The sequence below is a fragment of the Conger conger genome, chromosome 2 (assembly GCF_963514075.1).
Source record: "Conger conger chromosome 2, fConCon1.1, whole genome shotgun sequence".
NCBI classification, from domain to species: domain Eukaryota; kingdom Metazoa; phylum Chordata; class Actinopteri; order Anguilliformes; family Congridae; genus Conger; species Conger conger.
Genome location: NC_083761.1, coordinates 76,948,894 through 77,093,072, shown reverse-complemented (window position 1 = coordinate 77,093,072; position 144,179 = coordinate 76,948,894). Strand labels below are relative to the sequence as shown.

Genomic DNA, 144,179 nt, shown 5'->3' with positions numbered 1-144,179 from the left:
TTATTACACATCTCCCTTTTCATGAAAAAATAATAAAACAATGGAGTTTTGCCAAAGAATCCATTGCTTCAGAAAAATGGGGAACCATTTACTTAATTTCCTAGAGTAATGGAAATTTTTTTGTTGTTTGTTTTTTGTTTCAAACATTTGCTGCCAGTGTTTGCTTTCATATATAATTTTGAAACCCTGTTTTGTAATGTACAATGTACAACCTCAGCCGTATTGATAAGTGAGAGCGCTTCATTTGATTCCAGAGAGTATAGTGAAGCAAGGTTCTCCTCCAACACACTTTACATCGCCAGCTGCTCCTTCTCATACCTAACACTACAGCCAAGCTTACACAGAGCTCCAATGGAGGACCTTTCATCTGCAGTATTTAACAAACTGTCCAAGGGGGGTCAGTCAAACAGTGGGGTTCGCTTGATAACAACGAACATGCACTCCAAACTGACCGAATCCTCCTTTAACCTAGCATATGCAGACAAAAGGTATTGCCCTTTGGAGCTACCAGCCAGTAGACACTGGCACAGTCCAGATGCAACCTGAGGCTTTAAGGCTCATCCATGCAACACAACATTCTGCCTTAAATGAATGTGCCATGTGGAAGACCCCAAAGAAAGTCTTCTTCATAATCACCCAAGAATGTGAATGTTTCTCATGACATTGTTTTCTTGTATTTCATGTAGCCGGTGCCCAGGTCAGACTGGTAGGTGGAGATGATCAGTGCTCTGGCAGGGTGGAGATCTACAATGCTGGCCAGTGGGGAACAGTGTGTGATGACTCCTGGGACCTAAATGACGCTGAGGTGGTGTGTAGACAGGTGGGCTGTGGCAGTGCTCAGGCTGCTCCAGGCAGTGCCCACTCTGGACAGGGCAGCGGGCTCATCTGGTTGGATGATGTGAGCTGTTCTGGAAGTGAATCCTCCCTGTCAGAGTGCCAGCACTCTGGGTTTGGGTCTCACAACTGTGGTCATCATGAAGATGCTGCGGTGGTTTGCTCTGGTAGGAAATATTTTTGTATGTTTTCCTTATTACCTTAAATTGATTGTTATGACTGAAACTGAGCGCATGTCGACCCAAGATTGAAATAAAATTGAGTGAAAAGGAGCCTATATCGGTTTCTATCTAATTCATTAGCCATCAGATCCAGCTTGTTTCATTAAAAAACTACATCTATACCCATTTTGAATAAGATGCAATCGCACCCTCTCAGTGTACAACAATAAAAAAAGTATTATTAAGTATTTTATTACACATCTCCCTTTTCATGAAAAAATAATAAAACAATGGAGTTTTGCCAAAGAATCCATTGCTTCAGAAAAATGGGGAACCATTTACTTAATTTCCTAGAGTAATGGAAATCTTTTTGTTGTTTGTTTTTTGTTTCAAACATTTGCTGCCAGTGTTTGCTTTCATATATAATTTTGAAACCCTGTTTTGTAATGTACAATGTACAACCTCAGCCGTATTGATAAGTGAGAGCGCTTCATTTGATTCCAGAGAGTATAGTGAAGCAAGGTTCTCCTCCAACACACTTTACATCGCCAGCTGCTCCTTCTCATACCTAACACTACAGCCAAGCTTACACAGAGCTCCAATGGAGGACCTTTCATCTGCAGTATTTAACAAACTGTCCAAGGGGGGTCAGTCAAACAGTGGGGTTCGCTTGATAACAACGAACATGCACTCCAAACTGACCGAATCCTCCTTTAACCTAGCATATGCAGACAAAAGGTATTGCCCTTTGGAGCTACGAGCCAGTAGACACTGTCACAATCCAGATTCAACCTGAGGGTTTAAAGCTTATCCATGCAACACAGCATGATGCCTTAAATGAATGTGCCATGTAGAAGACCCCTAGCAAAGTCTTCCTTATAATCACCCAAGAATGTGAATGCTTCTCATGACATTGTTTTCTTGTATTTCATGTAGCCGGTGCCCAGGTCAGACTGGTGGGTGGAGATGATCCGTGCTCTGGCAGAGTGGAGATCTACAATGATGGCCAGTGGGGAACAGTGTGTGATGACTCCTGGGACCTAAACGATGCTGAGGTGGTGTGTAGACAGGTGGGCTGTGGCAGTGCTCAGGCTGCTCCAGGCAGTGCCCACTCTGGACAGGGCAGCGGGCTCATCTGGTTGGATGATGTGAGCTGTTCTGGAAGTGAATCCTCCCTGTCAGAGTGCCAGCACTCTGGGTTTGGGTCTCACAACTGTGGTCATCATGAAGATGCTGCGGTGGTTTGCTCTGGTAGGAAATATTTTTGTATGTTTTCCTTATTACCTTAAATTGATTGTTATGACTGAAACTGAGCGCATGACGACCCAAGATTGAAATAAAATTGAGTGAAAAGGAGCCTATGACTGTTTTTATCTAATTCATTAGTCATCAGATCCAGCTAGTTTCATTAAGAAACTACATCTATACCCATTTTGTATAAGATGCAATCGCACCCTCTCAGTGTCCAATAATAACAAATCAAATTTTTAAGTATTTTATTATACATCTGTACAATGTATGACCACAGCCATGTTCATAGGTGAGAGTGCTTCTGTTGATTCCAGTGATAATAATGAACCAAGGTTCCGCTCCAGCACACTTTACAATGAAAGCTGCTCCTTCTCACACCTAACACTACAGCCAAACCTACACAGAGCTCCAATGGAGGACAACCTTTCATCTGCAGTTTTTGACACATAGACCAATGGTGGTCAATCAAACAGGGGGGTTTGCTTGATAACAACGAACATGCACTACAAACCGACAGAATCCTCCTATAACCTAGCATATGCAAACAAAAGTTATTGCCCTTTGGAGCTACCGGTCAGTAGACACTGGCACAGTCCCGATGCAACCTGAGGCTTTAAGGCTCATCCATGCAACACAGCATGATGCCTTAAATGAATGAGCCATGTAGAAGACACCAAGCAACATCTTCCTTATAATCACCCAAGAATGTGAATGTTTCTCATGACGTTGTTTTCATGTGTTTCATGTAGCCGGTGCCCAGGTCAGACTGGTGGGTGGAGATGATCAGTGCTCTGGCAGAGTAGAGATCTACAATGATGGCCAGTGGGGAACAGTGTGTGATGACTCCTGGGACCTAAACGACGCTGAGGTGGTGTGTAGACAGGTGGGCTGTGGCAGTGCTCAGGCTGCTCCAGGCAGTGCCCACTCTGGACAGGGCAGCGGGCCCATCTGGTTGGATGATGTGAGCTGTTCTGGAAGTGAATCCTCCCTGTCACAGTGCCAGCACTCTGGGTTTGGGTCTCACAACTGTGGTCATCATGAAGATGCTGCGGTGGTTTGCTCTGGTAGGAAATATTTTTGTATGTTTTCCTCATTACCCTAAATTGATTGTTATGACTGACACTGAATGCATGTCTACCAAATATGTAAATAAAATTGAGTGAAAAGGAGCCTATATCGGTTTCTATCTAATTCATTAGCCATCAGATCCAGCTTGTTTAATTAAAAAACTACATCTATACCCATTTTGAATAAGATGCAATCGCACCCTCTCAGTCTACAACAATAAAAAAAAAAGTATTAAGTATTTTATTACACATCTCCCTTTTCATGAAAAAAATATAAAACAATGGAGTTTTGCCAAAGAATCCATTGCTTCAGAAAAATGGGGAACCATTGAATTAATTTTCTACAGTAATGGGAATTTTTTTGTTGTTTGTTTTTTTTTCAAACATTTGCTGCCAGTGTTTGCTTTCATATATAATTTTGAAACCCTGTTTTGTAATGTACAATGTACAACCTCAGCCGAATTGATAAGTGAGAGCGCTTCATTTGATTCCAGAGAGTATAGTGAACCAAGGTTCCCCTCCGACACACTTTACATTGCCAGCTGCTCCTTCTCATACCTAACACTACAGCCAAGCTTACACAGAGCTCCAATGGAGGACAACCTTTCATCTGCAGTTTTTGACATTCTGTCCAAGGGTGGCCAATCAAACAGTGGGGTTTGCTTGATAACAACGAACATGGATTCAAAACTGACAGAATCATCCTATAACCTAGCATATGCAAACAAAAGGTATTGCCCTTTGGAGCTACCAGCCAGTAGACACTGGCACAGTCCAGATTCAACCTGAGGCTTTAAGGCTCATCCATGCAACACAGCATGCTGCCTTAAATGAATGAGCCATGTAGAAGACCCCAAAGAAAGTCTTCTTCATAATCACCCAAGAATGTGAATGTTTCTCATGACATTGTTTTCTTGTATTTCATGGAGCCGGTGGCCAGGTCAGACTGGTGAATGGAGAGGGTCAGTGCTCTGGCAGGGTGGAGATCTACAATGATGGCCAGTGGGGAACAGTGTGTGATGACTCCTGGGACCTAAGAGATGCTGAGGTGGTGTGTAGACAGGTGGGCTGTGGCAGTGCTCAGGCTGCTCCAGGCAGTGCCTACTCTGGACAGGGCAGCGGGCCCATCTGGTTGGATGATGTGAGCTGTTCTGGAAGTGAATCCTCCCTGTCACAGTGCCAGCACCCTGGGTTTGGGTTACATGACTGTGGTCATCATGAAGATGTTGCTGTGATTTGCTCAGGTAGGAAATATTGAAATATGTTTTCTTAATATCCTTAAATTGATTGTTATGACTGACACTGAGTGCATGTCGACCCAAGATTTAAATAAAATTGAGTGAAAAGGAGCCCACAACGTTTCTATCAAATCCATTATCCATCAGATCCAGCTTGTTTTATTACAAAACTGCATCTATTCCCATTTTGAATAAGATGCAATCTCACCCTCTCCATGTCCAATAACAACAAATTGAATTCTTAAGTATTTCATTACACATCTCCCTTTTTCTTAAATAAATATAATAAAACAATGAGTTTTGCCAAAGAATCCCTTGCTTGAGAAAAATGCATGACCATTAAATGAATTTGCTAATGTAAAGAAAAGTCTTGTCTTAAAAAAAAAAACATTTGCCACCAATGTTGGCTTGCATATCTAATTTTGACACCATAATTTGTATTGTACAATGTACGACCACTGCCATGTTGATAAGTGAGAGTGCTTATGTTGATTCCAGAGAGTATAGTGAACCAAGGTTCCCCTCCAACACACTTTACATTGCCAGCTGCTCCTTCTCAAACCTAACGCTACAGCCAAGCAGACACAGAGCTCCAATGGAGGACAACCTTTCATCTGCAGTTTTTGACATTCTGTCCAAGGGTGGCCAATCAAACAGTGGGGTTTGCTTGATAACAACGAACATGGATTCCAAACCGACAGAATCATCCTATAACCTGCAAACAAAAGTTATTGCCCTTTGGAGCTACCAGCCAGTAGACACTGTCACAATCCAGATTCAACCTGAGGGTTTAAAGCTTATCCATGCAACACAGCATGATGCCTTAAATGAATGTGCCATGTAGAAGACCCCTAGCAAAGTCTTCCTTATAATCACCCAAGAATGTGAATGTTTCTCATGACGTTGTTTTCATGTGTTTCATGAAGCCGGTGCCCAGGTCAGACTGGTGAATGGAGAGGGTCAGTGCTCTGGCAGGGTGGAGATCTACAATGATGGCCAGTGGGGAACAGTGTGTGATGACTCCTGGGACCTAAACGATGCTGAGGTGGTGTGTAGACAGGTGGGCTGTGGCAGTGCTCAGGCTGCTCCAGGCAGTGCCCACTCTGGACAGGGCAGCGGGCCCATCTGGTTGGATGATGTGAGCTGTTCTGGAAGTGAATCCTCCCTGTCACAGTGCCAGCACCCTGGGTTTGGGTTACATGACTGTGGGCATCATGAAGATGTTGCTGTGATTTGCTCAGGTAGGAAATCTTCAAATATGTTTTCATAATTGCCTTAAATTGATTTTTATGAAGATTAACAAGGGAACATAACCGTTCATATTTGAAAAAACTAATTTAAGTATAGTGTTCATTTTAAGTCAGTGTAGCATTGCATTTTGCATTTTTAAGCATTTGATTATACCTTTTTCAGAAAAATTGGGTACCATAGAATTAATTTGCTCATGTAAAGGAAATTCTTGTTTAAAAAAAAAAAAAACTACATTTTTAACATTGTTGGCTTGCATATATAATTTTGTCACATCCATTCAGAATGTACATTCTACAACGGCATAAGAGAGAACACAACAGTTTATTCCAGAGAGTATCGTGAAGCAAGGTTCCCCTCCAACACACTTTACATTGCCAGCTGCTCCTTCTCACACCTAACACTACAGCCAAGCTTACACAGAGCACCAATAGAGGACTACCTTTCACATGCAGTTTTTAACATACTGTCCAAAGGGGGCCAATGAAACAGTGGGGTTTGCTATAGGAAAAACCAACATGCAAAGAACTTGCATTTCCTGACGTAAGGATTTGTAATTTTTTATGCCTGACTATAGTATAGAAAATAAATTGTTATTTTGGAAACATGGATTAGATTGGATTTCCATTGAAAAAAGAAAGTAGCATGGGTGTGCCTCCTGTTTGGATATCTGGTTCTTTCACAGTGAAACACACACACAGGTAACGATCAGGTTTTACCTTTCAGGGGACATGGCAGGCTGAGTTAACTTCTAGGCATTCGCAGGTGAGTACAGACACTTTCTCACACACCCATAATGCCATAATGCACAGAACAATGTTACAGTGTACTGATATTAGCCTGTCAGAGTAGTCAATCATCCCTATAACATTAAATGTGGTGCGGCCATGGAACCGTATGTGTATTAGTAACACAGGGAGGCACAGCTCCATGACTGGAAGAATGGACGTAATCCACACTTGTCACTGTGGATAAGCCTAAAATGAAAGATTTTGGCTGTATTCAGCGAGAAGTGGACTGGATTTTGACCTTGCAGAACCAGGCGATGTTCTGTTCTTACAGTGTTTTCCTTGCCTTACTCCTCATAGTGTTCTGTAGTTAAAATGTGCTAAATGTTCTTGGTTCTTGTTACTAAGTAAGTAAGCCAAAATAAGAACAACTATATATGGTAGAAGTGGCTTTACTTAATCATAGGGGCGCAGCCAAGTCTCACAATATTTTCTGCTTTTTCTCTGTCATTTCAGGAGCATCAAAAGTTCCCAGCTATGAATTGGATCTGTTTGTTCCTTCCCATTTACTATCCATTCACATATCTTCCGTGTGTTATTGTAATTGTAGTCAACATCCCCTGTTTAATCACAAGACAAGCATCACTGGGTGATACCATCAAATCATAACAAAATTATAATCCTACTACACCGATTCCCTTGAAAAGCCTCTTATAGATTAGTTTGGACTCTTGTGCTTTGTGATTTATACCTTCTTTTTACCTGTTTGATGAACAAATAAAAAAAATATTCATATTAATGACCTGTCATTGACTGCTTCACATTTAGGGTAATCTATACCAACATGTCTGACAAATTGAGATGGGTGCGTGGGGGGTTTGGACCCAAAATGCACGACTGAGAAACAGTAGTGTAGTAAAGTCCAGTCAGGGCTTTATTTGGGGACTATCCAGAGAGCGTAGTCAAAAACAAGCAATGTTCATACACGTAAATATCCAGCCAGAAAACCAAAGCGCAGTACCGAGGGAGAAGGCAGTCTCGTAGTCGGTACACCATGCGGGAAGTCCGGTAGCCAGGAAAGCGGTCAGCGGGGCAGAAGTACAGGCAGACGGTAGGCAGGCTCAGGGTCAATAACGGTGCAAGAGTCAAGACCGAAGTCTGCTCCGCAGGGCAAAAGCACAAAGACAGCAGGCAAAGTCGTGGTACATACAGGCAGGCGATGGTCAACAAAACAGAAGTCAATAAACAATGGTCAAAAACAGGCTTGGCTCGTAACAGGTAGACAATGGCTTGGTCTAACCACTCAAGGGCCGGGACTGCACTGACAAACAGGAGGCAAACAATTTCGCACAGACATGACATGAAACTGAGCTTATATGCAGGTGTAGACATGTGTAGACAATTAGCTTGAGAGCAGCAAAAGAATGGAAATTAGGTGTGGAGGATTGACAAGTTAACAAGGTAATTAGTAATCGTTCGTAATAAACCTATCCAGCCCTAGCATTAGTAAATTAGTAAATGACATGCACAAGAAACGTAAGGTAACATGAACACATGATTAGTATGTTAGTATTACCCAATCCTGATCTAGCATTAGTAGATTTAGTAAATAGACAAGGGAAATTGAAACAATTAGGGTGTGAGTGACAGAAAGGAAGAGAGAGAAAGCTGGAATGCAAGGTTTGCAGAAAGACACAAAAAAGTGTATGCTAAATCAATGAATAATACAACATAACATAACATAAATTGTGACATAAGTTTGCAAAACAATGACAATAAACTATATAACATGGCAAGACTTACAATTAAATTGTAACAATAACTAAACATGAAACATAACATGACATGAAACCTAAAAACGTGGTGATACTAGACTAACATAATACGAGACATGACAATAACATAACCAAGACAATAACTAAACATAAAACATGACATGACAAACATGGAACGTGACACAAATGTTACAATCTTTTTCTTTGAGGAACTGTAAAAGACAATTATGTTGTCATTGTACAGGTATGTATGCTTTCGTTACAGCAAAGTTACAATCTTTTTCTCTGTGAAATTGTAAAAAAGAATATCATTTTTCAATTTCTTTTTGTGCGTGTTAATGAAACAATTCCATTGCTTGCAGGGCCAACACTTGCATTTTTTTTGTTTTCTGAAAATCAAACCATTTTTTTTTTTTTTACCATACTGGAATCGGAACTGGAAACCATTAAGAATTGGAACCGATTAGCAGAATCGGAACCGGAATTGATAAAATCCAAATATTTACCCAACCCGACGCACATGTGAGAAGTACCTTATTTTATTAGAATAACCACTATGTAGCTGAATGGGGAGAACCAGCAATCTGTAGCATTGGCCATTGACCTTTTGCAAATATACTGGAGTGGATTGCAGGATGTGCAAATGACTGAACCAAGATAGGAGCCGTTGGAGATCCAAATATGGGGATCCAAATTAACAATAAATGTAGGAGGATATTTGAAACGGAAATGACACAATAATTAAAATGTGATCCTCTTTCCACGAAGGACAAAAGCAATTAAAAGCAGCATATCATTGCATTTAGCCTATTCCTATTTTTTAACAGTTTTTTTAAACTTCAGTTCCTGTCACTATGGTTGAGCATGTTATTTCAGTCACTTTCCACTGGTTCGCATAAAATATCGGTTAATTTAATAAATTATTTTGTAAGTATTTTCTGTGACAAACACCCAGCCTTAATAATTGCTTGGATTTCAACGGATGATTATGTATTCAACGGATAATATCTCCACTCTTAATTTACGTGATCCATCCTTAAATGCATATGCATGTTCTAAACATATAGTCGTCATCATCATAAGTGCAAATTTTTTATTTTATTTTATTTTTTTGGGTTAGACAAGGAGGATAGGGGTATCAGAAAGGGGGGTGGGGGAAATCAGGAGAGAGGACTAAGGTAGAGCTTGAAAAGGTGTGTTTTGAGTCTGCGTCGAAATAGGCGGAGGGATTCTGCTGTTCTGACAGTGGTAGGCAAGTCATTCCACCACTGAGGAACCAGAACGGAAAACAGGCGTGAACGTGCAGCTCGACCGCCAGGTGCACGTAGAGAGAGAACCATAAGGCGACCAGAGATGGCAGACAGGAGTGGTCTAGCTGGGGAGTAGGGAGTGATCAAGGATTGTATGCAAGGTGGGGCAGTCCCCTTAGCAGCCTGAAATGCCAACACTAGGGCCTTGAATCGGATGCATGCGGCAATAGGAAGCCAGTGGAGGCCAATGAGAAGCGGGGTGACATGAGCACTTTATCTAAATAGGGTATTCCCTATTTAGTCCCACAGGGTTCGGTGCTGGGTCCTCATTTATATAAATGACCTTGACAAAGACATTGAAAGTAGTTTTGTTAAATTTGCAGATGATGCAAAACTAGGAGGTTTACCTAACAGTTTGGAATCTACTAAAGTAATCCAGGAATATTTATAAAGAAGCCTGAAGTGGGCTAAAATTTTATGAAACCAAATGTAAAGTTCTACGTTTTGGGTGGTACAAAACTGGAAGGTGCTCAAATTGGCCAAAAGGATGCTAGGACATAGCCAAGAGTATTGAGTATCAATCTAAGGAAGTTATACTCACCTTTACAATAAAATACAATACCCTTAGGCCTCTGGGGTCTGAGGGTAAAATAAGGTGAATAGTGCCATGCTCAGACATTTGTGTAATTTAATCAATTTAATATACAGTGATTCCAAAGTGTTTCATATCTTTGTTTTCAGCGCAAGCTCAGCTACAATAATATGGCAACAGTAAAGTAAGTAGGTCAGAATCATATGTTGGTTATTAATTGCTCTGGAATCACACAAATTATAAACAGTAGTTTTAACCACATACAGGAATGTTGTAAATACACGCACTAACCAATTGAAACACAATTTTTGGAACACTGAAATTTGTTCATCTAGGTATTGGGTATCAAAAGATGACAAAATATTCTAGCAAATCCAATTATAAATATAAAATAAATTACAAAAACGTTGTGTTATTAATACTATTTTTCAGCACCGGTTAACAATGGGAGGGCTAATAGCCTTTCTTCAATGAATATTTATGTGGTATGCAGTCCTGCCAGGTATGTAGGCTTTTCACACCTGGCCTACCTCTAAGACAAAGCCTTTCCACAAAGCAATATTCAGTGAGCCATTTAGAAGACAGAAACAAATACATTTTTTGATTCAAGAATTCATTTAAATCACAACACAATGAAGATGCCATTCACAAACAGATTCCTTGGGCACCTTCTGGGAGTTAATTCTCAGCTAGTGGTGTACTTGGTGTTTCTTTTACATCTTTATCTCTGAAAATAAAAAATAAAGAAAATGTTTGGAAACGTGAAATAGTTAAATCATATAGCCTACCAACAAAGTTGCCTCTTTACCAACTAGCCTACGTCTAAGACAAAAACGCAAAGGTATTATTTTGAGATGTAATGGTTATGGGAATTTAGAAACGTGCATATTACTGAAAAAATTCAGATTATCAAATAGGCCCTAGTGCTTATCTTTGTTGTACAGGTAGCAGTTCAAATTGTACTCCTCTCTCAAGTCTTTCAGCGCACTTATCCCCAGTTATGGGTACGCACTTTGCACTTTGTTGCACGTCGCTGTGGATTGTGAAGCTGACACCGCTTAAAAAGGGAGTGAGTAAATACAGTAGCCCATATGATTGATTCCTGCTTTTTGAAAAATATTTTTTTCTTCAGTGACACATGTATCTTCATGTGTCGTAAATTTTTTTCTTGATATATATGGGGTATTGCAGAATCACTGACGTTTCATGGGATAAGTATCGTCATAGTATTGAATCCTGAGTTACTGTACCCCCTTACTGTAAGGAGTACCTAGTCTTGATTCTAGGCTTTTGATTGCCTTTGGAGTCTGTTATTTGTAAAAAAATTAAATAAAAATGAAATAAACAACACTAATCTTAATCTTTAATATTCAAAATGTACTTGGCACAATGGTACAAGTTAATCTGCGCAGGCCTGCTTGTTGAAGTTTTTTCATTTCGTTTCAGTTGTAAAGCCAGTTTCTTTCTCTGCAGGTTTTGAGGATGGAGGCGATTGCAGATTGCGGCTGCAGTAAGTTTCAGCTCAGCCCCGTAACCCCCTCCTGCACCTGAGAGCACCTGTCATTGAGAATGAGCTGTTGAAGCACACGCAGTGCTACGCCCTGGGCTCTGTGGAGCCTCGTCTTCGTCATCCACCCACCAGTGGAGTGACCAATCACACATTATAATTATTATCATTATTATAATACACTGCTCCACAGAGATGTTTGGCTGTTCAATACTGATACAGGTCCCCCTACCTGTTGCAAGCATATACTGACATGCAAAATATATTATAAGTTAAATACAAATACAAACTTTTTGACTGACAAATTTTTTACAAATAAGATGGACACTGATTCACACACTGTGGCCCATATAGAGGGATGTGATCCATGCATGTGAAAGCTTCAAACGGTACCTCACTGCTGTCCCCGGCTGTCAGGAATATGACTCTGGACCCTGCCCTGCCTAGATCGTCTCATTCCCCTGTGCATTTATACCTGTCCTTTTCAGTTGCACGCTGCTAGTTCGTCTTGTCCTGTTTTGTTGTCCTGAGCCCTTTTTTTTTTTTCTAGCCTCCTTGTTCCTGAGTCCTTGCCCTTGCCCTTGTTTCCTTGCCCTTGCCCCTGCCCCTGAGCCTTTGCCCTTGTTTATCTGGATTTCCGGTTTTGACCCCTGCCTGCTTCCCTGGACTCTTCTTTGATTGCTGTGGATATCGGTACCTCTGCCTTGTTGGACTGACCCCCTGGTTTTTGACCTTGGCCTGTTTTTTGACTCCGCTCTGCCTGCCCCTGCATTTGCAATTAAACCTGCCTTTTTTTCTGCACCCCTGTCTGCTTTTGGTTCTTCTGTTCCCCCCGGCATAACAGTAATAGAGAAGGGCCAGACTGGTCTAAGCTGACAGGAAGGTGACAGTAATGCAAATTACCATACATTACATCAGTGAACAGATCTCTGAACACACAATGTGTCAAACCTCTAAGTGGATAGGCTACAGCAGCAGAAGACCTAATATGTTGAATAAATACCTAATAAAGTGCTCACTGAGTGTATATTGTCAAATAGAGCATGCAAAATATGTACCTGCTGAAGGGTATAGCTTATTAAAGTACAGAACTGTATATTTACAACATAAAAGTAGTACAGAAGTATGTATGTGCAAATAGCAGTGTATATCAAGTTCTACAAGTACTGACATCAGATCAATTATTGCATTTTATTACTTGCAATTACAAAATTATATACAGTGCCATCCGTGATGTTTAGGACAAAGATTTGGCTCTGGACTCCAGAATTTTAGATTTTAGATTTGCATGTGGTAAAAATGCATATTCTCAACCAATATTGGTTTCACCATATTGAAATGACAGTGTGTTTTCTAGGCTTTTTCTTGCCTTTGGTTGGTATTATTGTCATTAAACATGAGGGCCAGCGTTGTTCCAATGAATGTCAAGGAAGCCATTATGAGACTGAAAAATGTAAATAAAAAGTCTGAGACATATGCCAAACCTTAGGTATGACAAAATCTGTTTGGAACAGCATTAAAAGAGAACAGTGGTGAGCTCAGTAATGGGGCAAAAGGAATTTCAGGCCAAGTAAGACCTCTACAGCTGATAGCTGAAGAATTCTCATCATAATGAAGAAGAATCCCCAAACACGTGTTCGACCAATTAGAAACACTCTTCAGGAGGCAGGCGTGGATGTGTCAGAGACTACTGTCCACAGAAGACTACAGTAATGTCTCAATGGGTCACAGACTTCAAGCAGTCATGCATAAAAAAAATATACAGTACACATGACTATCATTTACATCACATAAATAAAAATCCCAAACATTATGGTGCCCTGAAATTTGGGATTATGTATAAAAAGTGCTGTCATGTCTACATGGTGAAACCAGAATGTATAAAAATACTCTTTAATAAAAGATGAGAACTTGTACTTTGAATTGTTTGATTATGAATATAAAATTGTGGTGTACTGAGCTACATTAATGTTTTTGTCCAAAGCATTACAGAGGGCATTGCATATTACAATTCTTATGAACATATAAACACAACAGCAACAAAAATATAAATGAATAACTATGTGTAGCGCCACTTTGCTGTCCGGGCAATTAATAGGGGTAGCTAACCTGAGTGTTATCTCTAACAATAACTGTGTATATTTTGTCTTTTCACTGTGTTTTAATTACTGTCTAGCAAGACTGTTATGACTACAAGGTATTTATTCACTTTTAAATTATTAGCTTTCATCTTCATTTGTATTTTAACTTATAGTGTAGGCTACTAAAAGGCTCACTCTAAAGAAACTATAGCTCTATGTTCCCAAGCTTAACTGCAAATAACCATTCACAGGCGCTGACATGTTTGTAAAGCAATTAACTATTTACTTATGTACACAATATAATTCCTTTAGTACAGTATTCACTCAATTCAGTTTTCAATCACGCCTAACAAAATAGTTTGCAAGTGCACATTCAAGTATCAAAAACAAACCGATACCGGGCTCTAAGCCTCAATGAAATGAAATACCTCAATGACATGAAATACCCTATAGCCGGCAGTATAACTAAAATACCCCAATTCAAAGTGGTAGTTGCAGGCCTGGCGCGTAGCTTGTATGCGGTATAGCACACCGAATGGCGGCTCCTTCACTCTAAATGAGCTAGCGGACAACGACAACTCACAGTTCCTGGAACAGGCAGCGTGCGCGAAGCTCCTCTCCGGAAAGTATGTTTATTTGGTTGGAATCACAGAAATCGCTTGTGTTACTATCTCCTCAGGTTTACGCAGACTTGTCGAGCTCTCCGGGTTGGCGAACACACAGTCCGTGAGCAATCCAGAACAGCTAGCTATCTCACCGTAGAGCTAAGCTAGGCAAAATGGCGGACCGCCCGAACGTTGAACTCCTCTTCGGAATAAATTGTTCAAAACAGTTCGTCCGTCGAATAGAACAACTCGTAGAGTTCACGGGTTGTGTACTCACGTTACCACACTCAAACGCTTCGGAAATAGGTGGACTACGTATTTCCACTGTTAACGTTTCAAAACAACAGCTTAGCAAAACATTTCTCGCGATCTTTTTTGATCTTCCCTCCTCTACTCTCCAACGTCTCTCTCCCGTTTTTTCCACTTCCCCCTCACCCCTGACCTTCAACTCACTTTTCATTGGCTAATGACAATGAACAAAAAGCAAAACTTTACAGTTGAATCTTTTCAAAATAAAACATATTTACAATATGTCCAGCATTGTGAACATAGTATTTTGGAAAAGAAAATACATTTGTAATACATCATGTAATTAAGACAATACATGAACTTAACCATGAAATCCTATGACAATTGCACAATATGCAATATTAAACCTCTGCATAGTTTTTAACCTTTTAAATCCTATTTATTCTACTTATTCCATCCATCCATCCATTATCTGAACCCGCTTATCCTGAACAGGGTCACAGGGGGGCTGGAGCCTATCCCAGCATACATTGGGCAAAAGGCAGGAATACACCCTGGACAGGTCGCCAGTCCATCGCAGGGCACACACACCATTCACTCACACACACACTCATACCTACAGGCAATTTAGACTCTCCAATCAGCCTAACCTGCATGTCTTTGGACTGTGGGAGGAAACCGGAGTACCCGGAGGAAACCCACGCAGACACGGGGAGAACATGCAAACTCCGCACAGAGAGGCCCCGGCCGACAGGGATTCGAACCCAGGACCTCCTTGCTGTGAGGCGGCAGTGCTACCCACTGCGCCATCCGTGCCGCCTTATTCTACTTATTCTATTTATTAATTCCTATTTATGAATCAATTAACTTTTAATATCTAGGCCTAATTTTCCATAGGGCTACATATGTATTGTTGGTCATAACAATATTAGCAGGGTTGATATCCACAGATATTAAAGGAGACTGGGCTTGGGACTGGGGCAGGTGCAATAACCAGGGCAGGAGGGAAGGTGACAACTGGCACACACACAGCCTATCTCCCGACAGTCAGATGCTGCCAAAACTGCTGCGTTTCTCCTGAAGCTTCTCGGGACTGGTGTTAAGTACTGGTGTTGTTCTGATTTTGCCAAGGATTTCACAGACCTCTTCGGAAGCACATAGCCAACCTGGTAGAAAATATACACACCTCCAAATGCTGATCACCTGGAGATATCAAAGTAACATTAGTTAGGATGAAAGAGACCTGTACTAATTATACTGTCTGCCCGGTTTTATATGAGCAATAATATAAGGTAAGGCATTACAGTCATTATTGTACTAAACAAAAAACGAACAATGAAACAATAAGTCTGTATTGACTGTACATTCATATAATTTAAGGTAACATGGGTGTAAATATTGTACAATATAATTACTGTGGAAACTGCTCTATTATTTAAGTAATTAGCTGGGCAACTACATAATGTGGGCAAGTTAACAACAACAACAACAACAACAACAACAACAACAATAATATATTAATGGTAAATAAAGGAACATATACCAAAATAAGATGTCTGAATGACAGTAACTTAGGCCTATGACAATAAACAATTGGCATTGGCGCTACTTATTGCTTTTACAATAGCAGCGAAATAAGAGTAACAATAATATATTTTATGTCTAAGCCTTCATGGCACAGTGAATCAAACGGAGATACAAATTGGCAATACTATTAATGATGATGATATTTTAATATATCAACTATATCTATCGATACTATACATATAGAATTACCGTGGAGAACGAACGTTAAGGGAAGTTGAACTTGCCATTCATGTAATGAACTTAACTATCCGCAGATCGGGCGTAGCGAAAGTAAAAACAAGCTTCCTGTATCGGATGATCACGGAAGGAACAGCAGGTATATGACCAATGTTTAAGAAATGGAGAATTCAACTCGTAAGTTAAACACTTGCATTAAGGAAAATTCTACTGTAAATGCTGAAATTCTACTCAGGCCTGGGTTTAATTTGTAAATCAGAAGAAAAAAGTTGCTTTCTCGCTTCTGATTTTTCTCTCAACCACTCGGATCAGGAATGCACGAATGATACACGGACGAGTCTGAACTTGATTCTCTTGATGTTGAGAAACATACAGAATTTCCAAGCAGCTAAAATAAAAATGAACTTGCTGTATCATGGAAGGAACAGCAGGCGCATAACGAACGATTAAGAAATGGAGAATTCCACCTTTGTTAAATGTATGCACACTAAATTTGTGTAAAATATTGTGTTGTGTAAGAGGATAGTTCATTTTCTTTATTTTTTTTCAAAGATTTAGATTTACAAAAGGTGCCGTCGACCTGTCGACTTTACAGCGGCTGTTATAGGGGGAACGGTGTAGTTATGTGGTAGGGTTAGGGTAACTTCCTGTTGTATTTATGCTGAGCTGGGTTGAGTACATGTACGCTTGAAACACTGCTTCGAGTTAGCAACATGTCCAATGCTATGAAAAAATTGTGTTTGGAATATTGCTGAACATTATATTTAGTTTTAAAATGAATCCAATGCGGAAATCATATTGGCATCTTAAGCATTAAAGTACTTAAAATAATTATTTGACTCAGATCTGTTTTCACTTCTAACAGGGGAGGGCCACAGTATGCAGGCTCCTACTGATCTGGGATCAGCCTCTCTCCCTCCCTCCCTCACAGCTCAGACCAAGGGCAGTACTGTGGACCACAGAGAGCAGCAGCATTTTGTCACAGCTCAGTCTGGAGGCAATGCTGTAGCACCAGTGATAACTCAGTCTTCCATTCAGGGAGGCGTTACTTACAATTTTAACAATTCATTTAATAACTTCAACCCTTCTCAGAACACTGGTAAGGAAGGATTTATCATTTTTAATTTGTGATTAAAAAAACACTGATTCTTCCTCTCAACTATTTCATACCAACAGTGGAATTGCTTTTGTAATCTGTATCATTACATGCACAATATACCTGTTACTTCAGGAGCCAAACAGGAGCTGTTGAGGAAATATTTTTGCCGCTTTTCCTCCTCGTCCCTTTTATGTGGGTGAAGTTGTATTTGCAGCAATGATGTTGAAGAAGCACTCAGAATCAATAGTTGTTAATTACAAATCTTTAGTTTAAAATAAAACAGATTCATCTGGGGAATCTGTGTGCTCTGTGCAAGAAGCTTCAAGAGACCAGAGAATTCCAAAGTAACAGTAGGAAATCTCCTAGCCTTTGTACAATATAGCTAACCAGTCCATTGTCATACAAACATCACATTGTCTCTCTTAACCTGCCTTAATATTTTCTGTCACTCAATGAAAGCTGAGCTGTTTTAACCCCTCATCTCTGCAATGAGTTAGGCCGCCTGGCCTGCAATCACCAAATGAAAACATTTTGGAACTAATGTCATGACTTTTAAAACACCTGATTGAGCTCTTATACAGCACAATATGTTTGAACAGACACACAGTTTTAATAAGTTATGCTGACTTATTCATTTTAACATGATTAAAATGATCCTATATATATATATATATATATATATATATATGATAAATATCACTCCACTACTCCTCACACCACTCTGGTGTTGCTGTTCTGGTTTCACTGTGCCTGGTCCCTTTTTTTGCATGTGTAGTTTTAAAAAGCCAAAATAAATAAATATGTTTACATACATCAATAATTGGAAAGATTAGGCAAACTGGTGATTAATGGGATTCTGCATGATATGATTAAGTCCATACCACAATCATGGAAAATGGACTGTTTACATGACGTGAGATGAATATTGCCTGAATTGGGCGATGGTTGGATAGTTCCAGTGTATACACAGTGACTTCAGAAAGTATTCATACTCCTTCACTTTTTGTGCAATTTGTCACTTTACTGTGTTGTAGTTTTTCTTTTAAATGGATTAAATTTATATTTTTGCCCATCAATCTACACTCAATAATCCATAAGGACAAAATGAAAACAAATCAAGAATTGAAATCTCTCATATACATAAGTATTCAGTATTAAGTATTTCTGTGGCACTCAAAATTGTGGTGGCAAATTGGCAAATTTAATTGATTGGACAAAGGCACACACCTGTGTCTATAAGGTCCCACAATTCACACTGTCAGGACAAAAACCAAACCATCAAGTCCAAGGAACTGTCTGTCGAACTCTGCAATGTGTCAAGGCATAGATCACGGCAAGGGCATGAAACCGTTTCTAAAGCTTTGTGTTCCCAGGAGCAGAGTGGCCTCAATAATTATGAAATAGAAGAACTTTGGAACCACCAGGACTCTTCCTCGAGTTCCTCCAGACAAACTGAGTAACCGGAGTGGCAAAACCAGAGGACTGGTGATTGAGGGAGCATATGTTCTGGCTCGTTGGCTCCACCCCCTGGCCGACTGGAGCCACTGCAGGTTCCCAGGCTGGGCCACCGACTCCTGACTTAAATCCGCCAATGAAATCTGGCTATATCAGATGCACCTGTGCAGCCATTCTTGAGTTTAGAGTTTGCCAAACGGCATTTAAAGGAGCATTCAGAAAGATTCTCTGGTCCAATGAGACAAAAATTTTACTCCTTGGGCAGAACAAGCATGTCTGGCGAACACCAGGCATTGCTCATCACCTGACTAATGCCATTCCTATGGTGAAAGATGGTGGTGGCAGCATCATGCTGCAGGGTGCTTCTCAGGGGCAGGGACAGGGTGACCGGACAGAATTGAGGGAAGGTTGAATTCACCCAAAAACAGGGAAGGAAGAATAAAGAGAGGTCCATGAAGAGAACTTGCTCCAGAGTGCACGTGATGTCAGACTGGAGAAACAGTAATTAAGTGCAAAAAGAGAAGGGGTCTGAATACGTTCTGAAGCCACTGTAAAAACAATCTGTGTCACTAGTGAAGGTACACTGTGAAGCAGTAGACCTGGGCACAACGTTGATGCCCCTTAATAATACTTATTTAAAGGTACAATAGGTAAGATTTTTGTGTTAAAACAAACATCAACTCTCACTGACTGGTAGCAAAAGCTTCACTCCGTTGGGGAACTAGGAACTATGTGTGCATGTGTGGAATAGTTTGCCAGTACATGTAGTGGATGCAGAAACACTGGGGGTTTTCAATACCAGGCTTGATACGGTGTTAGATAAAATATAGCTTTTAGGCATTAGGTACTCTTAGGGGTAGGAAAAGGCGAGCATTGTTGGGCTGAATAGCCTGTTCTCGCCATTATCTTATGTTATGTTACCCATTTTTGTACCAAGCTAACATTGAAAGGACAGGTTCTATTAACAGACAGACGTTTTACAAGTTTAACAGGAGGTAGGCTATGCCAAATTAGTTTTACAAGCCATTTGATATGCTCACAGTTCTAAGTCCCATAAACATATCAGGAGGTGTCAGTTGCTGTCAGAATTCTAATCCCAAACACTGCAATAAAAATGTCTTTATTTTAGAAGTAAAACATCGCAAAAAAAGTCAGCCTAAAACTGAAATTGTATTATTGTTGCAGACAACTACAGTTTGTGTGCTTATTTCCACTAAAAAGTGTCGGTATGCAGGTAGTAGGCTAACGTTGACCTACGTAGGTAAAATCAAAAGTAAGTATCGGCTCACTTCAAGCACCGGGAACTTACAGTGGAATGACACGTTACCGTTACACGTTACCCACCCTTACTGTAAGGAGTACCTAGTCTTGATTCTAGGCTTTTGATTGCCTTTGGAGTCGGTTATTTGTAAAATAAAAAATAGAATGAAATAAACAATACGAATCTTCTTCTGTGTTTTAATATTCAAAATGTACTTGGCACAATGGTATAAGTTAATCTGCGCAGGCCTGCTTGTTGAAGTTTTTTCATTTCGTTTCACTTGTAAAGCCAGTTTCTTTCTCTGCAGGTTTTGAGGATGGAGGCGATTGCAGATTGCGGCTGCAGTAAGTTTCAGCTCAGCCCCGTAACCCCCTCCTGCACCTGAGAGCACCTGTCATTGAGAATGAGCTGATGAAGCACACGCAGTGCTACACCCTGGGCTCTGTGGAGCCTCATCTTCTTCATCCACCCACCAGTGGAATGACCAATCACACATCATTATTATTATCATTATTATTATACACTGCTCCACAGAGATGTTTGGCTGTTCAATACTGATACAGGTCCCCCTACCTGCTGCAAGCATATAATGACATGCAACATATATTATATGTTAATTAAATACAAATACAAACTTTATCACTGACAAATTTTTTACAAATAAGATGGACCCTGATTGGGCATTGATTCACACACAGTGGCCCATATAGAGGGATGTGATGAGTGCATGTGAAAGCAGGAGCTTCTGCTGCTTCAAACGGTACCTCACTGCTGCCCCCTGCTGTCAGGAATATGACTCTGGGACCTGGAGCTTCGGGCAGTGATGACTTTCCTGGGAGGAAGAGCGGAGCTGGGTGCTCCAGACCTGATGCCCCCAGAGCTGAGAAGTGTGACAGCCACAGAAGCATAGGTGTGCTACTGAAACAGAAATATAAACATGAAGTGGGCAGACACAGAAACACACACTACCGCTCAAAAATTATTGGGATCTTTTTCTGCTTTTCCTGATTTAATATTTTCTCTTGTTTGTCATCAAAACAATTCATACGTGGTCAAAGCACAGATATTTAGTTTTTTTTATTGATTTCAGTTTCACCATGTAGTAATAGAGCACTATTTATATGTAGTCCCCCATTTTAATGTTTGACACAAATGAACAGACCCAGACTGCGAACGTACTACAGACACAGAACTATAATGACAATGGCTATGCTACAGGGCTTCCATACAGTGGATCTTTCTTGGAAAAAAAAAGAATAACATTGCGCCAGTTTAGTAAATATGAACTGCCACTATACGCTATTTTGAACATGACGATGGCTATGTATTTCACACCCTGTGACTGCTTTGTAAATCAGGCCCATGGTGTCTTGATTAATTTATTGCCTCTGTTTATGTCTTCTGTTAATATATTAAAAGCCAATGTGATTTTATATATTGGCTCTGGTAGCTCCAGAAATCCACAGTTATGCAGTTGTATAAGCAGGTATAGTGTCACATTGAAACATCAGTCAATGTTACTGCACTTGGTATTCGTGAAGTGTGATGAAGGAAGAGGACAACTGAATTTGATTATTTAGCCTTTAGGATATGGTACACTGTTGACTATAGAGGATATGTATTTTTTTAATCTACAATGTACAATGGTTAATATAACCTAAGTAGGTTCTGCTGAAGCAAAATAATACAAAAGGCAACAACATTAAAAGCATTTACAAGACATTAAGTTTAGGTTTGTGCTTCCCTTCCTGTGCAATATTTAAATGACTGCTTTAAACTTCCTGCTTCTTTATGATAATGAAACCATGACAATGCTTAGAGTCTTTTTTTATGGTCATAATTTTGTGTTGTATATTTCTTCTCCACAGGTGAATCCATAATTACAGACTCACAGACACTGAAGTCTGACTTGAAGAAGAAGTTTGCAGTCATATTTGATGAATTACGAAAGGAGAACCATCACATCCCCCTGAATGAGATCTTCACAGAGCTCTACATCACAGAGGGGGGAAGCGGGGCGGTCAATACTGAACACGAGGTGTGGCAGATTGAGACAGCATTCAGAAGACAGGCCTCTCAGGAGACTCCAATTATCTGCAATGACATCTTTAAGCCCACACCTGGTCATGGGCGCACTATCCAAACTGTTCTCACAAAGGGGATCGCTGGCATTGGGAAAACTGTCTCTGTGCAGAAGTTCATTCTGGACTGGGCAGAAGGAAAAGCCAATCAGGAGATTGATTTAATTTTTCCAATTCCTATCCGAGATCTGTATCGGAAGAAACAGGGAAAATTCAGTCTGATTGAACTTCTTAAGCACTATTTTCCAAAACTCACTTTTCTCCCAGATAAGATTCAAAGTCACAATCATGAAGACAAAGTGTTGTTTATCTTTGATGGTCTAGATGAGTGTCGACTTCCACTAGATTTCCAGAATAATGAGATGTGGTGTGATGTAACAACGAGAACCTCAGTGGACACTCTCCTGACAAATCTCATTGCCGGGGATCTTCTGGGCTCTGCTCTCCTCTGGATCACGTCCCGACCAGCAGCAGTCGATCAGATCCCACGCAAATATCTTGATCGAGTGACAGAGGTACGAGGGTTCAATGATGCACATAAGCGGGAGTACTTCAGGAAAAGATTCAGAAATCAGGACCTAGCTGACAGAATTATCACTCACATAAAGTCATCCAAGAGCCTGTATATCATGTGTCATATACCAGTCATCTGTTGGATTTCAGCTGCTGTTCTAGAGACAGTGTTTGGTGGTTCTGGAACTGAAGTAATCCCCAAATCTCTGACGGAAATGTACACACACTTCCTGCTCATTCAAGAAAATATGAACCAAAAAAAGTATTACAACACCAGTAAGACAAACTCAAAGAACATGTCAGCCTCAGATGTAGAAATCATCCTGAAATTGGGGAAGTTGGCTTTTCTACACCTGGAAAGCAGAACTCTCATCTTCGACGAAAAGGACCTGGCTGAGTGTGAATTCACTGAAGCATCATTGCATTCTGGCCTGTGCACACAGATCTTTAAAGAGGATTCTCAGTTGTACCAGGAGAAGGGCTACTGCTTTGTGCATCTGAGCATTCAGGAGTACTTGGCTGCATTATTTGTGTTTTATTCATTTGTAAACAGAAAGATAAATCTACTCAGTCCAGAGGAACAATATGCAGAGAATAAGCAGAAAATCTCATTGTCTGATTTACACAGGACTGCAGTGGATGAGGCCCTTCGGAGTGTGAATGGACATCTGGACCTTTTCCTTCGTTTCCTTCTTGGTCTCTCGCTGGAGTGCACACAGAAACTTCTCCAGGATGTTCTGACACACAAAGGAAGCAGCTTACTTGTAGCAGGCAGAAACGTCCATGTAAGCAGCCAGACACCATCAAGAGAGAAATCACTTATGTCAACGACAAGGACCATGCCACTATGCGGTCTAAGAATCTCTTACCATGTACAGAAATTGCTAAGAAGTTTGAGAAGCACCTCACATGTTCGGGACACAGTGCTCACTGGGACTGAAAGCAGTTCACAGAGTACAGAGAGAGTAAAGAAAACTGTTTTGCAATACATAAAAGAAAAGATCAGAGAGGACAATACAACAGAAAGGATCCTGAATCTGTTCCACTGTCTGAATGAACTGAATGACACCTCTCTAGTGGAGGAAATCAAGACTTCCCTGAGATCAGGAAAACTTTCCAATGTAACACTGGACCCAGGACAATGTTCGGCTGTGGCCTTTGTGCTGCTGATGTCACAGGAGGTCTTGGATGTATTTGAGTTGAAGACGTACAACACCTCGGAGGCAGGTCGGCTGAGGCTGCTAACTATAGTCAGGAACTGCAGGAGGGCCATGTAAGTGTTGCTAAGTTGCTAATTATTGCAATTAAAGTTTTCCAGGGATTGTACAGTGTTGCATAATCTACTGTAGATGCCTACAGTAAAATGGCCTGTCAACCCTCTTTAATTCATGCGCTTAACCCTTTCCACTTTAAGGGCAGTTTCCACCATTATTTTCTGCTAGTCCACAAAAGTGTCAATATCTCAAAAACTATTTGCGACACACATAGTTGAAGGTAATAAACAACATTAGACCATATCACCTTTTGTATCAGACCACCCAAATTTTAGGTGAGCAAAAGTATTGGAACATATGACTGACAGGTGTTTCTTGATGCGCAGATGTGTCATGTTTGCTTGCTTAAGCAATAAATAGTTCTGAATGTTTACTCTTGCTTTTAGCTTTGTGTTAGAAAAGATAAACCAAGATGAAGACCAGAGTGTTTGGGAGAAAAGCAAGCCATTTTGAAGCTTAGAAAAGAAGCTTAGAAATCGACCAGAGCCACTGTCCAAGCATTGGGGATCGCTTGTACCACAACTTGGATTCTCCTGAAAAAGAATGAAACTGCCGCCATACTGAGCAACAGACATCAAACAGTTGAAAACAGCAATCCTAGAAGTGTTCGTTTATATGTGTTTCAAAAGAGAGCTCAGGATCAAAAGTGACACCAAGGTTTTTGATGACTGCACTCGAAACCAGACAGACACCGTCAAGGTGTAATGTAATGCCAGACATTTTGTTTCTGATGGCCAACAGTATTGAAAGTATTGGTGCATCCATCCTTGAGGCTGGTTTCCATGTTTGATAGTTTGAAATTGGTGTCAGGTTTAGCTGATATGTACAGATGGGTACCATCTGCATGACAGTGAAAGTTAATGGAATGGTTACGGATGATGTTGCCAAGAGTCATATCGCTCAGGCTAGCCAAGTTAGGTTCTGTGATATTTGTATGGTAACAGTACCGTATTTTTGTAGAAACGTTGTGTGATCGCCTGGATAGGTGGCTGTCCATAAACCAGTCTCTGTGTTAAAGTGTGGAGTGCCCGTTACCTTCTTGGAAACACAGGCTGGAGATTCAAGCCAAACGCATCCAGTGAAGTTTTGCCCCATATTTAGGAAACGGCTATACTAGATGGTGTCCTACACACATAATTAAAGCATTTCATCCAAATAAGATCAACTTAAAATGGTGTGACAGTGCTCCTTTAATCACTAGGTTATTTTAAAATTTCACTTCCCTGAGCTGACGTTCAGAGGAGAAGCGGTAGAAAGTGTTGGAGGCTGGGGATATTACGGAATTGTAATGTCAGCACACAGATAACAGACAACAGGCACTGCTTAACTGTAAGTTCTGCATTTACATATTTTTTTTCTTTTGTGGGTGTGTTAGCCAGGTATGTCCTGCTACTCTTCAGTAGGGAAAGTCATTCTATGTTAAATCCTAAAGCATTTTCAAGTAACTCTTCTGCCTTACAGGAGGTCCTGGGTTCGAAACCCCGTCGGCCGGGGCCTCTCTGTGCGGAGTTTGCATGTTCTCCCCGTGTTTGCGTGGTAATTCCTCCGGGTACTCCGGTTTCCTCCCACAGTCCAGAGACATGCAGGTTGGGCTGATTAGAGAGTCTAAATTGCCCATGGGTATGAGTGTGTGAGTGAATGGTGTGTGTGCCCTGCTATGGACTGGCGACCTGTCCAGGGTATATTCCTGCCTTTCGCCCAATGTATGCTGGGATAGGCTATAGCCCCCCTGCGACCCTAAGCGGGTTAAGATAATGGATGGATGGAATTCAATGAGAGAGCCTCAGAAGTTCAACCAGGGACATGCCCAATGGACTTGGGTTTGTGATGAAGAAAATGCAGCTGATGTAAAACAATTTAGTTCCTGATATAAAAAACTAAAGGAACCAGACACATGAGCTCAAGGCCAGCTACAGTTAGCGAGACACAAATTGATTGCAGAACCGTTGGTGCATTTAATAAAGAGAATTACTGAGGACAAGCATACAATTAGGCTATGACCTGCGTTTATTCAGCTTTTTTTCTGCAAGGGTGTCAATAATTCTGGAACTGACTATAATTCAGAACTTATCATACAAAGCGTTAAAGGACTGATTAAACAGCTGCCTGACGGCGCCCTCGTCCAATTACGGATACGGATACAGATATAGATAATACAAATGGTTGAACGGATACAAATACAGATAATACCCTCCTTGTTCACCCCTACAATCTACCATGATGGCCTGATTGATGGAGTGCTGCTGGTTATCATTCTGGCAGGTTCTCCCATCTCTTCAGAGTATTTCTGGAGCTCTGTTAGAGAGCCTCGTATTAACATTTGAGAAGGAACATGCCATAGTTACTCTTAAAATTGTAAAAAATGTCATTGTAATTAACATGAAACAGACAAGATTAATTGTGTTTCTGTATGAGTTTATCTTTGCCGCAGAATCTGTGCTGTTTTTATTGTTAAACCAAGAAGAGACAGATGACTACATAATTAATTTGTTATTGCTTTCTCAGTGAAGCCTCTTTGGTTTCTGCAGGCTTTCGAACTGTAATCTCACAGAAGAGTCCTGCAAAATTGTGGCCACAGCTCTCCAATCAGACTCTTTACCCCTGGTAGAGCTGGACCTCAGTAACAATGACCTGGGAGATTCAGTACTGAGGCAGCTCTGTGCTGGATTGAGTCAGAACTGTAAACTACAGATATTGAGGTTAGTACTGATTTAAGGTGATGATTATGATGATTATTATTATTGTTATTATTATTATTGTAATTGTTGTTATTATTATTATTATTATTATTATTATCATTATTTTATTATTATTATGTGTGTTTGTGCATTGAACTATTTCGTTTATGTTGCTATGTTGAGTGTTTTTGCTTGCAAGAAATGTATGAAAAGGTATGGAGCTACGACAAGACAGAAGTTAACTTAAAGGAGTAAAATGGTGGTTGGTTGTGACACTTGCTGGCTGTCTTAATAAATACAAATAAAACTGATTTCCATATATATTTCTTTTATTATTCTGTCATTTGAATGTATTTTAAAACATATTTTAATTCTAAGCCTAAATATCCCACTATATTTATATTACGTGGTAATGAGAACTATTAATTAGCTATGACAAATCATGCCCCGACTTTCCACACATTGTTGTTTGTTACCATAGCTATCTCCGTGATACACACTCATCTGAATCTTCACAAGCTAGCTAACTTAGTATATCAACTATGAGCAATAACTAAAGTAAGGACTTATCCAATAATAGTTTTTGCTGGCTAGCTAGCGAAGGTAAGATAAAAGCACAACTGTAACGTCCTTATGAATGCAAACTAACTTGCTAACATTATCAATAATATCACCTTATTCAATTTTAATATAATAATGACTATAACCAGAAATAGTCTAATAGTCCTTAAGGGTGAACCTAACTGTTCATCAAATATTTGCATTGTCTTGCCTGTAGGTTAGCAGCGCAAACTGCATAGAACGGGGAGTGGTTATCCTCGTGTGAGGCACTAGGAGGAGAACATTCTCAACTGGTTGAAAACAGGACAATCCATTGACATTGCTTAATTCTCCAAAACTAAAGAATGGACATATTTAATGATTCCATTGTGTTTCTTCAATGCCCTCTTGTGCAAATTGCTTATAACAACCAAGAAAGTCCGACCAACTACTATGTTATTTCAGGAAATATAGGTAGTGTTGTGTTTTGTGTATTTCAACGTATACTGAACAACAATGAAAATGCAGAGACCAACTTTAAATGCAGCTTGTTTAATGGACTGGTTTTTCTGACTCAATGGTAAGTGTCTTTTCAACACCACGGGTATCTGTGAGGAACAAACAAAAACATAACATATTCCTCCCCCCTTAAACAAGAAGTCAGGTTATCATTACAAATGAAACAAAATCTTTTAGAAAATAAAATACATTTCCCATGAACTATCCCCCCTTTTTGTTTCTCTGATCATGAACTATAACGAACAGCATCCGTCCACCTTTTTTTTTTTTTTACTGAGGGAGTGGGGTAGACTGCCCAAATCTCTGGCAAATGCCCTGGGGATTATTCTGCCCCATTCTTCTAGGTATTAATCTAGCTACAGATCCAACCATTTGGGAGGCCGCCGTTCTGAGATTGGGTAATGGTGAGCAACACTTTTATGTGCTATAGGACTCCTCACAGCACTAGGGTCTGACACAGAAGTTGGTGTTGGTGACACATCCATAGTCTGTGGCGACAGGGTTGACGACAAGTCCGGTTCCAGTGTTCGCTGGCTTGGGGCCTCCTGGATGGACTCTGATGCAAATCCCTTTAACAGCAGACGTCAACGAACATCCTCAACCGTCTGGATGGTGTATGAAACAGGAGCTGTCTTCAGGATAACAGAATCCATTTTGGCCTGTGGTGGTAATTTGGTGCCAAAACATGTTCTCCAGGGCGGAAGACTTCAGCCACAGGGCTTCATCTGTGGTGGCTTGAGCAAATAAAAGCTCAGCGCAGCTCTCGCCTCAGTAGCAGCAATCCTAGCTTTTGTTGTTGCATGTGGCACCTTTTTGTACGATAGCAGAAAGCTGTTCAGTCGTTGGGAGAGTGAACCTTGTGAAGCACTTTGCTTCATGCCCTGCACAAATCTCTCTGCTAAACCATTTGTGGAAGGGTGGTATGGGGCTGATCGAATATGCTGAATTCCATTAACCTCCAGAAACTTCTCAAATTTGTTAAATACAAATTGAGGACCGTTGTTGCTGACAAGCTGCTCAGGGAATCCAAAGCGACTAAACATCTCGCCAAGCTTCTCAATTATTTTCTTGGGTGTGGTGGATCTCATAACACAACTTCAGGCCATTTGCTGTGCGCATCAACAACAAGAACCGTTTTCTGTTTGATGGGGCTAGCAAAGCCAATATGCAGACATTGCCTTTTCAGGCCATTCCCACGGGTTGAATGGGCCTAGTTGCATCACATTGCAAACTTCCTGGCAAGACAAGCATGATTTTGCCTTTTCCTCAATATGACCATCCAGCCACGGCTACCAGAAGTAACTTCCCGCCAATTCCTTAATGCGGACCATGTCAGCATGTAGCTGTTTCAACACCCCAATGTGGACAGGTGGTGGAACGCCAACTCTCATTTCTTCTCAAGAGGTAAGGCTCGGGTTTAGAAGTATGCCCTGTCCTTCCTCCCATCCTCACAAGCTCCATAACCTGGACAGTACAGGGTAATTTCTTGTGTTCTCACTTCAGAGCAAGTTGGCCAACATTTTGTGGAGCTGGGGCCTCTGTAATGACCTTGACTTTTGACTTTTGCCTTGTATAGACCACTGGCATCCATCACATGCCCCAAATATTCCACTGAATGCTGAAAGAATGCGCAGTTGGATTTACAAACTCTCAGTCCGTACTCTTTCAGTCTCAGAACTGTGGCATCCAGATTGCGCAAATGCTCCTCTTTGGTCTTCCCCGTGACCAAGATATCATCCAAAAAGCTTTGGCCTCCCGCTATTCCACTCAAGATTAGCACGCTGAAAGCGTGAGGTGATGCTGAAGGTCCCTTTAAAGCCCCTTGTGGCTGATGGTCAGTATTTCCTTGGACCTTTCATCCATATTCATTTGCAGATTCAGGTGTTTCTTGCTGAATTTTTGAGCACATGCAAGACCCGCAAACACATCTTGGATGTGGAGAAGGGGGCATTGCTTGACAGTTAGAGGAACCTTAAAATCCTCACAGGTTCAAAGGCAGCCCTCCTTTTTCATGATCGGCACAATCGGCATGGCCCAATCACTCACACTGACCGGCTCCAGCACACCACTCCCGGGCAGGAACATATCCAATGTGGATGTGGATTCCGGTTGTAAATTTGCAGAGAAAAGTTCTTCAATTGGATTCAGAAATGGTGAATATAGTGGGAGACAAATGTTGGAAAATCTGGGGTGGGCAAGGTAACCGTTGTGGACCAGAGCAGCCAGGTGGAAACTACCATTGTCCCAGATGATAACATACATGGGCTGCTCTAGCCCATCCATCTGTGCTGGTGGAATCATGATGCTGTCCAAAAGGTGATTAGATGGGCAGTACTGTTGGGGCCAAGGTTGGCATGGTGTTGGAGAACTCCGACCCCTCCTCCATCTCTTACTCTTACTCTAACTCTCACTGCAGTATTGGCATCCATTGTTCACCAATAGAGGAGAGCAAACTATCTGTAGCCCTTTTATTCATGTTTAAGTCGTGATTGCTAATTGAAGATTTATGCGACTAGTATCTAAACTGGTGACACGATAATGTGGCCAATTGCCAATTTGTGTTTAACATTTTGAACAGTAGTGCTTGCCATGTGAATACAAGAAATTACATTTATGAGGATTGTGCCAAAATTAGAGAATTGTGTGGAAGGTTTTGCAAAAAGTGTCATTTAGAGTTGTGAAAATCGTGAATCAAGAGTGAAAACAGATAATGTGCTTATATTTTAGCAGAAATGGTACATGTAAGGTTTTGGTTATTGTGTTTCAAGTCCTGGTGTTCGTGTGTAAACATTAAAAAAAAACTGCAGTGTTCTTCATTGAGCAAATCAGTGTCCAATTGGTTCTCAATGAGGATTATTCATGATTCATGTGTGTATAATTTTAACACAAAAAGTTTAATTTGAGAAGAAGCAATAATGATTTTGACAATAAGGTTGCATTTAGCCAGAAATTTTTTCCAGCATTGGGAATGGTATTGTGGTTTTGCAGTTTTGACTTGATGGTCAAAGAAAACGTGTGTAAACAATTGAACTGTAATATTGGTAGATGGAGTATAGCATGGGACTGGAAATTTGTGGCCGACATTGGTAGTGAACTCCAGGTTCTGCAGATTATTGTTTCGACCTCCTTGAGATGTAAAATGTAAAATTTGGATTGATAACTGAATAATAAATTGTGTGTTTAAAATTTGATCAGTTCTGTATGATTATTTCTGTTCTTCCTCTAGTGCTTTGTGAGTGAAGAGCTCTTTCCTCCTCTCTGCAGGCTATCAGGCTGTCAGGTGACTGAGAGAGGCTGCGCTTCTCTGGCTTCTGCGCTGCGTTCAAACCTCTCACACCTGAGGGAGCTGGATCTGAGCTACAATCACCCAGGGGAGTCAGGAGTGAGAGCGCTCTCTGCTGCACTGGAGGACCCCAGCTGTAGACTGAAGAAACTGAAGTAGGTACAGAGACTGAAATGGTGCAAGAGAGGTTTCTATAGCGCTCCTCTTTGGTTAAAACCTGTCGTGAGCCACAGACCCCTTGCCGAGCTCAGACCTCACGTTCCCACGAGCAGTACCTCACCAGGAGGTGTCTCGGGGACTAACTCTCTTTTCCTTTAAGTACTCCGAACGTCCTGGAGTCCTGGTAAGTTCTACTGAACTTCCAGCTCAGTCTCGAAGTGAACGGTGTGATGCAAATCTGGTATACAATTTCCTGTATTTACTGTATTCCTCTAAAAGAACATATAAGAACTTTATCACATATGATTATAGTAAGATATACTTTATTATAATCAATCAAAAGAATAGAGTTATACAGCTGACAGGTTAAACATCATCTTACAGTTTGCTAATCACAAACAAGTTCCATATACCCCTTTAGCTCTTTCTAATTTACCTTTCCACCAGATGTTAAATTCAAGGTACACCCCTCAAATACCCATCCTCTTTGGCCTTAGCCTTATCCTATAGCTCCCCCTTTTTTTGATAAGAAATGTCCCCAGTATACCGAGTGGGAAGACATTTATCTCTTGCAACTTTTTTAATGAACATATTCATCACTATTGTTTGTCTCACTGTCATTTTCTCATACCTCAAAGGAAGTTTCCCCAATACTTTATCTCATGTGCCCCTCCGGTTGGGAGTTTCCACCATCTCAGTATACGAGTGGAAAAACACTAGCTCTTATGTCATTTTTTAATGAACCTATTCATCACTGGTATTTGTCTCCCTGTCATAATCTCTCCTTGGACTCTCTCCAAACTTTGACTTCATACAAGCCAGAAGTTAGTGCCCTCCACCATCTCAACACACTCTTCAGGTGCCCCTCTCCGCGGCGCCTTAAGGGATCTACAAAGGACATCCAGCCAATAGCTGAGTGTAAATCATCCCCCAACTCCTCTCCAGTCAGTCCTTTGAATCTATCCACTAAATTATCAGATTATAATCAGGAAGGCCCTTAAAGCCTCTTAATATTCTTTCGGTATTGACATCCCTTCCGTTTTCCTTATCTTCTTGCTTTAGCCAGGCATTGTGCTCCTCCCCTGTAGGGTAGGGTATTCCCCGACTGCTCGCTCAGCATGTTGAATCTCCTCCAAGGTTATGCTGGAACTCATTCTATGCATGGCCTCAGTCAGAACTTTAACCTTGCTCCTTAGTACTCTAAATCTAAGTCCCCCGACTTCAGACTCCTCCGCTGACAAGTAGGGCTGCTCATTATCTCTGAACCGCATATTTTTCCTCTTACGGGCGTTCTTGCTACCACCTCAATGGCATGTGCGAGGGGTTAATAATGCATTCCTTCCTAACCCATCCCCCGTCAATCTCTCATCAGGGGGGCCTAGGGCCGGGTCCTCGACAAACCCCTCCCTCTGCATTCTGGTGCATATCCAGTGTAGTGGAGATGGTAAAACTAGTGAGATGTTTAAGATACTACCACACGCTTTCAGCTGGTCAGAAAAATCCTGATTTTGTGGAGCTCTCCCATTGTCACAGAGCTCAGTTTCTACACAGCCCTACATGCACAGGCAGTCTGTGTGTCTCAGTGTCTGTCTATCCTTCTGTCCCTACAGCATTGACCATGGAGGAGTGAACAGGCTCAAACCAGGCCTGAGGAAATGTAAGTCTGTCTGCAATGAATGCTTTAAATCTGAGAGAGCAGAGGGAAGAATGTTTGTGCTGTTATACTGCCCTCTACTGTACACTTTTGCTCTACCGCCCTTCTCTTTCTCCATCAGTGGAGTTCAGTGATCTCATCTCTATTTTGCTCTTTCTCTTCTCTCCCGCACATGCACACAAACACACACACTCAGAAAAAAGCTACAAATAGAAGTGCCTAAAAAAACACACATGATTGTCCTGGGGAGGAACCCTATGGTTCCATAATTGTAGCCAGCAATACATATAATGAATGTGTACCTTTTTTGCTTGGAAAACTCCAGTTTCTAATCTACTATGTTCTGACAAGAGATGTTGTTTCTCCTGACTTCCTCATCTGCAGACGCCTGCCAGCTCACACTGGACTCCAACACAGCAAACTGGGAGCTCTCTCTCTCTGAGTGGAACAGGAAAGTGACTCGATCGGAGGGGAAAGAGGAACCTTATTCTGATCACCCAGAGAGATTTGACTTCTGTCCCCAAGTGCTGTGCAGAGAAGTTCTTACTGGTCGCTGCTACTGGGAGGTGGAATGGACCGGGGGACCCCATTATGCTGAACGGACTGCAATTGGAGTCACATATCAAGGACTCTGCAGGAAAGGATTCTCTGTGGATTCCCTTGGACGCTGTAACAAGTCCTGGAGTCTGGAATTGGATCCATTCCTCCCTTATTCCTGGCACAATGGGAAGTGTCATCCACTATCTGAGTCCTCCTGGGGGTCCCGCAGAGTTGGGGTGTACCTGGACTGGCCAGCCGGCGTTCTGTCCTTCTACGGGATCTCTGACACACTGACCCACCTGCACACTTTCCATACCACCTTCACTGAACCTGTCTATCCTGCATTTAGAGTTACTCCAGATTCCTCAGTGTCCCTGTGCATGCTGGGATAGCTTCCTGTTTCCTGGAGGAACTGCTGAGTCTGATATTGTTCTGTTTGTTTTATTATTATTATTATTTTTTCTGTGTATCTGATTTTATTTAGTTCAGGCAGGGCTAATGGTTTTAAATGATACATCATACCTGCTTATGAGCTCACATAATTATCCATAAGGTTCCTGCACTTGTTCCTGTTCTGGCACTGTAGGCTCTCAAATTTCTGCAGGGAACTAGCACCCTCTTAATTCCACCAGACCAGTTTTGCCTGGTCCTGCCCTAGGGTCCCATTCATTATGCATGGGACAGGAAAAGGGGTCTGTCCCCCTCTTTCCAACATATAGAAGTGAGGCCTATTGAGAATTATGGGTCCTTTCTGTTCTTGGTGTTATGGGTTCTGCTGGTTTTTGTTCTTTAGTCTTCGTCACATTTTTGTAATAACCGTGGGAGAAAAAAGAAAATTTGTCTCCTTTCATTCAATTCTTAATGTCCATGTCTGTACTCTGTAGCATTCAACATTAGTTAAAGTAGTTGAACCTCCATCTTTAGCATTAACTTTTTATTGAGCCTTACAATTAATTAGCAAATTAAATTACTTACAATATATTCTGCACTTTGGATAAGTGAGGAGTTTTCAGGAGTTCCGCTTGTGTTTGGTATTCAATGTGCCAAATATTGAATGAGGGTGTTAACTGCTAAGACCACTAGATTCAGGGAAGTAAAGAAGTTCACACAGCATTGATGACAAATAACCGGTTGTAATAGTGTATAGTATTCCATTCTGTTCATCTAAAGTCACAAAAGAAAGCAGCATACTGGACCATTTTTACAACTAAACCAAAATATGGCAGATATTAATTAGTGCTCAGATTGTTTACTACTGAAACTAAAAGTGCTTATTTGTACCTCAGAACAAAAATATGGCAGGTACCAGAACATTCTCAGATTGTAGGTGAATGAACAGATACAGATATGTGATATTTGTACATAATGATTTAAGGACATTCCAACCTGTTGTGTGATTATGGGAGGAGCTGGGAGGCTCACAAAGGATTTTTCAGCAGGAAACGGGAGCGTGTCATTTGCGGAAGTATTTTTTTCCAGAATGAGTGACGTATAAATGATCAACCTGTGGTTTTGTACAAAATATTAAAATGCAGTTTCCTTTTTGTTGCCGTTAGAAATTGCTCATTATAATGAGTGTGTAGGTGTTTTCCATGGTTTGCTGTTGGAGTACAGTACAGAAATAGAATATTTATATTGAAAGCTTGAATTGCCACGAATTATAATGATAGTCGTATTTGTATTTGATTGTGACCTAATGTAAACTGTTACTGTAACAAATAAATATCCATCCATCCATTATCTGAACCCGCTTATCCTGAACAGGGTCGCAGGGGGGCTGGAGCCTATCCCAGCATACATTGGGCGAAAGGCAGGAATACACCCTGGACGGGTCGCCAGTCCATCGCAGGGCACACACACCATTTACTCACACACTCATACCTACGGACAATTTAGACTCTCCAATCAGCCTGACATGCATGTCTTTGGACTGTGGGAGGAAACCCACACAGACACAGGGAGAACATGCAAACTCTGCACAGAGAGGCCCTGGCCAACGGGGATTCGAATCCAGGACCTCCTTGCTGTGAGGCGGCAGTGCTACCCACTGCACCATCCGTGCCGCCATGAGACATTGATGTTAAAGTTAAATGACATTGTACATAATGTAACATTAGTTCAAATTAAACTTTAATGCAATTAAGACAACACCTGAAATATATTATTGCAGTCACATTTCAGTATACTACAATGATAATAATAATAATGACATGATGTACGTTGTGGTCTTTGCAAAATCATTAATCACTTTTATTGCATAGCCTAGCTGACTATATGACAGAAAATTAAAAGACGAAATGATTAGTTAAATATTATCTGTGATATCCTAACTATTCAGCTGGTCCACACCTGCTGACGGCATTAACTTTTTGGCTTGTTCGTTCATTGGTTCAATGGCTTTTTTGGCTCACTCGTTCAATGGCTGATTTGGCTATTCGTTCACAAACTAGTTCACTGGCTCAGTGGCTCTTTCGTTCATTCACTCCTTTCGGTCATTCATTCACCCGCTCAGTATGGCTCCACGGCTCGCTGATGTAGGTATGTTCGGTTGTTCATTTGTGGTTGTTTGATAGGCTTACCGAAATGCCAATTAGCTTAATCACACAATGCTGTCCTGATACGTAGCCATTGGACACTGTGCAAGTCACTAAAATAAGAGCCAAACGAAGGAATATGTTTGTTCATTTGAAAGATTTGTTCGAAAAGATTTGTTCGCTCGCGAACTTCGCATCACTACCAGACGCGCGATGGAGATTGCAATAAACAGTGGCCTCCACTGGCTTCCTATTGCCGCACGCATCCGATTCAAGGCCCTAGTGTTGGAATTTCGACTATGCACTTGCAAGCGTCTGCCAAATGACTAAAATATTAAATGTAAATGTAAACAAGCCCTGATTAAAAGAGAAACAGGGCTTAAATAGCCAGGCACGTAGACCTTGATGAGTAATCAAACCCCGCGCGGCAGACAATTAGAATCAGTTGTCAGCATGAAAGGCATTGATTACATAATCTCCACTCATTACCAAACTGAAATTAATGACCGAAATAGGCAGGAATATGACTAGCGCTAGTGCAAAAAGGTAGTGCCTGGAAAACCTCCGAGAGTCAACCCCAGAACCACGACACTGCAGGTAAAAGCGTGATCTACTTTTAACCTCGTCGTGATACAGTGTATATGTGAAGGAAGTTGGATATTTTAGGTTCTGTGACCAGACACAGTAGATAGCCTGCATGGGCATTTGGTTGCAGTCGAAATAAAAAAAAGCACACTCAAGTAACTCAAGTTCCTTTTTCTGAGAGTGCAGTACTCTCGTAGATATCAGCCTCTATTAAATGCACTTGCCATTCTAAGTGTGGCTTGTCATTAGAATTTTTAAGTGTGTAAAATATCCTTCAAAAATACTCCTGGGGCCAGTCGAAAACGTACACTAAAACTGAGAATAATATATATATATATTTTAAACCCCATAAATAGAATTTATATCTTGAAAGACTTTATGCATAATTGAAGAATTTAGCTAACGGGAATGGTTCCGCTGACGGGTAGCATGTTATTACTCAGTGTGTTAACGCAGTATATTTTTTTGCAGGACCAAAAATAAGCGGACCGGCAACTCCACAAAATTCAGGTAAAATTTTAATCTTCTCTGAATCTGGTCATGATAGATTGTATGTGTGAAGGAAGAAGGATATTTTGTGACACAAGAGCCCTTCCTCATGGAGGATCTGAAGGCACGCATGGTGTGAAGACCCTCTGGATCAGAAGAAGATGGGGGAAGGCAGAATTCACAGGACAATTGTGTTGTGCGTTTTAAAGAAGAAATCAAGCAAAGCAATTCCTGTTTACTAAATTTACATTTATTTCAATAGATTTTTAGATGCGCATGATTTTGAGAGCCAAAACAATGATTTTGTTTTGGCTACTTATGTTAGCTTACACAATCTAAAATAAAAAAATCCATAATACATGCAGATATTGTGTTCTGTTGCCTTTAGATTTGTTTACAACTATATTTAAAAAACAGCCATGTGTTTTATTCTGTGTTATATTTTAAATATGTCCTTTATTAAAACCATGGCTTGTATTATTATTGTTAACAGCCTAACAAAAATGTTATTAAGCTTTATCTGATAATTATGGATTCAAATATGAATTAGACTGAAGCAAAACATCAGGTGGGCATGCATGTACATATAATTGAATATGCTTAAATGAACTTAAATGCATATCATTAAATAATGATTTGACTGGGCCATCATAAGATGCAATGTAAAACATTTCAGCACTACAGACTACCTTCAGACCTACTTACAGATGTGTTAAAAAAAGCAGTACAACATCAGTAACCTGATGAATCACTGTTATTAGTAATTGTGATATTTCTGCATGAGAAACAATTTGCTTGTAGATGTAGTAGTGGTGACACGGCTCAGGCAGTAAGAGCAGTCGTCTGGCAGTCGGAGGGTTGCCGGTTCGATCCCCTGCTCGGGCTGTGTCGAAGTGTCCCTGAGCAAGACACCTAACCCCTAAATGCTCCTGATGAGCTGGTCAGCGCCTTGCATGGCAGCCAATCGCCGTTGGTGTGTCAGTCAGTGAGTGTGTGTATGAATGAAAGAATGAATGGGTGAATGAGAAGCATTAATTGTACAGCGCTTTGGATAAAGGCGCTATATAAATGCCAACCATTTAGTAGTCTAACAAAAAAACAACAGACCCAACATGACATGCACACTGCTTCTTCTGAGAGGACTCATTCATTGAAAGGGGAGTGTTCAAAATAATAACAGTGTGGAGTTTAATTGGATAATTCATTCATTCTGTGAAAAAAAGGCATCCTTAGTTGTCCTTTATTAAGGGAAGTAAATGTTTCCCACATTGTTATAAAATATATTTCCTTCTGAATTGCTAATTAAAATGGGACATTCCAAACGTTGTTTGGAGGATCAACACCTTTTGATGAAAAAGTTGATTGGAGGGTGGAAAACATAAAGAAGTGCAGCAAATTATAGGATCCTCAGCTAAAATGATCTCAAATGCTTTAAAATGGCAACAAGAACCTGAAACACACGGAAGACAATTAGCAACTACTGTTAAAACGGATCAAAGAATTGTCAGAAAGGCAAAGATTCAGCCATTCATGAGCGCCAGAAAGATCAAAGATCATCTACAATTACCTGTAAGTGCTGTTACAGTCAGAAGATGTGTGATCGAAGCTAAGCCATCAGCAAGAAGCCCCGTAAAGCACCATTGTTGAAAAAAACGGAATGTGCAGAATCCGTTCAAATTTGCCAAGGAACAAATCGATGGGCCCAATGAGAAATGGCGTAACATTCAGTGGACTGGTGAGAGAACAATTGTTATTTTCCGGTCCAGTGGTCGTCGACAGTATGTCAGACAACCCCCGGGTACTGAATTCAAGCCACAGTATACTGTGTAGACAGTAAAGTATGGTGGCACAGAAATCATGGTATGGGGATGGTTTTCGAGTGTTGCATACATTAGTGTTGCTTATTGAAATGTAGACAGCACAGTGTTCGTTCCTAAATGTAATGTAACAAATGGTGCAGAGACTTTATTAACCTTCACGAATTACACACAATTTAATTCAGCTTCCATAAATTATTTTCAAATTGCAACATTGACTTCACATGTTTGTACCTTGGTTAAACACTGCCTGCTTTTCACATTCCTCAACCTTATCCACCGGGAATGAAGTTACATTACATTACATTATTGGCATTTGGCAGACGCTCTTATCCAGAGCGACGTACAACAAAGTGCTTACCCATAACCAGGGATAAGTTCGCTGAAAGACCCTAGAGGGAAGTACAATTTCAACTGCTACCTGTACAACAAAGATAAGGACGAGGGCCAATTATTATTTTTTTTTGAACAAAGTAACAAACAACAGAGCAAAAGTGACCAAAGTTCACGATCCAAACACTGCTTACCTAGCTAACTAAAAATACCGATACACAAAGCAAGTCACGGAGACAACAATTAAGGTTCACAGGGAGGTAGGGAGGGATGGGGAGAGAAGAAATCAAGCAAAGCAATTCCTGGTATTAATGTTTACTAACCCAGTCACTCGCCTGTCTGCGTGCCCCACTATTCGGGTGTTTACGGTAGTTCCGGGGTTCAACCTTCTTTCCAATCTTGCATTCCTTACTTCCTGCTTTCTCTCCATTTCATGTTTGTACATAGCACTAATATACTAATCCCAACTAACATAGAAGTTGTACAGTACTAATTATACTAACACACTAATATGTTTGTCAAACTAACAAACTAACATTCACTAGTTTTGGGTATTTGTAATTTAAATCACTTAACTAACTTACTAACGCATCTCCAGTTTCAATTCTGTTCTGTAACTCCGCCTCCCTATTCTATCACTGATTACTTGCTTAATTTCAGCGAAGTATTCGCACCTGTCTCTCCGTATCTCTGCATCTCCTGATTCTCTGCAAATTGTCTACTCTCTAGTCCGCAGCTGTTTGTATTACATGTGTGTCTTTGTGAATCCAGTCCACGTTTTCGTTTCACCCTCGTTATTGTCCTATTACCCTTTCATGTGTCTCACCTGATGTTTATTTGTAGACTGCCCTCACTCCCATGCCCTGCCTAGTTTGTCTCATTCCCCTGTGCATTTATACCTGTCCTTTTCAGTTGCACGCTGCTAGTTCGTCTTGTCCTGTTTTGTTGTCCTGATTTGGCTCTGTACTCCACAATTTTAGATTTTAGATTTGCAATAAAACAATTGACATGTGGTAAAAATGCATATTCTCAGCCAATATTCAAGGGCATTTTTACAGACTTTGGTTTCACCATATTGAAATGACAGTGTGTTTTATACATAGTAACCATAAACACCATATCATATTTTTCTAGGCTTTTTCTTGCCTTTGGTTGGTATTATTGTCATTAAATATGAGGGCCAGAATTGAATGTCAAGGAAGCCATTATGACTGAAAAATGTAAATAAAAAGTCTGAGACATATGCTAAACCTTAGCTACAACAAAATCAACTGTTTGGAACAGCGTTAAGAAGAGAAAACCGATGAGCTGAGTAATGGGGCAAAAGGAATTGCAGGCCAAGTAAGACCTCTACAGCTGCTAGCTGAAGAATTCTCATCATAATGAAGAAAAATCCCCAAACACGTGTCCGACCGATTGGAAACACTCTTCAGGAGGCAGGCGTGGATGTGTCAGAGACTACTGTCCACAGGAGTCCTACTGTCGACAGTAATGTCTCAGTGGGTCACAGACTTCAAGCAGTCATGCATACAAAAAATATACAGTACACATGACTATCATTTACATCACATAAATACATCCCAAACATTATGGTGCCCTGAAATTGGGGATTATGTATAAAAAGTGCTGTCATGTCTACATGGTGAAACCAGAATGTATAAAAATACTATTTAATAAAAGATGAGAACTTGTACTTTGAATTGTTTGATTATGAATATAAAATTGTGGTGTACTGAGCTAAATTAATGTTTTTGTCCCAAGCATTACAGAGGGCATTGCATATTATAATTCTTATGAACATATAAACACAACAGCAACAAAAATATAAATGAATAACTATGTATTGTTGTTCATAACAATATTAGCAGGGTTGATATCCACAGGTATTAAAGGAGACTGGGCTTGGGACTGGGGCAGGTGCAATAACCAGGGCAGGAGGGAAGGTGACAACTGGCACACACACAGCCTATCTCCCGACAGTCAGATGCTGCCAAAACTGCTGCGCTTCTCCTGAAGCTTCTCGGGACTGGTGTTAAGTACTGTTCTGATTCTGCCAAGGATTCCACAGACCTCTTCGGAAGCACATAGCCAACCTGGTAGAAAATATACACACCTCCACATGCTGATCACCTGGAGATATCAAATAACATTAGTTAGGATGAAAGAGACCTGTACTAATTATACTGTGTGCCTGGTTCTATATGAGCAATAATATAAGGTACGGCATTACAGTCATTATTGTACTAAACAAAAAACAAACAATAAAACAATAAGTCTGTTTTGACTGTACATATAATTTAAGGTAACATGGGTGTAAATATTGTACAATATAATTTCTGTGGAAACTGCTCTATTATTTAAGTAATTAGCAGGGCAACTACATAATATGGGCAAGTTAACAACAACAACAACAACAACAACAACAATAATAATAATAATATATTAATGGTAAATAAAGGAACATATACCAAAATAAGATGTCTGAATGACAGTAACTTAGGCCTATGACAATAAACAATTGGCATTGGCGCTACTTATTGCTTTTACAATAGCAGCGAAATAAGAGTAACAATAATACATTTTATGTCTAAGCCTGGCGGCACGGATGGTGCAGTGGGTAGCACTGCCGCCTCACAGCAAGGAGGTCCTGGGTTTGAATTCCCGTCGGCTGGGGCCTCTCTGTGTGGAGTTTGCATATTCTCCCCGTGTCTGTGTGGGTTTCCTCCCACACAGTCCAAAGACATGCACTTTAGGCTGATTGGAGAGTCTAAATTGCCCATAGGTATGAGTGTGTGAGTGAATGGTGTGTGTGCCCTGCGATAGACTGGCGACCTGTCCAGGGTGTATTCCTGCCTTTTGCCCAATGTATGCTGGGATAGGCTCCAGCCCCCTGCGACCCTGATCAGGATAAGCGGGTTCAGATAATGGATGGATGGATGGATGTCTAAGCCTTCATGGCACAGTGAATCAAACGGAGATACAAATTGGCAATACTATTAATGATGATGATATTTTAAACCCTAATGTGATAGCATGTTAATACAGGTGGCTACGACGTTGAGAAACAGACTTGCAGACACATTATCCAGTTTACCTGTCATTTTCCCACATAAAAAAAACGAACAACAAAATATGGGACATTCAAAATAATAATACATTACAGTAACTGATTGAACTACAGGCAATTTTATTTAAAATATTGTGGGAATACCTCAACAACATCCATATCATATAAAATACGTTATTCATTTAGCTCGGAACAGCGCCACGATTTCAACTATATCTATCGATACTATAGATATAGAACTATCGTTGAGAACGAACGTTAAGGGAAGTTGAACTTGCCATTAATGTAATGAACTTAATTATCCGCGGATCGGGCGTAGCGAAAGCAAAAACAATGTTCCTGTATCGGATGATCGCGGAAGGAACAGCAGGTGTATGACGAATGTTTAAGAAATGGCGAATTCAACTGGTAAGTTAAACACTTATATTAAGGAAAATTCTACTGGAAGTGCTGAAATTCTACTGTGAGTGAGCATAGCCTAGTTTAGATACAAAAGGTTATGACGACATGTCGACTACAGTGGCTGGTGTTGAGGCAATTGTAGGTTTAATGTTTTAACAACGCCACCACCTATATGGTTCAAATACATGTACTCTTGAAATACTCCTTTAAGACAAAACCTGAAATATATTATTGCAGTCACGTTTCAATATACTACATACAAAATAAAATGACACGATGTACGTTGTGGTCTTTGCAAAACCATTAATCACTTTTATTGCATAGCCTAGCTGACTATATTACAGAAAATTATAAGACGAAATGATTAGTTAAATATTATCTGTGATATCCTAACTATTCAGCTGGTCCACACCTGCTGACGGCATTAACTTTTTGGCTCGTTCGTTCATTGGTTCAATGTCTCTTTTGGCTCACTTCGTTCGTTCAGTCATTCAATGGCTTTTTTGGCTCACTCGTTCAATGGCTGATTTGGCTATTCGTTCACAAACTAGTTCACCGGCTCAGTGGCTCTTTCGTTCGTTCACTCCTTTCGGTCATTCATTCACCCGCTCAGTATGGCTCCACGGCTGACGTAGGTATGTTCGGTTGTTCATTTGTGGTTGTTTGATAGGCTTACCGAAATGCCAATTAGCTTAATCACACAATGCTGTCCTGATACGTAGCCATTGGACACTGTGCAAGTCACTAAAATAAGAGCCAAAACGAAGGAATATGTTTGTTCATTTGAAAGATTTGTTCGAAAAGATTTGTTCGCTCGCGAACTTCGCATCACTACCAGACGCTCACCTAGGCTCATTTGACTATGCAGGAGACTAACAAATGCGCCTAAATGCACATACGACTCCAAGGGTTAACACTCAGCACCCTGGGTGGTCTCACACGACCATGCATTTCTTCTCGGTGAATTCAACGCAATTATTTATCCCGTCTTATGGGCAGGAACGGTAACTCCACCAGTCTGAATTACCAGAGGGTCCCAGTACTCCTGGGTCCATGTTAACTCAGCCTAAAGTACCTTTCTTCCTAAAGGTAGCTTTTACACTAGGCGGAAATAAACTAGGTTGATGAACAGACAATTAGAGCAGGCGTGCAGAAAAGGGCTGCAATAAGCTCAAAACTCTAACCCTTGGCCTAGATAGTAGGCAGCTGCAAACGGGGTCTCAGACTCCCAGAGGAATCCCCTCATCCCACGGTCCTGTGTCTAACATTTGTACACCAAAATAAAACATGAAAGTGAAGATGTGATAGACTTTCCTCACTACCCTAAGTTGATGGAGAATTGCTATTACATTACATTACGTGGCATTTAGCAGACGCTCTTATCCAGAGCGACGTACAACAAAGTGCAAATCAAACACAAGAACAAGTGCAAAAGTGCTATATGTTTAGATCCCATAGACTCTGTCATAACAAGCCATTAAGAATGGTCAGTCACACTTCACATGATGCACAAATGGAAAATATAATAACGTGCTATGGGGATTGCAATAAACAAGCCCTGATTAAAAGAGAAACAGGGCTTAAATAGCCAGGCACGTAGACCTTGATGAGTAATCAAACCCCCGCGGCAGACAATTCGAATCAGTTGTCAGCATGAGGGAATTGATTACATAATCTCCACTCATTGCCAAACTGAAATTAATGACCGAAATAGGCAGGAATACGACTAGCGGTAGTGCAAAAAGGTAGTGCCTGGAAAACCTCCCAGAGTCAACCCCAGAACCACGACACTGCAGGTAAAAGTGTTATCTACTATTAACCTCGTCGTGATACAGTGTATATGTGAAGGAAGTTGGATATTTTAGGTTCTGTGACCAGCCATGGTAGATAGCCTGCATGGGCATTTGGTTGCGGTCGAAAGCAAAAAAAGCACACTCAAGTAACTGAAGTTCCTTTTTCTGAGAGTGCAGTACTCTCGTAGATATCAGCCTCTATTAAATGCACTTGCCATATTAAGTGTGGCTTGTCATTAGAATTTTTAAGTGCGTAAAATATCCTTCAAATATACTCCTGGGGCCAGTCGAAAACGTACACTAAAACTGAGAATAATATAAATATATTTCTTAAACCCCAGAAATAGAATGTATATCTTGAAAGACTTTAGGCATAATTGAAGAATTTAGCTAACGGGAATGTTTCCGCTGACGGGTAGCATGTTATTACTCAGTGTGTTAATGCAGTACATTGTTTCACAGGACTGCAAGGAAGCAGCGGATCGGCAACTCCGGAAAATTCAGGTAAAATTTTATCTGGTCGTGATAGATTGTATGTGTGAAGGAAAAAGGATATTTTAAGTTATCTGACCAGCCAGTTAACAATGCTAGGTAGCCTGTATTCAGGGTGTTTTAATATAAAAATAAATAAAAAAGCATATAAATAGAAATATATCTTGAAAGACGGAAATTGTTAGCCACATTGTGCACTCACAGTGTAACTTAAATACATGGTGAAGACCAATGAACTACTCCAGAAAGAAAATCTGAATGTTTTGGTGCACAGTCAGTCACTGTGAAAAAATGGTGACATGTTTTCAATGTCATACACCGTGCCTGTGTGCTGCCTCCTCCATTCTTGCTTACGACTCCTTCCAAATCCCACCTCCTCCCCACATCTCTCCCATGTCTCTCCGTCTCCTTCTGCCCCTGTCCCTCCGTACAGAAAAGCACTTCATTGACCTCCACCACACAGCCCTGATCGAGAGAGTCTGCAACGTGACCGCCATCCTTGACCGACTCCTGGACCGCAGGGTCGTCACCCAAAGGGGGTATAACGAGATTCAGTCAGAAAGCACCAGTCAGAATAAGATGGGAAAACTCCTGAGCGGTCCCATTCATTCCCGTGGTAGAAGAGCTAAAGATGTGCTATTTGAGATCCTGGAGACACAAGAGCCCTTCCTCATGGAGGAACTGAAGGCACTCGGGAAGTGAAGAGCCTCTGGATCAGGAGAAGATGGGGGAAGGCAGAATTCACAGGACAATTGTGTTGTGCGTTTTAAGGAAGAAATCAAGCAAAGCAATTCCTGTTTACTAAATTTACATTTATTTCAATAGATTATTAGATGCGCATGATTTTGAGAGCAAAAACAATGATTTTGTTTTGGCTACTTATGTTAGCTTACACAATCTGAAATCAAAAAATACATAATGCATGCAGATATTTTGTTCTGTTGCCTTTAGATTTCTTTACAACTATATTTAAAAAAACAGCCATGTGTTTTATTCTGTGTTATATTTTAAATATGTCCTTTATTAAAACCATGGCTCGTATTATTCTTGTTAACAGCCCAACAAAAACATTATTAAGCTTTATCTGATAATTATGGATTCAAATATGAATTAGACTGAAGCAAAACATCAGGTGGGCATGCATGTACATATAATTGAATATGATTAAATTAACTTGAATGCATATCATTAAATAATGATATGACTCGGCCGTCATAAGATGTAAAACCTTTCAGCGCTACAGACTACCTTCAGACCTACTTATAGATGTGTTAAAAAAGGCAGTACAACATCAGTAACCTGATGAATCACTGTTATTAGTAATAGTGATATTTCTGCATGAGAAACAATTTGCTTGTAGATGTAGTAGTGGTGACACAGCTCAGGCAGTAAGAGCAGTCGTCTGGCAGTCGGAGGGTTGCCGGTTCGATCCCCCGCCCGGGCTGTGTCGAACTGTCCCTGAGCAAGACACCTAACCCCTAAATGCTCCTGACGAGCTGGTCGGCGCCTTGCATGGCAGCCAATCGCTGATGGTGTGTGTGTGAGTGTGTGTATGAATGGGTGAATGAGAAGCATTACTTGTATAAAGGCGCTATATAAATGCCAACCATTTAGTAGTGTAACAAAAAAACAACAGACCCAACATGACATGCACACTGCTTCTTCTGAGAGGACTCATTCATTGAAAGGGGAGTGTTCAAAATAATAACAGTGTGGAGTTTAATTGGATAATTCATTCATTCTGTGAAAAAAAGGCATCCTTAGTTGTCCTTTATTTAGGAAGAAGGGAAGCAAATGTTTCACACATTGTTATAAAATATATTTCCTTCTGAATTGCTAATTAAAATGGGACATTCCAAACGTTGTTCGGAGGATCAACGCCATTTGATTAAAAAGTTGATTGGAGGGTGGAAAACATAAAGAAGCTAAAATGATCTCAAATGCTTTAAAATGGCAACAAAAACCTGAAACACACGGAAGACAATTAGCAACTACGGATCAAAGAATTGTCAGAATGGCAAAGATTCAGCCATTCATGAGCTCCAGAAAGATCAAAGATCATCTACAATTACCTGTAAGTGCTGTTACAGTCAGAAGATGTGTGATCGAAGCTAAGCCATCAGCAAGAAGCCCCGTAAAGCACCATTGTTGAAAAAAACGGAATGTGCAGAATCCGTTCAAATTTGCCAAGGAACAAATCGATTGGCCCAATAAGAAATGGTGTAACATTCAGTGGACTGGTGAGAGAACAATTGTTATTTTCCGGTCCAGTGGTCATCGACAGTATGTCAGACAACCCCCGGGTACTGAATTCAAGCCACAGTATACTGTGTAGACAGTAAAGTATGGTGGCACAAAAATCATGGTATGGGGATGGTTGTCATACTACGGTGTTGGGCCTATTTATCGAATACCAGGGATCATGGATCAGTTTGAATTCATCAAAATACTTGAAGAGATTATGTTGCCATCATGCACCAAGACAATTATCCAAAACACACTCCTCACACAACATAGGACTTAATTAAGTATTGGAACAGCAAGGCCAATGAAATAATGAGAATTCAGGCTGAATTCTTTCATTTCTTTTTTTGGTTTCTCGCTTCTGATTTTTTCTCAACCACTCGGATCAGGAATGCACGAATGAGACACAGACCAGTCTGAACTTGATTCTCTTTACAAATGGCTCTGTCGACCTGTCGACTTTACAGTGGCTGGTATAGGGGGAACGGTGTAGTTATGTGATAGGGTTAGGGTAACTTCCTGTTACTGATCTGGGAACAGTCTCTCTCCCTCCCTCCCTCACAGCTCAGACCAGGGGCAGTACTGTGGACCACAGAGAGCAGCAGCCTGCTGATCTGAGATCAGCGACTTGCCGTTCTGTGACAGCTCGGTCTGGAGACAATGCTGTAGCACCACAGTTGATTGGGTGTTCTGGAAACATTAATTTCAATGTTATTGAAGGGCATTTTTACAGACTTTGGTTTCACCATATTGAAATGACAGTGTGTTTTATACATAGTAACCATAAACACCATATTTTTCTAGGCTTTTTCTTGCCTTTGATTGGTATTATTGTCATTAAACATGAGGGCTAGAGTTGTTCCAATGAATGTCAAGGAAGCCATTATGAGACTGAAAAATTTTAATAAAACGTCTGAGATATATGCCAAACCTTAGGTATAACAAAATCAACTGTTTGGAACAGCATTAAGAAGAGAACACCAATGAGCTCAGTAATGGGGCAAAAGGAATTGCAGGCCAAGTGAGACCTCTACAGCTGATAGCAGAAGAATTCTCATCATAATGAAGAAAAATCCCCAAACACGTGTCCGACCGATTAGAAACACTCTTAAGGAGGCAGGCGTGGATGTGTCAGAGACTACTGTCCACAGGAGTCCTACTGTCTACAGTAATGTCTCAGTGGGTCACAGACTTCAAGCAGTCATGCATACAAAAAATATGCAGTAAACATGACTATCATTTACATCACATAAATACATCCCAAACATCCATCCATCCATCCATCCATTATCTAAACCCGCTTATCCTGATCAGGGTCGCAGGGGGGCTGGAGCCTATCCCAGCATACATTGGGCGAAAGGCAGGAATACACCCTGGACAGGTCGCCAGTCCATCGCAGGGCACACACACCATTCACTCACACACTCATACACTCATACCTACGGGCAATTTAGACTCTCCAATCAGCCTAACGTGCATGTCTTTGGACTGTGGGAGGAAACCGGAGTACCCGGAGGAAACCCACGCAGACACGGGGAGAACATGCAAACTCCGCACAGAGAGGCCCCGGCCGACGGGGATTCGAACCCAGGACCTCCTTGCTGTGAGGCGGCAGTGCTACCCACTGCACCATCCGTGCCGCCCATCCCAAACATGGTGCCCTGAAATTGGGGATTATGTATAAAAAGTCCTGTCATGTCTACATGGTGAAACCAGAATGTATAAAAATACTCTTTAATAAAAGATGAGAACTTGTACTTTGAATTGTTTGTTTATGAATATAAAATTGTGGTGTACTGAGCTAAATGAATGTTTTTGTCCCAAGCATTATGGAGGGCATTGCATATTACAATTCTTTTGAACATATAAACACAACAGCAACAAAAATATAAATGAATAATTATGTGTAATGTTTCTGTATTTGTATTTATGTTTATTCTTGTTATTTATTCATTTTTCATACATCCTTGGTTATTGTTTTCCATTATAGTTCTCATTTGTCATCCCCTGTTATGTCTGCGTCTGAATGTTTACCAGCCTGTCTCCGTGTCCCACTATTCGGGTGATTACGGTAGTTTCGGGTTTTCAAACATTCCTTCTAAACTCGCGATTCTTACTTCCGGCTAGTTCCGGCTTCTTGGTAGTTAAATGTTGTAAAGCACTATTCTTACTAACTACTACTAATCTAGGTATTGTACAGTACTAATCCGATTAATATACTTACTGTCTGTCTAACTAACTAACAATCACTTTTATTGGGTCGTTTAGAAATATTAACGTAACTAATTCACTAACGCAATCTCTTAGTGTTTCTGCACTGTTCTATAACTCCGCCTCCCTATGCTATCCCTAATTAGTTCCTGAGTTCCAGCGAAGTGTTCGCACCTGTCTCTGACTATCACTACGTCTTCAATCTATGCGAATATCTACTCCCTAATCTGGAGCCGTATGTTTTACATGTTTTGTTACATGCATCCAGTCCGCGTTTTCGTCTCCCTCCCGTTATTATGTTATTACTCTATTATGTTTCCCCACCTGTTGTCTATTTGTTTAGCCCACCTTCTTCCCAGCCCCGCCTAGATTGTCACCTTCCCTCATGTATTTAAACCTCAGTCTCTGTTTGAACCAGTGTCAGAACGTTGATCAGTCATAGTGCCGAATTACCCGTAAGCCTATTTCTTGAGATTCCAAAAGACACCCCTTCCAAAAGCCTTTGATTTCGGAGCTTGCCTTACCCTCTTGTTTTGTTTGCCCTTCTGATTTTCTGGTTTTTGATACTCTGCTTCGTTTTTGTGACTTTGGTTTTTGCCCTCTTGTACTTTCGCCTATTGATTTTCTGGATTTTTTTTCCTTTTTTGCCTGTTTTATCGACCATTCTTTTGCCTTCTGTCTTTGTCTTTGTATTGGATCTCCTGGCTACAAAATCGGACTAATAAACTACGTTTTTGGATTATCCGCTGGTCTGCGTCTGGGTCCTCAGTGCAGTACATAACACTATGTATTGTTGTTCATAACAATATTAGCAGGGTTGATATCCACAGGTATTAATGGAGACTGGGCTTGGGACTGGGGCAGGTGCAATAACCAGGGCAGGAGGGAAGGTGACAACTGGCACACACACAGCCTATCTCCCGACAGTCAGATGCTGCCAAAACTGCTGTGTCCCTCCTGAAGCTTCTCGGGACTGGTGATAAGTACTGGTATTGTTCTGATTTTGCCAAGGATTTCACAGATCTCTTTGGAAGCACATAGCCAACCTGGGAGAAAATATACACACCTCCACATGCTGATCACCTGGAGATATCAAAGTAACATTAGTTAGGATGAAAGTAACCAAGAGACCTGTACTAATTATACTGTCTGCCTGGTTTTATATGAGCAATAATATAAGGTACAGCATTACAGTCATTATTGTAATAAACAAAAAACAAGTCGGTATTTACTGTACATTCATATAATTTAAGGTAACATGGGTGTAAATATTGTATAATATAATTACTGTGGAAACTGCTCTATTATTTAAATAATTAGCTGGGCAACTACATAATATAGGCAAGTTAACAACAACAACAACAACAACAATAACAATATATTAATGGTAAATAAAGGAACATATATCAAAATAAGATGTCTGAATGACAGTAACTTAGGCCTATGACAATAAACAATTGGCATTGGCGCTACTTATTGCTTTTACAATAGCAGCGAAATAAGAGTAACAATAATACATTTTATGTCTAAGCCTTCATGGTACAGTGAATCAAACGGAGATACAAATTTGCAATACTATTAATGATGATGATATTTTAAACCCTAATGTGATAGCATGTTAATACAGCTGGCTACGACGTTGAGAAACAGACTTGCAGACACATTATCCCGTGTACCTGTCATTTTCCCACATAAAAAAACGAACAATTGGGACATTCAAAATAATAATACTGTGGCGAGCGCTGGATCCAAAGACCAAGGCAGAGACATAATGGCGTTTTCGAATCGCTTGGCAGCTTCGATTTATTAAAACAGACTTCACAGCAAACATTCGCAGACTGCCCAAACTGGTCGGGCGACAATTTTTTTAAATAGCAGATCTGACGACCTGTTTGAATACCACATTATGACACACGGCGGGAAGATAACTCCACCCAATCTACCCCTGCTGTCACAATACATTACAGGAACTGATTAAACTACAGGCATATCGGATGATCACGGAAGGAACAGCAGGTGTATGACGAATGTTTAAGAAGTTGAGAATTCAACTGGTAAGTTAAACACTTGCATTAAGGAAAATTGTACTGTAAATGCTGAAATTCTACTGTGAGTGAGCATAGTTTAGATACAAAAGGTTATGACGACATGTCGACTACAGTGGCTGGTGTTGAGGCAATTGTAGGTGTAATATGTTGGACAACGCCACCACCTATATGGTTCAAATACATGTACTCTTGAAATACTCCTTTAAGTTTTCTAACCAAGATGTACAAATACGAAATAATTTTGTTCTGAATATTGGTGATGAATGATCAATATGGAAATTTTTACTGAGATCTAAAGAGTTAAAGTATTTTTTTAAAGATTATTTCAGCTTTCGTGAATGTTTGATTGGCAAAGGATATTTTCTTTTTTTCACAAAAGGTTCCGTCGAACTGTCGACTTTACAGTGGCTGGTATAGGGGGAAGGGTGTACTTATGTGGTAGGGTTAGGGTAACTTCCTGTTGTATTTTTGCTGATATGGGTTGTATACATGTATGCTTGAAACACTGCTTCGAGTTACCAACATGTACAATGTTATGAAAAAATTGTGTTTGGAATATTTCTGAACATTATATTTAGTTTTACAATGAATCCAATGCGGAAATCATATTGGCATCTTAAGCATTTCAAGTATTTAAACTAATTATATGACTCAGATCTGTTTTCACTTCTAACAGGGGAGGGCCACAGTATGCAGGCTCCTACTGATCTGGGATCAGCCTCTCTCCCTCCCTCCCTCACAGCTCAGACCAAGGGCAGTACTGTGGACCACAGAAAGCAGCAGCATTTTGTCACAGCTCAGTCTGGAAGCAATGCTGTAGCACCAGTAATAACTGAGTCTTCCATTCAGGGAGGCGTTACTTACAATTTTAACAATTCATTTAATAACTTCAACCCATCTCAGAACACTGGTAAGGAAGGATTTATCATTTTTAATTTGTGATTAAAAAAACACTGATTCTTCCCCTCAACTATTTCATACCAACAGTGGAATTGTTTTTGTAATCTGCATCATAACATGCACAATATACCTGTTACTTCAGGAGCCAAACAGCAGCTGTTGAGGAAATATTTTTGCCGCTTTTCCTCCTCGTACGTGGGTGAAGTTGTATTTGCAGCAATGATGTTGAAGAAGCACTCAGAGTCAATAGTTGTTCATTACAAATCTTTAGTTTAAAATAAAACAGATTCATCTGGGGAATATGTGTGCTCTGTGCAAGAAGCTTCAAGAGACCAGAGAATTCCAAAGTAACAGTAGGAAATCTCCTAGCCTTTATACAATATAGCTAACCAATCATTTGTCATACAAACATCACATTGTCTCTCTTAACCTGCCTTAATATTTTCTGTCACTCTATAAAAGCTGAGCTGTCTTAACCCCTCATCTCTGCAATGAGTTAGGCTGCCTGGCCTGCAAACCAAATGAAAACATTTTGGAACTAATGTTATGACTTTTAAAACACTTGATTGAGCTCTTGTACCGCTCAATATGTTTGAACAGACACACAGTATTATTCTAAAATAAAAGCATTTTGATCAAACTTCAACAGAGCCCACAAACCCTGAGATGGAGCTGGGAGGCACGCAGGTGTCAAATAATATTAAAATTCTGGGTTTTAAGTCATTCATTGAAATTCGAAGTATTTATTACAATTGGGAGTCAAGCATTTAATGATGCAAACAGGGCAGGGTTTGATTATAAATGGTGAGTACATCAGGTTCCTGCCACGTTTTCCTGTTTTGGTTTAAGATTCTCACTCAGCGAGCTAAATTCTGAATAACCACTCTTGCAACCTGACTAAGCAGGAGAAGAGTTTCTTCATCTGTCAAAATTATATCTATTATATGTATATATATATATATATATATATATATATATATATATATATATATGATAAATATCACTCTACTACTCCTCACACCACTCTGGTGTTGCTGTTCTGGTTTCACTGTGCCTGGTCCCTTTTTTTGTATGTGTAGTTTTAAAATGCCAAAATAAATCCAACTTTACACACATCAATAATTGGAAAGATTGGGCAAAATGGTGATTAATGGGATTCTGCATGATATGATTAAGTCCATACCACAATCATGAAAAATGGACTGTTTACATGACGTGAGATGAATATTGCCTGAATTGGGCTATGGTTGGATAGTTCCTGTGCATATACAGTGACTTCAGAAAGTATTCAGACTCCTTCACTTTTTGCGCAATTCGTCACTTTACTGTGTTGTAGATTTTATTTTAAATGGATTAAATTGATATTTTTGCCCATCAGTCTACACTCAATAACCCATAATGATGAAGTGAAAACAAATCAAGAATTGAAATCTCTCATATACATATGTATTCAGTATTAAGTATTTTGGTGGCACTCAAAATTGTGGTGGCAAATTGGCAAATTTAATTGATTGGACAGAGTTTAGAAAGGCACACACCTGTGTCTATAAGGTCCCACAATTCACACTTTCAGGACAAAAACCAAACCATCAAGTCCAAGGAACTGTCGAACTGTTGAACTCTGCAGTGTGTCAAGGCATAGATCAGGGCAAGGGTATGAAACCATTTCTAAAGCTTAGTGTTCCCAGGAGCAGAGTGGCCTCAATAATTGTGAAATAGAAGAACTTTGGAACCACCAGGACACTTCCTCGAGTTCCTCCAGACAAACTGAGTAACCGGAGTGGCAAAACCAGAGGACTGGTGATTGAGGGAGCGTATGTTCTGGCTCGTTGGCTCCACCCCCTGGCCGACTGGAGCCACTGCAGGTTCCCAGGCTGGGCCACCACTCCTGACCTAAATCAGCCAATGAAATCTGGCTATATCAGATCCACCTGTGCAGCCATTCTTGAGTTTAGAGTTTGCCAAATGGCATTTAAAGGAGCATTCAGAAAGATTCTCTGGTCCAGTGAGATACAAATTTTACTCCTTGGGCAGAACAAGCACGTCTGGCGAACACCAGGTATTGCTCATCACCTGACTAATACCATTCCTATGGTGAAAGATTGTGGTGGCAGCATCATGCTGCAGGGTGCTTCTCAGGGGCAGGGACAAGGTGACCAGTCAGAATTGAGGGAAGGTTGAATTCAGCCAAATACAGGGAAGGAAGAATAAAGAGAGGTCCATGAAGAGAACCTGCTCCAGAGTGCATGTGTCAGACTGGAGAAACGGTAATTAAGTGCAAAAAGAGAAGGGGTCTGAATACGTTCTGAAGCCACTGTAAAAACAATCTGTGTCACTAGTGAAGGTACACTGTGAAGCTGTAGACCTGGGCACAACGTTGATGCCCCTTAATAATACTTATTTAAAGGTATAATAGGTAAGTTTTTTTGTGTTAAAACAAACATCAACTCTCACTGACAGGTAGCAAAAGCTTCACTCCGTAGAGGGAACTAGGAACTATGTGTGCATGTGTGGAATAGTTTGCCAGTACATGTAGTGTGGTTTTATTGGTTATTTAAATTCCTTTACATTTTAAAATCTTTTTCTTTTTTTTAAAACACACTGAATGACACAAAATAATAATTTAGACAAAGACTGAGACAAAGACATCAAAAGAATGAAAACAAACTTTAAGAAAGAGTGATTACAAAATATTCCAAAATAAGAATAACCTTACAAAACTTAACAAAATCTATTTCTACGACAAATAAACTAAGGTGGATTAAAAGACAAAGAAATAGTAAACAAAAAAGTCAATTTTGCTCAGGTTTATACTGTCCCAAGAGGCTTCTGTGTCCCGTCTGTGTCCCTTGCGGGGGGTGGGGGGGGTGGGGGTGGACTATATGATGAGTTCTTTCCAATGGTCCACCCACCACTTCTCTCTAGCCAGGTTTTTTTTCTAGCCACAAGAATGCCGTCTAGTACATGCAGTGGATGCAGAAACACTGGGGGTTTTCAATACCAGGCTGGATACGGTGTTAGATAAAATATAGCTTTTAGGCAAACTAAGCATTAGGTACGCTTAGGGGTAGGAAAAGGCGAGCATTGTTGACAAGCTCACAATTCTAAGTCCCTTAAACGTATCAGGAGGTGTCAGTTGTTGTCAGAATTCTAATCCCAAACACTGCAATAAAAATGTATATTTATTTTAGTAGTAAAACTTCGCAAATCCATAAAGTCAGCCTAAAACTGAGATTGTATTATTGTTGCAGACAAGTACAGTTTGTGTGCTTGTTTCCACTAACGAGTGTCGGTGTGCAGGTAGTAGGCTAACGTTGACCTACGTGGGTAAAATCTAAAGTAAGTATCGGCTCACTTCAAGCACCGGGAACTTACAGTGGAATGACATGTTAGAGAGAGAATTAGTTGTTTTATTATATTTATATTTTGCCTGTGAATGTTTTATTTTATAGACATTTAGCAATGTGCCTAGTTGTCTAAAATAATGTGAAGCTGACACCGCTTAAAAAGGCAGTGAGTAAATACAGTATGGTTGATTCCTGCTTTTTAAAAAATATTTTTTTCTTCAGTGACACATATATCTTGATGTGTCGTAAATTCTTTTCTTGATATATATGGGGTATTGCAGAATCACTGACGTTTCATGGGCAAAGTATTGTCATAGTATTGTATCCTGAGTTATTCTGTGATTCCCACCCTTACTGTAAGGAGTACCTCGTCTTGATTCCAGGCTTTTGATTGCCTTTGGAGTCTGTTATTTGTTAAATAAAAAATAAAATGAAATAAACAATACTAATCTTCTTTCTGTGTTTTAATATTCAAAATATACTTGGCACAATGGTATAAGTTAATCTGCGCAGGCCTGCTTGTTTAAGTTTTTCATTTTGTTTCACTTGTAAAGCCAGTTCCTTTCTCTGCAGGTGTTGAGGATGGAGCTTCGGGCAGTGATGACAGCCACAGAAGCAAAGGTGTGCTACTGAAACAGAGATATAAACATGAAGTGGGCAGACACAGAAACATGCACTACCGCTCAAAAATTATCAGGATCTTTTTCTGCTTTTCCTGATTAATGTTTTTTTTTTCTCATGTTTGTAATCAAACAATTCATACATGGTCAAAGCGCAGATATTTTTTTATTGATTTTTTTTTGGTTTCACCATGTCATTGCAGCAATTTTTCTATGTACTATATGTTTGAGACAAATGAACAGACACAGACGGCAAACGTGCTACAGACACAGAACTATTATGACAGTGGATATGCTGCCTCACAGGGCTTCCATATGGTGGATTTTTCTTGAACAAAAAAAAAGAACATGGTGCCAGTTTAGTAAATATGAACTGCCACTATACACTATTTTGAACATGACGATGGCTATGTATTTCACACCCTGTGACTGCTTTGTAAATCAGGCCCATGGTGTCTTGATTAATGTATTGCCTCTGTTTATGTCTTCTGTTATTATATCAAAGGTTATGTGATTTTGTATATTTGCTCAGGTAGCTTGAGGAATCCACAGCTATGCAGTTGTATAAGCAGTTATAGTGTCACATTGAAACATCAGTCAATGTTACTGCACTTGGTATTAATGAAGTGTGATGAAGGTAGAGGACTACTGAATTTGATTATTTAGCCTTCATGGATATGGTACACTGTTGACTATAGAGGATATATATTTTTTCAATCTACAATGTACAATGGTTAATATAACCCAAGTAGGTTCTGCTGAAGCAAAATAATACAAAAGGCAACAACATTAAAAGCATTTGCAAGACATTAAGTTTAGATTTGTGCTTCCCTTCATGTTCAATGTTTAAATGACTTGTTTTGCACTGCTTTAAACTTCCTGCTTCTGATAATGAAACCATGACAATGCTTAGAGTCTTTTTTATCATAATAATTTTGCATTCTATATTTCTTCTCCACAGATGAATCCATAATTACAGACACACAGACACTAAAATCTGACTTGAAGAAGAAGTTTGCAGACATATTTGAGAACCATCACATCCCCCTGAATGAGATCTTCACAGAGCTCTACATCACAGAGGGGGGAAGCTGGGGGGTCAATACTGAACACGAGGTGCGGCAGATTAAGAGAACATTCACAAGACAGGCGTCTCAGGAGACTCTAATTATCTCCAATGACATCTTTAAACCCACACCTGGTCATGCGTGCATCAGAACTGTTCTCACAAAGGGGATCGCTGGCATTGGGAAAACTGTCTCTGTGCAGAAGTTCATTCTAGACTGGGCAGAAGGAAAAGCCAATCAGGACATTGATTTCATTTTTCCAATTCCTATCCAAGATCTGAATTTGAGAAAAGCGAAAGAATTCAGTCTGATAGAACTTCTTCAGCACTATTTTCCAAAACTCACTTTCCTAAATCATATTTCCCTGGATGAGATTAAAAGCCTCGATTGTAAAGTCAAAGTGTTGTTTATCTTTGATGGTCTAGATGAGTGTCAACCTCCTTTAGATTTTTCGAAAAAAGAGATGTGGTGTGATGCAACAACGAGAACTTCAGTGGACACTCTCCTGAAAAATCTCATTGCCGGGGATCTTCTGCGCTCTGCTCTCCTCTGGATCACCTCCCGACCAGCAGCAGCCAATCAGATCCCTCCTGAGTGCATCCGCCGAGTGACGGAGGTACGAGGGTTCAATGACGCACAGAAGGAGGAGTACTTTAAGAAAAGAATCAGAGATCAGAGCCTGGCTGGCCGAGTTATCTCACACATGAAGACATCCAGGACTCTGCACATCATGTGTCATATTCCAGTCCTCTGTCGGATTTCAGCTGCTGTCCTAGAGACAGTGTTTGGTGGTTATGGAACTGAAGTAATCCCCAAATCTCTTACGGAAATGTACACACACTTCCTGCTTACTCAAATGAATATGAACAAAAAAAAGTATCACAGCACGAATGAGACAAACTCAAAGAAAATGTCAGCATCAGATGTAGAAATCATCCTGAAATTGGGGACGTTGGCTTTTCAACACCTGAAAAAGGGAACCCTGATCTTCTCTGAAAAGGACCTGAGTGAATGTGACATCGATTTCACTGAAGCATCAATGCACTCTGGTCTGTGCACGCAGATCTTTAGAGAGGATTCTGGGTTGTACCGGGAGAAGGTCTACTGCTTTGTGCATCTGAGCATCCAGGAGTACTTGGCCGCTTTATTTGCGTTTTATTCATTTGTAAACGAAAAAATAAATCTGCTCAGTCCAGAGGAACAATTTGCAGAGAATAGGCACGAAATCTCACTGTCTGATTTACACAGGACTGCAGTGGACGAGGCCCTTCGGAGTGTGAATGGACATCTGGACCTTTTCCTTCGATTCCTTCTTGGCCTCTCGCTGGAGTGCACACAGGAACTTCTCCAGGACCTTCTGACCCACAAAGGAAGCAGCTCACTTGTAGCAGACAGAAACATAACAAAAAGAAAGAGCCATGGCAGCGGCCATTCACTTATAAATTCAAGGCCCTCACTTGTTTGGGACACAGTGCTCACTGGGACAGAAAGCAGTTCACAAAGTACAGAGGAAACTGTTCAATACATTAAAGAAAAGATCAGAGCGGACAATTCAACAGAAAGGATCCTGAATCTGTTCCACTGTCTGAATGAACTGAATGACAACTCTCTAGTGGAGGAAATCGAGACTTCCCTGCGATCAGGAAAACTTTCCACTGTCACACTGGACCCAGGACAATGTTCGGCTGTGGCCTTTGTGCTGCTGATGTCACAGGAGGTCGTGGATGTATTTGAGTTGAAGACGTACAACACATCAGAGGCAGGTTGGCTGAGGCTGCTAACTGTAGTCAGAAACTGCAGGAGGGCCATGTAAGTGTTGCTAAGTTACTAAAAATGACTAGATCACTGTTCCAATGATCTTTCATTGCATTTATTGAAATTAAAGTTCTCTGGGGGATTATAAAATGCTGTAAACTAAAACTATATATCAACAGTAGAAGGTATCAGATGTAAATAACTATGTTAAAGAGCTGCTTACATACTATTAGTAGTAGTAGTCGTAGTATGTTGTTGCTGGTGTTTTTGTATGGGCTGTTAGTTACATCAGTCTTAAAAAAAGAAATTGAAACCTCAAAATATTATTTCAGACATTATACATTGTGATCAAATGGGTTTCATTCAAGGTTGCATTGGAGATAACATAAGACAGATAATTGAGACAATATAGTATTACACTAATTCAAAGAAACCAGGCCCAATATTTATAACTGACTTTAAAAAGCAGTTTGATAGGGTAAGATTTGGATTATTTTGGACCATGCTTACTAAAATGGGTTAGTTATGTACAGGAATACCAAATGCAGAATTATGAATAACGGCCATCTAAGTAGGGTTTTTGAACTAGCTAGGGGTGTAAAACAAGGGTGTCCCCTCTCACCATATCTATTCATAATTTCCATCGAAATGTTAGCACCTAAGATCAGAGACAGTACTGAAATTAATGGTCAAGATATCCATGAATTCAGATAACATAAGCTTCCTTCTGTCTCCATGTTCAAACTCACTAAACATATATGTAGAAGATTTAGTTGCCATCTTATCAGGTTTCAAACCAAATTCTGATAAATGTACCATATTATGAATTGGCTCTTAAAAAAATATGACCTTTACATTACCATGCCAATTAGATGGACAGATGGTGCTATAGATCTGTTAGGAATTAACATTCAAGAGAACTTGAGTGAGCAATCAATAATAAACATATCATAATAATAATAAACGGCAATTTTTTTTTTGGGCCATTCCCTACAGCCAAGTGGGTGCTATGTTAATATGCATTCAATTTTTTTTATCATGTAAGAAGAGCAATATTTCTGCAGGATTTTGTTTTATATCCAATTGTCACATCCATAACCCTGGAATTGCCCATATGGCAAAAACGGCACTAATGAACTCTCTAGTAAGCTCACAGTTTATATACCTATTTATGTCTGTACCTAGTCCCAGTGATTCCTTTTTTAAACTCTGTGAACAAATATTTCAGTTTATCTGGAATGGGAAAGCAGCTAACATCAAGCAAACATACCTGTATAATAATATACAATTATTGAATATTAAAGTATTCAATAATTCTATGAAATCATCACTATTGGGAAACTTTGCTGAAATCCTGACTGGTTCAGTAGTAGGTTACTTGAACAGGCCCATCCCTTTTGGCCTGTTGGCTCAATTCTGCCCATTTCAAATGGTTTAAAAAACAAATGCATTTCGATTTCTCTAAATTTCTCACTGAATCCATACAAAGCTGGTTACAATTCTAATATCATCTTCCAGAAAAAGTTCAAAAGGTCAATACAAGTATAATAATAGGTAATAAACCTATATTGACAAAACAATGGTTTGATCATAGAATTGTCTTTTGTAAATTATATTTTAAATGAAGAAGGTGAAATTAAGTCATATGAACTTCTAAAGTGTATGGACAGTTTGGTTCACTGAAAAGTTAGAATCAATACTTTCATCCCTACCACAGAATTGGAAAAAGGAACTGGATAAGGCATATGGAAAATTAATGATCTGCAGATCCTCTATAAAAAATAATGAATAGACAAAAACTAGTAATATTAATAAAGAAATTTTTATGTTTTTGGATGATTCCATCAAATAACTAGAATACCGCTCATGCTACAATGTGGATTATATCTATTTAATATAAAAATATTTGGTAAAATTCTGGTTTCTAAATGAAGCCTCTGGTTTCTGCAGGCTTTCTGACTGTAATCTCACAGAGGAGTCCTGCAAAATTGTGGCATCAGCCGTTCAGTTAGATTCTTCACCCCTGGTAGAGCTGGACCTCAGCCACAATGGCCTGGGAGATTCAGGAGTGGAGCTGCTCTGTGCTGGACTGAGGAATCCAAACTGTAAATTACAGATTATAAGGTGAGTGTTGCATTTAATGGTGATTCTTCTTTCTTCGACCTCCTTCTTTTATCCTTGGTTTCCCATATAAACGAAAACAAAGAGCAAAGCTCATTAATTTAATTCTTGGACAAGCAAAAATGAGAGTTTATATGAGTTGAAAAATGATGATTGGTGAAGGGTTGTGTTCAGGGGTATGATCAGTGGCAGAATAATGGTTTTCCATTTTTTTTCTTATATGTGTGTGTATGTGTGTATGTATATATATATATATATATATACATACACACATACACACACACACACAGAGTGCTGTGCAGAAGTTTTAGGCACCCTAGACTTTTGTAAAACCCCACGCTAACCCAACGACGGAATTTAGCGAGGGCTGAAGGTATCAGCGTGCTCGTCCTTCTGGTGTTGCTGAAAGAATACTAATAGGGTTAAAAATTAGTGGCCCCTATGCAGACAGTCTAGATCAGCCAATAAATAAACTACGATACAAAGGCAGTAGTACCACTCTGCCTTCCGCTCTTTACTGGTCCGGGCTGACCAATAATCTCCACAATAGGGCCAATACATTCACCTTCGTTTATCTGACTCCATTTTAGAATAATAATTTAGATTAGTTATCCACATTAGGTAGATTTCTTATTGATAATTTTGACTTGATCGCTATAGGAATCCTGTACTGAGATTTACTCATCTGAAAAATCCTCTGCTGGTACCGCCGCATGTCACATTGCGCGTTATGTGCACGTCTCACGAACTGACTAGATATCTATAGTCATTACAGAGGTCGCAGGAATAGCTACTCTTGGGTATATCTGTTTACAGCCTAGGGACCCAAGCAGACCAACCTAGCTACGGCTGTGCTTGACATGAATGAACTACCACGCGGAGGCGAGGGATTTACCATCATAGGTCTACGGGTGCTATACGGGGGCGGCCTGTAGTGTAGTGGTTAAGGTAAATGACTGGGACACGCAAGGTTGGTGGTTCTAATCCCGGTGTAGCCACAATAAGATCCGCACAGCCGTTGGGCCCTTGAGCAAGGCCCTTAACCCTGCATTGCTCCAGGGGAGGATTGTCTCCTGCTTAGACTAATCAACTGTACGTCGCTCTGGATAAGAGCGTCTGCCAAATGCCAATAATGTAATGTAAAAAAAATGTACGCCGTGATACATTAAGCGTAAATATTCATCCTCCCTAGACCAGTTCTATTTAATATAAAAATATTAGGTAAAATTCTGGTTTCTAAATGAAGCCTCTGGTTTCTGCAGGCTTTCTGACTGCAATCTCACAGAGGAGTCCTGCAAAATTGTGGCATCAGCCGTTCAGTTAGATTCTTCAACCCTGGTAGAGCTGGACCTCAGCCACAATGGCCTGGGAGATTCAGGAGTGGAGCTGCTCTGTGCTGGACTGAGGAATCCAAACTGTAAATTACAGATTATAAGGTGAGTGTTGCATGTAATGGTGATTCTTCTTTCTTCGACCTCCTTCTTTTATCCTTGGTTTCCCATATAAACGAAAACAAAGAGCAAAGCTCATTAATTTAATTCTTGGACAAGCAAAAATGAGAGTTTATATGAGTTGAAAAATGATGATTGGTGAAGGGTTGTGTTCAGGGGTATGATCAGTGGCAGAATAATGGTTTTCCATATTTTTTCATATATGTGTGTGTATGTGTGTATGTATATATATATATATATATTAAATATATATATATATATATACATACACACATACACACACACACAGAGTGCTGTGCAGAAGTTTTAGGCACCCTAGACTTTTGTAAAACCCCACGCTAACCCAACGACGGAATTTAGCGAGGGCTGAAGGTATCAGCGTGCTCGTCCTTCTGGTGTTGCTGAAAGAATACTAATAGGGTTAAAAATTAGTGGCCCCTATGCAGACAGTCTAGATCAGCCAATAAATAAACTACGATACAAAGGCAGTAGTACCACTCTGACCAATAATCTCCACAATAGGGCCAATACATTCACCTTCGTTTATCTGACTCCATTTTAGAATAATAATTTAGATTAGTTATCCACATTAGGTAGATTTCTTATTGATAATTTTGACTTGATCGCTATAGGAATCCTGTACTGAGATTTACTCATCTGAAAAATCCTCTGCTGGTACCGCCGCATGTCACATTGCGCGTTATGTGCAGGCAGGTTACATACGTAATTACACACTAGTCCCAAATCAAAAAAGCATTACAATGGAAACCAAATTACGTAGTCTTAAAAGTCATACCTGGTAATAAAAGCTACATACAGGAGTCTGGCTACAGACACCCTGTACATAGAAATTACGTGCACTGTGTGCACGGGAGGCTGATTGCATTCTCCCAGATTGCTTAGTTTACTGTCCTTAAATCCAAAATCTGGCCTTTGATGTTAGCCCTAAAAATGGGTCACCCATTTGGAATTTGGAGCCACACCTCCCCAGGAAACGCAGGGGGGTTGAGGCACATGGCTTTCACTGGGGCAGAGCTCCACACAGTGTCTCCCTGGTTCCTGGTTGGTTATCATGTCTAGGGTTTGCTGTTGCAGAAATAAAACCATTGCACCAGTCGCACTGAAACAATCAGAATAATACCAAACATGAATATTATCTAAACTGACTTTGTCATGAAACATCCGATGCTTTATGCATACTTCCAGAGAAACTGAGGAATGAGGGAGATGTGAGAGGGAGGGAGTAAGGAAGGGGGTCGAAGGGAATAATGGGCCAAACAGGCCGTGACCTCTGAAACCTTCCTGTGCCGTAAAGGATGTTTCCCCTGTCGTAACAAGTTTTACGGCTGGAGGCCTGAGTGAACCCTGGGACCAGAGAGCTTCTCAAGAAAACAGATGCCTGAGTCTTCCCCCACAGGCTCCTGCCCGTATGGGTGCGGAGATGGTGGGGATTAATGGTGCATGCTCCTGGGGTTAAATTACTTTACAGCCACATATTGCCACAATACCAGAGGAAGCCAGCAAGCTGACCAGCGCCCTGAGTGACAATGTCGTGTCTAGGAAACGACAGAGTCCAAATCTTCAATTTGTCGAAAAACATCTTCGCGAGGGAAAAGACGACACCAGGCAGCAAGATCTTCAGGAAAATCAGACTTTATTAGCACACGTGCATAAAGCCGGATCAGCTCTCCAGAACTGAACCCCGACTGGCATTTGTACACCCATTTTATACACAGTTACTCCTACAACTCCTCCTCAAACCTCATTCTGGCAAATCACCCACACTTTTCTTATCGTAACTCCTCCCAACGCTCCTCCCACAACGTCATTGTGGCAAATTGCCAATGGTCCTTATGCTCTGCCAACTCTGTACATAGTTCAGGGCATTCTGCCAACTACGTGTCCTCACTTCACCCCGCACCTGCTCTTGGCAAACTACCAGACCTCATAAAGTTCTGGATGCCCTCCCTCTAACACGTCATCCATACACGTCACTCTGCATCTTTCGCTTTTATAAAACAAACTAAGCAGCAGTAATCATTGAAAATATACAGACAAACTAAACATTTGATTAATTATTCTTTGCTCTCATTTCAACAGTTTTCACTGTGGTTTCTTGCGTTTTCATAAGCTCAGCTATAATTAATGTTCTAGGTCAAATAGATACACTCCTGGCATAAAACATTGAGAGTCCCGGAGAAATCAGCTGTACAGTCATATCTTGCTCTGCCCGTGTCCTTGACAGTTTGGTCTACACAGTTCAAGATGGCCCCCTCCTGTCAGCTGGCTGGGCTCACTGTGTAATCCTAGCACAATTTAGCAGTTAATCAGTTTGAAACTATACAGGGTACATATCATACTTTAATACAGATATATTGATAAACTTTTAGCACACATTGTCGAGAGTTTTGGAGGAACCAGCCTGCTCACTAAGGTGGAGTCTGATTTTGACTTGTGATTGGTTATCATGCTTTTAGGAGGGAGATCTTTCGTTCTGTGAATTTTCCCCTACAACAATGCCAGATGTTAATAATTTCCGCCTTACACTTTATTCTATATATATGTTTATTTTTATTTTTATTTTTGTGTGTGTTAGTACAAAATAACACTTCTCTCTACAGGCTGTCAGGCTGTCAGGTGACTGAGAGAGGCTGTGCTTCTCTGGCTTCTGCTCTGTCTTCAAACCCCTCACACCAGAGGGAGCTGGATCTGAGCTACAATCACCCAGGGGAGTCAGGAGTGAGAGCGCTCTCTGCTGCACTGGAGGACCCCAGCTGTAGACTGGAGAAACTGAAGTAGGTACAGAGACAGAAATGGTGCAAGAGAGGCTTCCACAGAGCTCCTCTCTTGTTAACCCATAAAGTAGCACCCCTTTTCTAAATGCAAGTTTGAAGATTACATACCCAAAATTAAAGGCCTACTATTCTTGAACCCTTTTGACAACAGGCATAATTCAGATAAGTCAAGAAAAATAAGTACAATAATCATAATAATATCTTGTATACTAATACATTCCACAATTTCACATGCTATCTATTATTCAAAAGCAGGCGTGCTCCTTATTTATAAGCATATTGAATAATAATACAATATTTTGAGAATGTATTTAGATTCTGATCACTGATATACAACTGGGTCTCGACAATGAAAATACCCTCCTTTGTGGATCAAAGGTGTTTTCACTGTCTTCCTCAGAAATATTCAGCCTAGAGAGACAAGATATTCCTTGAAAATGCTACTGTTTCGTAAAGCAGGAAAGCATTGTTTAATTAAAACCTTACAAACTATACACCGTTGCAAATGTAATCTCATTAGCTAAAATACTTCTCATTTCCTAGTGGTGATGCTATGGAGCTCATTTGAAAATATCAGTTTGAAAAGCCATGACTTCTTAACCGTTTGTCCGAGAGACATGAGACTAAGGCTGTTTGTTTCCCCTGCTCACTCCAAGAAAATAATATTATTGGGCCAATAAATTGCATCCGGTTAGATTTCGCGCTATTTAGAATTTTCTGAAAAACACTGAAAAATCTTCTCAGGAACTGTATATCCAATTGGTGGCTATCATCTATAATTAAGCAATAGTTGATGCATCAAAAAATGGCTGAATGGCGAGGCAATAAAATTGACCCATCTGGGCGTCTCCATTCAAAAAACTGATGTAAATAATTGCAGACATTGCATTTGGCCTTAAATCATGTCATTGAAGGCCATGACTTTCTGAACTAGACAAAACTTGAATGGAGTGAATAGCTTGAAAATCATGGCCACTATAAAACAATTGGTCATTTAGCATCGTTAGCCTAGAAAAACAATTATACTAAGAAATCTATTTAAAGTATCTTTAAAAGTCTGATCGGGATGCCATTTGGTAAAAGAACACTTGGAGCCTGTTGGCGAATGCAAATTGCGATGGAAAGATGAAAGATGGAGAAATGATAGGCAATCATATTTTCGTATAACAAGGGAACACTTGGGGGGGGCTTGGTTTAGCCTTCATTGCCCTTCTCCAGCATTCCACAGTGTGCCTGGACCCTGTGTATTTATTATTATTATGTTTATTATTATTATTATTATTATTATTATGTTTATTATTATTATAATTATGTTTATTATTATTATTATTATTATTATTATTATGTTGCTTGCATGGGCTAAATTAATTACATCAGTTTTTAACTTAACACACACACATGCAATATTATTTTTCTCTGTTGATGATCAATTGTGTTTTTAGATGAGTTTATTGAACAGCTACAGTACAATATAAAAAAAGTGCTGGTTACCTTTTCATTGCCTAAATAATTTGAATAGAATGTGTCAGAGATGAGTGGAGAATAATATTTTGGGAAAATGCTGTTTTCTAAATGAAGCCTCTGGTTTCTGCAGGCTTTCTGACTGTAATCTCACAGAGGAGTCCTGCAAAATTGTGGCATCAGCCGTTCAGTTAGATTCTTCACCCCTGGTAGAGCTGGACCTCAGCCACAATGGCCTGGGAGATTCAGGAGTGGAGCTGCTCTGTGCTGGACTGAGGAATCCAAACTGTAAACTACAGATTATAAGGTGAGTGGTACATTTAATGGTGATTCTTCTTTCTTTGACCTTCTTCTTTTATCCTTGGTTTCCCATATAAACGAAAACAAAGAGCAAAATGCCAGCTCGTTAAATTCTTGGACAAGCAAAAAAGGGAGTTTATATGAGTTGAATGAGTTGAAAAATGATGATTGGTGTAGGGGTGTATTCAGGGGTATGATCAGGGGCAGAATAATTATGGTTTTCCATATTTTTTCATATATATGTGTGTGTATATATATATATATATATATATATATATATATATATATATATTAGGTGGTGCCTCAGGGTAGATCCTGAGGCCGTGGGTGGGCCCAGCTGAAAACCAAGACACAGGATTCAGTAATATCCAGAAAAAATTAATCTTTTTATTTTTCTGTTTTCTTTTTTTTCGTCGGGGTATTGCTGATAGCGCCCCCCCTCAGGGCAAGGGTAGGAAGAAAAATAAAAGGGAAAATAAAAGAAAATAAAAGGGCCGTTGAGGCAAAAATAAATTAGGTTCTTCCCAGACCGGGGTATTCTTCAGGGCCTCCTTCCTTCTTCCTTCCTGGGCCGCGTCAGGGCTGGGGGAAGCACACAGAGATAGGGTAAGGTAAGGGTGCTCGATTATCCTCACATGTCTGTTGGTAAAGGTGGGGCCTCCTTTTAGGTTCAGGTCAGTACGGCAGAGGATCTTTCCTCTCAATGCTCTTTCTTCCTCAGAATAGGCGCCGACTGACTCCGTTTGCAGCCTCGACCGCGCCTTAAATATCTTCCCCTGCTCATTAGGGAAAAGGGCTGCAGCTGAGTCAGTAGTTTTCCACAGTGTTCACTTACGTGCGCTGTCCGAGGTCCTGGACTGCAGGTAGAGGGTTCTCTCTCCATGGTGCTGATCTCCCCATCACTTCCCGAGGAAAATAGACCCCTTCGCATACCTCTCCCAATGCATAACGGTGGCGGGGTTGCGTTGTGCGGGTCCTTCTGGGGTTCTCTCCCCACGTGGCGCAACATGCAGGAGCAGGGGCGCCACAATATATATATACATACACATATACACACACATTACTGTGCAGAAGTCTTAGGCACCCTAGACTTTATTATATAAATGGGTTTTTTTTGGGTGTGTTAGTACAAAAGAGCACATTTGAGATTTCCGAATATTCATTTTCCAAAAGATTTAATTTTATAGAGACATTTTTGTATTTCATGAAAAACAGTAATATATTACTGTAAGCAATTGACTACTTTTTACATACAAACTTGATCAAGGCTGTCTGAGATCAGAATCAAGGAGCCAACCAAAGTCTGCAGAAGAACTGTGGCAAGTTCTCCAATATGCTTGGAACAACCTCCCTGCTGATTGCCTTATAGAACTGCAGGACAGCGTTGGTGGTGCAGTTTTAACGCCGAAGGGTGGTCACAAAAAATATTGATTTGATTCAGTTTTAACTGTTCTGCCTAATTACTCAAATGTAATGTAAAATGCATGGTAAGTTTATTTACCTTTAATTGAATTATTTTTGATAGAATCCTATCTGTACAGAATGTTATACAGGTGCCTAAGACTTTTCCATCCATCCATTATCTTAACCCGCTTATCCTGAATAGGGTCGCAGGGGGGCTGGAGCCTATCCCAGCATACATTGGGCGAAAGGCAGGAATATACCCTGGATAGGTCGCCAGTCCATCGCAGGGCACACACACCATTCACTCACACACTCATACCTATGGGCAATTTAGACTCTCCAATCAGCCTAACGTGCATGTCTTTGGACTGTGGGAGGAAACCGGAGTACCCGGAGGAAACCCACGCAGACACGGGGAGAACATGCAAACTCCGCACAGAGAGGCCCCGGCCGACGGGGATTCGAACCCAGGACCTCCTTGCTGTGAGGCGGCAGTGCTTGAATGTTTACTGAATAATACATTGTTTGATCATGTTGATATAATTATTTGTGTTTCCTCTTTTCTCCTCTCTACAGGCTGTCAGGCTGTCAGGTGACTGAGAGAGGCTGTGCTTCTCTGGCTTCTGCTCTGTCTTCAAACCCCTCACACCTGAGGGACCTGGATCTGAGCTACAATCACCCAGGGGAGTCAGGAGTGAGAGCGCTCTCTGCTGCACTGGAGGACCCCAGCTGTAGACTGGAGAAACTGAAGTAGGTACAGAGACGGAAATGGTGCAAGAGAGGCTTCTGTAGCGCTCCTCTTTGGAGCGCTTTAAAACCCCTCCCTCTGCATTCTGGTGCATATCCAGTGTAGTGGAGATAGTAAAACTACTGAGATGTTTAAGATACTACCACATGCTTTCAGCTGATCAGTAAAGAGCTGATTTTGTGGAGCTCTCCCATTGTCACAGAGCTCAGTTTCTACACAGCCCTACATGCACAGGCAGTCTGTGTGTCTCAGAGTCTGTCTGTCCTTCTGTCCCTACAGCGTTGACCATGGAGGAGAGAACAGGCTCAAACCAGGCCTGAGGAAATGTAAGTCTGTCTGCACTGAATGCTTTAAATCTGAGAGAGCAGAGGGAAGAGTGTTTGTGCTGTTATACTGCCCTCTACTGTACACTTTTGCTCTCCTGCCCTTCTCTTTCTCCATCAGTGGAGTTCAGTGACATCATCTCTATTTTGCTCTTTCTCTTTCTCTTCCTCACATGCACACAAACACACACACTCAGAAAAAAAGCTACAAATAGAAGTGCCTAAAAAACACACATGATTGTCCTGGGGAGGAACCCTATGGTTCCATAATTGTAGCCAGCAATACATGTATATAATTAATCTGCTTGGAAAACTCCCAGTTCAGATCCACTATGTTGTCACAGAGATGTTTCTCCTGACCTCCTCATCTGCAGATGCCTGTCAGCTCACACTGGACCCCAACACGGCGCATAAGGAGCTCATTCTCTCTGAGGGGAACAGGAAAGTGACTCGATCAGAGGGGAAAGAGGAACCTTATCCTGATCACCCAGAGCGATTTGACTTCTGTCCCCAAGTGCTGTGCAGAGAAGGTCTTACTGGGCGCTGCTACTGGGAGGTGGAATGGACCAGGGGAGACCATTACTTTGAACGGACTGCAATTGGAGTCGCATATCAAGGAATCTGCAGGAAAGGTTCAGTGTTCAGTGTGGATTCCCTTGGACGCAGTAACAAGTCCTGGATTCTGGAATTGGATACAATCGTTTGTTACCCCTGGCACAATGGGAAGGGGTGTCCCGTATGCGTGCCCTCCAGTAGGTCCTGCAGAGTTGGGGTGTACCTGGACTGGCCAGCCGGCATTCTGTCCTTCTATGGGATCTCTGACACACTGACCCACCTGCACACTTTCCACACCACCTTCACTGAACCTGTCTATCCTGCATTTAGAGTTACTCCAGATTCCTCAGTGTCCCTGTGCATGCTGGGATAGCCAGTCTGATATTATTCTGCTTGGTTGATTGTTGTTCATTATTTTCATATTTTCTGTGTATCTGATTTTCTTTATTTCAGGAGGTCCAAATGGTTTTAAGTGATACATCATGCCTGCTTACAAGCTCACATTATTATCAATAAGGCTCTTGCACTTGCTCCTGTTCTGGCATTGTAGGCTCTCAAATTTCATAACTTGACCGGTTCTGGGCTGTAGGGAACTAGCACCCTCTTGATTCCACCAGACCAGTTTTGCCTGGTCCTGCCCTAGGGTCCCATTAATTATGCATGGGACAGGAAAAGGGGTCTGTCCCCCTCTTTCCAACATATAGAAGTGAGGCCTATTGAGAATTATGGGTCCTTTCTGTTCTTGGTGTTATGGGTTCTGCTGGTTTTTGTTCTTTAGTCTTTGTCACATTTTTGTAATAACCGTGGGAGAAAAAAGAAGATTTGTCTCCTTTCATTCAATTCTTAATGTCCATGTCTGTACTCTGTAGCATTCAACATTAGTTAAAGTAACGCATTAACTTTTTATTGAGCCTTACAATTAATTTGCAAATGAAATTACTTACAATATATTATTCTGCACTTTGGATAAGTGAGGAGTTTTCGGGAGTTCCACTTGTGTTTGGTATTCAATGTGCCAAATATTGAATGAGGGTGTTAACTGCTAAGACCACTAGATTCAGGGACCAGTTTAAAAGAAGTTCACACAGCATCGAGGACAAATAACCGGTTGTAATAGTGTATAGTATTCCATTCTGTTCATGTAAAGTCACAAAAGGAAGCAGCATACTCGTTCAAAACCATTTTTACAACTAAACCAAAATATGGCAGATATTAATGAGTGCTCAGATTGTTTACTACTAAAACTAAAAGTGCTTATTTGTACCTCAGAACAAAAATATGGCAGGTACCAGAACATTCTCAGATTGTATGTGAATGAACATATACAGATATGTGATATTTGTACATAATGATTTAAGGACATTCCAACCTGTTGTGTGATTGTGGGAGGAGCTAGGATTTTTCAGCAGGAAACGGGAGCGTGTCATTTGCGGAAGTATTTTTTTCCAGAATGAGTGACATATAAATGATCAACCTGTGGTTTTGTACAAAAGATTTAAATGCAGTTTCCTTTTTGATGCTGTTACTAATTGCTCATTATAATGTGTGTAGGTGTTTTCCCATTTTCCATGGTTTGTTGTTGGAGTACAGTACAGAAATATAATATTTATATTGAAAGCTTGAATTGCCATGAATTATGATAGTCGTGTTTGTATTTGATTGTGACCTAATGTAAACTGTTACTGTAACAAATAAATATCTTTATTTTAATTGTTTGACTACCTGCATGTAAAGCATGTCTTGAAAAAGTGCAACTCTTTCTTTGATCACCTTTGCGATTCAGAATGAGATTGCAGTTCCGTCACAAATAAGTGTTCCATTTCTAAATCACAACAAATCATGTTATGGAAGTATATTATTTTTTAGTGCTAACTGAAAAGCAATATGTTTTTAATTTCAGTGTCACAAAACGAAGGTCACAAAACAGAAATCAATAGTCGATGGTCAGTAAACAGGCGTGGATCGTAACGTGTAATCAAACAGTAACTAATGCTCAAGCGTTGCGTGGTAAACAGAGGCAGACAATTTCGCAGTGAACAGTTGCGCGACTGGGCTATAAATGCAGGTGTAGACAGGTGTAGACAATTAGTTAGAGCGTAGCAAGGAAATGGAAAACAGGTGCGATGGATGACAAGTTAAACAAGGAGATTAGTAATCGTTAGTAATAAACCAATCCTGCCCTAGCATTAGTAAATTAGTAAATGACATGCACGAGAAAAGTAAGGTAACATGAACACATGATTAGTCTTGTTAGTTTCTACCCAATCCTGATCTAGCGTTAGTAGTTTTAGTAAATAGACAAATAGAAACATTAGGGGAGTGAAGGACAGAACGAGAGAGAGAGAGAGAGAGAGAAAAGGCGGAACGCAAGGTTTGCGGAAAAACATGTAAAAGTGTATGCATAACAACGACCAGTTAACGTAATAAACATACATCGAAACATAACACAAAGCGAAACTAAGACGATAATCACTCAACATAACCAGGTAATAATATCGTAATCGAAACATAACTAGACATGACGAGAAAACAAATCGTAACAAGAAATAAACTAAACAACATGACGAACCTAGACTAACATAATACATGATAAGACACTACGTGACTAAGACAACACGAATAAACATAAATCAACATAAAACATGGTGAGACAGACCTGAAACGTGACACTAATGTTGGATAACTATTCACAGCTCCCGATTCAAAATCACCAGCCCACCTTTAATGCATGAATCATTGCATTTTCACTGCATTGCCCACGGTGGCAGTTCTCTTTGAGTTCTCAGAAGTGGAGGTGTCAGAGCCACCGAGATATAGGCCTACACTCAGTGACCAGTTCACCAGCTTGTTAAAGGAGTAACATGGTGGTTGAAAGTGACACTTGCCACTAATCTGGCACACAGTGGATTGGGATTTTTACAATTCTTAAAAGGGAGGATAAGCCAGATCCTACAGTCCGTTTACATAAGACACTGCTAGTGTAACCGGGTCGAACTTTGTCTCGCCTCGGTGCAGGAGGAGTGAAGTGACAGTCAGCACACGGGATGTGCTTTTCCCAGGTTTATTCTTCTATTGCAAAGCAAAATGGATTCTGGCGGCCAATATAACGGTTAACTAACGTTACGTAAATACCAATTAAATATACAAGTGGACAAGTGATCGCATAGATTTCGATGACAAATAGTTATAAGTATTATATCCGGGAAAGCACTTTCTTATTTTCATAGAACGTTAGGGACAAAAAGTTATTCCAGCGTAACACAACACTGCCGGCATGGCATTAGCTAGGCTATGAACCACATTCTTGGCTCGGAAAACTCGTATTGTGCTACGTACCTGGATAGACGAAATAGTATGTAAACACAGTGTTCATGTGACAGGCGAACTGTGTGTATTCTCTCTGAATGAAAAGCGGTTTTACTTTTAAAGTAAATACATCGTCAGACTACGTTCTAGCTTCATTAATGGTTATAATGCAATGACATTTTCATCATTAGGCAAAGTATTTCACATCAAGCATAATATTTTAACGAGAGCATGCCAGATCCGTACCTACTATTGCAATGTAAAATGGATTCTGGCGGGCACATAGAGCAAAGCTGATCTAGCAGTCTAACTAAGCACAGATCATCTGTCACATAAAGCCAGCAGAGGGCGCTGTATAACCATTCACATACAACTGAAGATACCCTTGGTAAAATCATTTTATAGGAATGTATGCTTGTACAATATTTTGGAGAAAGTCATTAACTTGTGGTGTTATTTAAAACTCTGTTACACTATCTTTTATTTCTGTACGTTATGGACAAGTTATATGCAGCATGTTTCAGCGATCCTGCCAGCAAGCTAGCAAGTTCTTTACAGAACACTGGAGTACATTTGTAATTAAGATTACGAATATGATATTGACTACAATAGTTTGGTTACCTAGAGCTAGTTGTGTTTGGATTAATGGGGAAGAAATTAGATCTACGTAACTTTGATCATGGAATTATTGTTGGTGCCAAACAGGGTGGTAAACAGGAAACCGCTGATTTAATTGAACGTGTGGTTCTGCCATTGTGTTCTTGAAAACTAGGAAACTTGAATAGAACATTGTTCACAAGAACCCTGTAGCTTAAAGTCTGAACTTCTGTACGGAGTAGCATAGAGTATTTACGTGGCCCGATGCACCCATCCTCCGCAGCTAAAAGCGAAAGTAAAAACAAGCTTTCTGTGTCGGATAATCGTGGAAGGAACAGCATAACGAATGTTTAAGAAATTGAGAATTCAACCAGGAAAATTCTACTGTAAATGCAGAAATTCTACTGTTAAGTTGCTTTGATTAGTTATATGTGAAGGATAGCTCTATTTTGTACAGGATGCATATGTTTGACATAGCATAACAGGAAATAGGACTAATCACACACGTTTGCACGTACACACACACACACATTTGTGAATGTTTGATTGGCAAAGATAGTTTTACATTCTTTTATTAGCTTTTTTTTTTTAAATTTTTTTAAAGGACATCCTAGTTCAGATAGCCTAAATTGCCCGTTGGTATGAGTGTGTGCGTGAATGGTGTGTGTGCCCTGCGATGGACTGGCGACCTGTCCAGGGTGTATTCCTGCCTTTAGCCCAATGTATGCTGGGATGGGCTCCAGCGACCCTGCGACCCTGTTCATTATAAGCGGGTTAGGATAATGAATGAATGAAAGAATGAATGAAAGAATTAATGAATGAATGAATAGTTTAGATAAAAAAGGTTCTGATGACATGTCGACTACAGTGGCTGGGGTTCCGACAATTGTAGGTGGAATGTTTTAACAACACATTACACCTATATGGTTCAAATACATGTACTCTCTCTTGAAATACTCCTTCAAGTTTACTAACCAAGATGTAGAAACACGAAATAATTTTGTTCTGAATATTGGGGAAAATGATAGTCAATACTTAAATGATCAAAATGGACATTTTTACTGAGATCTATAGATTTAAAGTATTTTAAATGTATTGCCTAAATCTGCTGTCACTTTTAATGGGGAGGAGCATATTATGCAGGCTCCTACTCCTACTCTCTCCCTCCGTTACAACTCAGACCAGGGGCAGTACTGTGGACCACAGAGAGCAGCAGCCTGCTGATCTGAGATCAGTGACTTGCCATTCTGTCACAGCTCGGTCTGGAGACAATGCTGTAGCACCACAGTTAATTGGGTGTTCTGGAAACATTAATTTCAGTGTTAACATCCAACCTCATAATACTGGTAAGGAAGGATTTATCATTTTTAATTTGTGATAAAAAAAAGAACACAAAATGCTTTTTATTTTGTTCAGTTTTTTTTTACAAAATAAGTTAGGCTTGATATCTAAGGTTGTGCATTGCCAGCCCAATCGGTCTAAGGAGCAGCCTAGTGACCAACTCCCAGGCCAGCCCATCACAAACTGGTTAATAAGGGTTTGTGACACACACCAACAGTGGAATTGTTTATGTAATCCATATCATAATATGCACAATACCTCAGGAGCGAAACAACCCTGAGATGGATCTGGGAGGTAAACAGGTGTCAAATGATCTTTGAGTCAGTCATTGAAAATCGAAGCATCTAGCATAGGGCGGCCTGTAGCGTAGTGGTTAAGGTAGATGAGTGGGACACACAAGATCAGTGGTTCTAATCCCGGTGTAGCCACAATAAGATCCGCACAGCCGTTGGACCCTTGAGCAAGGCCCTTAACCCTGAATTGCTCCAGGGGAGGATTGTCTCCTGCTTAGTCTAATCAACTGTACATCGCTCTGGATAAGAGTGTCTGCCAAATGCCAATAATGTAATGTAATCTATTACCATTAGGAGTCAAGCATTTAATGATGCAAACAGGGCAGGGTTTGATTATGAATGGTGAGCACATCAGGTTCCTGCCACGTTTTCCTGTTTTGGTGTAAGATTATCTCACTCAGCTAGCTAAATTCTGACTAACTCACTCTTGCTACCTGACTAAGCAGGAGAAGAGTTTCTTCATCTGTGAAAAATGTTTGCTTTCATTAAATATAACTCCACCACTCTGATGTTGCTGTTCTGGTTTCAGTTTGATTTCTTGTCAGAATAACATCTGGTTCACTGCGCCTTTTTTGCATATGCAGTTTTAAAAAGCCAAAAAAAATCCACGTAATATGTTTACATACACCAATAATTGAAAAGATTGGGCAAAATGGTGATTAATGGGGTTCTGCATGATGTGTTTAAGTCCATACCACAATCATGGAAAATTGACTGTTTACATGACGTGAGATGAATATTGCCTGAATTGGGCCATGGTTGGATAGTTCCAGTGTATACACAGTGACTTCAGAAAGTATTCAGACTCCTTCAATTTTTGCGCACTTCATCACTTTACTATGTTGTAGATTTTATTTTAAATGGATAAAATTGCTATTTTTGCCCATCAATCTACACTCAATAACCCATAATGATGAAGTAAAAACAAATCAAGAATTTAAATCTCTCATTTACATAAGTATTCAGTATTAAGTATTTCTGTGGCACTCCAAATTATGGTGGCAAATGTAATTGATTGAACACCTAAAAGGCACATAAAGGCACACACCTGTGTCTATAAGGTCCCACAATTCACACTGCCAGGACAAAAACCAAACCATCAAGTCCAAGGAACTGTCTGTTGAACTCTGCAATGTGTCAAGGCATAGATCAGGGCAAGGGTATGAAACCGTTTCTAAAGCTTAGTGCTCCCAGGAACACAGTGGCCTCAATAATTATGAAATAGAAGAACTTTGGAACCACCAGGCTCCCAGGCAGGGCCACCACTGACCCAAATCAGCCAATGAAATCTGGCTATATCAGATCCACCTGTGCAGCCATTCTTGAGTTTAGAGTTTGCCAAACGGCATTTAAAGGAGCATTCAGAAAGATTCTCTGGTCCAGTGAGATACAAATTTTACTCCTTGGGCAGAACAAGCACGTCTGGCGAACACCAGGCATTGCTCATCACCTGACTAATGCCATTCCTATGGTGAAAGATTGTGGTGGCAGCATCATGCTGCAGGGTGCTTCTGAGGGGCAGGGACAAGGTGACCGGTCAGAATTGAGGGAAGGTTGAATTCAGCCAAAAACAGGGAAGGAAGAATAAAGAGAGGTCCATGAAGAGAACCTGCTCCAGAGTGCACGTGATGTCAGACTGGAGAAACGGTAATTAAGTGCAAAAAGAGAAGGGGTCTGAATATGTTCTGAAGCCACTGTAAGAACAATCTGTGTCACTAGTGAAGGTACACTGTGAAGCTGTAGACCTGGGCACAACGTTGATGCCCCTTAATAATACTTATTTAAAGGTACAATAGGTAAGATTTTTGTGTTAAAACAAACATCAACTCTCACTGACAGGTAGCAGAAGCTTCACTCCGTAGAGGGGACTAGGAACTATGTGTGCATGTGTGCAATAGTTTGCCAGTACATGCAGTGGATGCAGAAACACTGGGGGTTTTCAATACGTATCAGGAGGTGTCAGTTGCTGTCAGAATTCTAATCCCAAACACTGCAATAAAAATGTATTTTTATTTTAGTAGTAAAACTAAGCAAATCCAAAATGTCAGCCTAAAACTGAGATTGTATTATTGTTGCAGACAACTACAGTTTGTGTGCTTGTTTCCACTAACGAGTGTCGGTATGCAGGTAGTAGGCTAACGTTGACCTACGTGGGTAAAATCTAAAGTAAGGGTGTCTCGGTGGCGCAGCCTGTAGAGCACTGACCGCATGCTCATTGTGAGCCGCGACGTCGGCGGTTCGAATCCGACCGTCTGACATTTGTCGCATGTCTTCCCCTCTCTCTCGCTCCCATTCTTCCTGTCTCTCTATACTGTATACTGTATACTGTCCAATAAAGCTGAAAAAGGCCTAAAAAATATCTTAAAAAAAAAAAATCTAAAGTAAGTATGGGCTCACTTCAAGCACCGGGAACTTACAGTGGAATGACATGTTAGAGAGAGAATTAGTTGTTTTCAAAGGTTTTATTATATTTAATAGGTTTCCTCTTATTTCTTTCAACTCAAGATGGTTATGGGTTTCACTCACAGTAAATTCAATGGTATATGATATAAAGTACTTGACATTCGCCTGTTTTTGCCTGTGAATGACATTTAGCAATATGCCTTTCTGCCCTCAAAAAGAACTATATTGAATCAGAATAGAGGCAGACTCTGTACACTTTGATTTACATTGTTTAATCTCAGTTGTCTAAAATAATGTGAAGCTGACACCGCTTAAAAAGGCAGTGAGTAAATACAGTAGCCCATATGGTTGATTCCTGCTTTAAAAAAAATATTTATTTCTTCAGTGACACATATATCTTGATGTGTCGTAAATTATTTTCTTGATATATATGGGGTATTGCAGAATCACTGTCGTTTCATGGGCATTTCATTTCGTATTGTCATAGGATTGTATCCTGAGTTACTCTGTGATTCCCACCCTTACTGTAAGGAGTATCTAGTCTTGATTCTAGACTTTTGATTGCCTTTGGAATCCATCCATCCATCCATTTTCACCGGCTTATCCGGAGTCGGGTCGAGGTGGCAGTAGGCTAAGCTGGGTATTCCAGGCGTCACTCTCCCCGGCAACGCATTCCAGCTCCTCCTGGGGGATCCCGAGGCATTCCCAGGTCAGGAGAGATGTATAATCTCTCCAGCGGGTTCTGGGTCTACCTCGGGGTCTCCGCCCAGTTGGACGAGCCTGGAAAACCTCCAAAGGGAGGCACCCGGGAGGCATCTTGATCAGATGCCCGAACCACCTCAATTGGCTCCTTTCGATGTCAAGGAGCAGCGGCTCTACTCCAAGCTCCCTCCGGATGTCCGAGCTCCTCACCCTATCTCTAAGGCTGAGCCCTGCCACCCTACGGAGGAAGCTCATTTCGGCCGCTTGTATACGCGATCTCGTTCTCGAACAGGCCTTTGGAGTCTGTTATTTGTAAAATAAATTAAAAAATGAAATAAACAATACTAATCTTTCTGTGTTTTAATATTCAAAATGTACTTGGCACAACGGTATAAGTTAATCTGCGCAGGCCTGCTTGTTGAAGCTTTTTCATTTTATTTCACTTGTAAAGCCAGTTTCTTTCTCTGCAGGTTTTGAGGATGGAGGCGATTGCAGATTGCGGCTGCAGTAAGTTTCAGCTCAGCCCCGTAACCCCCTCCTGCACCTGAGAGCACCTGTCATTGAGAATGAGCTGATGAAGCACACGCAGTGCTACACCCTGGGCTCTGTGGAGCCTCGTCTTCTTTATCCACCCGCCAGTGGAGTGACCAATCACACATTATTATTTTTATCATTATTATTATTATACACTGCTCCACAGAGATGTTTGGCTGTTCAATACTGATACAGGTCCCCCTACCTGTTGCAAGCATATAATGAAATGCAAAATATATTATAAGTTAATTAAATACAAATACAAACTTTATCACAACACATTTTTTACAAATAAGATGGACACTGATTGGACATTAATTCACACACTGTGGCCCGTATAGAGGGATGTGATGCGTGCATGTGAAAGCAGGAGCTTCTGCTGCTTCAAACGGTACCTCACTGCTGTCCCCTGCTGTCAGGAATATGACTCTGGGACCTGGAGCTTCAGGCAGTGATGACTTTCCTGGGAGGAAGAGCGGAGCTGGGTGTTCCAGACCTAATGCCCCCAGAGCTGAGAAGTGCGACAGCCACAGAAGCATAGGTGTGCTACTGAAACAGAAATATAAACATGAAGTGGGCAGACACAGAAACATGCACTACCGCTCAAAAATTATCAGGATCTTTTTCTGCTTTTCCTGATCTTTTTTTTTTCTCTTGTTTGTAATCAAACAATTCATACATTGTCAAAGCACAGATATTTTTTTTATTGATTTTGGTTTCACCATGTAGTATTTGTCCTAACCCTTTTCAATGTTTGAGACAAATGAAGAGACAAAGCGTGCTACAGACACAGAACTATAATGACAGTGGATATGCTGCCTCACAGGGCTTCCATATGGTGGATTTTTCTTGAACAAAAGAAAACCAAAATTGTGCTAGTAAATATGAACTGCCACGATACGCTATTTTGAACATGACGATGGCTATGTATTTCACACCCTGTGTCTGCTTTGTAAATCAGGCCCATGGTGTCTTGATTAATATATTGTCTCTGTTATTATATTAAAAGCCTATGTGATTTTATATATTGGCTCAGGTAGCTCCAGGAATCCACAGTTATGCAGTAGTATAAGCAGTTATAGTGTCACATTGAAACATCAGTCAATGTTACTGCACTTGGTATTAAATGGTAAATGCATTTATATAGCACCTTTATCCAAAGCACTGTACAATTGATGCTTCTCCATTCACCCATTCATACACACACTCACACACTCACACACTCACACACTCACACACTCACACACCGACGGCAATTGGCCGACCAGCTCGTCAGGAGCATTTGGGGGTTAGGTGTCTTGCTCAGGGACACTTGGACACAGCCCGGGCGGGGGATCGAACTGCCAACCCTCCGACTGCCAGACGACCGCTCTTACTGCCTGAGCCATGTCGCCCCTATTAATGCACTGTGATGAAGGGAGAGGACTACTGAATTTGATTATTTAGCCTTAATGGATATGGTACACTGTTGACTATAGAGGATATATATTTTTTAAATCTACAATGTACAATGGTTAATATAACCCAGGTAGGTTCTGCTGAAGCAAAATAATACAAAAGGCAACAACATTAAAAGCCTTTCCAAGACATTTAGCTTAGGTTTGGGCTTCCCGTCCTGTTCAAGGTTTAAATGACTTGTTTTGCACTGCTTTAAACTTCCTGCTTCTTTTTGATAATGAAACCATGACAATGCTTAGAGTCTTTTATTGTAATAATTTTGCATTCTATATTTCTTCTCCACAGATGAATCCATAATTACAGACACACAGAAACTAAAATCTCACTTGAAGGAGAAGTTTGCAGACATATTTGATGAATTACGAAAGGGGAACAATCACATCCCCGTGAATGAGATCTTCACAGAGCTCTACATCACAGAGGGGGGAAGCGGGGGGGTCAATACTGAACACGAGGTGCGGCAGATTGACACAGCATTCAGAAGACAGGCCTGTCAGGAGACTCCAATTATCTGCAATGACATCTTTAAACCCACACCTGGTCATAGGCGGCTGCAACACAATGGGCGGACCAGTACCGGAGCCAGCACCAGCTCACTCCCCATCGGTGGAACAGCGAGGACGCTGAGTGTGGACAGTGCAGCAGATCCAGTGTGCAGTGTACAGCAGATTGGTTCGGGGCGCAGCTCAGTGGCCCTGAGACTATATTGCACAGCGGGAGCCGATTAGGGGGGTTGGTTTTCTTCTTTTTTTGGGGGGGGGGGGGGATGTAGAGGCCCAGCACAGCGGTGGGGGCCAACTACATCCCCTCCTTAAAATAATTTTTGGTTTCGTTGGTGTTGTGCGTGGAAGTGAAAGGTGTGAGTGCGTGTGTGAGACCCCGCCCGTGTTAGTTGACTTCCCCTTCGAGTGGCGTTTCCCCCCTCCTGGGCATGGGCTAGGTAAAAATGGCAGGCATTTATATAGCGCCTTTATCCAAAGCGCTGTACAATTGATGCTTCTCCATTCACTGGCCCTGCCAGCGTGGGAAGGGGGAAAGACAGGACTAGGCTAAACGCAGACGGCACAGGGCGATGTGCCCTAGCAGGCCATATGCTGAGGGACTGGGCCCCGTCGTTCCAGCAAATTAAAAACACTGACCCCCCCGATCAATCCTGTCCTACGAGGCCCTTTTCCAATCCGCCTCCGGCAGATGTTCCCTACGTGCTGGGACTAACACCTCGATTAAATCTATTCCTCGGAACAAGGGGGAACAGGGAAATCTTAAATCAAAGCGCTGTACAACTGATGCTTCTCATTCACCAATTCATACACAAAAGTAAAAGTAACTGGAGACACCCTCGGCAACGACAACCAGTATGACAACCAGTATGACAACCCACAAGTTAAGTTCGGGGTTTGCTTCGCACAGTATCTGCAGCCCGAACCCAAGAGTGCCTGATACTCCAACTGAACCGATCACGTGTTGTGGTGCCTCGGGGTGAATCCTGAGGTGCAGAGAGTGGGCAGAGCTAGGAACCAACACAGGAGATAGCAGATGTCAGAAAAAATACTTCTTTTTATTTTTTCTGTGTTTTTTTTTTCGGGGTATTGGTGATAGCGCCCCCCCTCAGGGCAAGGGTAGGGGAAAACTGGAGAAATCAAAGGGGCCGTTTAGGCAAAAAATAAACGAAGATTCTTCCCAGACCGGGGTATTTTCCAGGGCTTCCTCCCTCCTCTCCTCTTCGGCCGCGTCAGGGCTGGCGGGAAACACAAAGACAGGGGGTGAATAGGGAGGTAATTTATCTGGCTCACGTGACCGGCGTCCGTTTCCAGGTCTTCGGTGTTGCCGTCCGTGAAGGTGGGGTCTTCCTCAGGTTCAGTATGGCTGGGCGTTGCAGGTCCTTCCTCTCCCTGCCTTCCACACTCTCACACGCTCAGGAATGGCACCAACTGAGCCTGGCTGCAGCCTCGACCGCGCCTTAAATCCCATTCCCTGCTCATTAGGAAAAGAGGCTGCAGGTGAGTCAGTGATTTTCCACTCTGCTAACTCACGTGCGCTGGCCGGGGTCCTGGACCGCAGGTAGAGGGATCTCTCTCCAAGGTGCTGATCTCCCCATCACATCTCTAGGCAGATATACCCCTTCGCACACCTCTCCCAATGCGTGACGTCTGCGCGGTTGACCGGCACGGGCCCCTCCAGGGTTCTCCACCCACGTGGCACAACATTCAGGAGCAGGGGTGCCACATACCCCCCCCCCTCAGCTCCAAGCCCCGGGCGGGAGCGTCTGCCCCTAGGCCATCCTCCCTCCTGGATAGCGCATCAGCATTCTGGTGCAGCTTCCCAGCGCGATGCTCCACCTTGAACCGGTAAGGCTGCAACTCTAAAAACCAGCGGGTTACTCGGGCATTGCTGTCTCGGTTCAGGTACATCCATTTGAGGGGAGCATGATCGGTCACCAACAGAAACTCACGGTCGAGTAGGTAATAACGTAATTTACCTACCGCCCATCTGATGGCAAGGCATTCCTTCTCGACCGTGGCATAATTCCTTTCATGGCCGAGGAGTTTTCTGCTGATGTATGTCACTGGATGCTCCACCCCGTCCTGGATCTGTGACAGGACCGCTCCCAGGCCCACTTCCGATGCGTCGGTCTGCAGCACGAAGGGTTTCTGGAAGTTGGGAGTTATGAGGACTGGTTTCTCACCTAGAGCGGCCCGTAGGTCCTGGAAGGCTGCAGCGGCGAGGGGGTTCCATTGGACCCGGTTGGGCTGCTCCTTCTTGGTGAGGTCGTGTAGGGGGGCTGCTCGTGCTGCAAACTCCGGAATGAACTGCCGATAGTAACCCACCAGACCCAGGAACATTCTCACCTGTTTCTTTGTAGCCGGTTGGGGCCAGGTGGCAATGCTGTTGACCTTGTTCGACTGGGGCTTCACCCGCCCCCTCCCAACCGTGTGGCCCAGATAGGCAGCTTCCTTAAATCCGAGCCGGCACTTTGCTGGGTTAGCCGTCAGCCCGGCCTCCCTCAGGGACCTCAGCACCGCTTCGACTTTGTCGACATGGCTGTCCCAGTCGGTGCTGTGGATGACGATGTCATCCAGGTAGGCGGCCGCATACCTCTGGTGGGGCCGCAACACCTGGTCCATCAACCTCTGGAACGTGGCCGGGGCTCCATGCACGCCAAAGGGAAGGACGGTGTACTGGTAGAGGCCCGTCGGGGTCGCGAAGGCCGTCTTCTCCCTGGCACGGGGTGTTAGGGGAACTTGCCAATACCCCCTCGTCAGGTCCAGGGTGCTGATGAACCGGGCCGGTCCCAGCCGCTCAATGAGTTCGTCCACCCTCGGCATCGGGTACGCGTCACACAGGGAGATGTCGTTCAGGCGGCGGAAGTCATTACAGAACCGCCAGGTTCCATCCGGCTTGGGGACTAGCACCACGGGACTGGACCAGGCACTGCGGCTTTCCTCAATAACCCCGAGGTCGATCATTCTCTTCACCTCCTCCTGTATGGCGCGTCGGCGAGCTTCTGGGATTCGGTAGGGTCGTAATCTTACCGTCTTCCCAGGTTCAGTGCTGATGTCGTGGGCGATTAGGTGGGTGCGGCCGGGCATAGTCGAGAAGATGTCCCGGCTTCGATTCACCAGCTCACGTAGCGCTTGCTGCTGGCGGGAGCTCAGTTGCTCTCCAATACTCACGTCAGGGGTCGGTGGGGGCAGCCACTGGGCAGAGAGGACTGGGGTCGGAGCTGGGGGTGGCTCATGCCACCTCTTCATCAGGTTGACGTGGTAGATTTGGAGGCGGTGTCGTCGCCCCGGCTGTCTCACTCGGTAGTTCACAGGTCCTGTGCGTTCCATGACCTCATACGGCCCATGCCATTGGGCCAGAAATTTACATTCACTGGTGGGGACTAGAATCATCACCTTGTCTCCTGGGGCGAATTCTCTCACCTGGGCTCCCCGGTTATACAGCCTGGCTTGCTCCCGTTGTGCCCGTTCCATGTGGGCCCTCATCATGGGCCAGATCTGGGCCATCCGCCGGTCCATCTGCTCCACATGCTCGATCAGGCTGCGGGTTCGGGACGGTTGCTGTTCCCAAGCCTCCTTCGCCAGGTCCAGTAATCCACGGGGTCGTCTACCGTATAGCAGTTCAAAAGGGGCAAAGCCGATGGTGCTCTGGGGTACCTCTCGGACTGAGAAGAGAAGATAGGGTAAGAGCTGGTCCCAGTCCTTACCGTCCGTTTCAATCATTTTCCTCAGCATGGCTTTGAGGGTCTGATTGAACCTCTCCACTAGTCCGTCGGTTTGGGGGTGGTAGACGGAGGTTCGTAGTTGGGTCACTTGTAGCAGCCGGCACATCTCCTTTAGGACCCCCGACATGAAACACGATCCTTGGTCGGTCAGGAGTTCCTCCGCTATTCCGACCCTGCTAAACAGCAGGAACAACTCCCTGGCAACCGCCTTTCCGGTCGTGGTCCTGAGCGGGACGGCTTCTGGGTAGCGGGTTGCATAATCCAGGATTACGAGGATGTACCGATGTCCCCGGCTGGACTTCGGTAAGGGCCCCACGATGTCCATCGCAATCCTCCTGAAGGGAACATCAATTATTGGCAGGGGTATTAGTGGGTTCCGAAGGGTTACCTTAGGGCTGTGGAGTTGGCACACGGCACAGTGTCGGCAGTAGTCCTCCACAGCCTTTTTCACCCCGGGCCAGTAGAACCTTGCCAGGATCCTCTCGTAGGTCTTCTCCATCCCCAGATGGGCTCCCAGCAGGTGAGTATGACCTAAGTAGAGGACTCGGGGCACAAACGGTTGAGGGACGAGCAGCTGTTCCACTTCCTCCCCCTGTGGGTTACAGACTCGGTAGAGCAGGTCTTGTTTTACCCTGAAGAAGGGATACGATGGTGTACTCACCGGCCCTTGTGGTACCCCGTTAATGTCTCGGGCATCTCTCCAAGCCTGAGCGAACTTTGGCTCATGTAGTTGGGCAGTGCCAAACCGTGTGGGTGCTTCGGCCTCCTCGCTCACCTCTTGGGGGCCCTCCGAGAAGGCTAGACGGACATCTCTCTCCGGGGGCAGGGCCTCCCCAAGCTCTTTCTCGGACGCAGTGATGGTTCCACTGGTGGCCGGGGTGCTGGGTTGGCGTTTCCTCTCAGGTGGCAGGGCCTCTCCTTCACTGTCCCCAGACGTCGCGGCCCAGACTGGTAGGGGGTTCTGGCGGGCAGCCCGGCGGGGCCGTCGTGGCCTCGTCTCCCTCAGAGGCTGGGGCCCCTCCTCCCAATAAGTCTGGAACAAAGGGCAGTCTCTTCCCATTAGTACCGGTACGGGTAAATTTGGCACAACCCCCGCTCTTACCGCGTGCGTCCCCCGTGGTGTGATTAGGTTGACCCACACCGTGGGGTATTCTCTGGTGTCCCCATGGATCCACGCCACGGCCACCTCTTCACCCCTCTTTTCTCCCGCAAACTCTGGTCTTACCAAGGTGATGGCGCTGCCCGAATCCAGCACTGCTACAGTGTCCTGTCCCCCTACTCGTATCGGGAACCTGGGGGCCTCCGTACTCTGGTGCGCCCAGCAGGTGGTCAGGTACAGGCAGGGGTGCGCGGGGCTGCTCGGACCCCTGGCGGTGGGCCTGGACACCTCCCTCCCGGGGCAGTTCCTGGCTAGATGCCCCTCCTCTCCACAGTTATAGCATCTCCACTCCGGCCGTGGTCTCCCTGCGTCAGGTCTGCCCCGCCGATTTTGGTCAGGGCGGGCTGGTGGGCGCTTCACCTGTGCTGGGAACCTAACTGGGCGGCGCGGGGTTTTGGTGCGTTCAGGTTGGAGCATCTTCTGAGTGACCTGATGGTTTTCGAGGAGGCCCACTAGCAGTTCTACGGAGGTGGGTCCCACCTGGGCTATATCCCGTTTGGCTTCCCGGGGTAGAGCGCGGGTGCATCTGTCCAACACCACCCTCTCCAACAGGGGTGGCCCCTCTCCCTCGGCCAGCCAGCTCTTGGTCAGGCGGGTCAGGGCGGCGATTTGGGACCGGGCAGGCTGGGAGGCGTCATAGGCCCATTTGTGGTATCGCTGGGCTCGGGCAGGTAGGCTGAACCCATATTGGGCTAGGATGGCTCTCCTCAACTTGAGGTAGTCGGTGGCGTCAGCCATGTCCATATCTCGATAGGCCTGTTGGGCCTCTCCCGTCAAGAAGGGGGCTAGTATGGCTGCCCAGGCTGCCGGCGGCCATTCTTCACGTTGAGCGGCGCGCTCAAACACCTGGAGGTACGCCTCAACGTCATCATCAGCTGTCATCTTTGTCAACGCCTCTCGGGGGGTTCGTCTCGATCCGTCACGGGGGGATAGGCGGCAGAGTTCGACCACCGCTTCCTGCAGGGCCCGCTGGGACCTCGCCAGCTCCGTGATGGCCGCTTCCATCATCCCTCGGGAGCCCTCCTCTGCTTCCGCTTCTTGCATCTCAGCGAGGGTAGGGGCAGCCAATCGTCTCCTTCTTCGCTCTTCCCCAGGGGGTGTGGCTTCCATTCACTCTCCGTTCTCACCCGTGTTGGTTCTTCGGCCCAGATCAGCTTCCACAGCGTGGCATCAGTATGCCCGCATTCTCCACCATATGTGGTGCCTCGGGGTGAATCCTGAGGTGCAGAGAGTGGGCAGAGCTAGGAACCAACACAGGAGATAGCAGATGTCAGAAAAAATACTTCTTTTTATTTTTTCTGTGTTTTTTTTTTTCGGGGTATTGGTGATAGCGCCCCCCCTCAGGGCAAGGGTAGGGGAAAACTGGAGAAATCAAAGGGGCCGTTTAGGCAAAAAATAAACGAAGATTCTTCCCAGACCGGGGTATTTTCCAGGGCTTCCTCCCTCCTCTCCTCTTCGGCCGCGTCAGGGCTGGCGGGAAACACAAAGACAGGGGGTGAATAGGGAGGTAATTTATCTGGCTCACGTGACCGGCGTCCGTTTCCAGGTCTTCGGTGTTGCCGTCCGTGAAGGTGGGGTCTTCCTCAGGTTCAGTATGGCTGGGCGTTGCAGGTCCTTCCTCTCCCTGCCTTCCACACTCTCACACGCTCAGGAATGGCACCAACTGAGCCTGGCTGCAGCCTCGACCGCGCCTTAAATCCCATTCCCTGCTCATTAGGAAAAGAGGCTGCAGGTGAGTCAGTGATTTTCCACTCTGCTAACTCACGTGCGCTGGCCGGGGTCCTGGACCGCAGGTAGAGGGATCTCTCTCCAAGGTGCTGATCTCCCCATCACATCTCTAGGCAGATATACCCCTTCGCACACCTCTCCCAATGCGTGACGTCTGCGCGGTTGACCGGCACGGGCCCCTCCAGGGTTCTCCACCCACGTGGCACAACATTCAGGAGCAGGGGTGCCACAGTGTTTTTACACAAAATGAGGCCCTGGTTGTCATCAGTCGTGTGATTTTCTGAAAATGATACACACGCCTCAGAGCCTCCATGTCATTAGTAACATCACAACCTGCATTTCAGAAACACTTCCCTGCCCTGAAGGAGAAGGCAGAGAAAGAAAAGTGTACTGTACCTACCCTGCCCTGTGCTGCCCCCATCTCTCCGCAAACTGACCCCCAGCACATGAGGGAGATCCTGGCCCTGCTGGAGCTGGAGTTTGCCGAGTTCAGAGAGCTCACTCTGGCCCGGCTCTCCAAGGCATATCTCCCTCTGCAGCAGCAGCGGGAGCAGACCCAGCGCAGCAGAGAGAACAGCACAGCCTCTGCTGCCCTGAGGGAGGAGAGCACAGGCCTGAGGCAGAACAACCAGGCCCTGAGAGCCCAGCTGGCCTGTGTGACAGAGGAGACCGCACAACAATTTGAATTGGTTTGAAAAAAACCTAAGAAATTACGCCTCAGATACTGTCAAACTTAACTTAAAGTATATGAAAGCACTGTAGAACGCCTACATACAACTCTGAATGATATTAAAAAATCCGTTCAACAGAACCAGTTCTGGGATTTAAGCACCGCAAACTACACAAATTAGTGATTAATGACAAAGCAATTTGGAGACAATATTTTTAAAATCTATACTGTGAAATCAGTAAAAACAACCACCCCATTCTATGATTAATGAACACCTATACAAATTGGAATCGCCCATCAAGGATAACCAAAACCCACTGGATAAATTATTCTCCAAACAAAACAGATCGAAAAGCTCCCGTCTCTAAAATAAAATGTGGCCTTGATGGAATTAGAAATGAAACGTTCAAAAACAGAACCCTAGAGATGCTTGAAGCTCTGCTTAAATTGTTCAACCTAGTACTGAGTTCAGGGAAGGATTTTTTTGCCCTGAGAAAAAGTTAAATTGGATTTCTCACAAATCATCGTACCACAGATCATATTTACACCCTGCACACCCTAACAAATAAACATATCTGGCAAACAAAAAAATAAAAATCTTTGCATGCTTCATTGGATTCAAGGATTATACTACAAAATTCTCCAAAGTGATGTAGGTGGTTTATGATATCATTAAATCAATGTACTCAGAAAATAAATATGGAGGCAAAATTCCTGAACAAAGTTCTTCACACCAAAACGGGGAGTGAGACGGGGCTGCAGTCTGAGCCAATGACTTTGAGGTGCTGTTGGAACAGTCTGCAGCCCCGGGCCTTCTCCTACATGAACGGAAGTAAAATTCTCACTCTACGCAGATGACCTGGTTCTGCCTGTCACCCAATGAAGAAGGGTTACAGCAGAACTTAGCTCTGACAGTAAACTTAAAAAAGACAAAAATAATGATCTTCCAGAAAAAAGCCAGATGCCAGGAGAACAGATTCAAGTTTCTTCTTGGCAACACCGCCCGAGAACACACCATAAATGATATCTACCTTGGTGTGACCATAGACCAGACCGGCAACACGTCATAGCCATGCCCCTTCTCGGGGGCAAACATAACACAGCGGGAATAGGATTTATAAACTAAATTAGCTATATCTTTTGACAACAATATCCATCATCTTTTTTATTATATATCTGAGCTGAAAGGGAGTTTTAGCATGGCAGTAGGTAAGTCATTCCACCACTGAGGAACCAGTACAGTGAATAGGTGTGAACCACCTGGTGCTCGTAATGAGGGGCCCACAAGGCGACCAGCCCTGCGAGGTGGGTGTGGTCTTGCTGGGGTGTAGGGAGTAATTCAAGTTTGGATGTGTAGTGGGGTAGTCCCCTTAGCAGCCTAACAGCAGTTAAAACAACAGTCCTCCAGATGTGTTGGTATTACATGTGGAAAAAAGTCAACTCCTTCACAAAAGCAGACTGAACAACATGCCAATGTTTTGATCTTCTTTTTATTTGTAAAGCCCCGCACTAACCCAATGATGGAATTTAGCGAGGGTGAATATATCTGCGTCCTTCTGGTGTTGCTGAAAGAAAGTTAGTAGGGTTAAATGTTACAGACCGCTATGCGGCCCCACCACATGTCACATCGCACGTTATGTGCATGTCTCACGAGCTGGCTAGATATCTACAGTCATTTAAGAGGTTGCGTAAGATGCTACTTCTGGGTGATCCGATCGGCTCAGGGACCTAAGAAGACCAACATTAGCTATCCCCGTTCTCAACATGAAGGATAAGGTAAGGCGGAGGAGACTGATTTACTGTCAGGGGTCTACGGGTACAATACACCGTGATACAATAAGCGTAAACGTCTATCCTCCCTAGACCAACTCACAGGGGGCATCCAAGCATTCCCTGTGTAACAGTGAGTGTTCAGTAAGTGAAACCACACAGATCAAGTTTTAACTATTTATTTTACCAGGCAGGTTACTTACTTAATCACATTTCAATTTCAAATACAATATACATAAAAGTAGTACAATAGAAACCAAATTGCAGAGTCTTAAAGGTCATACCTGGTAACAAAGAAAGAAGCAAAGCTACCTGCACGGTGTGCAGGGGATTCTGGCTACAGTCTCCCGGATTGCTTGGTATACTGTCCTTAAAAGCACAAACCAGGCCTTTGATCCTGATCATAAAAAAGGGTCCAGAATGTACTATCTGGTGCCCGGAGCGCTAGCCCAACTTTTCCTGCGCACCCCCTCCTGGCCCGGAGCTCCAGCCCAAGACCAGCCATACAACTCCCTCCTGCCACTGCTGATTCAGCTGTAGCACCAAGGCTGTCCCCTTGCCTGACAGTGCTACCCATTGGTGTTCCTGCCATCCCTCAATCTCATCTGTGCTTCAAGTTATTGGACATTTATGTACTTTTATTGAATCTGGTTTTCTGTTTAAAATCATTGTTTCTACAAACCGTTGTCAACCAGCGGCAGATGGGTTCCCCTACCGAGTCAGGTTCTACTCAAGGTTTCTTCCTCCAGGGAGTTTTTCCTTGCCACTGTTGCCCTAGGCGTACTCTTGGGGCCCGGTTTCTCTGTAAAGCTGCTTTGCGACAAAGGCCCTTTGTAAAAAGCGCTATACAAATAAAATTTAATTGAATCGAATTGAATAACTATTTGAAGTTTAGAGCCAGGCCTCCCCAGGCAGTGAGATTTGATCAGGGGGGCCGAGGCAAATGGCTTTCACTGGGACAGATATCCACACAGTTTTCCCTAGGTTCCTGGATGGTTATGATGTCTTAGGTATACCGTTGTGGAAATTAGACCATTGGACCAGTCGCACTGAAACAATCAGAATAATACCAAACATTACTATGTTCTGATGTGGGGAGTGTCCGCCTCAGAGCACTGTGATCAGAAATTCTAAACCTTTCAAAGGCAAGATTGACTGCAGGTGTTGCATCTCTGCCTAGCTCAATCAGGTCTGTGACTTAGCAGACAATGGGATTTCAATTAGTTAACCACAGTTAGTCAATTGTAATAATTGTTATAAGACAGTGGCAGCCAAAGAGGCCTTTTTGTGTTTCTGGATTTCATGTAAACTTCTGCTCTTATTTAATTTTGCCCGGTGTCATAATTTTGGGCTAGAGCTAAATGAATTGTGAAACACTGCTGATAGCTGTTTCTAAATTAAAGTAAATCCTCTGGTGTAAAATGTTTCTAACAATAATGTAGGCTAGTTATTTAAACTCCTCTAACCTAACGGAAGAAGAACTTACTGCTCATGGTTTTATCTTTGTTAATTCTGGACTTATCTTTGGTTTCAGGTGTTCGGTTTCAGACGCGTGCAGATGTTTCTTTCTTGTCCGCAGACTTTCGAAACGGATCCGCATTCAGCCAAAGCCCTGGTCCCGATAGCTCCACTCCGGGTCATCCAAGGCTTTTGGCTTGTAGGGAAGAATACATTTCCTGCTTCATTGTTCTTGGATGGTCACCTAACACCTCAATCGTACTGAATGATGCTTTGCTGGCAATGACCATTTGGTTTCCTTGGTCACATCATATGCATACAAAATAATGTGTATTCGTCTGTCTGTCACCCAATCAGGGACAAGTACCTGGATTTTACTTCAGGAGGTTTGGGGCGTAAAAGCTCATTCCTTTGTAACATGAGTTTGTAATTGCTGTAATTGCTGTACTGTAATTAAAGACTAGCTCTAGCTGGGGAGTAGGGAGTGATCAAGGATTGTATGTAAGGTGGGGCAGTCCCCCTAGCAGCCTGAAATGCCAACACTAGGGCCTTGAATCGGATGCGTGCAGCAATAGGAAGCCAGTGGAGGCCAATGAGGAGCGGGGTGACATGAGCCGACCTGGGCTGACTGGTGATCAGGCGGGCTGCAGCATTCTGGACCAGCTGGAGGGGCTTGATGGCACACGCTGGGAGACCGGCTAGGAGATAATCCAGGCGGGAAATGACGAGCGCTTGGACTAGGAGCTGGGTGGCTTTCTCCGTCAGGAGATGACGGATACGGCGTATATTGTACAGAAAGAATCTGCAGGTTCTGGCAGTGGAGGATACTTGTGGAGCCAGGGTGAGGCAGTTATCAAGAGTTACCCCAAGATTCTTTGCTGTATGGGAGGAGGAAACTACAAAGTCCTCAACAGTCAGTGAGAGGTTGATTGACGGAGAGGACTTAGCCGGGATGTAGAGAAGCTCAGTTTTGGCAAGGTTAAGCTTCAGGTGGTGGGCAGCCATCCACGCAGAGATATCAGCCAAGCAGGCAGAGAGATCTGTGTGGTGACCTGGGTATTGGGGGGGAAGGAAATAAAGAGTTGGGTATCATCGGCGTAAGAGTGATAAGAAAAGCCATGGGAAGAGATAACAGAACCAAGAGACATGGTGTATAGCGAGAAGAGGAGAGGACCAAGAACTGAGCCCTGCGGGACTCCAGTTTGTAGGGGGTGAGGGTCAGAGACTGAGCCCCTCCAAGTCACCAGGTAGGATCGACCAGAGAGGTAGGAGGAAAACCATGCGAGTGCAGATCCTGTGACACCCATCCCAGTCAGCGATGAGAGAAGAATCTCATGGTTGACTGTATCGAAGGCGGCCGACAGGTCGAGGAAGATGAGGACAGAGGAGAGGGATTTGGCTTTAGCAGAGTGGAGTGCCTCAGTGACCGTGAGCAGGGCGGTCTCAGTGGAGTGGCCACTCTTGAAGCCGGACTGGTTGGGGTCATGGAGATTGTTGTGAAGATGATAAGTGGACAGTTGGGAGCAGACCGCCCGTTCCAGAGTCTTGGCGAGAAAGGGAAGAAGAGAGACAGGCCGGTAGTTGCTCAGAGCAGAGGGGTCAAGAGTAGGTTTTTTGAGCAGGGGAGTGACTCTGGCCCTCTTCAGGGAAGAGGACATGGTGCCAGAAGAGAGGGAGGTGTTGATTAGAGAGGAGAGAAAAGGGAGAATGTCATTAGATATAGATTGTAGAAGGGGAGAGGGGATGGGGTTAAGAGGACAGGTGGTCGGGTGGTGGGATGTAAAGAGTTTCAATGTGTCGGAGTCAGAGAGGGGAGAAAAGGAGGTTAGGGAGTTGGGGAAGGTAGGAGGGTCAGCAGGGGGAGAGGGTTGGGAGAAGGAATTGCGAATTGCATCAACCTTCTTTTCAAAGAAGGAGACACAAAGGACCAAATTCCTACATTATTGGCGATATGACTGACAATGCAAACTTAAAACCATAAGGGTACAGAAGGGTTTGGGTGTCAATCGATAATGAAACTATTTGTGGCAATTGTACTGACAATAATGTGAAATAAGGTATTTGTGTATGTAAGAGATACAAACGGGAATGCAAACTGCCTGTAAAAAATGTAACACATAGTTAAGAATGCCGTCACTGCTCCACTGTCATATAACCATACAACACACACATTGATGTTTGTTATGGCCATTACCTGTTTACACAGATAAATGCAGATGGGGAGGGATTGATTCAGAGAATTCACAACTATCTTAATGGGCCCTCAGGAATAAAGGGGAAGTACCAAGACACACACTGGGACCTGATTTTCAAAAGAGCCACGGCAGCATCAGTACTGGCGTTACTGGATGTATCGGCTCTGACTTGCTACCTTCAGGTTTTAATAAAACAACATAAAAAGGATGCTGAGTACATGGAAAGGAAGGCTGTAATGAAAGCCGGAACACAGCAGTCTACGTGTAGAGTCACCTAGTGCAACTGGGACTCCATTGTGGTTGTTCCTGGTATCCAGTGGTGTCAAACATATCCTTAAGTCCATTATGTGGTGAGCCAGTGGTCACTTTGATAAGAATGTGTTGTTCCTGAATTAAACCTTTCTCTCTTGTTTGCATACAGGTCAAGGTTTAAGGGGGAATTTTGTAGGGAAGAATACATTTCCTGCTTCATTGTTCTTGGATGGTCACCTAACACCTCAATCGTACTGAATGATGCTTTGCTGGCAATGACCATTTGGTTTCCTTGGTCACATCATATGCATACAAAATAATGTACTGTACTCCTGTACTTCAGGAGGTTTGGGGCATAAAAGCTCATTCCTTTGTAACATGAGTTTGTAATTGAACTGCCTTGCTTGGTTGTGTAACAGTGAGATTTGTCAGCTGCGGCAGAGGTGAGCAAAATAGCACAGATTTCGGAGTAAATTTGAGACTTAGGCATGATAATTCTCCTGTGAATTTAATCTTGTTCTGACCTGTTTAGCAGTGAAGTTAGCTTCACAGGGTTAAATGGGAGGTGTGTTTGTAGAGGAACTGGACTTTTTAAAAGTACCAGCAGCGTATCCCACGTTTATCCTGTGTCCTTGAGTTAAACGACCACAGTCAGTATATTGTACATAGGTGTACTCAGAACCTAGGATAATGGAGTATGCCATTGAGTATATTGCAAAACTTTGCAAAGAGGGATCCTTTGGATCTCTGTTAGAAAAATCAGATCCTCTAGTTTGGCTTGAGGAGGCATGTGAACAACACAATAGTAAATGCAACACGCAAATGTACTAGCAGCCCTGTTGCAAGGTCAAACAGAATTGAAATGCCGTTTGTCAGTAGCAGAGAAACTGTGCTGAACAGAAGCAAACAACTGAAACACTTGGGGAGACTGTAGAGGCTCTGAGAAGTGAGTCTGCAGCAGGACAGGCAGAGCGCTGTTTAGCAGCAAATAATAGCATTGAAATGCGGCAACAGTTAGCGTCACTGAGGACAAGTTTGTCTGAATCAAAAACTGTAAATGTCACCATAAATTGACAGTTACAAAAGTGTCAAAATGCCTATGAGTTGCTATGGGCAAAAAGTGCAAGAAATCCAGAGGTGCATAGACCAGTCATAAAAGACAGTACTGCTGATAAGCTCAGGCAAATTCAGTGTCATGTTGCTGCTTTGGGTATTAATTTACCGGAATACTTTGACAGTAGTTGTGATGGTTCAGAAGAGGCTGATTCAGATCCGGTTGAATGTCACATTGCTGCGGGTCCAGTTAAAGCTGCTCCTTTCCGCATAAGAGAGCGCCAAACGCGTAGGAGAGCAGCGGTAGCTACTGAGGGCAGTGCTGCTGCAAATTATGAATATGAGACAGTACATGAACACCTTCCTTTATCTACCTCTGAGCTCGGGAGCTTGTGTAAAAACACTGGTCAGCGGGATGGTTTTTCTGACCCCCGAAACTATTTGGCTGAGCTGCAACGGCAGGATACAGCACATACACTAGATGACCAGGATTGTTTCCAAATTCTACAGTTAACCATTCCTGCTGATCTTGTTCAGTCGCTACCTGAAAACATTAAAGGACCATTAGATGGTGTGTGGGCAAATGCCCAGCAGAGAGAGTCTGCATTGTTGGGTATGATTGGTAACCCACAGCCCAATTGGAAACTAATACAGAACACCACACCTGATAGAGGTGAAAATCCAGTAGCTTATACGAACCGATTGTTCAATTGCAACACCAGGAATTCTGGAATGCAAAATCCGGGCAGGAATGATCCAGCTTTCCTTGCATTAATCATGGAACAGTATGATGACATAGTCAATGATGCAACAAAGCTTGCATTAAATCAAAAGCAAAAAGCAAACAATTTTACTTTTGCTGATGTCTGTAGTCTTATATCGAGTTGGTACGAAACTACATGTAGTGCCCTTATTATTAAAAACAAGGTTTCAGCTGTTGTCACAAATGAGGGTTGTAAGATGCCGAGAGATGCTTGCCACAATTGTGGTAAGATTGGGCAAGGTGTGGTGGTGCTGCTAGACAGAGACCTAGGCGCAAGAACGCAGGGACATTTGTAACAGTCAGAAATCTTTCTTTCTGCTCAGGGTCATAAGGAGTCTCAAGATGCTTGCCAGAACTGTGGTAAGATTGGGCATTTTAAAAGGGACTGCTGGTCGAGGGGTGGGGGTGCTGCTAGACTGAGACCAAGGCTGAAAAACACAGAAAAAAGTAGAACACAGTCAGAAATCTCTCATATAGTTCCAGCCATGACCTATGAGGACATGAATTCAATACTGCAGCAGCTTAAACAGGTTTTTGCTAAGTTTTATCTAAATTCCGCTGCTGCACATAACACAAAGGATATGACTGACAATGCAAACTTAAAACCATAAGGGTACAGAAGGGTTTGGGTGTCAATCGATAATGAAACTATTTGTGTCAATTGTACTGACAATAAGGTGAAATAAGGTATTTGTGTATGTAAGAGATACAAACGGGAATGCAAACTGCCTGTAAAAAATGTAACACATAGTTAAGAATGCCGTCACTGCTCCACTGTCATATAACCATACAACACACACATTGATGTTTGTTATGGCCATACCTGTTTACACAGATAAATGCAGATGAGAAGGAATTGATTCAGAGAATTCACAACTATCTTAATGGGCCCTCAAGGAATAAAGGGGAACTACCAAGACACACACTGGGACCTGATTTTCAAAAGAGCCACGGCAGCATCAGTACTGGCGTTACTGGATGTATCGGCTCTGACTTGCTACCTTCAGGTTTTAGTAAAACAACACAAAAAGGATGCTGGGTACAGGGAAAGGAAGGCTGTAATGAAAGCCGGAACACAGCAGTCTATGTGTAGAGTCACCTAGTGCAACTGGGACTCCATTGTGGTTGTTCCTGGTATCCAGTGGTGTCAAACATATCTCCTTAAGTCCATTAAGTGGTGAGCCAGTGGTCACTTTGATAAGAATGTGTTGTTCCTGAATTAAACCTTTCTCTCTTGTTTGCATACAGGTCAAGGTTTAAGGGGGAATTTTGTAGGGAAGAATACATTTCCTGCTTCATTGTTCTTGGATGGTCACCTAACACCTCAATCATACTGAATGATGCATTGCTGGCAATGACCATTTGGTTTCCTTGGTCACATCATATGCATACAAAATAATGTGTATTCGTCTGCCTGTCACCCAATCAGGGACAAGTAACAGCATTGTACTTCAGGAGATTTGGGGCATAAAAGCTCATTCCTTTGCAACATGAGTTTGTAATTGAACTGCCTTGCTTGGTTGTGTAACAGTGAGATTTGTCAGCTGCGGCAGAGGTGAGCAAAATAGCACAGATTTCGGAGTAAATTTGAGACTTAGCCATGAGAATTCTCCTGTGAATTTAATCTTGTTCTGACCTGTTTAGCAGTGAAGTTAGCTTCACAGGGTTAAATGGGAGGTGTGTTTGTAGAGGAACTGGACTTAAAAAAAATAAAATGTACCAGCAGGGTATCCCACGTTTATCCTGTGTCCTTGAGGTAAACCACCACAGTTGGTATAGTGTACACGGTAGATATATTGTGCTGACCTGTTTAACATTGAAGTTAAGCTTCACAAGGTTAAACGGGAGGTGTGTTTGTAAAGGAACTGGACTTTTTAAAAGTACCAGCAGCGTATCCCACGTTTATCCTGTGTCCTTGAGTTAAACGACCACAGTCAGTATATTGTACATAGGTGTACTCAGAACCTAGGATAATGGAGTATGCCATTGAGTATATTGCAAAACATTGCAAAGAGGGATCCTATGGATCTCTGTTAGAAAAATCAGATCCTCTAGTTTGGCTTGAGGAGGCATGTGAACAACACAATAGTAAATGTAAAAGTCAAAAAAAATAAACACGCAAATGTACTAGCAGCCCTGTTGCAAGGTCAAACAGAATTGAAATGCCGTTTGTCAGTAGCAGAGAAACTGTGCTGAACAGCAGCAAACAATTGAAACACTTGGGGAGACTATAGAGGCTCTGAGAAGTGAGTCTGCAGCAGGACAGGCAGAGCGCTGTTTAGCAGCAAATAATAGCATTGAAATGCGGCAACAGTTAGCGTCACTGAGGACAAGTTTGTCTGAATCAAAAACTGTAAATGTCACCATAAATTGACAGTTACAAAAGTGTCAAAATGCCTATGAGTTGCTATGGGCAAAAAGTGCAAGAAATCCAGAGGTGCATAGACCAGTCATAAAGGACAGTACTGCTGATAAGCTCAGGCAAATTCAGTGTCATGTTGCTGCTTTGGGTATTAATTTACCGGAATACTCTGACTTTGACAGTAGTTGTGATGGTTCAGAAGAGGCTGATTCAGATCTGGTTGAATGTCACATTGCTGCGGGTCCAGTTAAAGCTGCTCCTTTCCGCATAAGAGAGCGCCAAACGCGTAGGAGAGCAGCGGTAGCTACTGAGGGCAGTGCTGCTGCAAATTATGAATATGAGACAGTACATGAACACCTTCCTTTATCTACCTCTGAGCTCGGGAGCTTGTGTAAAAACACTGGTCAGCGGGATGGTTTTTCTGACCCCCGAAACTATTTGGTTGAGCTGCAACGGCAGGATACAGCACATACACTAGATGACCAGGATTGTTTCCAAATTCTACAGTTAACCATTCCTGCTGATCTAGTTCAGTCGCTACCTGAAAACATTAAAGGACCATTAGATGGTGTGTGGGCAAATGCCCAGCAGAGAGAGTCTGCATTGTTGGGTATGATTGGTAACCCACAGCCCAATTGGAAACTAATACAGAACACCACACCTGATAGAGGTGAAAATCCAGTAGCTTATACGAACCGATTGTTCAATTGCAACACCAGGAATTCTGGAATGCAAAATCCGGGCAGGAATGATCCAGCTTTCCTTGCATTAATCATGGAACAGTATGATGACATAGTCAATGATGCAACAAAGCTTGCATTAAATCAAAAGCAAAAAGCAAACAATTTTACTTTTGCTGATGTCTGTAGTCTTATGTCTAGTTGGTACGAAACTACATGTAGTGCCCTTATTATTAAAAACAAGGTTTCAGCTGTTGTCACAAATGAGGGTTGTAAGATGCCGAGAGATGCTTGCCACAATTGTGGTAAGATTGGGCAAGGTGTGGTGGTGCTGCTAGACAGAGACCTAGGCGCAAGAACGCAGGGACATTTTTAACAGTCAGAAATCTTTCTTTCTGCTCAGGGTCATAAGGAGTCTCAAGATGCTTGCCACAACTGTGGTAAGATTGGGCATTTTAAAAGGGACTGCTGGTCGAGGGGTGGGGGTGCTGCTAGACTGAAACCAAGGCTGAAAAACACAGAAAAAAGTAGAACACAGTCAGAAATCTCTCATACAGTTCCAGCCATGACCTATGAGGACATGAATTCAATACTGAAGCAGCTTAAACAGGTTTTTGCTAAGTTTTATCTAAATTCTGCTGCTGCACATAACACAAAGGATATGACTGACAATGCAAACTTAAAACCATAAGGGTACAGAAGGGTTTGGGTGTCAATCGATAATGAAACTATTTGTGGCAATTGTACTGACAATAATGTGAAATAAGGTATTTGTGTATGTAAGAGATACAAACGGGAATGCAAACTGCCTGTAAAAAATGTAACACATAGTTAAGAATGCCATCACTGCTCCACTGTCATATAACCATACAACACACACATTGATGTTTGTTATGGCCATTACCTGTTTACACAGATAAATGCAGATGAGGAGGGATTGATTCAGAGAATTCACAACTATCTTAATGGGCCCTCAGGAATAAAGGGGAACTACCAAGACACACACTGGGACCTGATTTTCAAAAGAGCCACGGCAGCATCAGTACTGGCGTTACTGGATGTATCGGCTCTGACTTGCTACCTTCAGGTTTTAATAAAACAACACAAAAAGGATGCTGAGTACAGGGAAAGGAAGGCTGTAATGAAAGCCGGAACACAGCAGTCTATGTGTAGAGTCACCTAGTGCAACTGGGACTCCATTGTGGTTGTTCCTGGTATCCAGTGGTGTCAAACATATCTCCTTAAGTCCACTATGTGGTGAGCCAGTGGTCACTTTGATAAGAATGCGTTGTTCCTGAATTAAACCTTTCTCTCTTGTTTGCATACAGGTAAGGTTTAAGGGGGAATTATGTAGGGAAGAATACATTTCCTGCTTCATTGTTCTTGGATGGTCACCTAACACCTCAATCGTACTGAATGATGCTTTCCTGGCAATGACCATTTGGTTTCCTTGGTCACATCATATGCATACAAGATAATGAGTATTCGTCTGCCTGTCACCCAATCAGGGACAAGTACCAGCATTGTACTTCAGGAGGTTTGGGGCGTAAAAGCTCATTCCTTTGTAACATGTGTTTGTAATAGAACTGCCTTGCTTTTTCCCGGTATGCTTCATATTGTAATTAAAGACTATTTTAGCTATATGAATACATTGCTAATATGTTGCTAACCTGAATATCGGTCTACTTGTTTTACTTCACAAAGGACCAAATTCCTACAGGCTACTAAGTACGCGGCTGTTCGAAGTTAATGGCAGATGAACGGAGGGGAAGCATTTTGCATACTGATGCTGGTGGCCTATCTGAGTAAAATAGAGCAGTAGTTCTCAAAACCATACAAGGAACCCTCAGCATGCTATTTTGTTTGTTACAACAACAATCTCTTGCTGAATTGCGGTTGTTGAATACATGTTCTAAATGTTCTTTCATGATCATTATTTTTTATGTGGCAAAGTTACATGTGCTCTTAGGCATTGGTAATGGAACAATAGACTACTCAGAAGTGTTGCGGTTTATGAAATACACACAGTAAATTATTAACTGATTATTTATATTCATATCAATGTCTCATGAAAGAAAGCATGTCCAATGTAACCTATTGTCTGTAACTATTAGTCATGCACCCCAGATATTTGTCTGCCAATAATATAGTATAGCCTAATATTCTAAGAGGTAGGCTCTTTCGTAGATTAATATTCAAAATAAATGAGCGATAAAACAGTGGTCTATAGCAGTCGCGCACCATTTTCATTGTGATGTAGTTTATGGTCTTGTGACTGAAACGTTTGTGGTTTCCTTTTAGCAACTGGCAATTTAAAAATGATTTGCGCATCAACTGTCAGCAAAGAGCGCATATTCTGAGACATTATCGGGACATTATGGAAAACACGGTAGCCTATAGGCTATATCAAAAGTATTAAGAAGTAATATAACAGTAGCTAATATTATTAATAATATGCTATTAGTGAATTACAGCCTTAAAGATGAATAAATAAAAGAAATTCACTAATGGGATACATGGTGTTATTTCAACATTATTTCAAGTAGACGGCTATTCTTTAGTTTTTTGGAAAAGTTTTTTGACTTCATTTTCTACACCGTTTCTGCAGTGATCTATTAAACAGGATTACAACACTATTATGTCAGTCATCACCATATACCTAAGTGCACACGGCAGTTATAAATTAACTTAGACATATAGGCTAAATAATCTGTGATTTCCTTGCTTGAGTGAGTTCCTCGCTGGAGTCAGATTAGACTCCTCAACCGTTTTGATAGGTTGTTCTTTTGGTTGGCGAAGTACCGCGGAGTTACTTATTCCCTTTTTCGTTTCCCCCTTCATCCTCTAGGGCGTATCCCTTGTCTCTAGGGATACATCTAGAACATATTTGTACTTACTTTTCGAACCCCTCTCGGTCGTGTTTGGTCCTCCGACCCCACTCCCTTACACACTATACATATATATACACATAGCGTTCACTCATAACAAAAATGAACATATAATCTAGTTATTTGACAAGAATAAATCATTAAATAATTAAATAAGAAAACACCAATAACTATCATCTTTACTGATGATCTCTCTCTTCTTGAAGTGTTGGCTGATTTTGTTATTTTGTCTCTTGCGATAATGCCTTCGAAAATGAAGTGTTTGTTTATATCAAATAAAAATCTTAATGTATTATTTATTACAGGGCACTCAAGTCCACCATCAGTATATTTAAGACCCGTTGAAGTGAAATAGGCAGAATGGTGCGCAACCCATTGTTGATCCTGAACCTGCGTAAGCATTTCGTTGTTATAGAATTGCTCGTTTAAAGTAGAGCTACAGGTTTCATGGGGATGTAAAACATGCTTATAATAACGGTTCTGACAGAAGAAAATACGTTGGATGGATTTTCAAAGGGATTTCTTATTTATGAGATTCTTTAGAAGAAAAACTATAACAGAAAGAATAATAAATAAATCAGCGCAACCATTTTATTTTGGATGTGACAATTTCATGCCTGTGTTAAGAAAAGTGGTGATACTTAACTACCGTGTGCATCTTTGTGTTGATGGCAGAAAGTGTGTAAAAAAAAGTTATAAATTGCGTTTACAGCGGAGTATAACCCATAATTCCTCACAGACAATAATCAGTTAAGTCATTTTATTACTTTTGTAAAAACAAATTGTAAAATAAAAAAAAATTGCGCTGGTGATGGTAATGAGCTTCAGTACGTTCATGGAGCTGTATTGTCACCATCTGCCGGAGAATTGAAGTCATAAGTCATAACTTTTTGGAGGAGACACATTAAATGTTTTAGAGATAGGGATAAGAGATAGCACTTTATGTATCTCCGTGGGGAAATTTCAGTCTCATAGCAGCAGAGGTTAATAGAATAAAAGGAATAAGGAAAGGAACATAGGGGGAACACAATAGATAGAAATACTGTTATGCCGGGGGGAACAGAGGAACCAAAAGCAGACATTGGTGGAGAAAAATGGCAAGTTTACTCACAGGTGAAGGGGCAGACAGAGCGTAGTCAAAAAACAGGCCAGGGTCAAAAACTGGGGGGTCAATCCAATAAGGCAGAGGTACAACAATCCACAACAAAGAAAGAATAGTCCAGGGAAGCAGGCAGGGGTCAAAACCAGATGGGCAAGGGCAAGGGCAAGGGCAAGGGCAAGGGGGCTAGAACTGGGGGAAGGGATCAAGGGCTCAGGACAAGAAAACAGGACAAGACGAACTAGCCGCGTGCAACTGAAAAGGACAGGTATAAATACACAGGGGAATGAGACAAACTAGGCGGGGCATGGGAGTGAGGGCAGTCTAACAAATAAACATCAGGTGAAACACATGAAAGGGTAATAGGACAATAACAAGGGGGAAACGAAAACGTGTGATTACAGAACTGAATTGAAACTGGAGATGCGTTAGTAAGTTAGTGAAGTGATTTAAATTACAAATACCCAAAACTAGTGAATGTTAGTTTGTTAGTTTGACAAACATATTAGTGTGTTAGTATAATTAGTACTGTAGAAATTATATGTTAGTTGGGATTAGTATATTAGTGCTATGTACAAACATGAAATGGAGAGAAAGCAGGAAGGAATGCAAGATTGGAAAGAAGATTGAACCCCGGAACTACCGTAAACACCCGAATAGTGGGGCACGCAGACAGGGGAGTGACTGGGCTTGTAAACATTCAGACTCAGACATCACAGGGGAAGACGAGTAGAACACCAGACATAAATATGAGAAATAATAAATTACAAGACTAAAGATAATAAACAATGATAAACTAACACACAGAACACAGGAACATAACAAATACTAAGAATACTAATATAGTATGTTAAGAACAGTTATGTGTGTCAACATATGAGAGTATGAAAGTATAAAAGTGCAAGGTGTCCATAATAATAGATAGTCCATAATAATAAATAGTGCAAGGTGTCTATAATAATAAATAGTCCATTTAGAGGTGACCAGTGTGGGCCTCAGGAACCACCATGCCGACTGGAGGATTCACCATGTCAGGTGGCATTATACAGACAAAGTCAATGTTTTACATATCTTATATTCAACAGTTTAATGTAATTGTCAAATTGGTTTGACCTAGATATACTGTATACACTCGATGAGCAATTTATTAGATAGACCTGTACAGCTTGTTAATGCCAATATTTAAAAGCCACAATGCGGTATCACAGAAAACTGTAAATACCTGTGCTCAGAGGTGACTCACAGACGACTTTGGGGATTGATTGGTAAGTGCATAATAATGAGTACTTATGTGTTTTGTGTAAATTATTCCGTGAAAAATGTTTTATAGAAAAGAAACTGAAATGATATAATTAGTTACAAAGGTCTTTGTGGATGCCTTTGATTTTTTTCCACTAGATTTTGCATGGTCATTGGAGAATCAAGTCTGAAGAATGATGATCTCGGGAGCTGCACTGTTACTCCTATTGCTATCGGCCATTTTAACTAATGACCCAGGTAAAACGTATCTTAAATCTCTTAAATTAAATAAACTGAACTTGGATCTGTAAATGGACTTTGCCTGCCTCATTCGATTTTGATTATTGGATTACATTTGGTACCTTTGCATGTTTGGACTGCCTTCTCGTGTTTTGACTTTTGCTTGTTATTTTGACTGTGAACTTAATTACCCCCATTGTGCCTGTCTGCTGTTATTCAACCACTGCCTGTCTGATCACCGTGTCGTCTAATAAAGACACCTGTTCTAGGCTGCGATTGGCTCTTTGGTCCCGGCACCTGATCGTAAATGGTCCTGTTTGGACTGATTAAAACATATAAGGCATTGCAGTATCAACTCAATTTTTTAGTATATAAGTATGCCTATTATACCTTTTGTCGAACAAGTTTCATTTTGACTGGAAACCTCCTTACTTACCATTGACTTGACTTGGATTTTCTGCACATACCCAACTTTGGCATTGTATAATTTTTGAATAAATTATCTATGACTTCATTTTCCTGGTGGTTGTTCTTAACCAAAATATATACTCTCAGTTTTGTTGTAATAACCCAACAAATATTATTAGAGAATTATTAGTAAAACTGGAGTTCACAACCCCAAACCCAGTTTCCACTCACAAGTAACTTTTTGCTTACCACCCTTAATCCAATGGGGCTAAAGTTTTGGATGTTCTTTATTGAATATAAATGGTACATTTTTACAAACTTTGGGCAAAATTGGAGTGGTCAACTCCCTGACCTCTGGTTGATTTTTCGTGGAATGTGTTGATGTTAGTTTTGTTCATCATGCAAAAGGTTGAAATGAAAGGTAATTTTTTTTTTAATTCTGAAAATAAATTAACATTTTGACAAAGAAACCTTTGCTTGAGAAAAATGTGATGAGGCCAAATTTATATGCTACTGTAAAGGAAAGTCTTTGTTGGTGTCAATGTGGACCAGAAAAAATCGAATTATTTGCAATATTCAATCTGCAATTACAGCCACATTCATGTGCATGAATGCCACTGCTTACTCATGAGGGTGTAGACAACCACGGTTTCAGTCCTCTGAAACATTTGGTGTCACCAGCTTCTCCTTTTGACACAGCAAAGTACAGCAAAGCTTTCAGAGTGGCATCAGTGGAAGATCTTACCTATGCAGATTTGACATACAATCCATTGGCACCCGATCAATCAGTGTCAGTCACAAGAGAGGGATGAATACAGTCCCCTAACTGAATGAATCCTCTCATGAACTGCCCGATGCAGTCAGCAGTTATTGCCCTATGGTGGCACAGGCACGGTCCTAATTCAAGCTGAGGCTGTGAGGCTGATCAATGAAACATAACATGATGCCTTAAATGATTGTGCCATGTAGAAGACCCCAAAGAAAATTGTCTTCATAATCATCCAAGAATGTGAATCTTTTCATGACAGTTTTTGTTATGTGTTTCATATAGCCAGTGCCCTGTTTCCCAGTGCCCCAGTCAGACTGGTGGGTGGAAATGATTCGTGCTCTGGCAGAGTGGAGATCTACAATGATGGCCAGTGGGGAACAGTGTGTGATGACTCCTGGGACCTAAGCGATGCTGAGGTGGTGTGTAGACAGGTGGGCTGTGGCAGTGCTCAGGCTGCTCCAGGCAGTGCCCACTCTGGACAGGGCAGCGGGCCCATCTGGTTGGATGATGTGAGGTGTTCTGGAAACGAATCCTCCCTGTCAGAGTGTAGACACTCTGGGTTTGGGTCACATGACTGTACTCACCCAGAAGATGCTGCTGTGGTTTGCTCAGGTAGGAAAATCTCTGATGTTTTCATAACTGCCTTCAATTGTTAAGATATTTATACTCTTATCTGTAAAAAGAATTCCAATCATTACCTGTGCATAATGATTCAATGTAACAATACAGGGTGCCTGTCAATCCAAGATTTAAATATCACCAGATCCATCAAAATCTTTATCGCTTTTAACCTTCATATTATGTTTGGGGCCAATTTTACCCCATTCAATGTTTAACATCACTTAAAAAACAGTTAACACTTTTTCTTATTGATACTGTATGATGTTTTACATTTTCTAATTTGGTGGGATTAAGTGGTAAACATGCAATAAACATAATGCTATGCAAAGTCCTGTACTAACTTGGCATACAAATCTTTTCTGCGGTGTTATTTTGACCCTCTGTAACTGTTGAAAATGTAAAAACAAAATACGATGATTTACATTTTTTTCTCAGATTTCTTTGTGAATTATTCTGGTGGCACTTTCCCGTACAGGTGCCAAACTTTCACTTACTGTTCCTTAGGCTCTAAAATGAGATGTTTCCCATTGATTTTTCATATCTATGGATAGAAGGCTTATAATTTGGGAGAAAATAAGAAGGTGGCACATTATGTCTCAAACTGTTTCTATTACAATATTTTTGTGTTTATTTCAACTGTTGGGCTCAATTTGACTGTGAACATAAAACCGGTCATGAAATCTTAACATTATATGGGCGTTAAATAAAGCTTGATCTCATCCTCTATGCGCAAGATGATTACAAATAAAATATTTAACCATTTTATCATATCTCCAAATTTATATACATTTTTCATGACTTTTTATGAAGGCACGGCCGAAGGCATTTTGGTTTTGGGTTGTCCGTCTGTCCTTCTGTCTATCCAGCCCATTCCTGTGATATCTCAGGAAGGCCCAAGGCAAATTTCTTCAAATTTGGCAGAAACGTCCAATCAGACTCAGGGATGAAGTGATTGGATTTTGGTCGTCAAATGTCAAGGTCACTGTGACCTCACGTCATTCTTATGAATGTGATAAATCAGGAACGCCTTGAGGGATTTTCTTGAAATTAGCCAGAAACATCCACTTGGACTCATGGATGAACAGGCAAGATTTAGGTAGTCAAAGGTCAAGGTCCCTTTGACTTCCTGTCATTCATATGAATGTGATACCTCAGGAACACCTAAAGGAAATTTCTTCAGATTTGGCACAAATATCCACTTGGACTCAAGTATGAACTGATTTGAATTTGCTGGTCAAAGGTCAAGGTTGCTGTGACCTCAAAAAATACGTTTCTGGCCATAACTCAAGAGTTCATATGCTAATTATGACATCATTTCACACAAATGTCTAATAGGATGAAGTTGCAAAGTAATGACATTTTATATCCAAAAGGTAGAAAGTTCAACTTCACTTTGACATAATGTTTTGCTTACCACAGTAGCTGAGGAAACGATCAGGGGTTATTTTGTTTGTTGATTGGTCTTGTTATCATTAGTTTATATTTTCGAGTTAGTATCAAACACTTCTTGTTTGAATATTCTTCATTTGTTGTTAGTTTGACAGAAACAAATATGGTGCAATTCAAATAAATTCTGTGAGGAATCAGGCAGAGAGAACCAAACGCAGACTCAGGGAAAACGTGAAAAATTGCAGGTTTTTAATAAACAAGGGGCTGATCCAAAACGTAAACCAAGGACAGGCAATTGTCGGAATCAAGACAGGCAGATACATGCAGCATGATCAGAAGAATTATCAAAAATTCAATAACTAAGAAGACAGACAAGCGAAGGTACAAAATCAAAATAATGTGGTTTCACCAGCTTCTCCTTTTCACACTGTACTGTACAGCCAAGCTCTCAGCCATCGGTTGAAGATCTTTCGTATGTGACTTTGATATACAATCCATCAGCACCCAATCAATCACTGTCGGTCACTAGAGAGGGACGAATACAGTCCCCTAACTGACTGAATCCTCTCATAAGCTGGCCGATACAATCAGCAGTTATTGCCCTATGGTGGCACGGGCACGGTCCTGATTCAATCTGAGGCTGTGAGGTTTATCCATGCAACACAACATGCTGCCTTAAATGAATGTGTCGTGTACAAGATCCCAAGGAAAGTCTTCTTTATTATCATCCAAGAATGTGAATCTTTTCATGAAAGTTTTTGTTATGTGTTTCATATAGACAATCCCCCATTTCCCAGTGCCCCAGTCAGACTGGTGGGTGGAAATGATTTGTGCTCTGGCAGAGTGGAGATCTACAATGCTGGCCAGTGGGGAACAGTGTGTGATGACTCCTGGGACCTAAACGATGCTGAGGTGGTGTGTAGACAGGTGGGATGTGGCAGTGCTCAGGCTGCTCCAGGCAGTGCCCACTCTGGACAGGGCAGCGGGCTCATCTGGTTGGATGATGTGAGCTGTTCTGGAAGTGAATCCTCCCTGTCAGAGTGCCAGCACTCTGGGTTTGGGTCTCACAACTGTGGCCATCATGAAGATGCGGCTGTGGTTTGCACTGGTAGGAAATATTTTTGTATGTTTTCCTTATTACCTTAAATTGATTGTTATGACTGAAACTGAGCGCATGTCGACCCAAGATTGAAATAAAATTGAGTGAAAAGGAGCCTATGACTGTTTTTATCTAATTAATTAGTCATCAGATCCAGCTTGTTTCATTAAGAAACTACTTCTATACCCATTTTGTATAAGATGCAATCGCACCCTCTCAGTGTACAACAATAAAAATGTTTTATTATTAAGTATTTTATTACTCATCTCCCTTTTCATGAAAAAATAATAAAATAATGGAGGTTTGCCAACGGATCCCTTGCTTCAGAAAAATTGGGAACCATTTAATTAATTTGCGGAAGTAACGGAAATTTTTTTTTGTTGTTTTTTTTTTGGTTTCAAATATTTGCTGCCAGTGTTTGCTTTCATATATAATTTTGAAACCCTGTTTTGTAATGTACGATGTAGGACCTCAGCCGTGTTGATAAGTGAGAGCCCTTCATTTGATTCCAGAGAGTATAGTGAAGCAAGGTTCCCCTCCAACAACACTTTACATCGCCAGCTGCTCCTTCTCATTCCGAACACTACAGCCAAGCTTACACAGAGCTTCAATGGAGGACAACCTTTCATCTGCAGTATTTAACATACTGTCCAAGGGGGGTCAATTAAACAGTGGGGTTCGCTTGATAACAACGAACATGCACTCCAAACTGACCAAATCCTCCTTTAACCTAGCATATGCAGACAAAAGGTATTGCCCTTTGGAGCTACGAGCCAGTAGACACTGGCATGGTCCAGATGCAACCTGAGGCTTTAAGGCTCATCCATGCAACACAAAATGCTGCCTTAAATGAATGCGCCATGTAGAAGACCCCAAGGAAACTCTTCTTCATAATCACCTAAGAATGTGAATGTTTCTCATGACGTTGTTTTCATGTTTTTCATGTAGCCGGTGCCCAGGTCAGACTGGTAGGTGGAGATGATCAGTGCTCTGGCAGAGTAGAGATCTACAATGATGGCCAGTGGGGAACAGTGTGTGATGACTCCTGGGACCTAAGCGATGCTGAGGTGGTGTGTAGACAGGTGGGCTGTGGCAGTGCTCAGGCTGCTCCAGGCAGTGCCCACTCTGGACAGGGCAGCGGGCCCATCTGGTTGGATGATGTGAGGTGTTCTGGAAACGAATCCTCCCTGTCAGAGTGTAGACACTCTGGGTTTGGGTCACATGACTGTACTCACCCAGAAGATGCTGCTGTGGTTTGCTCAGGTAGGAAAATCTCTGATGTTTTCATAACTGCCTTCAATTGTTAAGATATTTATACTCTTATCTGTAAAAAGAATTCCAATCATTACCTGTGCATAATGATTCAATGTAACAATACAGGGTGCCTGTCAATCCAAGATTTAAATATCACCAGATCCATCAAAATCTTTATCGCTTTTAACCTTCATATTATGTTTGGGGCCAATTTTACCCCATTCAATGTTTAACATCACTTAAAAAACAGTTAACACTTTTTCTTATTGATACTGTATGATGTTTTACATTTTCTAATTTGGTGGGATTAAGTGGTAAACATGCAGTAAACATAATGCTATGCAAAGTCCTGTACTAACTTGGCATACAAATCTTTTCTGCGGTGTTATTTTGACCCTCTGTAACTGTTGAAAATGTAAAAACAAAATACGATGATTTACATTTTTTTCTCAGATTTCTTTGTGAATTATTCTGGTGGCACTTTCCCGTACAGGTGCCAAACTTTCACTTACTGTTCCTTAGGCTCTAAAATGAGATGTTTCCCATTGATTTTTCATATCTATGGATAGAAGGCTTATAATTTGGGAGAAAATAAGAAGGTGGCACACTATGTCTCAAACTGTTTCTATTACAATATTTTTGTGTTTATTTCAACTGTTGGGCTCAATTTGACTGTGAACATAAAACCGGTCATGAAATCTTAACATTATATGGGCGTTAAATAAAGCTTGATCTCATCCTCTATGCGCAAGATGATTACAAATAAAATATTTAACCATTTTATCATATCTCCAAATTTATATACATTTTTCATGACTTTTTATGAAGGCATGGCCGAAGGCATTTTGGTTTTGGGTTGTCCGTCTGTCCTTCTGTCTATCCAGCCCATTCCTGTGATATCTCAGGAAGGCCCAGGCAAATTTCTTCAAATTTGGCAGAAACGTCCAATCAGACTCAGGGATGAAGTGATTGGATTTTGGTCGTCAAATGTCAAGGTCACTGTGACCTCACGTCATTCTTATGAATGTGATAAGTCAGGAACGCCTTGAGGGATTTTCTTGAAATTAGCCAGAAACATCCACTTGGACTCATGGATGAACAGGCAAGATTTAGGTAGTCAAAGGTCAAGGTCCCTTTGACTTCCTGTCATTCATATGAATGTGATACCTCAGGAACACCTAAAGGAAATTTCTTCAGATTTGGCACAAATATCCACTTGGACTCAAGTATGAACTGATTTGAATTTGCTGGTCAAAGGTCAAGGTTGCTGTGACCTCAAAAAATACGTTTCTGGCCATAACTCAAGAGTTCATATGCTAATTATGACATCATTTCACACAAATGTCTAATAGGATGAAGTTGCAAAGTAATGACATTTTATATCCAAAAGGTAGAAAGTTCAACTTCACTTTGACATAATGTTTTGCTTACCACAGTAGCTGAGGAAACGATCAGGGGTTATTTTGTTTGTTGATTGGTCTTGTTATCATTAGGTTATATTTTCGAGTTAGTATCAAACACTTCTTGTTTGAATATTCTTCATTTGTTGTTAGTTTGACAGAAACAAATATGGTGCAATTCAAATAAATTCTGTGAGGAATCAGGCAGAGAGAACCAAACGCAGACTCAGGGAAAACGTGAAAAATTGCAGGTTTTTAATAAACAAGGGGCTGATCCAAAACGTAAACCAAGGACAGGCAATTGTCGGAATCAAGACAGGCAGATACATGCAGCATGATCAGAAGAATTATCAAAAATTCAATAACTAAGAAGACAGACAAGCGAAGGTACAAAATCAAAATAATGTGGTTTCACCAGCTTCTCCTTTTCACACTGTACTGTACAGCCAAGCTCTCAGCCATCGGTTGAAGATCTTTCGTATGTGACTTTGATATACAATCCATCAGCACCCAATCAATCACTGTCGGTCACTAGAGAGGGACGAATACAGTCCCCTAACTGACTGAATCCTGTCATAAGCTGGCCGATGCAATCAGCAGTTATTGCCCTATGGTGGCACGGGCACGGTCCTGATTCAATCTGAGGCTGTGAGGTTTATCCATGCAACACAACATGCTGCCTTAAATGAATGTGTCGTGTAGAAGATCCCAAGGAAAGTCTTCTTTATTATCATCCAAGAATGTGAATCTTTTCATGAAAGTTTTTGTTATGTGTTTCATATAGACAATCCCCCATTTCCCAGTGCCCCAGTCAGACTGGTGGGTGGAAATGATTTGTGCTCTGGCAGAGTGGAGATCTACAATGCTGGCCAGTGGGGAACAGTGTGTGATGACTCCTGGGACCTAAACGATGCTGAGGTGGTGTGTAGACAGGTGGGCTGTGGCAGTGCTCAGGCTGCTCCAGGCAGTGCCCACTCTGGACAGGGCAGCGGGCCCATCTGGTTGGATGATGTGAGGTGTTCTGGAAACGAATCCTCCCTGTCAGAGTGTAGACACTCTGGGTTTGGGTCACATGACTGTACTCACCCAGAAGATGCTGCTGTGGTTTGCTCAGGTAGGAAAATCTCTGATGTTTTCATAACTGCCTTCAATTGTTAAGATATTTATACTCTTATCTGTAAAAAGAATTCCAAGCATTACCTGTGCATAATGATTCAATGTAACAATACAGGGTGCCTGTCAATCCAAGATTTAAATATCACCAGATCCATCAAAATCTTTATCGCTTTTAACCTTCATATTATGTTTGGGGCCAATTTTACCCCATTCAATGTTTAACATCACTTAAAAAACAGTTAACACTTTTTCTTATTGATACTGTATGATGTTTTACATTTTCTAATTTGGTGGGATTAAGTGGTAAACATGCAATAAACATAATGCTATGCAAAGTCCTGTACTAACTTGGCATACAAATCTTTTCTGCGGTGTTATTTTGACCCTCTGTAACTGTTGAAAATGTAAAAACAAAATACGATGATTTACATTTTTTTCTCAGATTTCTTAGTGAATTATTCTGGTGGCACTTTCCCGTACAGGTGCCAAACTTTCACTTACTGTTCCTTAGGCTCTAAAATGAGATGTTTCCCATTGATTTTTCATATCTATGGATAGAAGGCTTATAATTTGGGAGAAAATAAGAAGGTGGCACACTATGTCTCAAACTGTTTCTATTACAATATTTTTGTGTTTATTTCAACTGTTGGGCTCAATTTGACTGTGAACATAAAACCGGTCATGAAATCTTAACATTATATGGGCGTTAAATAAAGCTTGATCTCATCCTCTATGCGCAAGATGATTACAAATAAAATATTTAACCATTTTATCATATCTCCAAATTTATATACATTTTTCATGACTTTTTATGAAGGCACGGCCGAAGGCATTTTGGTTTTGGGTTGTCCGTCTGTCCTTCTGTCTATCCAGCCCATTCCTGTGATATCTCAGGAAGGCCCAAGGCAAATTTCTTCAAATTTGGCAGAAACGTCCAATCAGACTCAGGGATGAAGTGATTGGATTTTGGTCGTCAAATGTCAAGGTCACTGTGACCTCACGTCATTCTTATGAATGTGATAAATCAGGAACGCCTTGAGGGATTTTCTTGAAATTAGCCAGAAACATCCACTTGGACTTATGGATGAACAGGCAAGATTTAGGTAGTCAAAGGTCAAGGTCCCTTTGACTTCCTGTCATTCATATGAATGTGATACCTCAGGAACACCTAAAGGAAATTTCTTCAGATTTGGCACAAATATCCACTTGGACTCAAGTATGAACTGATTTGAATTTGCTGGTCAAAGGTCAAGGTTGCTGTGACCTCAAAAAATATGTTTCTGGCCATAACTCAAGAGTTCATATGCTAATTATGACATCATTTCACACAAATGTCTAATAGGATGAAGTTGCAAAGTAATGACATTTTATATCCAAAAGGTAGAAAGTTCAACTTCACTTTGACATAATGTTTTGCTTACCACAGTAGCTGAGGAAACGATCAGGGGTTATTTTGTTTGTTGATTGGTCTTGTTATCATTAGTTTATATTTTCGAGTTAGTATCAAACACTTCTTGTTTGAATATTCTTCATTTGTTGTTAGTTTGACAGAAACAAATATGGTGCAATTCAAATAAATTCTGTGAGGAATCAGGCAGAGAGAACCAAACGCAGACTCAGGGAAAACGTGAAAAATTGCAGGTTTTTAATAAACAAGGGGCTGATCCAAAACGTAAACCAAGGACAGGCAATTGTCGGAATCAAGACAGGCAGATACATGCAGCATGATCAGAAGAATTATCAAAAATTCTATAACTAAGAAGACAGACAAGCGAAGGTACAAAATCAAAATAATGTGGTTTCACCAGCTTCTCCTTTTCACACTGTACTGTACAGCCAAGCTCTCAGCCATCGGTTGAAGATCTTTCATATGTGACTTTGATATACAATCCATGAGCACCCAATCAATCACTGTCGGTCACTAGAGAGGGACGAATACAGTCCCCTAACTGACTGAATCCTCTCATAAGCTGGCCGATACAATCAGCAGTTATTGCCCTATGGTGGCACGGGCACGGTCCTGATTCAATCTGAGGCTGTGAGGTTTATCCATGCAACACAACATGTTGCCTTAAATGAATGTGTCGTGTACAAGATCCCAAGGAAAGTCTTCTTTATTATCATCCAAGAATGTGAATCTTTTCATGAAAGTTTTTGTTATGTGTTTCATATAGACAATCCCCCATTTCCCAGTGCCCCAGTCAGACTGGTGGGTGGAAATGATTTGTGCTCTGGCAGAGTGGAGATCTACAATGCTGGCCAGTGGGGAACAGTGTGTGATGACTCCTGGGACCTAAACGATGCTGAGGTGGTGTGTAGACAGGTGGGATGTGGCAGTGCTCAGGCTGCTCCAGGCAGTGCCCACTCTGGACAGGGCAGCGGGCTCATCTGGTTGGATGATGTGAGCTGTTCTGGAAGTGAATCCTCCCTGTCAGAGTGCCAGCACTCTGGGTTTGGGTCTCACAACTGTGGTCATCATGAAGATGCGGCTGTGGTTTGCACTGGTAGGAAATATTTTTGTATGTTTTCCTTATTACCTTAAATTGATTGTTATGACTGAAACTGAGCGCATGTCGACCCAAGATTGAAATAAAATTGAGTGAAAAGGAGCTTATGACTGTTTTTATCTAATTCATTAGTCATCAGATCCAGCTTGTTTCATTAAGAAACTACTTCTATACCCATTTTGTATAAGATGCAATCGCACCCTCTCAGTGTACAACAATAAAAATGTTTTATTATTAAGTATTTTATTACTCATCTCCCTTTTCATGAAAAAATAATAAAATAATGGAGGTTTGCCAACGAATCCCTTAATTCAGAAAAATTGGGAACCATTTAATTAATTTGCGGAAGTAACGGAAATTTTTTTTTGTTGTTTTTTTTTGGTTTCAAATATTTGCTGCCAGTGTTTGCTTTCATATATAATTTTGAAACCCTGTTTTGTAATGTACAATGTAGGACCTCAGCCGTGTTGATAAGTGAGAGCCCTTCATTTGATTCCAGAGAGTATAGTGAAGCAAGGTTCCCCTCCAACAACACTTTACATCGCCAGCTGCTCCTTCTCATTCCGAACACTACAGCCAAGCTTACACAGAGCTTCAATGGAGGACAACCTTTCATCTGCAGTATTTAACATACTGTCCAAGGGGGGTCAATTAAACAGTGGGGTTCGCTTGATAACAACGAACATGCACTCCAAACTGACCAAATCCTCCTTTAACCTAGCATATGCAGACAAAAGGTATTGCCCTTTGGAGCTACGAGCCAGTAGACACTGGCATGGTCCAGATGCAAACTGAGGCTTTAAGGCTCATCCATGCAACACAAAATGCTGCCTTAAATGAATGCGCCATGTAGAAGACCCCAAGGAAACTCTTCTTCATAATCACCTAAGAATGTGAATGTTTCTCATGACGTTGTTTTCATGTTTTTCATGTAGCCGGTGCCCAGGTCAGACTGGTAGGTGGAGATGATCAGTGCTCTGGCAGAGTAGAGATCTACAATGATGGCCAGTGGGGAACAGTGTGTGATGACTCCTGGGACCTAAACGATGCTGAGGTGGTGTGTAGACAGGTGGGCTGTGGCAGTGCTCAGGCTGCTCCAGGCAGTGCCCACTCTGGACAGGGCAGCGGGCCCATCTGGTTGGATGATGTGAGGTGTTCTGGAAATGAATCCTCCCTGTCAGAGTGTAGACACTCTGGGTTTGGGTCACATGACTGTACTCACCCAGAAGATGCTGCTGTGGTTTGCTCTGGTAGGAAATATTTTTGTATGTTTTCCTTATTACCTTAAATTGATTGTTATGACTGACACCTAATACATGTCTATCAAATATTTAAATAAAATTGAGTGAAAAGGAGCCTATAACTGTTTCTATCTAATTCATTAGCCATCAGGTCCAGCTTGTTTCATTAAAAAACTACGTCTATACCCATTTTGAATAAGATGCAATCGCACCCTCTCAGTGTACAACAATAAAAAAAGTATTATTAAGCATTTTATTACACATCTCCCTTTTCATTAAAAAATAATAAAACAATGGGAGTTTTGCCAAAGAATCCATTGCTTCAGAAAAATGGGGAACCATTTACTTAATTTCCTAGAGTAATGGAAATTTTTTTGTTGTTTGTTTTTTGTTTCAAACATTTGCTGCCAGTGTTTGCTTTCATATATAATTTTGAAACCCTGTTTTGTAATGTACAATGTACAACCTCAGCCGTATTGATAAGTGAGAGCGCTTCATTTGATTCCAGAGAGTATAGTGAAGCAAGGTTCTCCTCCAACACACTTTACATCGCCAGCTGCTCCTTCTCATACCTAACACTACAGCCAAGCTTACACAGAGCTCCAATGGAGGACCTTTCATCTGCAGTATTTAACAAACTGTCCAAGGGGGGTCAGTCAAACAGTGGGGTTCGCTTGATAACAACGAACATGCACTCCAAACTGACCGAATCCTCCTATAACCTAGCATATGCAGACAAAAGGTATTGCCCTTTGGAGCTACGAGCCAGTAGACACTGGCACAGTCCAGATGCAACCTGAGGCTTTAAGGCTCATCCATGCAAAACAACATTCTGCCTTAAATGAATGTGCCATGTAGAAGACCCCAAAGAAAGTCTTCTTCATAATCACCCAAGAATGTGAATGTTTCTCATGACATTGTTTTCTTGTATTTCATGGAGCCGGTGCCCAGGTCAGACTGGTAGGTGGAGATGATCAGTGCTCTGGCAGGGTGGAGATCTACAATGCTGGCCAGTGGGGAACAGTGTGTGATGACTCCTGGGACCTAAACGACGCTGAGGTGGTGTGTAGACAGGTGGGCTGTGGCAGTGCTCAGGCTGCTCCAGGCAGTGCCCACTCTGGACAGGGCAGCGGGACCATCTGGTTGGATGATGTGAGCTGTTCTGGAAGTGAATCCTCCCTGTCAGAGTGCCAGCACTCTGGGTTTGGGTCTCACAACTGTGGTCATCATGAAGATGCTGCGGTGGTTTGCTCTGGTAGGAAATATTTTTGTATGTTTTCCTTATTACCTTAAATTGATTGTTATGACTGAAACTGAGCGCATGTCGACCCAAGATTGAAATAAAATTGAGTGAAAAGGAGCCTATATCGGTTTCTATCTAATTCATTAGCCATCAGATCCAGCTTGTTTCATTAAAAAACTACATCTATACCCATTTTGAATAAGATGCAATCGCACCCTCTCAGTGTACAACAATAAAAAAAGTATTATTAAGTATTTTATTACACATCTCCCTTTTCATGAAAAAATAATAAAACAATGGAGTTTTGCCAAAGAATCCATTGCTTCAGAAAAATGGGGAACCATTTACTTAATTTCCTAGGGTAATGGAAATTTTTTTGTTGTTTGTTTTTTGTTTCAAACATTTGCTGCCAGTGTTTGCTTTCATATATAATTTTGAAACCCTGTTTTGTAATGTACAATGTACAACCTCAGCCGTATTGATAAGTGAGAGCGCTTCATTTGATTCCAGAGAGTATAGTGAAGCAAGGTTCTCCTCCAACACACTTTACATCGCCAGCTGCTCCTTCTCATACCTAACACTACAGCCAAGCTTACACAGAGCTCCAATGGAGGACCTTTCATCTGCAGTATTTAACAAACTGTCCAAGGGGGGTCAGTCAAACAGTGGGGTTCGCTTGATAACAACGAACATGCACTCCAAACTGACCGAATCCTCCTTTAACCTAGCATATGCAGACAAAAGGTATTGCCCTTTGGAGCTACGAGCCAGTAGACACTGGCACAGTCCAGATGCAACCTGAGGCTTTAAGGCTCATCCATGCAACACAACATTCTGCCTTAAATGAATGTGCCATGTGGAAGACCCCAAAGAAAGTCTTCTTCATAATCACCCAAGAATGTGAATGTTTCTCATGACATTGTTTTCTTGTATTTCATGGAGCCGGTGCCCAGGTCAGACTGGTAGGTGGAGACGATCAGTGCTCTGGCAGGGTGGAGATCTACAATGATGGCCAGTGGGGAACAGTGTGTGATGACTCCTGGGACCTAAACGACGCTGAGGTGGTGTGTAGACAGGTGGGATGTGGCAGTGCTCAGGCTGCTCCAGGCAGTGCCCACTCTGGACAGGGCAGCGGGCTCATCTGGTTGGATGATGTGAGCTGTTCTGGAAGTGAATCCTCCCTGTCAGAGTGCCAGCACTCTGGGTTTGGGTCTCACAACTGTGGTCATCATGAAGATGCTGCGGTGGTTTGCTCTGGTAGGAAATATTTTTGTATGTTTTCCTTATTACCTTAAATTGATTGTTATGATTGAAACTGAGCGCATGTCGACCCAAGATTGAAATAAAATTGAGTGAAAAGGAGCCTATATCGGTTTCTATCTAATTCATTAGCCATCAGATCCAGCTTGTTTCATTAAAAAACTACATCTATACCCATTTTGAATAAGATGCAATCGCACCCTCTCAGTGTACAACAATAAAAAAAGTATTATTAAGCATTTTATTACACATCTCCCTTTTCATGAAAAAATAATAAAACAATGGAGTTTTGCCAAAGAATCCATTGCTTCAGAAAAATGGGGAACCATTTACTTAATTTCCTAGAGTAATGGAAATCTTTTTGTTGTTTGTTTTTTGTTTCAAACATTTGCTGCCAGTGTTTGCTTTCATATATAATTTTGAAACCCTGTTTTGTAATGTACAATGTACAACCTCAGCCGTATTGATAAGTGAGAGCGCTTCATTTGATTCCAGAGAGTATAGTGAAGCAAGGTTCTCCTCCAACACACTTTACATCGCCAGCTGCTCCTTCTCATACCTAACACTACAGCCAAGCTTACACAGAGCTTCAATGGAGGACCTTTCATCTGCAGTATTTAACAAACTGTCCAAGGGGGGTCAGTCAAACAGTGGGGTTCGCTTGATAACAACGAACATGCACTCCAAACTGACCGAATCCTCCTTTAACCTAGCATATGCAGACAAAAGGTATTGCCCTTTGGAGCTACGAGCCAGTAGACACTGGCACAGTCCAGATGCAACCTGAGGCTTTAAGGCTCATCCATGCAACACAACATTCTGCGTTAAATGAATGTGCCATGTAGAAGACCCCAAAGAAAGTCTTCTTCATAATCACCCAAGAATGTGAATGTTTCTCATGACATTGTTTTCTTGTATTTCATGGAGCCGGTGCCCAGGTCAGACTGGTAGGTGGAGACGATCAGTGCTCTGGCAGGGTGGAGATCTACAATGCTGGCCAGTGGGGAACAGTGTGTGATGACTCCTGGGACCTAAACGACGCTGAGGTGGTGTGTAGACAGGTGGGCTGTGGCAGTGCTCAGGCTGCTCCAGGCAGTGCCCACTCTGGACAGGGCAGCGGGACCATCTGGTTGGATGATGTGAGCTGTTCTGGAAGTGAATCCTCCCTGTCAGAGTGCCAGCACTCTGGGTTTGGGTCTCACAACTGTGGTCATCATGAAGATGCTGCGGTGGTTTGCTCTGGTAGGAAATATTTTTGTATGTTTTCCTTATTACCTTAAATTGATTGTTATGACTGAAACTGAGCGCATGTCGACCCAAGATTGAAATAAAATTGAGTGAAAAGGAGCCTATATCGGTTTCTATCTAATTCATTAGCCATCAGATCCAGCTTGTTTCATTAAAAAACTACATCTATACCCATTTTGAATAAGATGCAATCGCACCCTCTCAGTGTACAACAATAAAAAAAGTATTATTAAGTATTTTATTACACATCTCCCTTTTCATGAAAAAATAATAAAACAATGGAGTTTTGCCAAAGAATCCATTGCTTCAGAAAAATGGGGAACCATTTACTTAATTTCCTAGAGTAATGGAAATCTTTTTGTTGTTTGTTTTTTGTTTCAAACATTTGCTGCCAGTGTTTGCTTTCATATATAATTTTGAAACCCTGTTTTGTAATGTACAATGTACAACCTCAGCCGTATTGATAAGTGAGAGCGCTTCATTTGATTCCAGAGAGTATAGTGAAGCAAGGTTCTCCTCCAACACACTTTACATCGCCAGCTGCTCCTTCTCATACCTAACACTACAGCCAAGCTTACACAGAGCTCCAATGGAGGACCTTTCATCTGCAGTATTTAACAAACTGTCCAAGGGGGGTCAGTCAAACAGTGGGGTTCGCTTGATAACAACGAACATGCACTCCAAACTGACCGAATCCTCCTTTAACCTAGCATATGCAGACAAAAGGTATTGCCCTTTGGAGCTACGAGCCAGTAGACACTGGCACAGTCCAGATGCAACCTGAGGCTTTAAGGCTCATCCATGCAACACAACATTCTGCCTTAAATGAATGTGCCATGTGGAAGACCCCAAAGAAAGTCTTCTTCATAATCACCCAAGAATGTGAATGTTTCTCATGACATTGTTTTCTTGTATTTCATGTAGCCGGTGCCCAGGTCAGACTGGTAGGTGGAGATGATCAGTGCTCTGGCAGGGTGGAGATCTACAATGCTGGCCAGTGGGGAACAGTGTGTGATGACTCCTGGGACCTAAATGACGCTGAGGTGGTGTGTAGACAGGTGGGCTGTGGCAGTGCTCAGGCTGCTCCAGGCAGTGCCCACTCTGGACAGGGCAGCGGGACCATCTGGTTGGATGATGTGAGCTGTTCTGGAAGTGAATCCTCCCTGTCAGAGTGCCAGCACTCTGGGTTTGGGTCTCACAACTGTGGTCATCATGAAGATGCTGCGGTGGTTTGCTCTGGTAGGAAATATTTTTGTATGTTTTCCTTATTACCTTAAATTGATTGTTATGACTGAAACTGAGCGCATGTCGACCCAAGATTGAAATAAAATTGAGTGAAAAGGAGCCTATATCGGTTTCTATCTAATTCATTAGCCATCAGATCCAGCTTGTTTCATTAAAAAACTACATCTATACCCATTTTGAATAAGATGCAATCGCACCCTCTCAGTGTACAACAATAAAAAAAGTATTATTAAGTATTTTATTACACATCTCCCTTTTCATGAAAAAATAATAAAACAATGGAGTTTTGCCAAAGAATCCATTGCTTCAGAAAAATGGGGAACCATTTACTTAATTTCCTAGAGTAATGGAAATCTTTTTGTTGTTTGTTTTTTGTTTCAAACATTTGCTGCCAGTGTTTGCTTTCATATATAATTTTGAAACCCTGTTTTGTAATGTACAATGTACAACCTCAGCCGTATTGATAAGTGAGAGCGCTTCATTTGATTCCAGAGAGTATAGTGAAGCAAGGTTCTCCTCCAACACACTTTACATCGCCAGCTGCTCCTTCTCATACCTAACACTACAGCCAAGCTTACACAGAGCTCCAATGGAGGACCTTTCATCTGCAGTATTTAACAAACTGTCCAAGGGGGGTCAGTCAAACAGTGGGGTTCGCTTGATAACAACGAACATGCACTCCAAACTGACCGAATCCTCCTTTAACCTAGCATATGCAGACAAAAGGTATTGCCCTTTGGAGCTACGAGCCAGTAGACACTGGCACAGTCCAGATGCAACCTGAGGCTTTAAGGCTCATCCATGCAACACAACATTCTGCCTTAAATGAATGTGCCATGTGGAAGACCCCAAAGAAAGTCTTCTTCATAATCACCCAAGAATGTGAATGTTTCTCATGACATTGTTTTCTTGTATTTCATGTAGCCGGTGCCCAGGTCAGACTGGTAGGTGGAGATGATCAGTGCTCTGGCAGGGTGGAGATCTACAATGCTGGCCAGTGGGGAACAGTGTGTGATGACTCCTGGGACCTAAATGACGCTGAGGTGGTGTGTAGACAGGTGGGCTGTGGCAGTGCTCAGGCTGCTCCAGGCAGTGCCCACTCTGGACAGGGCAGCGGGCTCATCTGGTTGGATGATGTGAGCTGTTCTGGAAGTGAATCCTCCCTGTCAGAGTGCCAGCACTCTGGGTTTGGGTCTCACAACTGTGGTCATCATGAAGATGCTGCGGTGGTTTGCTCTGGTAGGAAATATTTTTGTATGTTTTCCTTATTACCTTAAATTGATTGTTATGACTGAAACTGAGCGCATGTCGACCCAAGATTGAAATAAAATTGAGTGAAAAGGAGCCTATATCGGTTTCTATCTAATTCATTAGCCATCAGATCCAGCTTGTTTCATTAAAAAACTACATCTATACCCATTTTGAATAAGATGCAATCGCACCCTCTCAGTGTACAACAATAAAAAAAGTATTATTAAGTATTTTATTACACATCTCCCTTTTCATGAAAAAATAATAAAACAATGGAGTTTTGCCAAAGAATCCATTGCTTCAGAAAAATGGGGAACCATTTACTTAATTTCCTAGAGTAATGGAAATCTTTTTGTTGTTTGTTTTTTGTTTCAAACATTTGCTGCCAGTGTTTGCTTTCATATATAATTTTGAAACCCTGTTTTGTAATGTACAATGTACAACCTCAGCCGTATTGATAAGTGAGAGCGCTTCATTTGATTCCAGAGAGTATAGTGAAGCAAGGTTCTCCTCCAACACACTTTACATCGCCAGCTGCTCCTTCTCATACCTAACACTACAGCCAAGCTTACACAGAGCTCCAATGGAGGACCTTTCATCTGCAGTATTTAACAAACTGTCCAAGGGGGGTCAGTCAAACAGTGGGGTTCGCTTGATAACAACGAACATGCACTCCAAACTGACCGAATCCTCCTTTAACCTAGCATATGCAGACAAAAGGTATTGCCCTTTGGAGCTACGAGCCAGTAGACACTGGCACAGTCCAGATGCAACCTGAGGCTTTAAGGCTCATCCATGCAACACAACATTCTGCCTTAAATGAATGTGCCATGTGGAAGACCCCAAAGAAAGTCTTCTTCATAATCACCCAAGAATGTGAATGTTTCTCATGACATTGTTTTCTTGTATTTCATGTAGCCGGTGCCCAGGTCAGACTGGTAGGTGGAGATGATCAGTGCTCTGGCAGGGTGGAGATCTACAATGCTGGCCAGTGGGGAACAGTGTGTGATGACTCCTGGGACCTAAATGACGCTGAGGTGGTGTGTAGACAGGTGGGCTGTGGCAGTGCTCAGGCTGCTCTAGGCAGTGCCCACTCTGGACAGGGCAGCGGGCTCATCTGGTTGGATGATGTGAGCTGTTCTGGAAGTGAATCCTCCCTGTCAGAGTGCCAGCACTCTGGGTTTGGGTCTCACAACTGTGGTCATCATGAAGATGCTGCGGTGGTTTGCTCTGGTAGGAAATATTTTTGTATGTTTTCCTTATTACCTTAAATTGATTGTTATGACTGAAACTGAGCGCATGTCGACCCAAGATTGAAATAAAATTGAGTGAAAAGGAGCCTATATCGGTTTCTATCTAATTCATTAGCCATCAGATCCAGCTTGTTTCATTAAAAAACTACATCTATACCCATTTTGAATAAGATGCAATCGCACCCTCTCAGTGTACAACAATAAAAAAAGTATTATTAAGTATTTTATTACACATCTCCCTTTTCATGAAAAAATAATAAAACAATGGAGTTTTGCCAAAGAATCCATTGCTTCAGAAAAATGGGGAACCATTTACTTAATTTCCTAGAGTAATGGAAATTTTTTTGTTGTTTGTTTTTTGTTTCAAACATTTGCTGCCAGTGTTTGCTTTCATATATAATTTTGAAACCCTGTTTTGTAATGTACAATGTACAACCTCAGCCGTATTGATAAGTGAGAGCGCTTCATTTGATTCCAGAGAGTATAGTGAAGCAAGGTTCTCCTCCAACACACTTTACATCGCCAGCTGCTCCTTCTCATACCTAACACTACAGCCAAGCTTACACAGAGCTCCAATGGAGGACCTTTCATCTGCAGTATTTAACAAACTGTCCAAGGGGGGTCAGTCAAACAGTGGGGTTCGCTTGATAACAACGAACATGCACTCCAAACTGACCGAATCCTCCTTTAACCTAGCATATGCAGACAAAAGGTATTGCCCTTTGGAGCTACCAGCCAGTAGACACTGGCACAGTCCAGATGCAAGCTGAGGCTTTAAGGCTCATCCATGCAACACAACATTCTGCCTTAAATGAATGTGCCATGTGGAAGACCCCAAAGAAAGTCTTCTTCATAATCACCCAAGAATGTGAATGTTTCTCATGACATTGTTTTCTTGTATTTCATGTAGCCGGTGCCCAGGTCAGACTGGTAGGTGGAGATGATCAGTGCTCTGGCAGGGTGGAGATCTACAATGCTGGCCAGTGGGGAACAGTGTGTGATGACTCCTGGGACCTAAATGACGCTGAGGTGGTGTGTAGACAGGTGGGCTGTGGCAGTGCTCAGGCTGCTCCAGGCAGTGCCCACTCTGGACAGGGCAGCGGGCTCATCTGGTTGGATGATGTGAGCTGTTCTGGAAGTGAATCCTCCCTGTCAGAGTGCCAGCACTCTGGGTTTGGGTCTCACAACTGTGGTCATCATGAAGATGCTGCGGTGGTTTGCTCTGGTAGGAAATATTTTTGTATGTTTTCCTTATTACCTTAAATTGATTGTTATGACTGAAACTGAGCGCATGTCGACCCAAGATTGAAATAAAATTGAGTGAAAAGGAGCCTATATCGGTTTCTATCTAATTCATTAGCCATCAGATCCAGCTTGTTTCATTAAAAAACTACATCTATACCCATTTTGAATAAGATGCAATCGCACCCTCTCAGTGTACAACAATAAAAAAAGTATTATTAAGTATTTTATTACACATCTCCCTTTTCATGAAAAAATAATAAAACAATGGAGTTTTGCCAAAGAATCCATTGCTTCAGAAAAATGGGGAACCATTTACTTAATTTCCTAGAGTAATGGAAATTTTTTTGTTGTTTGTTTTTTGTTTCAAACATTTGCTGCCAGTGTTTGCTTTCATATATAATTTTGAAACCCTGTTTTGTAATGTACAATGTACAACCTCAGCCGTATTGATAAGTGAGAGCGCTTCATTTGATTCCAGAGAGTATAGTGAAGCAAGGTTCTCCTCCAACACACTTCACATCGCCAGCTGCTCCTTCTCATACCTAACACTACAGCCAAGCTTACACAGAGCTCCAATGGAGGACCTTTCATCTGCAGTATTTAACAAACTGTCCAAGGGGGGTCAGTCAATCCGTGGGGTTCGCTTGATAATAACGAACATGCACTCCAAACTGACCGAATCCTCCTTTAACCTAGCATATGCAGACAAAAGGTATTGCCCTTTGGAGCTACGAGCCAGTAGACACTGGCACAGTCCAGATGCAACCTGAGGCTTTAAGGCTCATCCATGCAACACAACATTCTGCCTTAAATGAATGTGCCATGTGGAAGACCCCAAAGAAAGTCTTCTTCATAATCACCCAAGAATGTGAATGTTTCTCATGACATTGTTTTCTTGTATTTCATGTAGCCGGTGCCCAGGTCAGACTGGTAGGTGGAGATGATCAGTGCTCTGGCAGGGTGGAGATCTACAATGCTGGCCAGTGGGGAACAGTGTGTGATGACTCCTGGGACCTAAATGACGCTGAGGTGGTGTGTAGACAGGTGGGCTGTGGCAGTGCTCAGGCTGCTCCAGGCAGTGCCCACTCTGGACAGGGCAGCGGGCTCATCTGGTTGGATGATGTGAGCTGTTCTGGAAGTGAATCCTCCCTGTCAGAGTGCCAGCACTCTGGGTTTGGGTCTCACAACTGTGGTCATCATGAAGATGCTGCGGTGGTTTGCTCTGGTAGGAAATATTTTTGTATGTTTTCCTTATTACCTTAAATTGATTGTTATGACTGAAACTGAGCGCATGTCGACCCAAGATTGAAATAAAATTGAGTGAAAAGGAGCCTATATCGGTTTCTATCTAATTCATTAGCCATCAGATCCAGCTTGTTTCATTAAAAAACTACATCTATACCCATTTTGAATAAGATGCAATCGCACCCTCTCAGTGTACAACAATAAAAAAAGTATTATTAAGTATTTTATTACACATCTCCCTTTTCATGAAAAAATAATAAAACAATGGAGTTTTGCCAAAGAATCCATTGCTTCAGAAAAATGGGGAACCATTTACTTAATTTCCTAGAGTAATGGACATTTTTTTGTTGTTTGTTTTTTGTTTCAAACATTTGCTGCCAGTGTTTGCTTTCATATATAATTTTGAAACCCTGTTTTGTAATGTACAATGTACAACCTCAGCCGTATTGATAAGTGAGAGCGCTTCATTTGATTCCAGAGAGTATAGTGAAGCAAGGTTCTCCTCCAACACACTTCACATCGCCAGCTGCTCCTTCTCATACCTAACACTACAGCCAAGCTTACACAGAGCTCCAATGGAGGACCTTTCATCTGCAGTATTTAACAAACTGTCCAAGGGGGGTCAGTCAATCCGTGGGGTTCGCTTGATAATAACGAACATGCACTCCAAACTGACCGAATCCTCCTTTAACCTAGCATATGCAGACAAAAGGTATTGCCCTTTGGAGCTACGAGCCAGTAGACACTGGCACAGTCCAGATGCAACCTGAGGCTTTAAGGCTCATCCATGCAACACAACATTCTGCCTTAAATGAATGTGCCATGTGGAAGACCCCAAAGAAAGTCTTCTTCATAATCACCCAAGAATGTGAATGTTTCTCATGACATTGTTTTCTTGTATTTCATGTAGCCGGTGCCCAGGTCAGACTGGTAGGTGGAGATGATCAGTGCTCTGGCAGGGTGGAGATCTACAATGCTGGCCAGTGGGGAACAGTGTGTGATGACTCCTGGGACCTAAATGACGCTGAGGTGGTGTGTAGACAGGTGGGCTGTGGCAGTGCTCAGGCTGCTCCAGGCAGTGCCCACTCTGGACAGGGCAGCGGGCTCATCTGGTTGGATGATGTGAGCTGTTCTGGAAGTGAATCCTCCCTGTCAGAGTGCCAGCACTCTGGGTTTGGGTCTCACAACTGTGGTCATCATGAAGATGCTGCGGTGGTTTGCTCTGGTAGGAAATATTTTTGTATGTTTTCCTTATTACCTTAAATTGATTGTTATGACTGAAACTGAGCGCATGTCGACCCAAGATTGAAATAAAATTGAGTGAAAAGGAGCCTATATCGGTTTCTATCTAATTCATTAGCCATCAGATCCAGCTTGTTTCATTAAAAAACTACATCTATACCCATTTTGAATAAGATGCAATCGCACCCTCTCAGTGTACAACAATAAAAAAAGTATTATTAAGTATTTTATTACACATCTCCCTTTTCATGAAAAAATAATAAAACAATGGAGTTTTGCCAAAGAATCCATTGCTTCAGAAAAATGGGGAACCATTTACTTAATTTCCTAGAGTAATGGACATTTTTTTGTTGTTTGTTTTTTGTTTCAAACATTTGCTGCCAGTGTTTGCTTTCATATATAATTTTGAAACCCTGTTTTGTAATGTACAATGTACAACCTCAGCCGTATTGATAAGTGAGAGCGCTTCATTTGATTCCAGAGAGTATAGTGAAGCAAGGTTCTCCTCCAACACACTTTACATCGCCAGCTGCTCCTTCTCATACCTAACACTACAGCCAAGCTTACACAGAGCTCCAATGGAGGACCTTTCATCTGCAGTATTTAACAAACTGTCCAAGGGGGGTCAGTCAATCCGTGGGGTTCGCTTGATAATAACGAACATGCACTCCAAACTGACCGAATCCTCCTTTAACCTAGCATATGCAGACAAAAGGTATTGCCCTTTGGAGCTACCAGCCAGTAGACACTGTCACAGTCCAGATTCAACCTGAGGGTTTAAAGCTCATCCATGCAACACAACATGCTGCCTTAAATGAATGAGCCATGTAGAAGACCCCAAAGAAAGTCTTCTTCATAATCACCCAAGAATGTGAATGTTTCTCATGACATTGTTTTCTTGTATTTCATGGAGCCGGTGCCCAGGTCAGACTGGTGAATGGAGAGGGTCAGTGCTCTGGCAGGGTGGAGATCTACAATGCTGGCCAGTGGGGAACAGTGTGTGATGACTCCTGGGACCTAAGAGATGCTGAGGTGGTGTGTAGACAGGTGGGCTGTGGCAGTGCTCAGGCTGCTCCAGGCAGTGCCCACTCTGGACAGGGCAGCGGGCCCATCTGGTTGGATGATGTGAGCTGTTCTGGAAGTGAATCCTCCCTGTCACAGTGCCAGCACCCTGGGTTTGGGTTACATGACTGTGGTCATCATGAAGATGTTGCTGTGATTTGCTCAGGTAGGAAATATTGAAATATGTTTTCTTAATATCCTTAAATTGATTGTTATGACTGACACTGAGTGCATGTCGACCCAAGATTTAAATAAAATTGAGTGAAAAGGAGCCCACAACGTTTCTATCAAATCCATTATCCATCAGATCCAGCTTGTTTTATTACAAAACTGCATCTATTCCCATTTTGAATAAGATACAATCTCACCCTCTCCATGTCCAATAACAACAAATTGAATTCTTAAGTATTTCATTACACATCTCCCTTTTTCTTAAATAAATATAATAAAACAATGAGTTTTGCCAAAGAATCCCTTGCTTGAGAAAAATGCATGACCATTAAATGAATTTGCTAATGTAAAGAAAAGTCTTGTCTTAAAAAAAAAAACATTTGCCACCAATGTTGGCTTGCATATCTAATTTTGACACCATAATTTGTATTGTACAATGTACGACCACTGCCATGTTGATAAGTGAGAGTGCTTATGTTGATTCCAGAGAGTATAGTGAACCAAGGTTCCCCTCCAACACACTTTACATTGCCAGCTGCTCCTTCTCAAACCTAACGCTACAGCCAAGCAGACACAGAGCTCCAATGGAGGACAACCTTTCATCTGCAGTTTTTGACATTCTGTCCAAGGGTGGCCAATCAAACAGTGGGGTTTGCTTGATAACAACGAACATGGATTCCAAACCGACAGAATCATCCTATAACCTGCAAACAAAAGTTATTGCCCTTTGGAGCTACCAGCCAGTAGACACTGTCACAATCCAGATTCAACCTGAGGGTTTAAAGCTTATCCATGCAACACAGCATGATGCCTTAAATGAATGTGCCATGTAGAAGACCCCTAGCAAAGTCTTCCTTATATTCACCCAAGAATGTGAATGTTTCTCATGACGTTGTTTTCATGTGTTTCATGAAGCCGGTGCCCAGGTCAGACTGGTGAATGGAGAGGGTCAGTGCTCTGGCAGGGTGGAGATCTACAATGATGGCCAGTGGGGAACAGTGTGTGATGACTCCTGGGACCTAAACGATGCTGAGGTGGTGTGTAGACAGGTGGGCTGTGGCAGTGCTCAGGCTGCTCCAGGCAGTGCCCACTCTGGACAGGGCAGCGGGCCCATCTGGTTGGATGATGTGAGCTGTTCTGGAAGTGAATCCTCCCTGTCACAGTGCCAGCACCCTGGGTTTGGGTTACATGACTGTGGTCATCATGAAGATGTTGCTGTGATTTGCTCAGGTAGGAAATCTTCAAATATGTTTTCATAATTGCCTTAAATTGATTTTTATGAAGATTACCAAGGGAACATAACCGTTCATATTTGAAAAAACTAATTTAAGTATAGTGTTCATTTTAAGTCAGTGTAGCATTGCATTTTGCATTTTTAAGCATTTGATTATACCTTTTTCAGAAAAATTGGGTACCATAGAATTAATTTGCTCATGTAAAGGAAATTCTTGTTTTAAAAAAAAAAAACTACATTTTTAACATTGTTGGCTTGCATATATAATTTTGTCACATCCATTCAGAATGTACATTCTACAACGGCATAAGAAAGAACACAACAGTTTATTCCAGAGAGTATCGTGAAGCAAGGTTCCCCTCCAACACACTTTACATTGCCAGCTGCTCCTTCTCACACCTAACACTACAGCCAAGCTTACACAGAGCACCAATAGAGGACTACCTTTCACATGCAGTTTTTAACATACTGTCCAAAGGGGGCCAATGAAACAGTGGGGTTTGCTATAGGAAAAACCAACATGCAAAGAACTTGCATTTCCTGACGTAAGGATTTGTAATTTTTTATGCCTGACTATAGTATAGAAAATAAATTGTTATTTTGGAAACATGGATTAGATTGGCGGCGGCACGGATGGTGCAGTGGGTAGCACTGCCGCCTCACAGCAAGGAGGTCCTGGGTTCGAATCCCCGTCGGCCGGGGCCTCTCTGTGCGGAGTTTGCATGTTCTCCCCGTGTCTGCGTGGGTTTCCTCCGGGTACTCCGGTTTCCTCCTACTGTCCAAAGACATGCAGGTTAGGCCGATTGGAGAGTCTAAATTGCCCGTAGGCATGAGTGTGTGAGTGAATGGTGCGTGTGCCCTGCGATGGACTGGCGACCTGTCCAGGGTGTATTCCTGCCTTTCGCCCAATGTATGCTGGGATAGGCTCCAGCCCCCTGCGACCCTGATCAGGATAAGCGGGTTCAGATAATGGATGGATGGATGGATGGATTAGATTGGATTTCCATTGAAAAAAGAAAGTAGCATGGGTGTGCCTCCTGTTTGGATATCTGGTTCTTTCACAGTGAAACACACACACAGGTAACGATCAGGTTTTACCTTTCAGGGGACATGGCAGGCTGAGTAAACTCCTAGGCATTCGCAGGTGAGTAGAGACACTTTCTTACACACCCACAACGCACAGAACAATGTTACAGTGTACTATTACTGATATTAGCCTGTCAGAGTAGTCAATCATCCCTGTAACATTAAATGTGGTGCGGCCATGGAACCGTATGTGTATTAGTAACACAGGGAGGCACAGCTCCATGACTGGAAGAATGGACGTAATCCACACTTGTCACTGTGGATAAGCCTAATATGAAAGATTTTGGCTGTATTCAGCGAGAAGTGGACTGGATTTTGACCTTGCAGAACCAGGCGATGTTCTGTTCTTACAGTGTTTTCCTTGCCTTACTCCTAATAGTGTTCTGTAGTTAAAATGTGCTAAATGTTCTTGGTTCTTGTTACTAAGTAAGTAAGCCAAAATAAGAACAACTATATATGGTAGAAGTGGCTTTACTTAATCATAGGGGCGCAGCCAAGTCTCACAATATTTTCTGCTTTTTCTCTATCATTTCAGGAGCATCAAAAGTTCCCAGCTATGAATTGGATCTGTTTGTTCCTTCCCATTTACTATCCATTCACATATCTTCCGTGTGTTATTGTGATTGTAGTAAACATCCCCTGTTTAATCACAAGACAAGCATCACTGGGTGATACCATCAAATCATAACAAAATTATAATCCTACTACGCTGATTCCCTTGAAAAGCCTCTTATAGATTAGTTTGGATTAGTGATTTATACCTTCTTTTTACCTGTTTGATGAGCAAATAAAAAAAATATTCATATTAATGACCTGTCATTGACTACTTCACATTTAGGGTAATCTATACCAACATGTCTGACGAATTGAGACGGGTGCGTGGGGGGTTTGGACCCAAAATGCACGACTGAGAAACAGTAGTGTAGTAAAGTCCCGTCAGGGCTTTATTTGGGGAATATCCAGAGAGCATAGTCAAAAACAAGCAATGTTCATACACGTAAATATCCAGCCAGAAAACCAAAGCGCAGTACCGAGGGAGAAGGCAGTCTCGTAGTCGGTACACCATGCGGGAAGTCCGGTAGCCAGGAAAGCGGTCAGCGGGGCAGAAGTACAGGCAGACGGTAGGCAGGCTCAGGGTCAATAACGGTGCAAGAGTCAAGACCGAAGTCTGCTCCGCGGGGCAAAAGCACAAAGACAGCAGGCAAAGTCGTGGTACATACAGGTAGGCGATGGTCAACAAAACAGAAGTCAATAAACAATGGTCAAAAACAGGCTTGGCTCATAACAGGTAGACAATGGCTTGGTCTAACCACTCAAGGGACTGCACTGACAAACAGGAGGCAAACAATTTCGCACAGACATGACATGAAACTGAGCTTATATGCAGGTGTAGACAATTAGCTTGAGAGCAGCAAGAGAATGGAAATTAGGTGTGGAGGATTGACAAGTTAACAAGGTAATTAGTAATCGTTCGTAATAAACCTATCCTGCCCTAGCATTAGTAAATTAGTAAATGACATGCACAAGAAACATAAGGTAACATGAACACATGATTAGTATGTTAGTATTACCCAATCCTGATCTAGCATTAGTAGATTTAGTAAATAGACAAGGGAAATTGAAACAATTAGGGTGTGAGTGACAGAAAGGAAGAGAGAGAAAGCAGGAATGCAAGGTTTGCAGAAAGACACAAAAAAGTGTATGCTAAGTCAATGAACAGTACAACATAACATGGAACATAAATTGTGACATAAGTTTGCAAAACAATGAGAATAAACTATATAACATGGCAAGACTTACAATTAAATCGTAACAATGACTAAACATGAAACATAACATGACATGAAACCTAAAAACGTGGTGATACTAGACTAACATAATACGAGACATGACAATAACATAACCAAGACAATAACTAAACATAAAACATGACATGACAAACATGGAACATGACACAAATGTTACAATCTTTTTCTTTGAGGAACTGTAAAAGACAATTATGTTGTCATTGTACAGGTATGTATGCTTTCGTTACTGCAAAGTTACAATCTTTTTCTCTGTGAAATTGTAAAAAAGAATATCATTTTTCAATTCCATTGCTTGCAGGGCCAACACTTGTATTTTTTTGTTATCTGAAAATCAATCGGAACTGGAAACCATTAAGAATTGGAACCGATTAGCAGAATCGGAACCGGAATTGATAAAATCCAAATATTTACCCAACCCGACGCACATGTGAGAAATACCTTATTTTATTAGAATAACCACTATGTAGCTGAATGGGGAGAACCAGCAATCTGTAGCATTGGCCGTTGACCTTTTGCAAATATACTGGAGTGGATTGCAGGATGTGCAAATGACTGAATAGGAGCCGTTGGAGATCCAAATATGGGGATCCAAATTAAGAATAAGTGGAGGAGGATATTTGAAACGGAAATGACACAATAATTAAAATGTGATCCTCTTTCCGCGAAGGACAAAAGCAATTAAAAGCAGCATATCATTGCATTTAGCCTATTCCTATTTTTTAACACTGTTTTTTTAAACTTCAGTTCCTGTCACTATGGTTGAGCATGTTATTTCAGTCACTTTCCACTGCTTCGCCTAAAATATCGGTTAATTTAATAAATTATTTTGTAAGTATTTTCTGTGACAAACACCCAGCCTTAATAATTGCTTGGATTTCAACGGATGATTATGTATTCAACGGATAATATCTCCACTCTTAATTTACGCGATCCATCCTTAAATGCATATGCATGTTCTAAACATATAGTCGTCATCAGTGCAAATTTTTTATTTTATTTTATTTCATTTTTTTGGGTTAGACAAGGAGGATAGGGCTATCAGAAAGGGGGGGTGGGGGAAATCAGGAGAGAGGACTAAGGTAGAGCTTGAAAAGGTGTGTTTTGAGTCTGCGTCGAAATAGGCGGAGGGATTCTGCTGTCCTGACAGTGGTAGGCAAGTCATTCCACCACTGAGGAACCAGAACAGAAAACAGGCGTGAACGTGCAGCTCGACCGCCAGGTGCACGTAGAGAGGGAACCATAAGGCGACCAGAGCTGGCAGACCGGAGTGGTCTAGCTGGGGAGTAGGGAGTGATCAAGGATTGTATGTAAGGTGGGGCAGTCCCCTTAGCAGCCTGAAATGCCAACACTAGGGCCTTGAATCGGATGCGTGCGGCAATAGGAAGCCAGTGGAGGCCAATGAGAAGCGGGGTGACATGAGCACTTTATCTAAATAGGGTATTCCCTATTTAGTCCCACAGGGTTCGGTGCTGGGTCCTCATTTATATAAATGACCTTGACAAAGACATTGAAAGTAGTTTTGTTAAATTTGCAGATGATACAAAACTAGGAGGTTTACCTAACAGTTTGGAATCTACTAAAGTAATCCAGGAATATTTATAAAGAAGCCTGAAGTGGGCGGGAACCTGGCAAATAAAATTTTATGAAACTAAATGTAAAGTTCTACGTTTTGGGTGGTACAAAACTGGAAGGTGCTCAAATTGGCCAAAAGGATGCTAGGACATAGCCAAGAGTATTGAGTATCAATCTAAGGAAGTTATACTCACCTTTACAATAAAATACAATACCCTTAGGCCTCTGGGGTCAGAGGGCAAAATAAGGTTAACAGTGCCATGCTCAGACATTTGTGTAATTTAATCAATTTAATATACAGTGATTCCAAAGTGTTTCATATCTTTGTTTTCAGCACAAGCTCAGCTACAATAATATGGCAACAGTAAGTAGGTCAGAATCATATGTTGGTTATTAATTGCTCTGGAATCACACAAATTATAAACAGTAGTTTTAACCACATACAGGAATGTTGTAAATACACGCACTAACCAATTGAAACACAATTTTTGGAACACTGAAATTTGTTCATCTAGGTATTGGGTATCAAAAGATGACAAAATATTCTAGCAAATCCAATTATAAATATAAAATAAATTACAAAAAAGAGTTATTGTGTTATTAATACTATTTTTCAGCACCAGTTAACAATGGAAGGGCTAATAGCCTTTCTTCAATGAATATATATGTGGTATGCAGTCCTGCCAGGTATGTAGGCTTTTCACACCTGGCCTACCTCTAAGACAAAGCCTTTCCACAAAGCAATATTCAGTGAGCCATTTAGAAGACAGAAACAAATACATTTTTTGATTCAAGAATTCATTTAAATCACATCTTTATCTCTGAAAATAAAAAATAAAGAAAATGTTTGGAAACGTGAAATAGTAATCATATAGCCTACCAACAAAGATGCCTCTTTACCAACTAGCCTACGTCTAAGACAAAAACGCAAAGGTATTATTTTGAGATGTAATGGTTAGAATCATTCATAAATTCAGAACAGAGTGGGAACACCAGAGTGGGAGTGGGAACAGAGTGGGAACACTTTTGGAGTTGGTCTGTTTAGCCAAGTATTTATTTTTCTGCTATTTCCCCAAACATAGATACAGTATACTAATATCGATTGTGCGAGTACACCCAGTTTTAGAATCCTGGCTACGCCACTGCACATCATGTATTATTTTCAGATGCAATGGTTAGAGTATGGGAATTTACAAACGTGCATATTACTGAAAAAATTCAGATTATCAAATAGGCCCTAGTGCTTATCTTTGTTGTACAGGTAGCAGTTCAAATTGTACTCCTCTCTCGAGTCTTTCAGCGCACTTATCCCCGGTTATGGGTACGCACTTTGCACTTTGTTGCACGTCGCTGTGGATTGTGAAGCTGACACCGCTTAAAAAGGGAGTGAGTAAATACAGTAGCCCATATGATTGATTCCTGCTTTTTGAAAAATATTTTTTTCTTCAGTGACACATGTATCTTGATGTGTCGTAAATTCTTTTCTTGATATATATGGGGTATTGCAGAATCACTGATGTTTCATGGGCAAAGTATCGTCATAGTATTGAATCCTGAGTTACTGTACCCCCTTACTGTAAGGAGTACCTAGTCTTGATTCTAGGCTTTTGATTGCCTTTGGAGTCTGTTATTTGTAAAAATGAAATAAAAATGAAATAAACAATACTAATCTTAATATTTAACATTCAAAATGTACTTGGCACAATCGTATAAGTTAATCTGCGCAGGCCTGCTTGTTGAAGTTTTTTCATTTCGTTTCACTTGTAAAGCCAGTTTCTTTCTCTGCAGGTTTTGAGGATGGAGGCGATTGCAGATTGCGGCTGCAGTAAGTTTCAGCTCAGCCCCCTAACCCCCTCCTGCACCTGAGAGCACCTGTCATTGAGAATGAGCTGATGAAGCACACGCAGTGCTACGCCCTGGGCTCTGTGGAGCCTCGTCTTCTTCATCCACCCACCAGTGGAGTGACCAATCACACATTATTATTGTTATCATTATTATTATTATACACTGCTCCACAGAGATGTTTGGCTGTTCAATACTGATACAGGTCCCCCTACCTGTTGCAAGCATATACTGACATGCAAAATATAATATAAGTTAAATACAAATACAAACTTTTTGACTGACACATTTTTTACAAATAAGATGGACACTGATTGGACATTGATTCACACACTGTGGCCCATATAGAGGGATGTGATCCATGCATGTGAAAGCTTCAAACGGTACCTCACTGCTGTCCCCGGCTGTCAGGAATATGACTCTGGACCCTGCCCTGCCTAGATCGTCTCATTCCCCTGTGCATTTATACCTGTCCTTTTCAGTTGCACGCTGCTAGTTCGTCTTGTCCTGTTTTGTTGTCCTGAGCCCTTTTTTTTTTTCTAGCCTCCTTGTTCCTGAGTCCTTGCCCTTGCCCTTGTTTCCTTGCCCTTGCCCCTGCCCCTGAGCCTTTGCCCTTGTTTATCTGGATTTCCGGTTTTGACCCCTGCCTGCTTCCCTGGACTCTTCTTTGATTGCTGTGGATATCGGTACCTCTGCCTTGTTGGACTGACCCCCTGGTTTTTGACCTTGGCCTGTTTTTTGACTCCGCTCTGCCTGCCCCTGCATTTGCAATTAAACCTGCCTTTTTTTCTGCACCCCTGTCTGCTTTTGGTTCTTCTGTTCCCCCCGGCATAACAGTAATAGAGAAGGGCCAGACTGGTCTAAGCTGACAGGAAGGTGACAGTAATGCAAATTACCATACATTACATCAGTGAACAGATCTCTGAACACACAATGTGTCAAACCTCTAAGTGGATAGGCTACAGCAGCAGAAGACCTAATATGTTGAATAAATACCTAATAAAGTGCTCACTGAGTGTATATTGTCAAATAGAGCATGCAAAATATGTACCTGCTGAAGGGTATAGCTTATTAAAGTACAGAACTGTATATTTACAACATAAAAGTAGTACAGAAGTATGTATGTGCAAATAGCAGTGTATATCAAGTTCTACAAGTACTGACATCAGATCAATTATTGCATTTTATTACTTGCAATTACAAAATTATATACAGTGCCATCCGTGATGTTTAGGACAAAGATTTGGCTCTGGACTCCAGAATTTTAGATTTTAGATTTGCATGTGGTAAAAATGCATATTCTCAACCAATATTGGTTTCACCATATTGAAATGACAGTGTGTTTTCTAGGCTTTTTCTTGCCTTTGGTTGGTATTATTGTCATTAAACATGAGGGCCAGCGTTGTTCCAATGAATGTCAAGGAAGCCATTATGAGACTGAAAAATGTAAATAAAAAGTCTGAGACATATGCCAAACCTTAGGTATGACAAAATCTGTTTGGAACAGCATTAAAAGAGAACAGTGGTGAGCTCAGTAATGGGGCAAAAGGAATTTCAGGCCAAGTAAGACCTCTACAGCTGATAGCTGAAGAATTCTCATCATAATGAAGAAGAATCCCCAAACACGTGTTCGACCAATTAGAAACACTCTTCAGGAGGCAGGCGTGGATGTGTCAGAGACTACTGTCCACAGAAGACTACAGTAATGTCTCAATGGGTCACAGACTTCAAGCAGTCATGCATAAAAAAAATATACAGTACACATGACTATCATTTACATCACATAAATAAAAATCCCAAACATTATGGTGCCCTGAAATTTGGGATTATGTATAAAAAGTGCTGTCATGTCTACATGGTGAAACCAGAATGTATAAAAATACTCTTTAATAAAAGATGAGAACTTGTACTTTGAATTGTTTGATTATGAATATAAAATTGTGGTGTACTGAGCTACATTAATGTTTTTGTCCAAAGCATTACAGAGGGCATTGCATATTACAATTCTTATGAACATATAAACACAACAGCAACAAAAATATAAATGAATAACTATGTGTAGCGCCACTTTGCTGTCCGGGCAATTAATAGGGGTAGCTAACCTGAGTGTTATCTCTAACAATAACTGTATATTTTGTCTTTTCACTGTGTTTTAATTACTGTCTAGCAAGACTGTTATGACTACAAGGTATTTATTCACTTTTAAATTATTAGCTTTCATCTTCATTTGTATTTTAACTTATAGTGTAGGCTACTAAAAGGCTCACTCTAAAGAAACTATAGCTCTATGTTCCCAAGCTTAACTGCAAATAACCATTCACAGGCGCTGACATGTTTGTAAAGCAATTAACTATTTACTTATGTACACAATATAATTCCTTTAGTACAGTATTCACTCAATTCAGTTTTCAATCACGCCTAACAAAATAGTTTGCAAGTGCACATTCAAGTATCAAAAACAAACCGATACCGGGCTCTAAGCCTCAATGAAATGAAATACCTCAATGACATGAAATACCCTATAGCCGGCAGTATAACTAAAATACCCCAATTCAAAGTGGTAGTTGCAGGCCTGGCGCGTAGCTTGTATGCGGTATAGCACACCAAATGGCGGCTCCTTCACTCTAAATGAGCTAGCGGACAACGACAACTCACAGTTCCTGGAACAGGCAGCGTGCGCGAAGCTCCTCTTCGGAAAGTATGTTTATTTGGTTGGAATCACAGAAATCGCTTGTGTTACTATCTCCTCAGGTTTACGCAGACTTGTCGAGCTCTCCGGGTTGGCGAACACACAGTCCGTGAGCAATCCAGAACAGCTAGCTATCTCACCGTAGAGCTAAGCTAGGCAAAATGGCGGACCGCCCGAACGTTGAACTCCTCTTCGGAATAAATTGTTCAAAACAGTTCGTCCGTCGAATAGAACAACTCGTAGAGTTCACGGGTTGTGTACTCACGTTACCACACTCAAACGCTTCGGAAATAGGTGGACTACGTATTTCCACTGTTAACGTTTCAAAACAACAGCTTAGCAAAACATTTCTCGCGATCTTTTTTGATCTTCCCTCCTCTACTCTCCAACGTCTCTCTCCCGTTTTTTCCACTTCCCCCTCACCCCTGACCTTCAACTCACTTTTCATTGGCTAATGACAATGAACAAAAAGCAAAACTTTACAGTTGAATCTTTTCAAAATAAAACATATTTACAATATGTCCAGCATTGTGAACATAGTATTTTGGAAAAGAAAATACATTTGTAATACATCATGTAATTAAGACAATACATGAACTTAACCATGAAATCCTATGACAATTGCACAATATGCAATATTAAACCTCTGCATAGTTTTTAACCTTTTAAATCCTATTTATTCTACTTATTCCATCCATCCATCCATTATCTGAACCCGCTTATCCTGAACAGGGTCACAGGGGGGCTGGAGCCTATCCCAGCATACATTGGGCAAAAGGCAGGAATACACCCTGGACAGGTCGCCAGTCCATCGCAGGGCACACACACCATTCACTCACACACACACTCATACCTACAGGCAATTTAGACTCTCCAATCAGCCTAACCTGCATGTCTTTGGACTGTGGGAGGAAACCGGAGTACCCGGAGGAAACCCACGCAGACACGGGGAGAACATGCAAACTCCGCACAGAGAGGCCCCGGCCGACAGGGATTCGAACCCAGGACCTCCTTGCTGTGAGGCGGCAGTGCTACCCACTGCGCCATCTGTGCCGCCTTATTCTACTTATTCTATTTATTAATTCCTATTTATGAATCAATGAACTTTTAATATCTAGGCCTAATTTTCCATAGGGCTACATATGTATTGTTGGTCATAACAATATTAGCAGGGTTGATATCCACAGATATTAAAGGAGACTGGGCTTGGGACTGGGGCAGGTGCAATAACCAGGGCAGGAGGGAAGGTGACAACTGGCACACACACAGCCTATCTCCCGACAGTCAGATGCTGCCAAAACTGCTGCGTTTCTCCTGAAGCTTCTTGGGACTGGTGTTAAGTACTGGTGTTGTTCTGATTTTGCCAAGGATTTCACAGACCTCTTCGGAAGCACATAGCCAACCTGGTAGAAAATATACACACCTCCAAATGCTGATCACCTGGAGATATCAAAGTAACATTAGTTAGGATGAAAGAGACCTGTACTAATTATACTGTCTGCCCGGTTTTATATGAGCAATAATATAAGGTAAGGCATTACAGTCATTATTGTACTAAACAAAAAACGAACAATGAAACAATAAGTCTGTATTGACTGTACATTCATATAATTGAAGGTAACATGGGTGTAAATATTGTACAATATAATTACTGTGGAAACTGCTCTATTATTTAAGTAATTAGCTGGGCAACTACATAATGTGGGCAAGTTAACAACAACAACAACAACAACAACAACAACAACAATAATATATTAATGGTAAATAAAGGAACATATACCAAAATAAGATGTCTGAATGACAGTAACTTAGGCCTATGACAATAAACAATTGGCATTGGCGCTACTTATTGCTTTTACAATAGCAGCGAAATAAGAGTAACAATAATATATTTTATGTCTAAGCCTTCATGGCACAGTGAATCAAACGGAGATAAAAATTGGCAATACTATTAATGATGATGATATTTTAATATATCAACTATATCTATCGATACTATACATATAGAATTACCGTGGAGAACGAACGTTAAGGGAAGTTGAACTTGCCATTCATGTAATAAACTTAACTATCCGCAGATCGGGCGTAGCGAAAGTAAAAACAAGCTTCCTGTATCGGATGATCACGGAAGGAACAGCAGGTATATGACCAATGTTTAAGAAATGGAGAATTCAACTCGTAAGTTAAACACTTGCATTAAGGAAAATTCTACTGTAAATGCTGAAATTCTACTCAGGCCTGGGTTTAATTTGTAAATCAGAAGAAAAAAGTTGCTTTCTCGCTTCTGATTTTTCTCTCAACCACTCGGATCAGGAATGCACGAATGATACACGGACGAGTCTGAACTTGATTCTCTTGATGTTGAGAAACATACAGAATTTCCAAGCAGCTAAAATAAAAATGAACTTGCTGTATCATGGAAGGAACAGCAGGCGCATAACGAACGATTAAGAAATGGAGAATTCCACCTTTGTTAAATGTATGCACACTAAATTTGTGTAAAATATTGTGTTGTGTAAGAGGATAGTTCATTTTCTTTATTTTTTTTCAAAGATTTAGATTTACAAAAGGTGCCGTCGACCTGTCGACTTTACAGCGGCTGTTATAGGGGGAACGGTGTAGTTATGTGGTAGGGTTAGGGTAACGTCCTGTTGTATTTATGCTGAGCTGGGTTGAGTACATGTACGCTTGAAACACTGCTTCGAGTTAGCAACATGTCCAATGCTATGAAAAAATTGTGTTTGGAATATTGCTGAACATTATATTTAGTTTTAAAATGAATCCAATGCGGAAATCATATTGGCATCTTAAGCATTAAAGTACTTAAAATAATTATTTGACTCAGATCTGTTTTCACTTCTAACAGGGGAGGGCCACAGTATGCAGGCTCCTACTGATCTGGGATCAGCCTCTCTCCCTCCCTCCCTCACAGCTCAGACCAAGGGCAGTACTGTGGACCACAGAAAGCAGCAGCATTTTGTCACAGCTCAGTCTGGAGGCAATGCTGTAGCACCAGTGATAACTCAGTCTTCCATTCAGGGAGGCGTTACTTACAATTTTAACAATTCATTTAATAACTTCAACCCATCTCAGAACACTGGTAAGGAAGGATTTATCATTTTTAATTTGTGATTAAAAAAACACTGATTCTTCCTCTCAACTATTTCATACCAACAGTGGAATTGCTTTTGTAATCTGTATCATTACATGCACAATATACCTGTTACTTCAGGAGCCAAACAGGAGCTGTTGAGGAAATATTTTTGCCGCTTTTCCTCCTCGTCCCTTTTATGTGGGTGAAGTTGTATTTGCAGCAATGATGTTGAAGAAGCACTCAGAATCAATAGTTGTTAATTACAAATCTTTAGTTTAAAATAAAACAGATTCATCTGGGGAATCTGTGTGCTCTGTGCAAGAAGCTTCAAGAGACCAGAGAATTCCAAAGTAACAGTAGGAAATCTCCTAGCCTTTGTACAATATAGCTAACCAGTCATTTGTCATACAAACATCACATTGTCTCTCTTAACCTGCCTTAATATTTTCTGTCACTCAATGAAAGCTGAGCTGTTTTAACCCCTCATCTCTGCAATGAGTTAGGCCGCCTGGCCTGCAATCACCAAATGAAAACATTTTGGAACTAATGTCATGACTTTTAAAACACCTGATTGAGCTCTTATACAGCACAATATGTTTGAACAGACACACAGTTTTAATAAGTTATGCTGACTTATTCATTTTAACATGATTAAAATGATCCTATATATATATATATATATATATATATATGATAAATATCACTCCACTACTCCTCACACCACTCTGGTGTTGCTGTTCTGGTTTCACTGTGCCTGGTCCCTTTTTTTGCATGTGTAGTTTTAAAAAGCCAAAATAAATAAATATGTTTACATACATCAATAATTGGAAAGATTAGGCAAAATGGTGATTAATGGGATTCTGCATGATATGATTAAGTCCATACCACAATCATGGAAAATGGACTGTTTACATGACGTGAGATGAATATTGCCTGAATTGGGCGATGGTTGGATAGTTCCAGTGTATACACAGTGACTTCAGAAAGTATTCATACTCCTTCACTTTTTGTGCAATTTGTCACTTTACTGTGTTGTAGTTTTTCTTTTAAATGGATTAAATTTATATTTTTGCCCATCAATCTACACTCAATAATCCATAAGGACAAAATGAAAACAAATCAAGAATTGAAATCTCTCATATACATAAGTATTCAGTATTAAGTATTTCTGTGGCACTCAAAATTGTGGTGGCAAATTGGCAAATTTAATTGATTGGACAAAGGCACACACCTGTGTCTATAAGGTCCCACAATTCACACTGTCAGGACAAAAACCAAACCATCAAGTCCAAGGAACTGTCTGTCGAACTCTGCAATGTGTCAAGGCATAGATCAGGGCAAGGGTATGAAACCGTTTCTAAAGCTTTGTGTTCCCAGGAGCAGAGTGGCCTCAATAATTGTGAAATAGAAGAACTTTTGAACCACCAGGACTCTTCCTCGAGTTCCTCCAGACAAACTGAGTAACCGGAGTGGCAAAACCAGAGGACTGGTGATTGAGGGAGCATATGTTCTGGCTCGTTGGCTCCACCCCTTGGCCGACTGGAGCCACTGCAGGTTCCCAGGCTGGGCCACCGACTCCTGACTTAAATCCGCCAATGAAATCTGGCTATATCAGATGCACCTGTGCAGCCATTCTTGAGTTTAGAGTTTGCCAAACGGCATTTAATGGAGCATTCAGAAAGATTCTCTGGTCCAGTGAGACAAAAATTTTACTCCTTGGGCAGAACAAGCACGTCTGGCGAACACCAGGCATTGCTCATCACCTGACTAATGCCATTCCTATGGTGAAACATGGTGGTGGCAGCATCATGCTGCAGGGTGCTTCTCAGGGGCAGGGACAGGGTGACCGGACAGAATTGAGGGAAGGTTGAATTCACCCAAAAACAGGGAAGGAAGAAT

The 144,179-nt window shown here is 41.6% G+C and overlaps 6 protein-coding genes across 6 annotated transcripts in view; all 6 read left to right on the top strand.

The window, feature by feature from the left end:
• LOC133121342 (deleted in malignant brain tumors 1 protein-like) overlaps nt 1-5,783 on the top strand; it is a 21,833-nt gene extending 16,050 nt beyond the window's left edge. The window contains exons 13-16 of the mRNA XM_061230543.1: nt 687-1,016; nt 1,932-2,246; nt 5,478-5,550; nt 5,726-5,783. Coding sequence (XP_061086527.1) covers nt 687-1,016; nt 1,932-2,246; nt 5,478-5,550; nt 5,726-5,783 — 776 coding nt within the window. The remainder of the gene's footprint in view (nt 1-686; nt 1,017-1,931; nt 2,247-5,477; nt 5,551-5,725) is intronic.
• A 15,174-nt stretch (nt 5,784-20,957) lies between these two features.
• LOC133121341 (protein NLRC3-like) lies at nt 20,958-24,036 on the top strand. Its single transcript, XM_061230542.1, has 3 exons — nt 20,958-21,075; nt 22,034-23,488; nt 24,005-24,036. Exons 1-3 carry the CDS (start codon nt 20,958-20,960, stop codon nt 24,034-24,036), a joined length of 1,605 nt encoding a protein of 534 aa, XP_061086526.1.
• Nucleotides 24,037-30,502: 6,466 nt separating this feature from the next.
• LOC133121340 (neoverrucotoxin subunit beta-like) lies at nt 30,503-34,949 on the top strand. Its single transcript, XM_061230541.1, has 4 exons — nt 30,503-30,511; nt 30,997-31,208; nt 32,823-32,869; nt 33,251-34,949. Exons 1-4 carry the CDS (start codon nt 30,503-30,505, stop codon nt 33,796-33,798), a joined length of 816 nt encoding a protein of 271 aa, XP_061086525.1. The 3' UTR covers nt 33,799-34,949.
• A 7,638-nt stretch (nt 34,950-42,587) lies between these two features.
• On the top strand, nt 42,588-70,641 carry LOC133121339 (NACHT, LRR and PYD domains-containing protein 12-like). The gene is made up of 12 exons (XM_061230540.1): nt 42,588-42,639; nt 52,098-52,331; nt 56,242-56,289; nt 57,250-58,719; nt 58,837-59,164; nt 61,061-61,234; nt 62,494-62,667; nt 65,304-65,477; nt 67,072-67,245; nt 69,219-69,392; nt 69,670-69,716; nt 70,088-70,641. The coding sequence occupies exons 1-12, from the start codon at nt 42,624-42,626 to the stop codon at nt 70,639-70,641; spliced, it is 3,567 nt and encodes a 1,188-aa protein (XP_061086524.1). The 5' UTR covers nt 42,588-42,623.
• A 17,687-nt stretch (nt 70,642-88,328) lies between these two features.
• Nucleotides 88,329-130,176, top strand: LOC133121338 (deleted in malignant brain tumors 1 protein-like). Its single transcript, XM_061230539.1, has 17 exons — nt 88,329-88,671; nt 108,652-108,981; nt 109,921-110,235; nt 112,411-112,740; nt 114,944-115,246; nt 116,185-116,499; nt 117,431-117,760; nt 118,676-118,990; nt 119,921-120,235; nt 121,166-121,495; nt 122,411-122,740; nt 123,656-123,985; nt 124,901-125,215; nt 127,388-127,720; nt 128,636-128,944; nt 129,871-129,943; nt 130,119-130,176. Exons 1-17 carry the CDS (start codon nt 88,329-88,331, stop codon nt 130,174-130,176), a joined length of 4,974 nt encoding a protein of 1,657 aa, XP_061086523.1.
• Nucleotides 130,177-141,308: 11,132 nt separating this feature from the next.
• The window catches only part of LOC133112135 (protein NLRC3-like), a 14,472-nt gene continuing 11,601 nt past the window's right edge, over nt 141,309-144,179 (top strand). The window contains exons 1-2 of the mRNA XM_061222849.1: nt 141,309-141,364; nt 142,053-142,286. Of these exons, the coding sequence (XP_061078833.1) occupies nt 141,349-141,364; nt 142,053-142,286 (250 nt within the window). The 5' untranslated portion in view covers nt 141,309-141,348. The remainder of the gene's footprint in view (nt 141,365-142,052; nt 142,287-144,179) is intronic.

What these genes read in the sequence shown, in the direction of transcription:
- LOC133121339 (XM_061230540.1), top strand. An exon ending in TCTCCAGGACCTTCTGACCC is followed by an intron (nt 58,720 to 58,836) that starts ACAAAGGAAGCA and finishes CAGTGCTCACTG; the next exon opens with GGACAGAAAGCAGTTCACAA. An exon ending in TGTAAACTACAGATTATAAG is followed by an intron (nt 67,246 to 69,218) that starts GTGAGTGGTACA and finishes TCCTCTCTACAG; the next exon opens with GCTGTCAGGCTGTCAGGTGA.
- LOC133121340 (XM_061230541.1), top strand. An exon ending in TGTAGACTGAAGAAACTGAA is followed by an intron (nt 31,209 to 32,822) that starts GTAGGTACAGAG and finishes CTGTCCCTACAG; the next exon opens with CATTGACCATGGAGGAGTGA. An exon ending in CAAACCAGGCCTGAGGAAAT is followed by an intron (nt 32,870 to 33,250) that starts GTAAGTCTGTCT and finishes CCTCATCTGCAG; the next exon opens with ACGCCTGCCAGCTCACACTG.
- LOC133121338 (XM_061230539.1), top strand. Translation starts at nt 88,329, where the DNA reads ATGTCATTAGTAACATCACAACCTGCATTTCAGAAACACTTCCCTGCC. An exon ending in TGCGGCTGTGGTTTGCACTG is followed by an intron (nt 115,247 to 116,184) that starts GTAGGAAATATT and finishes TTTTTCATGTAG; the next exon opens with CCGGTGCCCAGGTCAGACTG. An exon ending in TGCTGCTGTGGTTTGCTCTG is followed by an intron (nt 116,500 to 117,430) that starts GTAGGAAATATT and finishes TATTTCATGGAG; the next exon opens with CCGGTGCCCAGGTCAGACTG.
- LOC133121341 (XM_061230542.1), top strand. Translation starts at nt 20,958, where the DNA reads ATGACTCTGGGACCTGGAGCTTCGGGCAGTGATGACTTTCCTGGGAGG. An exon ending in TGACAGCCACAGAAGCATAG is followed by an intron (nt 21,076 to 22,033) that starts GTGTGCTACTGA and finishes TCTTCTCCACAG; the next exon opens with GTGAATCCATAATTACAGAC. An exon ending in GTGCACACAGAAACTTCTCC is followed by an intron (nt 23,489 to 24,004) that starts AGGATGTTCTGA and finishes TGAGGCTGCTAA; the next exon opens with CTATAGTCAGGAACTGCAGG.